Source organism: Dendrobates tinctorius, unplaced genomic scaffold, assembly GCF_039654945.1.
Source record: "Dendrobates tinctorius isolate UK_male_01 unplaced genomic scaffold, ASM3965494v1 ptg000062l, whole genome shotgun sequence".
NCBI classification, from domain to species: domain Eukaryota; kingdom Metazoa; phylum Chordata; class Amphibia; order Anura; family Dendrobatidae; genus Dendrobates; species Dendrobates tinctorius.
In genome coordinates, this window is record NW_027361730.1 from 7,521,772 (window position 1) to 7,665,950 (window position 144,179).

General features: G+C 44.7%; 1 long non-coding RNA gene across 1 annotated transcript; it reads left to right on the forward strand.

The window, feature by feature from the left end:
* Window positions 1–16,026: 16,026 nt before the first annotated feature.
* LOC141093127 (uncharacterized) lies at window positions 16,027–51,333 on the forward strand. The gene is made up of 3 exons (XR_012232986.1): window positions 16,027–16,154; window positions 38,431–38,588; window positions 50,977–51,333. It is a non-coding gene; the product is annotated as an uncharacterized lncRNA (long non-coding RNA).
* The last annotated feature ends 92,846 nt before the right edge of the window (window positions 51,334–144,179 follow it).

The following is a 144,179-nucleotide window of genomic DNA, read 5'->3' on the forward strand; positions in this document are numbered from 1 at the left end:
TGATGTTAAACCTATATAAGCTCCTTTCTGACCAGTTCTTCTTTATCTTGAGATACTACACTAAGTAGATGACAATCAATGCTAGTGTCTAGATGACAATGGGTACTGGTGATAAAGCTCCTATCAGTAGGAATAAACCTCTCTTAAGCTGGAGTCACACATAGCGACTCACCAGCGATCCCGACAACGATATCAACGTGTCAGGATCGCTGGTGAGCTGTCACACAGCTTCACCAGCGATCAGCACAGCGACGCCGAGCGCGCGGCGTCGCTGTGTTCGTTAGTTACCAGCGCGCTGATGCAGGGAGGTGGTAACTAACGTGTACATCGGGTATCTAAGGGACGTGCGTCCCTTAGATACCCGATGTGTACGTTAGTTACCAGCTCCCTACATCAGCACACTGGTAACGAACGTACACATTGGGTATCTAAGGGACGCCCGTCCCTTGGATACCCGATGTGTACTTTAGTTACCAGCAGATCGCTGGTCTCCCGCCTGTCACACGCAGCGATGCGTGCTGGCCAGCGGGAGACCAGCGACCAAAGAAAAGTCCAGAGGTTTCCCAGAGCGATCAGCGATACCAGCAGGGGGGCTGTGATTTTAATTGCATTCAATCACATTTTGTTCCTATCTTCCTATAAATACAGGCTTTACCATGTTATTAGCCAGAGGTCAGTTCACACTAGGCAGTCAGTATAGGGACCCGTTCAATGAGATCACCTTGACGTTGGTGAATGGGCTCACATCTTTTGGCCAAATTTTGTGCTAAGTATCTGATATGTTTTTCTAGATTACAAAAGCCATTATGCTATTCGTATTTCACATATTTCATATTTGACATGCTTTAATGCAATTGTGTGCTACCATTTTCTTATTTGATAGATCGCTGTCACACACAGCGATCTCGCTGGTGAGATCGCTGTTGTCACAAAACTTGTGACTCAGCAGCGATCTTGCTAGCGAGATCGCTATGTGTGACAGGGCCTTTAGAGTTGGTCTCAAGAAAAGTGTATAATGAGTAAAGTAGCCTCCTGGGACCATATAGATAGAGGCTTTAACAATCCCTAGGGTTTCTGTGAGACAGAAAGGAGTCTATAGAAAATCACGTAAATAGCAAGCTAAGTCATATTAACTCTTCATAATATTGTGATGTATAGAACCTCAAGCCGCATTATATTTAGAACATAGATGAAATCATGTGATGTAAAATGAAAAATATCAAGTATCAGAGGTCTTATTAATCAAATAACCAGGGTATCCCTCAATAGGGACAGATGACATCCCCAACCGCTTTAGCAAATCCCAAAAAACAGCATATGTGAGGTCATGGTATCAGATAACAAAGGATATACACAAATATTCCCAGCCATAATATTGCTCAAGGGAACCTAAAAAGACAAGCAGATACAACTCCAGGTATCATTGCAACTCAACGCGTTTCCCCTTTTCCAAGATTCATCAGGAGTAAAGTTAAAACATAGAGCACTTAGCTTAATCGGCCATGTGAGGCAATAGATGAGATCAGATGTGACAATTTGGTATGATGCAGCTGTTCTCTTTTCTATTTATAGATTTGGGCTTCTTGCCCGGCCCACTTGAAGAGGGGCAAGAGGAGATCATTAGTGCTGAGCATTCCGATACTGCAAATATTGGGTATCGGCCGATATTCGCGGTATCGGAATTCCGATACTGAGATCCGATACTTTTTGCATATTGAATACCGGAATCGGAAGTTCCCATAATGCTATGAGCCAGTTTGATTTGATTCAGCCAATGAGGAATCCTAAGAAGTGTGGGCACATCCTATTAGGCATGTAGGCATGTTAACTAATGGCATGGCTGTGACTGGCTGCTGAAATGATGTCATGATGCACTATAAAAGCCGCCGCCGCCATTTTGGGTTCACTCTGCTGTGAATTCAGTTAGGGACAGAACGCTGCTGTTCTGACTCTGAGGGACACTTTGAGATAGCAATTTGCTATATTGTGCTTTACCCAGGCTACTTTAGCAACCGCTGTGTGAAGCTTTCTTTTGCCTTGCAGCGCTGTTCACAGCTGTCTGCAAGGTCTGTGTGTGCGAGTGCAGCTCACGCTGTAGTGTGTTCTGCAGCCACCTCTGGTTGTAGTCCGCTCAGCGTGCGTCACTGCCTCATACATAGTCCTTTTTTTTGTTTTATTGCTGCTCATTTTTCCTAATTTCACCTATTAGTGTGCTTCCATCCGTATCCATCTACATTGGTTGCAAACACTATATAGGAGTAGATAGCGGAGGCTTTCTGCAGCCTTTCAGTGCTAGCACACAGTTCTCTGCACTGTTCACGGCTGTCTGTGAGGTCTCTGTGTGTGAGTGCAGCTCACGCTGTAGTGTGTTCTGCAGCCACCTCTGGTTGTAGTCTGCTCAGCGTGCGTCACTGCCTCATACATTGTCCATTTTTGCTGTAGTGCTGCTTATTTTTCCTGAATTTCTCCTATTAGTGTGCTTCCATCCGTATCCAGCTAGAATATTTGCAAACACTATATAGGAGTAGATAGAGGAGCCTTTCTGCTGGCTTGTGCCCTACAGCACCAGCTAGATTTTTATTAACCTATTTTTTTGGAGCCTCATCTATTGCATTGTAGGTTACCTTCCTGCATTGTAATAGCTACAAAAAGTTTGTTACTATCGCTTTTACATCTTTGGTCACATCCCTTTTTTTTGTGAAAAAAAACATGTAAATAAAGTTCACCAAACACTCCACTTTACAGTTGTGTGGGCCACATTAGCTCATATTAAAGTGTAGTCCACACTTTGTAAAATTAGTATTTCTTATACCTGTTAGCAGCTGTTCAGGAATAAGCACACTAAGCCCTTAGTACTTTTCTGCCTATCTTTATTAGTCTAACAAGATGAAGAAGGCAGGGAGTAAGGCACGTGGTCGTGGCTGTGGAGTTTCAGCAGGGAGAGGACGTGGTGGGGATTCTGTGCCTGCTGCGGGCACCAGTGACTCAGCATCCCCCAGTTTTAACAGGGAACAGTCCTTTATGCGCAGCTTTGCAGGAGCTCGCCGTACCCCACTGCTGCGGGAGGAACAAATTGAAGCCATTGTTGGATGGATGGCAGCTAACGCATCGACTTCAATTACTTCCACATCCTCTCAGGTCCAGAGCACTGAAGAGCAACCATCTGTCTCTTCACCACCTGCCAAATTGCCCAGGCAGTCAGAGAGCCCTGGACAGGAGCCATCTCTACTTCTGTTCTCTGAATCTCTTGGCTTGGAAAGAGAAGGCCAGCAAAGCAGCATTCTAGAATGTGAAGAAGAGGGAGTATGCAGTGATGCGCAACTGCTCTGTCTCTCTGAATCTGAAGAGGCAGGTGGGCCAGTGCCTATGATCAGCACAACTCAGTACGCAACTGATGATGAGACTCAGGTGCGACTTTCTGGTGCGTACTTGCTGGCGAGACTACCCAGGAGAAGCAGGTGTTTGAAGAGGGTAGTGTAGATGATGAGGTCCTTGACCCATCATGGCGTGAGGATCAGGAAGGTGGTGGGAGCAGCTTTGATGAAGAGATTCCCCGAACGGCCAAAATAGGAGGGAGAGGGAGGGGGCAGACTTGGTTGCCTGTAGCCTCCACTTCGGCACCCATTAGGAGCATTCCTCTTTCAAAACCCAAAACGGGCGCTCCCAGGACTTGCAGTGCGTGGTCCTTTTTTGACACAGTTGCAGATGACATTTGCTTTATCAAATGCAAGCTGTGTAATCAGAGTCAAAAGAGGGAAAAGTGTCAGCAACCTCAATACCACAAATATGTGGAAACATGTGCCAACCAAGCACGTGGTGGAGTTACAAAGACACAATGAAGACGTAGGCCAACCTACAGCACCACCTACCACCTCTTCAGCTCATGTTGTAGCCTCTTCCTCCAGCTCACACACAGCTGGTACGGCTTCCTCACAGGATCGCCATGGAAGAACCTCTGGCACTGTTGTACAGAGACCCAGTGTAATTCCACCCACAGCACCACTTTCCCTTTCATCCTCACACTCCCAGGCCACTCTACAGCCATCGGTAGAACAGGCATGGGAGAAAAAGCGGCCATACTCGGCAAACCATCCCCGAGCACAGGCTGTGAATGCTGGCATTGCAAAACTGCTGTCCCTTGAAATGCTCTCATTCAGGCTGGTGGAGACCGACACCTTCCGTAACTTCATGGCATTGGCAGTCCCACAATACAACGTGCCCAGCCACTTTTATTTCAGCAGGCAAGCCGTCCCTGCCCTGCAAAAGCATGTGGAGGAAAAATTAAACATTCGCTACTAATCGACTTCAGTAGCAAGGTCCACCTGACCACCGATGCATGGACAGGGACGATACCGTTCCCTCACTGCCCATTGGGTTAATGTTGTGGAGCCGGGTACAGATCTTGAGAGTGGCGTTGTACGTGTTTTGCCAACTCCAAGGATTGCAGGAATCCAGTCTGTACACATTGACTCCGCCTCATACTCCAGTTCCTCTGAATCAGCGCTGCAAGAGTCATCACGGTCTACCTCCTCATGGACCCATGAATGCTTACCTATTACGACCGATATGAGTACAGCCGTGGCCAAACGTCAACAGGCCATACTGAAATTAATTTCCTTGGGAATCAAAGCCACACAGCGCAGGAGCTCTGGAATGCCATCAAGAAGGAGAGCGACGTGTGGTTTGTGCCAGCGAATCTCCAGCCAGGCTTGGTAGTGTGTGACAATGGCCGAAATCTGGTGGCAGCTCTTGGCCTAGGCAACCTCATTCACATCCCATGTCTGGGACATGTGCTCAACTTGGTTGTGCAGAGTTTTTTGAGGGACTATCCGGATCTTGATGCACTGCTGCACAAGGTCCGCATAGAGTGTGCTCACTTGCGGCATTCCAGCATGGCAAGATCGCGCATTGCAGCTCTGCAGTGCCGATTCCGCCTTCCAGAACATCGCATCATATGTGACCTACCCACCAGGTGGAATTCAGCGCTACATATGTTGGAGCGGTTGTGTGAGCAGCAGGCAGCAGTAATGGGGTACCAGCTGCATCAGGCGCAAACAAGTTGCACTGCGCGCCGTTCACACTTCACCACCACTGAGTGGTCCTCTATGAAGGACATCTGCCACGTTTTGCGTGCCTTCAATGATTCCACGTGGATGGCGAGTGCAGATGATGCACTAGTCAGCATGACTGTCCCCCTTATCTGCCTGCTTCAAAAAACACTGCAAGCACTAAGGGAGGAGGTTGTTGAAGAGGTGGAGGATGAGGAGTCACAAATGCCATCTGCTTCTGGACAGTCTGCGCAACGTGGTTCATCACAAAGGCCTGGGCAGGGGACACTTTGTGAGGAGGATATGGAGGAGGAAGACATCTCTCCAGAGGAGGGAGGTACACAATGCTCTAGTAGTCAGTGTTATGAATGAGTCACCGAGGAGGAAAAAACAAAAAGCAAGCTAAGCCCAGAAAACCGGAGAGGTTGGTAACTAGCGGATTGCAGACCCCTGATCCTATCCACACAACTAGCAGTAGCCATGGAGCGTGCCTACGGTGGTTCTAGACACCTCGTCACGGCCGGAGAACTAAATAAGCCTAAAGAAAGAAAGGGAAAATCTAAACTGCCCCAGAGTAGACCCCAAAGCAATAGACACCCCCCAACATGTATTGTCAGTGAAACAAAATGAAAACACAAACACAGATAGAAAGATAGGCTGAGCAAACGATGGGGCCCTCACTAACTAGAAAGGACAGGAAAGAAAAGCTGCTGTCAGCAATCACGCAAAAAACCCTGCCCAAAATATGTTCAATACATCTGATAGAAAAAGGCCCTGAAGTCGCTAGACTTCAATTCCCTATATCAGCACTCAGGTATATTCTGAAGACAGAGCAAAAGAGATCAACAGATCAGAGACAAAATGGGGATTCAGCCCAGTCCCAGCCAGGACTGGCTGAACACAAAAACTAAGTAAACCAGACGAAAACTCATATCAACAATAGCAGAGAAAACTTAGCTCTAAGAAGGCAGGAACCAAACTGGAAACCAGAAGCCACAGTCAGGAGAAATCACCAGCAAGAAACTATGGAGTCAGCTGCCTTAAATCCAATCAGAAATTCCTGATGTCCAATCACAGTCCTCTTCCTCAAGTGGCCGGTCTCTGCCATTTAGATCAGCTTCATTACCTCCCTTCACCAACAGAGGGAGTCCAGATAGAGAACTCACCAATCCTCTGTCAGCACAGCCAGCTCCATAACCCTCACCAGAAGCCAGAGGCAAACCCGAAAATGAGCTCACAATAAGTCAGTATGTAGAGCGAGGGTGGGGTGATGCAGAGCAGGCAGAGATGACGCCTCAAGCAGGGGACAGCGTTTCTTGGCCAGTTGGGAGTCTGCAGCACATGGTTGATTTCATGCTACAGCGCCTGAGAAACGACAGCCGCATCGCCCACATTCTCAACACGGCTGATTATTGGGTGTACACCCTCCTAGATCCTCGCTACCGGGACAACTTACAAAGCCTCATAACACCGTTGAACCGCGAGCGTAAAATGTGGGAGTACCAAGACACACTGGTGCATTCCATCATGTTCTCCATTCCACCCGACAGCAGTGCTGCTAGTGCTTTACAAAGCAACTCTGTGCGTCGAGGCAGTGGAGGAAGCTCTGCACAAAGAGGGAGCAGAAGCAGCGCCTCAGCACAAGGCAAGACCAGTATGGTCCAAATGTGGCAAAGTTTTGTGTCCCCTCCACAAATGTCTACACCATCACAGACGGCTCCAGTCAGCAGGAGGCAACGTTTCCGTCAGATGGTGACAGACTACATGTCTTGCCCTGTCAGTGTACTCCCAGACGGCTCTTCCCCCTTCAAGTTTTGGGTCTTAAACTGGATACATGACCAGAGCTTAGCCAGTATGCATTGGAGGTGCTGGCTTGCCCTGCTGCTAGTGTATTATCGGAAAGCGTCTTTAGTGCCGCAGGTGGTGAACTAACAGACCGTCGCATGTGACTATCCTCCAACAACGTTGACCGGCTTACTTTTCTGAAAATGAATGAGGCCTGGATCTTGCCGGAATTTGCCACTCCTCTTCCAGATTAAATAATTGGTTGGCAACAGTATCCAGGTCTCCTGTGGTGTTCATGTTTCTACCACCTGAACTGTAATCCCTGGGCTTCAACACAGCCGGTTGCTGCTCAGAAGTGCCATCTGCACAGAGAAAATCATTAGCTCCTGTGTTCGTGGGGTTCAGTAACGCCAGCTGCTCCCCTGCTGTGTGTCCTGCAATATCTCCTGCTCTCTCCACATTCACACTACAACTGATTTTAAACTTGCTCCAATTAGGCCTTAGCCTACTCCATGATTGACCCTGTGCTCCAACACCGCCAGTTGTTGCTCAGAAGTGCCATCTGCACAGAGAAAAACACTAGCTCCTGTGCTAGTGGGGTTCAGTAATGCCAGCTGCTCCCCTGCTGTGTGGCCGGCAATATCTCCTGCTCCCTCCACAATCATCCCAACATCAGATATTAAACTTGCTCCAATTAGGCTTCAGCCTACACCCTGATTGACCCTGGGCTACAACACTGCCAGTTGCTGCTCAGAAGTGCCATCTGCACAGAGAAAAACTCTAGCTCCTGTGTTAGTGGGGTTCAGTAATGCCAGCTGCTCCCCTGCTGTGTGGCCGGCAATATCTCCTGCTCCGTCCACATTCACACATCATCAGATATTAAACTTGCTCCAATTAGGCCTCAGCCTTCTCCATGATTGACCCTGGGCTCCAACACCGCCAGTTGCTGCTCAGAAGTGCCGTCTGCACAGAGAAAAACACTAGCTCCTGTGTTAGTGGGGTTCAGTAATGTCAGCTGCTCCCCTGCTGTGTGTCCGGCAATATCTCCTGCTCCCTCCACATTCACACTACAACTGATTTTAAACTTGTTCCAATTAGCCATCTGGCTACACTCTGTTTCTACTGTAATCCCTGGGCTCCAACACCGCCAGTTGCTGCTCAGAAGTGTCTTTGGCACAGGTCCTCCCTCCTGCCCAGCCTGGTTCCAGCATGCCAGCTGTTTCCGAGTAGTGTCAACGTCACTTTGGCACCAATACATTGTCCTGTTGTGTTGCGATCGGGTAAGCCGACTCTATGGTGCCTGCAGTTTAGGTGCTTCCTATGTGGGCTGCGGGATCTGGCAATAAAGGCTGGTTCCGTAGTGCCAATAGGACAAGTACTCCATGTAGGACTGTGGGTTTTGGTAACTGCGCCGGCTCGCGGCCTTGCAACGTTTTTCAGGGGTACTTTCTGCTACCCCTCCGGGTTCCAGTACTGACAGCTGGTTATCGGCAGTGCCGTTGGCTTAGGTGCCTCCATCTCGGTATCCGAGTTCCAGCAACATCTGCTGGTCCTTGGTAGTGCTTTCTGGCACAGGTACCTCCTACTTAGTAACCGGGTTCCAGTACCATCAGCTTGTCCTCGGTAGTGCCATTGGCTCTTGTTCCTTCTGCTGCCCCTCCGTGTTGTGAGTTCATTTTCCCCTCCGTCACTGAGGCCTGGTGAACTCCCTATTCTAGTGAAGGAAGGTAGTGAGCCTGATTATCAGACACCTGGGACTAATGAAGACGATTGGCTGAGTGGAGTCACTGACTGGATTTAAGGCAGCCTACGCCCTTTCTGCCCTGCGGGTGATTTCTCTGTGGACTCTTGGACACCAGTCTGATTCCTGCTCTCCTAAAGCTAAGTTTTCTGTTTTGCCTTTTTGCATCTAAGATTTGTTTTTGTTTTTCTTGCTTTTTGGATTCTGCCACTCCCTGCTGGAGTGTGCAGTGTTCCGTGAGCTCTGTCTTCTGAAGGTACCTGAGTGCTGATTTAGTTTTTTGAAGCTTAGTTGCTTCATGGCCATTTTTATATCAGCTTGTTGGCTCTTGTCTCTGATAGGGTTGTGGCAGATTGCAGACAGCAGCCTTCCTATCCATTCCTATCTAGGTAGTTTTTGGGCCCCGTCTTTGCTCAGCCTGTCTTTCTGTCTGTGTAAGTGTTTTCATCTTGCTTCACTGTCATTATATGTGGGGGGCTGCCTATTGCTTTGGGGTCTGCTCTGGGGCAGTTAGATTTCCCCTTTCCTTCTTTAGGCCTATGTATCTCTCCGGCTGTGATCAAGGGGTCTAGGTCATCGTAGGAACCCCCCACGGCTACTGCTAGTTGTGTTGATAGGTTCAGGGGTCTGCAATCTGATAGTTGCCAACTTCTCTGGTTTTCAGGACTTGGCTAGCATTTCTGTTTTTGCCTCCTACGGTGACTCAATCATAACACCTCCGGGTTCCAGCACCGTCAGCTGGTCCTCGGTAGTTCCATTAGCTCTTGTAGCTTCTGCTACCCATCCGGGTTCCAGTACCATCAGCTGGTTCTCGGCAGTGCCTTTGGCTTAGGTGCCTCCATCTCGGTATCCGAGTTCCAGCAACATCTGCTGGTCCTTGGTAGTGCTTTCTGGCACAGGTACCTCCTGCTTAGTAACCGTGTTCCAGCACCGTCAGCTGGTCCTCGGTAGTGCCATTGGCTCTTGTTCCTTCTGCTGCCCCTCCGGGTTCCAGCACCGTCAGCTGGTCCTCGGTAGTTCCATTGGTCCTTGTAGCTTCTGCTACCCCTCCAGTTTCCAGCACCGTCAGCTGATTCTCGGCAGTGCCTTTGACTTAGGTGCCTCCATCTCGATATCCGAGTTCCAGCAACGTCCGCTGGTCCTTGGTAGTGTTTTCTAGCACAGGTACCTCCTGCTTAGTAACCAGGTTCCAGTACCATCAGCTGGTCCTCGGTAGTGCCATTGGCTCTTGTTCCTTCTGCTACCCATCCGGGTTCCAGTACGGTCAGCTGGTTCTCGGCAGTTCCTCAGCCTTCTATTACCTTCTGCTACATTTCCAAGTTCAAGTTTTTTTTAAATGGTTTTTGGTAATCACTCTGGATCTCCCTGACGATGACCCTGAAGACGACGACCCTGAAGACAACCCATAAGAAGACGACGACCCCAAAGATGATGAACCTGAAGACGACGACCCTGCAGACAACCCCAAAGAAGACCAAAAAGATGACCCTGAAGAAGATGACCAAAAGAACAAAGAACATGAAGACAACCACCAAGATGCAGAACAACAAGAGACAGAAGACCAAGAAGCAGAAGTACAAAAAGCAGAAGAACATTAAGCATAAGACTAAAAATCAGAGCAAAAGATATTATCTAAATTATAAGCAGAAGAAGACTAAGCAGTGTATGGGGGTGAGTCCGTTCCTCCTCGTGGTGCCCTTAGAAAATGCCTGCTGCTGCAGGCCAAACTGAACGCGGACAAATCCTGTTGTAAATCTTTTGTGACAGGCAGAACGGAAGGTGTAATCTTCAAACTTTTATAGATAACAACTACAGGAATGCCTGTCAGAATATGATGAAGAAGAAGAAGAATAGGAAGAAGATGAAGAAGTAGAATATGAAGAAGAATAATGGTTGAATAAGAAGAATATGAAGAATGTAAAAAAAAGAATAATAGGAAGAAGGTGAAGAAGAAGATGAATAAGGTGAAGAAGTTGATGAAAAAGATGCTGCTGCTGAGGATCATGAAGGAGAAAGTGTGGGAGAAGTAAAAAAGAAGGTGAAGAGCATGGAAGTAGTGAAACATACATATCTGACAAATTATAAAAAAGGTTAACATAGTCAATATCTTTGCAACTCCGAACGTCTTAAAACATTTTTTTATTCCTGCTATTCCATTTGATTGGGCTAAACCTCTATGCGTTTAATGTCTCCTCCACCTCCCCCAATACATTCTACATTATTCTTTATTGTTTTTCTTCATGTAGAATTAACCTAAAAGGAAAGAAAGGGTTTATTTTAATTCCGATATTTCTGTCCCATTGACTTGCATTGGTTTCCTGTATCGGAATCGGCGATATCCGATACTTTTTGGGTATGGGTCCGATCCAATCCGATCCAATATTTCACGATATCGGAAGGTATCGCTCAACACTAATCACCAGGTTTATTAATGTGCAATCAGAGAGCAGAATATAATGGCAGAGACTTTGATAATAGCCAGGGGTGAACCTAGCCTCTCTGCTGTCTGAGGCGAACAGTAAAATGATGCCCCCCCGCACACAAAGTAAATTTTCTATATCTATATTGTAAAACTGAGTACAATAGTGGACATTTTGATTTAGATAAATAGAAAAAAAGGTGTCCAAACACAAGGATGTCAGCGCCATTCCACGCAAATACAAGAACAACACAGAAGTATCCAGAAAAAGGGTCATGAATGACAATGGTAGACCTGGCACAGGGCCTGACTGGGACAAAAATGCAGCCCTGCCACATAAATCCCACCAGTCCAAACTCTATAACACTCATCAACCCCAATCAGTGAATTTTTGCTATACTTTGTCGTCCCTTCATCACTCTCTTAAAGGAGTTATTTGAAGAGGCACATGTGAATGGCGCCACAGTGCGTATGATTGACCACAGCTCCATTTACATGGTGCTCTTCAAAGCTACATTTCCCAGGATCATGGGGGTCCCAGCAATCAGATCCACAACAGACAGAAAGTCATCCCCTATCCCCACATAATGCTCCATACAGTATTATGGGCCCCAAATATTACTGCGTTCAGTTTTATGGGCCCCATATAATGCTCCATACAGTATATTGGGCCCCATATATTACTTCATACAGCATGATGGGCCCCATATGTTACTTCATACAGTATACTGGGCCCCATATATTACTTCATATAGCATAGTGGGCCCCATATATTACTTCATACAGTATAATGGGCCCCATATATTACTTCATACAGTATAATGGGCACCATATATTACTTCATACAGCATAATGGGCCCCATATAATTCTTCTCACCATACCCTGCTGCTCTAGTCTCCTCAGTGTATTCTGATCCTCTGCACTGCTTGGAACAGGGACATCATTAACTTTATGTATATAATTGTCCACTTGGACTGATAGTAATAGTGATTTGTTTGTACCCTGTTGTCTGGGCCTGGCCCACTTTATGGGGGTGTTCAGGGCATATGATTATACACCAGTAAAAAGCATGAAAGGCTCAATGTGACCAGTGCCACCTAGTTTCCTACCCCTCTTATTCTACCGGTACTGTGGGCACACTGACTGGTACTGAGGAAGAGAAAGAAAGAACAGAGAGAGAAAGAAAAAAAGAAGAGAGGGAAAGAAAGAGGGGAAAGAAAGAACACAGAGAAAGAAGAAAGAAACAGAGAGAGAAAGAGTGGAATGAAAAAAGAACAGAGAGAAAGAGAGAAAGAAAGTGGGGACAGAAAAAAAGAACAGAGAGAGAGAAAAAAGAGAGGGGAAAGAACAGAGAGAAAAAGAAAGAAGGGAAAGAACAGAGAGAGAAAAAGAACAGAGAGAAAAAGAGAGCAAAAAAAGAAAAAGAGAGGGGAAAGAAACAACAGAGAGAGAGCGAAAGAAAGAACAGAGAGAAAGAAAGAGGAGAAAGAAAGAGGGGGAAGAAAGAACAGAGAAATAAAGGAAAAACAGAGAGAGAGAAAGAACAGAGAAAGAAAGAACAGAGAGAAAGAGGGGAAAAGAGAACAGAGAGAGAGAAAGAGGGGAAAGAAAGAAAAACAACAGAGAGAGAGTGGACAGAAAAAAAGAACAGAGAGAGAGAAAAAAGAAAGAGAAGAAAGAAAGAACAGAGAGGGAGAGAGAAATAGAGGGGAAATAAATAAAAAACAGAGCGAAAGAAAGAGGGGAAAGAAAGAGAACAGAGAGAGAGAGGAAAGAAAGAAAGAACAGAGAAAGAAAGAGAACAAAGAAAGAAAGAGAGAGAAAGAACAGAGGCAGAGAGAAAAAAGAAAGATTAGAGAGAGAAAGAGGGGAAAGAACAGAGAGAAAGAAGGAAGAGAGAGAAAAATTCTATAAAGATACTATAGCAGCTCCCATTGTAGTGCCCACCTGAGCCTCCCGATGCAGGACATATCATGATCCGCTCACATGGCCGGCATTCCCGAGTCCAAGGCAATCCCGCTGTCTGCGCTGTCGGAGGACACGGTGATGGATCTGAAGCATTCCCCGAAGTGCCTCCATGGTTCCGTCACAATCTCCTCCCGAAATTACCTAATTTCCGGTCAGCTTCTAGCACATCTCTTCTGGTGGAACGTCATGTGCGAATTTTAAAGTGCTCCTCTGGTCTCCACCGTGTACTCCTGTGCCCATGGGAAAAGTAAGCTCCCGGCCGGGGAAGAAGGGCAGACTCTCTCTCAAAATCGGGACTGTCCCGCTGGGAGGTATGGATGCTCCCCACTATACACCTTGTAATCGTATGGCTCCGCACACCTCATACACACACGGTTCTGCTTTTTATGCCTCATACACACACGGCTTCGCTCTGGACACCTTGCACACACGGCTCCACTCAGTACACACATGGCTCCACTCCGTAAACCTCGTACACATGCGGCTCTTCTCCGTACACCTTTTACACACGTGGCCATGCTTTGTACACCTTGTACACACATGGCTCCACTCCGTAAACCTTGTACACATGCGGCTTTGCTCCATACACCTCGTACACACGCGGTTCCACTCCGTACTCACATGGTTCTGCTCCACACACACATGGCTCAGCTCCGTACACTTAGTACACACATGGCTCCATTTTGTACGCCCCATACACACACAGCTCCACTCCGTACAACAACCCTTACACACGCAGCTCCGCTCTGTACACCCCGTACACACGCGACTCCGCTCCGTACACACACAGCTCCACTCCGTACACCCCATACACACACTGGTTCTCTCTGTACACCTCGTACACATGCGGCTCCACTCTGTACGCCTCGCATACACACTGCTCCGCTCAGTACACACATGGCTCCACTCCGTAAACCTCGTACACATGCGGCTTTGCTCTGTAAACCTTGCACACACGCGGCTCCACTCCATACACATGCGGCTCTGCTCCTTACACCCCATACACAGGCTGCTCCACTCTGTACACACGCGGCTCTGCTCTGTTCACCTCACACACACGGCTCCACTCTGTAAACCTCGTACACATGCGGCTCTGCTCCGTACACCTTTTACACACGTGGCCACGCTCTGTACACCTTGTACACATGTTTCCACTCAGTAAACCTTGTACACATGCGGCTTTGCTCCGTACACCTTGCACACACGCAGCTCCGCTCCATATACACGCGATTCCACTCCATAGACATGCGACTCCAGTCCGTACACACGGCTCTGCTCCGCTCCATACACACACGGCTCAGCTTGTAAACTTCGTACACACTGGGCTCCGTTTTGTACACCCCATACACACACAGCTCCACTCTGTACAACCCGTACACGCGCGGCTCCACTCCGTATACCTCGTACCTGCACAGCTTCGCTTCATACATCTCGTACACACGGCTCTGCTCCGTACACCTCGCACACACGCGGCTCCGCTCTGAACACCTCGCACATGCACGGCTCTGCTCCATACAACTTGTACACACATGGGTCTGCTCCATACACCTCGCACACACATGGCTCTGCTCCGTACACCTCGCACAGGTGTGGCTCCGCTCCATACACCTCACACACACATGGTTATGCTCCGTACACCTCGCACACACGTGGCTCCGCTCCGTACACCTCTCACACACATGGCTCTGCTCCGTACACCTCGCACAAGTGCGGCTCCGCTCCATACACCTCGTACACATGCGGCTCTGCTCCATACGCATTATACACGTGGCTCTGCTCCGTACACCTCATGCACGTGACTCCGCTCCGTACACCTCACACTCACATGACTTTGCTCCATACACCTCGCACACACATAGCTCTGCTCCGTACACCTCGCATACACATGGCTCTGCTCCGTACACCTCGCACACGTGCGGCTCTGCTACATCCACCCTGTAAACCCCCCTGACCATACACATAAACTTCACTCATTCAGCACGATAACAACCAGCACAGCAGAGTCTTGCATACGCTGAGGCCACTGATCATGTGACCTCGACTCCTCCCCTCCTGTGACCTCATTACAGGTCCTGTGGCAGAGAAGAGAAGATAGCAGAGCAGGGATGGAGATGATCGATAGTCCGAGGGCTGATAAGCACAGGACCTGTGATGAGGTCACAGGAGGGGAGGAGTCAGTGGGTCACATGATCAGGGGGCCCTGACTCCTTCCATCCCGTGACCTCATCAATTACAAGCCTCTGCACGCTATCAGTAGCATCAGCGTGAAGAGGCTAAATTGTAGGTGCTGGCTGCATGGCACGTTATCTGGCTGACTGCGGGGGGCAGCGCTGCAGGGACTTGATGCTGCCTGAGCCGACGGCTCAAATTGCCTCATTATAGATGCGGACCTGATAACAGTGATGCGTCACTTACTGGGCTGTGTTTTATCAACATAAGATTAGAAGACTAGATATCTCTGGTCCAACCTCGCCCCCACCACTGATTATCAGCTATATACAGAAAGCTGCCCATCAGTGGTATGGGCGGGTTATACACTGCTCAGCATTTGGGTTCTGCTAGATTTGCATCTGAGAAAACTGTGATTCTATCACAACTGCCGCTCTCAGTAAACAAACTACATCACTTGAAATCAAGGTCTCTGCTCCTAAATCGTGCTGTTGTCAGATTACATAGCAAAAACCTGCTGACAGATTCCTTTCAATAAAAAGAAAAAAAAAAAGGAAAATTTTTCAAATCCCAGACAATCTTTTTAAATCTGTCCATAAATTTAAGACAACTGCAGGATAAAACATATCCTAATTGCCTATTAGCTTACTTGGCCATCTTATGAACATGCACATCTTGTTAATATCTATAGACATGTAAGAGCTAAGTGCCTAAATGTTCCTGGCAACACCTCTAGTGGGCATAGAAGAGATGGAATCAATATTCACAATACCAACTTATATTTGAAAACGTTTCATACCTTAATACACTAGAATGCTTCAAGGTTTTTCTCCATAAATGTTTGCTGCAGCCACAAATCTATGTATTAAATGTTTCTGGCACCATTCATTTCAGGATGAAAATATTACAATCAGAGCTTTCAGAGCAATTGTTCCCCAAGAACAGATACTCAAAGAAGGATGACAGCCCCCACAGACATTAGACTATTGCTGACCTCCACTGAAATGATGGGATCGGAAAAAGGTAATCTTCCAAAAGAAAAATGTTCCCTCTGCTGGGAATCATTTTCACAGGAAAATGCACATCTCAGATGGTCGAGTGAAAAAGCAATTCTGAAATTCTGAGTGTATTACAAATTAGGACCACTGTAGAAAGAGGTGTTTGCACAGTCAGAATAGCCATATGGGATTATGTGAACCAACTCATTAATATTGCATCTTAGAATTGGCTGAATTCTTCTATACTATTCTCAGCTACAAGCTTCTTTTGCATCAGTATCAATAATAAGCAACTTAGGAGTCCTTGTTCTTCACATTCCTGATGCAGAGACTGTAGTGGTCATCGCTCCAAAGAATGTGATCCCGGACCCTATCCATGTCACCGTAAGGGTACTGTTACACCTAGCGACTCACCAGCGATCCCGACCAGCGATATGACGCGGTAAGGATCGCTGGTGCATCGCTAAGTGGTCGCTAGTGAGCTGCCACACAGGCAGATCTCACTAGCGACATCGCTGGGGACGGGGGTCGCTACTTACCTGTCAGACGCGGCGATCCTGCGTCCTCCCGCCAGGCTCCACGCGTCGCTCATCGTCACAGCAGGAAGCGCCGCAGGAAGTGACCGACGAGGAATGATCCAGGAGCTTCTCGCGCGATCAGCGATAACCAGCGGGGGAGCCGGTCGGAGGTAAGTATCACATGCAGCGATATCGCTAGCAATATCGCTGCAACGTCACAAAATCGGTGACTTTACAGCGATATTGCTAGCGATATCGCAGTGTGTAACTGGGGCTTTAGTCACTGAAGCTGCGCTTGCAGCATCTCATTCACCAGTGGTTTTCAGCTGGGACGGTCGCATCTTGGAAGTAAGTTTAGAGTTTTTATCATGCTGAACAGTGACATTTGTCTTCATCTTCAGTCCTGAAGAATTGCTGCAAAATTGACTGATGTTTGGAACTTTCATAATTCCCTTCACCATACGTATAGATCTAGTTCCAGCTGCCAAAAAGTGCCCCAAAGCATATTGCTGGTTCCACCATGTTTCGCTGTGGGTATGGTGGTCATGTAGTAATGTGCAGTGTTTGCTTTATGCCAAAAATAACTTTTGGAATTATAGCCAAAAAGTTCAATATTGGTCTCATTATACCAGAATGTGTTTTCCTTCATGCTTTTGTCAGATGCGATGCAGGTTTTGCAAAAAATATCAGGAATTGAATATTTTTCCTTGTAAAAAAGGCTTCCATCTTGCTACCCTACACCTCAGGCCAGCCATATAAAAAAATATGGGAGATTATTGTAAAACCCATTAAACAGCCAATATTTCACGCAGTGCCTTGGCGCTATGGGTGCTAACCGGGTCCCTAGAACTAGGGGTGCCCTTGTCTTACCCTGTACCCTGCATTACTCCTGAACATTGAGACACCAGGATCTTGTGCCTTGGTATTCTCCTAAATCAACCCTTATCTGTCCCTGCCTTCACCTAGGGAGGTGGGAAGCTGTAGTGTATAGGATAACACTATTCTGACAAACAAGGGAAGCACATACTGATAAATGAAAAATAGCAATCATACAAAATACACTCACCAAACTAAAGAGTGAAACACAGGGGAGATAAGAAAGAACATACCAAATAGGTGAGGATGAGGATGTGCACACAAAAGAAAACTCCAAGTAACACTCTCCTGAACAAATCCCCAAACACCAACTCCAACCACAAACTAGACCTCCAACTCCAAACCAGGCAGAAAGAACTAACACTGGCAATATCTATGTGCCAGAAGTGAGCATATATAGCAGAGAAGAGTTGCCAACACTGAACAGCTGAGACAATCCAGGTAGTACTGCCTTCAAGAAAACAACCTGCACCGTTTAATAAGATGGTGAAGTACTTCTAACCAGTGCACAAGTTCATGAAAACAGACGCAGCTATCTTCTGGCCCCTCTGTCATATTGTCCGCATGACAGTACCACCCTTTTAAGAGGGAATTCCAGAACTTCAGGGCCAGGTTTATCTGGGTGTGCCATGTGAAAAGACTGGACCAATGTGATCACATGAACATCCGATGCTAGTACTGCTAGTACCCACATTCTCTCTTCAGGACTGTAACCCTTGCAGTGTACCAGATACTGAAGCGACCAATGGACCAAGGAAGAAAAAGATTGGATATGTATGACTGTTACAGTTGTCTAGTCATCCAAAGGTATTGGCAAGTCATGTGGGATCCATGTCTGTTTTTTTTAAAGAATGTTAGGTTACCCACATTGGATGTGCACAGGTGGATGCACCTGTTTGTGATGATCACCCTGCCATGCTAAACACATGCTAAACACAAAGTTCCAACAGTACACTTGCTGCAGGGCAGGCCAGCATCTCCAAAGCATAAAAGGCAAGATCAGGCCATGTGTCAAATTTTGAGACCTAGAAGGGAAGTTGGACAGGTAGTCTAAAAGGGGATAAAACAAACTGGCACATGCAGTAACATATGGGCAGTGATTCAGCACAGAACCAGCCGGAGGTGGCTGACGTGCACCAGGAAGAGATAGACAAAAGCAGATCAAATGCAAGCAGAATAGCAAATAAACCACTTGGCTGAACATGCAGGGACAGAGCTGGAGAAATCAGACCTCAGGAGGAACAGGAAACAAACCACCAGTAGGGATAGAGGGAGTCGGCTGTCTTAAATCCCAATCTGAAACCCCACATCTCCAATCGTCATCATCATTATCAGGTGGCAAGCCTCTGTCAATCAGATCAGCTCCATTACCTCCAGTAACCACCAGAGGGAGCCCAGAATGAGAACTCGCAACCCCTCTGTCGATCTGACCAGCTCCACTACCTTCAGTAATAACCAGAGGGAGGCCAGAAAGCGAATTCACAACAGTACTCCCCCCTTGAGGAGGGGTCATCGAACCCTCTTTCACGCCACCAGACCAATCAGGCTGGACCCGGTGAAAAGCACGAACCAATCTTTTGGCATGAATGTCAGAAGCAGAGACCCAAGAATTATCCTCCTGGCCATAACCCTTCCATTTGACCAAGTACTGGAGTCTCCGTCCAGCCAAACGAGAATCCAATATTTTCTCTACCTCATACTTCAAATTGCCTTAACCAATAGAGGGTCAGGAGGCGCCGCCATAGGAACTACTGGCTCCACAAACCTCTTCAACAAAGATTTATGAAACACGTTATGGATCTTAAATGTAACTGGAAGAGCCAATCGGAAAGAAACGGGATTAAGAATTTCCAAAATCTTATAAGGTCCAATGAATCTTGGCTTGAATTTTGGAGACGCAACCTTCATAGGAATATTCTTTGAAGACAACCAAACCATATCACCCACTTTAAACCAGGGACCAATGGTCCTATGCGGTTGGATAAGCATTGGGCTTTTTCCTGAGAGTAGGACAACTTATCCACTACTTGGTCCCAAATCTGCTGCATTCTCTCTACCACAGAGTCCACACGGGCAGTCCGAAGATTCCACTTGCCCTGAAGAAAATCGAGGATGAATCCCAAAGTTACAGAAAAAGGACGACATCAAAGTGGCAGAACTAGCTCTATTGTTTAGCGCAAACTCGGCCAAGGGCAAAAATGAGACCCAGTCATCCTGATCAGCAGATATGAAACATCTCAAATAGGACTCCAAAGTCTGGCTTGCTCTCTGTCTGCCCATTGGTCTGAGGATGAAATGCAGAGGAGAAAGATAACTGAATTCTCTGTTTGGAAGAAAAAGCTCTCCAAAATCTGGAAACAAACTGGACTCCTCCTGTGCGACACAATGTTCTCAGGAATCCTGTGCAACCGAACCAACTGTTGTAAAAACAAGGGCACCAACTCAGAAGAAGATGGCAACTTTGGGAGTGGTACAAGATGGACCATCTTAGAAAATCTATCACAAATCACCCAGATAAAAGTCATTCTCTGAGAGACAGGAAGATCGGAAATAAAATCCATTGAGATATGGGTCCATATCCTCCTGGGCATCGGCAGGGACATCAACAACCCACTAAAATGAGAGCAGGGCTTGGATCGAGAACAAGTCCCACAGGACTGCACAAAATTCCTGACATCACGAGATAAGGCAGGCCACCAAAAAGACCGACTCAGCAAAATCTCTGGTACCAAAAATACCTGGATGACCAGCCAACGCGGAGCAATGAATTTCAGACATTACTCTTTTCCTCCACTGGTCAGGGACATTCAATTTTCCCATAGGGCAACGTTCAGGTTTGTCCTCCTGAAATTCCTCCAGGGCATGTCTCAAATCAGGTGAAATAGCGGAAAGAACTACACCCTCATTTAGAATGGTAGTAGTCACATCAAGAGAATCCGCAAAGAAACTCCAAGAAAGGGCATCTGACTTAACATTCCTAGTGCCCAGAAGAAAAGAGACCACAAAATTAAAATGTGTGAAAAACAAGGCCCACCTAACCTGTCTAGGACTCAAGCGTTTGGCTGATTCAAGATAAATCAAATTCTTGTGGTCGGTAAGGACCACAACTTGATGTCTAGCTCCCTCCAACCAATGTCTCCACTCTTCAAATGCCCATTTCATGGCCAGCAATTCCCAATTCCCCACGTCATAGTTGCGATCAGATGAGGTGAATTTTCGCGAAAAGAAGGCACAGGGATTCATCTTAGAAGTCACTGGATCTTTTTGGGACAAAACGGCTCCTGCACCAATCTCAGAAGAATCTACCTCCACCTGAAATGGAAGTGAGACATCAGGTTGCCGTAGAACCGGAGCAGAAGTGAATCTCTGCTTAAGCTCCTGAAATGCCGAGATTGCCTCTGGAGACCAATTCACCACATCAGCGCCCTTTTTGGTCAAATCAGTCAGTAGTTTAACAATACCAGAAAAAATACTTATAAACTTACGGTAGAAATTAGCAAAACCCAAAAACTTCTGGAGAGCTTTCAAAGAAGTGGGCTGAACCCAATCATAAATGGCCTGTATCTTGGCCGGGTCCATTTCAATAGCCAACGGGGACAAAGTGCATCCCAAAAATGAAATCCTCTGTACACCAAAAAGGCACTTCGATCCCTTAACATACAGAGAATTTTCCCTCAAAATCCGGAATACAGTCCGGACATGTTCCACATGAGAATCCCAATCACTGGAAAAGATCAAAATATCATCAAGATAAATGATCAAAAACTTATCCACAAAGTCACGGAAAATATCGTTCATAAAAGACTGGAAGACAGAAGGGGCATTAGTGAGCCCAAAGGGCATCACCAGGTACTCAAAATGTCCCTCCGGAGTATTAAACACCATCTTTCATTCATCCCCCTGCTTGATGCGAATAAGATTATATGCCCCCTCGAGGTCAAGCTTGGTAAACCAACAGGCACTTTTAACTCTGGAAAATAAATCCGAAATCAGGGGTAACGGGTACTGATATTTAGCAGTGATTTTGTTAAGGGAACGATAGTCAATACATGGCTTAATGAACCATCTTTCTTGGCCACAAAAAAAAAACCCAGCACCTGAAGGTGAAGAGGATGGTCTAATATGACCCTCCTCCAACGACTCCTTGATATAAGATCGCATAGCATCATGCTCGTGCACTGTTAAATTGAAAAGCCAACTCTTGGAAAATTTACACCAGGGCATTAACTCAATTGCAGTCATAACTCCTATGAGGAGGCAAAGACGCAGACTTACTCTCACTGAATGCATCAGAAAAATCAGCCAAATAGTCAGGAATATCATGAGACTGGGTAGAGGTGGAGAAAACAGGAGTGTCACTAAGAACACATTGAAAACCCCAACTCACCACAGACACAGATTTCCAATCCAAAACAGGATTATGAGTTTGCAACCAAGGAAAACCCAGAACAATAATATCATGCAAATTGTGCAACACCAAAAATTTACAATTTTCTTGGTGGTCCGGGGCAACCCGCATTATCACCTGGGTCCAAAACTGGGGTTTATTCTCCGCCAAAGGAGTGGCATCAATACCCCTCAAAGAGATAGAAGTCCGCAGGGGTATCATGGGAAAACCACAACGTTTAGCAAAGTCCAAATCCATCAGATTCAAAGCTGCTCCTGAATCTACAAAAGCCTTAGTGGAAAATGTAGACAAGGAGCAGATCAGGGTAATCGCCAAAAGAAACTTAGGTTGTACACTGCCACAGCAAATGTGTGAGCAAAACGCTTTTCTCGTTTAGGGCAGACAGAGATAGTATGATAGGCATCTCCACAGAAAAAACACAGCTTATTACGCCTTCTAAACTTCTGACGTTGTGCCATAGACAAAACCCTTTCACATTGCATGGTTTCAGACGTTCATTCGAAAGGTGGCAATGCCTCTCGTGTAGTTTTACGTTCACGTAAACGCCGATAAATTTGAATGGCCAATGACATAGATTCGTCTAGACCAGAGGGAACAGGAAATCCCACCATAGCATCTTTTATGGTTTCTGCCAAACCCTTCCGAAAGAGAGCTGCTAGGGCATTGTCATTCCATTAAGTAAGGACCACCCTCTTTTGGAATTTTTGAAAATCTGCAGTATCCTGACCCTAGTTCAATGCCAATAAGGTTTTCTCAGCTTGATCAATAGCATTAGGTTCATCATACAACAACCCCAAGGCTTGAAAAAAGGCATCCACATTAGCCAGAATAGGATCTCCGCTTGTCAAAAAAAGGCCCAATCCTGGCGATCGCCGCGCAGCAGGGAAATTGCAATTTTAACCTGCTGCACAGAGCTCCCTGATGAGTTAGGTTTCAAAGCAAAAAATAGTTTACAATTATTCTTAAAATTTAAAAATTTAGACCGATCCCCAAAGAACACATCAGGAGTAGGGATTTTTGGTTCAACAGCAGATGATTGAGCGAGATAGGCAGAAATTCCCCGCACTTCAGCAGTGAGCTGCTCAACATGATCAGACAATTGCTTAGTCTCCATTTAGAGAAAAAAAAATCTCCTGCAGCCCCAGAAAAAAAGAGGAAAAAAAAAATATATAAAAATCCTGACACTTTTTTTTTTTATTCTTTCCTTCTTTGGAGCACCCTAGAGTCAACAGTTAGGCTGGTGATTCTGTTATGAATGCACAAAAGGAAATTTTCTGCTCACCCCTCTTCACTCCTAATCACACCTCCGACGCACGGAAACACCCTGACCCGGGTGTATAGTGCATGCACAACATAGAAAAAGATTTTCCAGCGTCTCCAGGAGATAAAATAACAATTGCTTTATTGAAAATATAAAATCTTCTTACCATCAAGTAAAAACGACATAAAGAGGCGTATGGAGGGGAGCACTTTCCTACGCGTTTCACCCTGAAAGGGCTTAATCATGGAATGCGTAAAGGAGGTCTCCAAACAGATATTTAAGTGCAAAACATGTCAAGGAAACAGGTGATTCAATTAGGTGAAAAACACACCCATTACATTTAACATAGACAAAACCAAATTTGAAAAAAGTGTACAATGCATGGAAACCAACACATACAAAGGGTATAATAATAAACAGATCAAGGAAAAAAAAAAAAAAAAAAAATGTTTTATAAAGAAATTTTTTTTACTTGATATATCACATATAAAGCAGTTAAAAAACCATATAGGCATTTAAAGGAAGCCATAATGTACTCTGATAGCATTATAACAAGGATCTTATAATTTGCGGACAATTTGTACGTAGCATGTTATCAAATGGTGGGAATTGATTGCATTACAACAAACGGAAAGAAAGAGAAAAATACTGCAGCAAAAAAAAAACAAAAAAAAAAACAAACACCATTGTTTCATTCATTTACAATTTTCTTTCAAAGATATATATGTACAAATATATACCCTGTGTTAAGTACCCCTCGTATATCCAACTGTGAAAATGTCTAAGTTATTTACTGGAGAGGAAAAAAAAAAAAAAGGACCACACATTTGAATGGCATGAACAAGAGAAAGAGATACCTAAGAATACTGCATGATTAGATCTCTCCTCTTGTTCATACCATGCGGTATTCTAGTGCCCAATTTATAAATCCAGAAAGACTCTCGATTGAGAATCTTTCTACGATGGTCCCCTCCCCTGACTGGTTTGTACACCTTTTCAATGCCAGTGAATGTGAGAGAATCGAGGCACCTATTATGAATAGTAATAAAGTGCCTCGAGACTGCAGAAACATTCACTGCAGAAGGATTTAAATTATCAGACATGTGTCTGCGTATTCGCTGTTTGAGAGGACAAGTTGTACAACCTACATATTGAATTGAACAAGAAGTACATTCAATGAGATATACAACATTAGGGGTATTACAATTAATGAAATCCCTGATGTTGTAAGTCAAACCAGTGTACATGGAGGTAAATGATTTGCATCTCTTGGCATGTTTGCACGATATGCATAAATTGTGCCCACAGCCAAAAAAGCCAGTGCATGATAACCAATTTTTGGAATTGCTCTTTTTATTATTACTGACTACTAGACTAGGTGACAAGATGTGGGCTAAATTGGGTGCTTTTTTCGCCACAAAATTGATTTTATTTTTTTCTAGAATATGACTAAGTTGATTGTCCTGTAATAAAATAGGTAAATGTTTTTGTATTATTTTTACAATATCCTGAAATTGCGGAGAAAAATTGGTAGAAAAAGTTAATTGGTGATTAATATTATGTTTATTTTTGTGATGATTTAGAAAAAGGTCCGATCTGTCAATTTGGTTCACTATTTTTTGAGCTCTATTCAAACACCAGTTGGGATATCCCCTGTGTTTTAATCTAGCAACAGCTTTGCTAGTTTCATGTTGGAGAAGATCAGACCTGGAGCAATTACGCTTTAGTCTGATTAATTCTCCAATGGGGATGTTTTTCACCGTATGGGGAGGGTGGCATGAGCTAGCTAGTAAAATGGAATTAGAGTCAGTTTCTTTATGATAGGGAAGAATATCAATCTTATTGCGGTCGCCAATCAAAGTCACATCTAAATAGTTGGTAGTAGACGGATGGACTTGAAAAGTAAAATTGAGGTTGAAGGAATTTTGATTGAGATGATTTATGAAGGAATGTGCTGTAGCAACATCTCCTTCCCAAATGAATAATAAATCGTCGATATAACGTGTATAAAAGATTATATGCTCTGAAAAACTATTATTATCAAAAATGTAAAGTTCTTCAAAAATGGCGACCACAATGTTAGCAAGGGAGGGGGAAAATTGACCTCCCATGCTAACGCCACACTTCTGAAGAAAAAATTCCCCATCAAAAGAAAAATAATTATGTGTCAACAAAAAACTAATAGCTGTAATAATGAAGTTTTGAGTCTGTAAGGGATAAGAACTATGCCTTCTGAGAAACACCTGGAGACAATCAATGGCTACATAATGTGGTATAGACGAATATAGACTGACAATATCACAGGTCAGCCACATATAATCATCATGCCAAGAAATGGGATTTAAGTTGTTTATTAAAGACTTTGTGTCTCTCAGAAAGCCTGGCACATCCCTAACTAAAGGTTGCAAAAAATGATCTATCCAAGCACCCAGCTTTTCTCCAAGGGAACCAATGCCTGATATAATAGGCCTAAAGGGTGGTGGAAAAATACCCTTGTGAAGTTTAGGGAGGGCATGATAAATGGGGATAATAGGAAAATCCACTTTTAAATAATCGTATATTTTTTGAGAAAAAATGCCCCCCTCCAAACCATCTTGAAGTAATTTATCGATTTTACTCTTGTAAAAATTAGTAGGGTCCCCCTGGAGATGTAGGTAGGTGTTATTATCAGATAGAATAGCATGATTCATTTTAAAATAAAGTGAAGAGTCCAGAACCACGACCCCTCCCCCCTTGTCTGCTTCCCTAATAATTAACCCTGTGTTGGATTGCAGATCTTGTAGTGCCAGAATTTCTTGAGGATTAAGATTGTTTTTATCAATACTAGTAATTCTGTCTAAATCAACAAGATCTGCCTCCACCTTTTCCTGAAAAATATCTAGGATAGATGGCCTAGATTGAACAGGGTAAAAAAAGGGGTTAGAAGTTACAAAACTATCAGGAGAGGAGTCGTAAGTTCTACATTCTGACTCCAATTGTCGCAAATCAGAAAGTTTTTTCAATTCATGAAACATTGGTATTATGTTAGAATCATGTTCAGCAGAATTTGGAAATAAAGACATGTTTTCCTGTAAATCATTATCATTATAAAAATGACATTTTAACGTTAGGTTTCTAGCTAGTTTGTTCACATCCAATAGAGTCCTGAAAACATTGAATTTATTTGTAGGGCAAAAACTCAATCCCTTAGACAAAACAGATAAATGATGCTGGGAGAGGATCTGGGCAGACAAGTTCCAAACCGGACAGGTTAATGTCTCTGTTTCCTGCGATCCGGATACCTTGTGTTTCCGATGTTTCCTGCCTCCTCTCCTGATGCGTTTTTTGAAGCAGAATTTTTTCTCTTGTATTTTTTATTGATAGGAGCAGAAGGATTAATTTCATCAATTGAGGAATCTGAAGAATTTTCTATTGAATAACTGGTGGTAGCTGAAGAGATGCTAGTATCGCCAAAGCTGACATTGCGTTTGGAATTTTTTTGGAAAAATTTTTTATTATCTTGTTTTCTCAAGATGGAATTTTGGTGATGAATTTCTCCAAGTATAAACTTTTTTTGTTTGATAATCATTAATGTCTCTGTCTAGTTTGCGTTTTTTTCGTTCCGCAATTTTATCATCTAAGGTGGTAAGATGTTTATCCAAATTTTCTTTTAACTTAGTTAGTTCAGGAAAGTCCTTAAATTTATCCAAAGCAGTCTCTGTTGTAATAATGCTGTTTTTGCAAATCTCCAGCTCTTGTTCCTCATATTTTACAATAAGCTCCATAAGCTGCAGTGAACATTTGGAAAGAATGGTGTTCCAGTCATTCAAAAAAGTCTCAGGAAAAGAGGAAAAGGTAGGAGATTTAATGATCCTTAATCCACGAGGTATCATATTTCTGTTGATGTAAGAGCGCAATGAAGTAGAATCCCACCAAAGTCTGGCTTCTTTAGATTTACTTTTTTCCAATGATCTGTGTAACAGCAGGAGCTCCTCATTATCCTTGGCGGCAGCCTCAATCGTGGTAACATCACCATGAATGTTGAAGATGGAGTTGAACTTAGCACCCAATTTAGCCCACATCTTGTCACCTAGTCTAGTAGTCAGTAATAATAAAAAGAGCAATTCCAAAAATTGGTTATCATGCACTGGCTTTTTTGGCTGTGGGCACAATTTTTGCATATCGTGCAAACATGCCAAGAGATGCAAATCATTTACCTCCATGTACACTGGTTTGACTTACAACATCAGGGATTTCATTAATTGTAATACCCCTAATGTTGTATATCTCATTGAATGTACTTCTTGTTCAATTCAATATGTAGGTTGTACAACTTGTCCTCTCAAACAGCGAATACGCAGACACATGTCTGATACTTTAAATCCTTCTGCAGTGAATGTTTCTGCAGTCTCGAGGCACTTTATTACTATTCATAATAGGTGCCTCGATTCTCTCACATTCACTGGCATTGAAAAGGTGTACAAACCAGTCAGGGGAGGGGACCATCGTAGAAAGATTCTCAATCGAGAGTCTTTCTGGATTTATAAATTGGGCACTAGAATACCGCATGTTATGAACAAGAGGAGAGATCTAATCATGCAGTATTCTTAGGTATCTCTTTCTCTTGTTCATGCCATTCAAATGTGTGGTCCTTTTTTTTTTTTTTTTTTTTTTTCCTCTCCAGTAAATAACTTAGACATTTTCACAGTTGGATATACGAGGGGTACTTAACACAGGGTATATATTTGTACATATATATCTTTGAAAGAAAATTGTAAATGAATGAAACAATGGTGTTTGTTTTTTTTTTTTTTTTTTGCTGCAGTATTTTTCTCTTTCTTTCCGTTTGTTGTAATGCAATCAATTCCCACCATTTGATAACATGCTACGTACAAATTGTTCGCAAATTATAAGATCCTTGTTATAACGCTATCAGAGTACATTATGGCTTCCTTTAAATACCTATATGGTTTTTTAACTGCTTTATATGTGATATATCAAGTAAAAAAAATTTCTTTATAAAACATTTTTTATTTTTTTTTTTTTCCTTGATCTGTTTATTATTATACCCTTTGTATGTGTTGGTTTCCATGCATTGTACACTTTTTTCAAATTTGGTTTTGTCTATGTTAAATGTAATGGGTGTGTTTTTCACCTAATTGAATCACCTGTTTCCTTGACATGTTTTGCACTTAAATATCTGTTTGGAGACCTCCTTTACGCATTCCATGATTAAGCCCTTTCAGGGTGAAACGCGTAGGAAAGTGTTCCCCTCCATATGCCTCTTTATGTTGTTTTTACTTGATGGTAAAAAGATTTTATATTTTCAATAAAGCAATTGTTATTTTATCTCCTGGAGACGCTGGAAAATCTTTTTCTATGTTGTGCATTCTGTTATGAATGGGTCACCGAGGAGAAGAGCAGGTCCAGGCTAAGCCACAGAAAACCAGAGAGGTTGGTACCTAAGCGGATTGCAGACCCCTGATCCTATCCACACAACTAGCAGTAGCGGTGGAGCGTACCTACGATGATCCTAGACGCCTCGGCACAGCCGGAGAGCTAACTAAGCCTAAAGCAAGAAAGGGGAAATCTAAACTACCCCAGAGCAGACCCCAAAGGAATAGATAGCCCCCAAACATATATTGATGGTGAGACAAGATGAAGACACATACACAGGCAGGAAAATAGACTGAGCAAATGATGGGGCCCACACTGACTAGACAGGACAGGAAAGACACTTTCTGCAATCACGCAAAAAACCCTGCAAAAAGTCCAACATGTCTGATGCAAAAAACACTGAGGTCACACGACTTCGCCCCCCACTATATCAGCACTCTGGTATATTCTGAAAGCAGAGCAAAATGAGACCAATCTAACGGGGATAAAACAAACTGGCACATGCAGTAACATATGGGCGGTGATTCAGCACAGCCCCAGCCGGAGCTGGCTGACCCGCACCAAGAAGAGATAGACAAAAGCAGATCAAATGCAAACAGAATAGCAAATAAACCACTTAGCTGAACATGCAGGGACAGAGCTGGAGAAATCAGACCTCAGGAGGAACAGGAAGCAAATCACCAGCAGGGATAGAGGGAGTCGGCTGTCTTAAATCCCAATCTGAAACCCCAGATCTCCAATCGTCATCATTATCAGGTGGTAAGCCTCTGTCAATCAGATCAGCTCCATTACCTCCAGTAACTACCAGAGGGAGCCCAGAAAGAGAACTCGCAACCCCTCTGTCGATCTGACCAGCTTCACTACCTTCAGTAATAACCAGAGGGAGGCCAGAAAGCGAATTCACAACAGCTGCCTCCTGCTAATACGGACCGTATCAGATGATATTACCAGATGTTGTGAGATCATAAAGTTTTTCCCCATTTCGGTCATGCTAACCCAGCCTTCAAAAGTGCTGGCGGTGCCCCACCTTCATTGGCGACTAACTCCTCGGCCATGTTGTTCCACTGAGCTACCGCTGTCAGGTGGGAAAGTAGTTAGAAGTTTTAGCATGTGCTTGTAATCATGCATTTTTTGATCCCTCTCCTGTGATGAAAATAATGATGGCATGTTGTTCTTGTAGCAGGGATTCATCAAGATGGTCATCCATTAATCTGCATTGGTTAAAATACGGTCAAATTGAACTTCAGGGCCAGGTTTATCTTGGTGTGCCATGTGAAAAGACTGGACCAACGTGATCACTTGAACATCAGATGCTAGTACTGCTAGAACCCACATTCTCTGTTCAGGACTGTAACCCTTGCAGTGTACCAGATACTGAAGGGACCAATAGACCAAAGAAGCAAAAGACTGGATATGTATGGCTGTTATAGTTGTCTAGTCATCCAAAGTTATTGGCAAGTCATGTGTTATCCATGTCTGTTTTTTTCAAAGAATGTTAGGTTACCCACATTGGATGTGGACAGGTGGATGCGCCTGTTTGTGATGACCACCCTGCCATGCTAAACACATGCTAAACACAAGTTCCGACAGTACACTTGCTGCAGGGCAGGCCAGCACCTCCAAAGCATAAAAGGGAAGATCAGGCCATGTGTCAAATTTTGAGACCAAGAAGGGAAGTTGGACGGGCAGTCTTCCACCATATTCTTGTAATGCTGCCTCCTGCTGATACAAACTGTATCAGGCCATGTGTCCAATTTTGAGACCTAGAAGAGATGTTGGACAGGTAGTCTTCCACCATATTCTTGTAATGCTGCCTCCTGCTAATACGGACCGTATCAGATGATATTACCTGAATTTGTGATGTGGTCAAAGTTTTTCCATATTTCGGCCATTCTAACCATGCCTTCAAAAGTGCTGGCGGTGCCCCACCTTCGTTGGCGACTAACTCCTCAGCCATGTTGCTCCACTGAGCTACCACTGTCAGGTGGGAAAGTAATTAGAAGTTTTAGCATGTGCTTGTAATCATGCATTTTTTGATCCCTCTCCAGTGACGAAAATAATGATGGTATGTTGTTCTTGTAGCAGGGATTCATCAAGATAGTCATCCAATAATCTGCATTGGTTAAAATACGGTCAAATTGGTGGTTATTACCCAGGCACTGCAGCAGTTATTGATTCATGTGTGCCAGGCTGCCCAGAGACAACGACAAGCTGTCCTTCATGGGAGGTATATTGTCTGGATACTCTGCAGCCACACTACAGTGATGCCCATGAGCCATTCTCACTGCCACCCTGCTGTGTGACAGTTGTTCCTCTTCCTCATCATCCAACCAAACTGTCTCCTGCCTGTTTAGTTGGGTACCTGGCCAATGTTGGGACAGTAACCTACCTTCCGAGCCATGTGTGGATGACAGACCTGATAATGGTGAATTGGCTCCGCTCCTCCTGTTCCTGTTTCTCCTGTTCTACCACCTCATCCATCATAGTCTGAATTGTTTTTTCCAGCAGGCATATAAGTGGTATAGTAACTCTTATGATGGCATCATCTGCGCTGAGCATATTGGTGGAATATTAAAAGCAGCGCAACATGGCACACACATCCCGCATGGAGACTCATTGGTGGTGAAGTGGTGTTCTGCTGTGCGACGCATCCGTGTGTGCTGCAGCTGAAACTCACCTATTGCCTGTTCCTGCTCGTACAGTGTCTCCAGCATATGCAAGGTAGAGTTCCACCTTGTTGGTACGTCGCATATGAGCAGGTGAGCAGAAAGACAGAAGTAACGCTGCCGTGCAGACAGGTGTGCAGTAGCAGGGTGAGAATGCCGAGAGTGCACAAACACTGCTCATACTTTCAGCAGCAGCTCCAACATGTGTGAATAGTTTTTTTAGGAAGCTCTGCACCACCAAGTTTAGCACATGTGCCAGGCAAGGGATGTGCATCAAACTGGCTAGACCCAGAGCTGCTATGAGATTTTACCCGTAATCGCACACCACCAGGCCGAGCAAGAGGTTCACTGGCAGCAACCACTCATCTGTATGCTGTTTGATACCAGTCCACAACTCCTGCGCGTTGAGGGATTTGTCCCCCAAACATAGAAGTTTAAGAACAGACTGCTGTCGCTTTTCCTTGGCTGAGCTCAAGTCGGTGTTGCAGGTCTTCCTGTGTCCAAATTAAGAGGCAGTTGAGGGGGAACAGGAAGAGTAGGAGGAGGGAACCTGGACCAATAAGTGTCCAGCAATACTAGGTGGTGGAAGGACATGAGGTAGAATGCCTTCCGCCTCTGCCACAGCCGCCAGTACATTTACCCAGTGGGCAGTTAGGAAGATGTAATGTCCCTGGTTGTGTTAACTGGTCCACTTATCGGTGGTTATGTGGACCTTGCCAATAATGGCGTTGCGAAGTGCACACTTAATTTAGTCTGTAACATGTTAGTGCAAGGCAGGGATGGCCCGCATGGAAAAGTAGTGGCTGCTGGGAACAACATACTGCAGGACAGCCACTGACATTATTTTTTTTAAACTGTACAACTCCACTGCCCAGAATGGCTGCATTTCAAAAGCCAGTAATTTTGAAATGCTGTAATTCTCAAATATTCTGGCTTGAGGGTGGCTGGAGCACATCACAAAGAAACAATTGACCATAAGTCCTAAATATAAAAATGTATTTATTTTTCATTACACAACAAAAAGTATATATTGTAAAAGTAGCAAAGCATCAGTGTAAAAAAAATCCATAGCATAAAAATGTACATACATTAGGGGGCGTTATTAATAATAATAATAATAATCTTTATTTATATAGCGCCAACATATTCTGCAGCGCTTTACAGTTTAACAGTTTCAAAACACAAGTCATAAGTAACAACGTTAACAATACAATAATTAAAGCAAAATAAGATGAAATAAGACGACCCTGCTTGTGAGAGCTTACAATCTACAATGAGGTGAGGGAGATACAGAGTACAGGTGTGTATTTACAATTGTATATTTACAATGAAGGTCCAGCCATCTTGAGGGAGTGAAGGATGGATGGAGATAGTGAATGGGCTACAAACGCCCACTTACACATAGAATGACTTTGATTAGTGAACTTGATAAGCCGCTCTGAACAAATGTGTTTTGAGGGAGCGACTAATACTATGCAAATTGTGGATAGTCCTAATTTCTTGGTGTAGAGCATTCCAGAGGATAGGAGCAACATGGGAGAAGTCTTGGAGTCGGGAGTGGAAGGTATGGATTAGTGCAGAGGTTAGTCGAAAGTCGTTTGCAGAGCGGAGCGATCGGCTAGGCTGATAGACAGAAATGAGGGAGGAGATGTAGGGGGGTGCCGCACCGTGGAGAGTTTTGTGGCTGAGAACAAGTACTTTGAATTGGATCCTATAATGAATGGTAAGCCAGTGTAATGACTGACGAAGAGCGGACATGTCCGAGTACCGATTAGCCAGATGGACGACCTTGGCTGCTGCATTAAGTATGGACTGGAGAGGGGATAGTCGAGTGACGGGGAGGCCAATTAATAGAGCGTTGAAGTTATCCAGGCGGGAGTGGATCAATGCTAGTGAGTGTTTTAGCTGTTTCCATGGTGAGAAAAGGGCGGATTCTAGAGATGTTCTTTAGGTGTAAGCGGCAACAGCGGGCAAGAGATTGTATATGGGATGTGAAGGAGAGATTGGTGTCAAACATAACGCCAAAACAGCGCGCCTGCTGCCGGGGGTTATTGTGGTACCACTCACGGAGAGGGAAATGTCAGATTTAGGGAGGTTAGTAGACGGCGGGAGCAGAAGAAGTTCAGTTTTGGAGAGGTTGAGTTTCAGATAGAGAGTGGACATGATATTGGAGACTGCGTACAGACAGTCACTGGCGTTTTGTAGTACAGAGGGGGTAAGGTTGGGGGAAGACGTACATAGTTGTGTGTCATCAGCATAAAGATGGTACCGAAAGCCAAATCTGCTAATGGTCTGTCCAATTGGGGCCATGTAAAGAGAGAAGAGAAGGGGGCCAAGGACTGTTCCCTGAGCTACCCCGACAGCAAGAGGAAGAGGAGATGAAGTGGAGCCAGAGAACAAAACACTGATGGAGCAGTCAGAGAGATAGGAAGAGAACCAGGAGAGAGCAGTGTCCTTAATGCCTAGCGACTGGAGCCTACAGAGTAGGAGATGGTGGTCAAGAGTATTGAAAGCTGCAGATAGGTCAAGAAGAATGAGCAGAGAGTGGTAACCATTACATTTTGCTGTCAGAAGGTCATTGGTCACTTTGATGAGTGCAGTTTCAGTCGAATGTAGGGGGCGGAAGCCGGACTGTGAAGGGTCTAGAAGGGAGTGAGTGGAGAGGTAACGGGTAAGGCGGGAGTAAACTAGGCACTCCAAAAGTTTAGAGATGAAGGGGAGATTGGAGACTGGTCTGTAGTTGTTTGTGCAGGATGGGTCGAGAGCGGGTTTCTTTAGTAATGGAGTAACGATGGCGTGTTTGAAGGAGGATGGGAAAATGTCCGAGGGGAGGGAGAGATTAAAGATTGTAGTTAGGTGGGTTGTGACGACTGGAGAGAGAGACTGGAGGAGATGTGAGGGAATGGGGTCAGTAGTGCATGTAGTTGGATAAGAAGAAGAGAGGAGTCTGGAGACTTCTTCTTCTGTGATGGGATCAAATGTGGAAAGTGAGCCAGGGGAGATGCAGGAAGGGATGGGAGTCACAGCACTTGGTGGTTGGGAGACACGTGGTGTCTGTGATAGGGGCTTGTGCTTTTGGCCTGAGGAGGGAGTGAAAAGTGTCAAAAAGTTTCTTGGGGTTGTTGGCTAGTGAGGAGATCAGAGTGGTGAAGTAGGTCTGTTTGGCGCGGTGAAGGGCAGCGTTATAGGTTCTTAACATAAATTTGAAGTGGATGAAGTCTTCTGGTGTGCGGGTTTTTCTCCATAGGCGTTCAGCACTCCTAGAGCATCGATGGAGAAGTTGAGTTTGCGATGTGAGCCAGGGCTGTTTTACTCTGTGCTTGGAGGTTCTGAGGGTGAGGGGAGCTACTTGGTCAAGGGTGCTTCTTAGAGTGTCATTGTAGTGATGAACAGCCAGATTAGGACAGGAAAAAGAGGAGATTGGGGACAGTGATGAGTGTAGGGAGTCTGAAAGTGTCTGAGGGTTAATGGCTTGTAGATTTCTGACTCAGTGGTAGGTAGGAGTGAGCTGGGGTGGGCGAGGATTTGTGAGCATGAAGGAGAGAATGCTGCAGTCAGAGAATGGAAGCGGTGAGTTATTTAGGTTGGAGATTGAACAGAGCCGGACAAAGACCAGGTCAAGGGTGTTACCGTCCTTGTGTGTCTCAGAGGTTGAAAGCTGCGAGAGGCCTAGAGAAGTGGTTAGTGATAGAAGCTGGGATGCAGATGTGGAAGTAGGGCTGTTAATGGGGATGGTGAAGTCTCCCAGGATAAGGGCTGGAAGTTCTGAGGACATGAAGTGCGGCAGCCAGGCTGAGAAGTGGTCAAGGAAGTGGGTGGGTGAGCCTGGGGGCCGGTATATGACCGCTTCTCTGAGGGAGAGGGGACGGAAGAGCCTGATGGTGTGGACCTCAAAAGAAGGGAATAAGAGTGATGGAGCTGGGGGGATGACCTGGAAAGTGCATTGTGGGGACAGGAGTATGCCGACTCCACAAACATTTCTGTTTGTGGGTCTCGGGGAGTGAGAGAATTGTAGGCCACCATAGGAAATGGCAGCAGGAGAGAGTGTCAGAATCCTGAATCCAGGTTTCAGTGAGGGCCAACAGATTAAGAGAGTTGTTCAGAAAGTAGCTGTGTAGGAAAGGAAGCTTGTTACAAGCAGACCGTTGATTCCAGAGGGCACAATTAAAAGATAGCGATGAGGGAGTGCAAGTAATATTAATAAGATTATTATGGTTTCGATATGAGGTATGGTAGGGGTTGAGGTTCGTGGATGGTGGACCAGGGTTGGGGGAGATGTCCACTGAAATCAGTAGGAGTAGGAAGATAAAGAGCAAATAGTTGTTGGAATTGTAAGTATTTTTTTTCTGCGATGTGTTTGGGCAAGATGGGCTGAGGTTTCTCAGGAAGGTGAGTAGTGCATGGGAGCTGTACATGGGAGAGGGAAGTATAGAGGGGCTGACGTGTATGAGTCGTGATGGAGGAGGGATAGGATGGTGAATGTGGATGGCAAGGGAACACGGGAGGATAAAAATAAAGCACATGGTTAAAGGGGAGAGCAAAGTGTGGGTTACCTGACTCCTGCCCTGACTAACTGCCGTGTATAACTGCCGTTTTCCTGATGCTTAGCTTCTGTGATGCTTTGCTTATGGGATGCTTGCGTGCTGCACCCCACACTGTGTGCCTCCCCTTAGGAACTAGTACATATATAGGCCACACTACTGGGTCAGGAGAGAGGGATTGTGGGAGCTGGTTGGGTATAATTTGGCAACTGGGGCCAGCACTCCAGGGGATCGTTAGATGATCAAAGGCACTAGACCAGGCTGTGTCAATATGCTATAGCACCTTCCACCTGATAAGATCTAGAGAGGCCCCAGTCACAGATCTAAAGCAGTAAGTATTACATACAGTGCAACAAATGAATTATACCAAAGCATTAGCAAGCACATTAAAATATGCAGCTAAATGGTAAAGCAGCAGAAGTACAGAGTTGTACCATTTGGATATATTGCAGCAGAAAATAGAGGCAACAGAGGTGGGAAGTTGTACCATTCAGGCTGCTTGCTAGCAGTGAATGGAGTAAATACATGCAGAGTGGCTCAGTTGATTACCATTTGGATATACTGCAGCAGAAAATAGAGGCAGCAAAGGTGGGAAGTTGTACCATTCAGGCTGCTTGCAAGTGAAAATTAATTAGAAATGGTAATAAAGTGCAAATAGTGCAAGAGCAAATAAATTCATATACTAAGTGCAAATTAAATAACAATTCATCGTGAATATGCAACATAGTTAAATAGTAACAAAAATCTCTAATGTGCAATATAAATAAATATAGCAGTGTATTATTTGTGCAAAGCCAGTAAATGCATATATCACTGCATAGATGTGCCACATTAATCAGAGGCAATAGTACCCTCTGGCACAATAGATTCAATATCAGCATCCTTTGTGCCAAATACCAGGAAAGATACACAACTACAGCGCAAGTTATAAAAAAGTTATGTTAGGTAAACAATACAACTTACAAGCTCCACTGCACCTGGTCAATCCGGATAGCCGCCCTCCCCAACGCGCGTTTTGGCCTTTACCCTTCATCAGGGAGTGGCGCCTATGGGAGACTAGCAGGCATATATATCCACAGCAACCAATCATACATCAGAATTCACAAAAACAGCCAATCAAAGAAAAGAGGACGTGTTTAACAATATTGGACCTCCCATCCTATTCTACCCTATACGACCTAAATACAGATCTTATCACTGCGCATGATTAAATAGAGACCATCTTAATGGATCCCTACAGCATGTTTCCACAGACCGAAATCCAGGGTCTGTCATTACAGGACAAGGGACACCGCTATATATATTTGCAGAGCGTCCCTGATATTATAAAAGCGTACATTGCGCATGACAAAGAAAAGAAAGATGGCCGCCGCTGTCCATCAATCCACAGCGTCCATAGCGACTAGGAAAGTCGCACTGCGCATGACAGAAGAAAAAGGACACCGCTATTATTGAGTACATAATATCCATGATGGTAAGAAGAATATATGTACTACACATAACAAAAAAAGGGGGTACAAAAATATTGTTTAAAAATTACACAGCATCCACAGTGATATAGGGCCGGTAACTATTGAGTACACAGTATCCATAGCGACTAAAACAGTCACACTGCACATGACAAAAGAAAAGAAAATGGACGCCGCTATTATTGAGTACATAATATCATTGATGGTAAGAAAAATATATGTACTACACATAACCAAACATTATTTAAAAATTAATAATTACACGGCGTCCACGGTGATATAAGGCCGATAACTATGGAGTACAAAGTATCCATGATGACACAAAAAAATATATATATTGCGCATAACAAAAAAGAATAACCAACCCTTATTCAATAACATAGCGTCAACGGTGATATAAGACTGATAACAACAGTAATCACCATAGTTCATAAACACACAATGAATTATCAAATTTGCGCTACGCATAACCTAAAGATGTTAATTAGCATCTCTAATAAAAAGCAGAGAAATTCCCGCAATAATAAAGAGACAAAATAACTGCTGACGTCCAAATATAAATGTAAATAGTATAAATAGCTACCAGGAATAGACCCCGTGACCACATATCAGAATAATCTTTATATGTCAGCAAATCATGCGTGCATTCACCAAAAAAGGATAGTGTATAACGTCATCAGGCATTACCAATATCAATATTAATGAGGAGAAGAAGCAGGAGGGAAAAAAGGAAGGAAATTGTGCACCAATTCTGATTGCCAACTTCAAAGAGAAATATTTCACATTGTAGGTATAGACAGTTAACGCACCTCATACAATGACATAATTCCCACACTCTACTATATTGCAACAGAGTTAAAATAAAATACACTGTATCACATGTCAGACGGATATTGACGCTCATAAAGCAGGGGATGAAGGGATTGCCAGGTGGGCCACGTCTACATCAATGCCATAAGCACTTGTAACAAGATGTAAACAGACGCGACACAGATGGGGCTGATCAAACAAAACTCACAATCCATATACAGATAGTCCCAGGTTATAGTGCGTGATATAATTGCAAAGATGCAATGTAAATGATCACTGTGCAAAGAGATACAGAGAATATAAAATATAATAATATAAGTGCTCTTGTTGAATAAAGGTTTTCATATATTTTCATTCTCTTTCTTCTTTATCCTAGGGATGTCTGGTAAAGAAATGACTGTGGTTATGATGCACTCCTGCTTTCAGTCCATACCATCAAGTAGAAAGATGACCACCAAATGAGGTACTTCAATTGTCAAACAGCACACAAAACTGGCATACCAAAAGAAATTAAAAGACAAAAAACAATTATAGGTAAGTATCCAAAATTGTCAAAGATGAAAAATATATAATACTACAATAAAATAAAAATAAAGATGTAAAATTGCTGCGAGACTCAATAAATAATGGACATATCAAAATATACAAGTAGCCTACAATAAGTACCAACAATATTAAAAATGTTAAAATACCATGAAACACACATCAGAGAAATGGGACAAAGCTATTATTTTCATTAAGACCAAGTGGTTGGACCGTGCCAAGTGTCCAAATCCACTTGGTTTCACATTGTGCTAATTTCTGGCTGACATTGGCACCTCTAATATTAATGGAAGTTGTATCTATGCCACGAACCCTCAACTTAGTGTCTGTCACAATTGTGATAGAGCTTGAAATGCCTGGGTATTGTTTTCAGGGCATTGATGTCATTTTCCTTTTCAGCAGCTTTTATACCCAGGACTTGTTCACGAACTCTAATTTTAAACTGCCTAGTAGTCATCCCAATATATTTTTTTATGACATGGGCATGTTGCAAAATAGACCACTGCTTTTGATGTGCAGGTAATGTGATGTCTGATTTTAAAATTACGATTCCCTCCTTGATTAAAAAAGGTATCCGTACGTTCTATATTTGAACAGGCCACACAATTACCGCATGGAAAGCATCAATTGTCCACTTTAGGAAATTTATCCAGAAATGTCGTTGTTGGAGCTGGCATATAGTGACTTCTTACCAAGCAGTCAAGTATATTGTCTGACCTGCGGAAGGTGATCTGTGGCCTATCCGGTAAATAAATAGCCAATGTCGAGTCAGCACGTAAAATTGGCCAAGATTTTTTCAAACATTCCCTAATAGCATCAGCTTGAGCATTGAATTTAGTGAAAAATCTCACTTTGTTGGTTGTATCAACTTTTTTATTAGAATATAATAGGGAATCCCGTGATGATTGTTTTGCCCTCAAATATGCTCTCTTAACCATACGGTGGCTGTAGCCATGGGCATAGAATCTAGTTTTAAGGTCACGTGCCCGTTCCTCAAAAACATCATCAGAGGAACAAATTCTCCTTAAACCGAGAAATTGGCCAATTGGAACTGACTTAATCACAGATTGGGGATGTGCTGCTGTGGCATGCAGTAAGGAGTTTACTGAGGTAGGTTTACGAAAAATGTCAGTTTGCAGTACATTTTGAGAATCACGTTTAATCGTGACATCAAGGAAATCCACAGAGTCTGAATGAGCATGATATGCTAGATGTATATTCATCTCATTATTATTAAGACTTGTCATGAATAGATCAAGTGCTTCATGAGTACCCTGCCAGATCAAAAAAAGTCGTTGATGTACCACGCCCAAAAAAGGACACGGTCCACCGACGAGAGACAATCCAACAGGAAGAGGTCCCTCTCCCACAGCCCCAGGAACAGATTAGCATAGGCCGGCACAAAGGCTGCGCCCATGGCTGTCCCCTGGAGCTGCAGGAAGAAGGACCCCTTAAAAGTAAAAACATTGTGAGATAACGAAAACATCAATATTTGTGTAATAAATGATGCCATATCAGACTTGAAATTGGAAGATGTACGCTTTTATAATATCAGGGGCGCTCTGCAAATACATATAGCGGTGTCCCTTGTCATGTAATGACAGACCCTGGATTCCGGTCTGTGGGAAATGCTGTAGGGATCCATTAGGATGGTCTCTATTTAATCATGCACAGTGATAAGATCTGTATTTAGGTCGTATAGTGTAGAATAGGATGGGAGGTCCAATATTGTTAAACACGCCCTCTTTTCTTTGATTTGCTGTTTTTGTGAATTCTGATGTATGATTGATTGTTGTAGATATATATGCCTGCTAGTCTCCCATAGGCGCCACCCCCTGACAAATGCTAAAGGCCAAAATGCGCGTTGGGGAGGGCGGCTATCCGGATTGACCAGGTGCAGTGAAGTTTGTAAGTCGTATTGTTTACCTAACATAACTTTTTCATAACTTGCGCTGTAGTTGTGTATCTTTCCTGGTATTTGGCACAAAGGATGCTGATATTGAATCTATTGTGCCAGAGGGTACTATTGCCTCTGATTAATGTGGGACATCTATGCAGTGATATATGCGTTTACTGGCTTTGCACAAATAATACACTGCTATATTTATTTATATTGCACATCACAGATTTTTGTTAGTATTTAACTATGTTGCATATTCACGATGAATTGTTATTTAATTTGCACTAATTTATTTGCACTTAGTATATGAATTTATTTGCTCTTGCACTATTTGCACTTTATTACCATTTCTAATTAATTTTCACTTGCATCTATGTGCCCTTATGATATGGATAATACCGCCCCCAATGTATCTATATTTTTATACTATGGATTTTTTTACACTGATGCTTTGCTATTTTTACAATATATACTTTTTATTGTGTAATGAAAAATAAATACATTTTTATATTTAGGACTTATGGTAAATTGTTTCTTTGTGATGTGCTCTGTTCAGTTTTTTGACTGTCCTAATATTAACATGATATAGTCAGTGGGGCTGGAAGCTGCAGATACTATTTGGTCTGATTATGTTCCTATACGATTGCTGCTGCTCCCATTTTCTTTTATGTGTGGTGGTTGCAGGTGGCTAGGTTTGTATCTCCTCTTCCAGTCAAGGATTTGGGAATGGAAAACTGAACATTTCCATGGGATGGTGTGGAGATGTTTGGTGACACTGGTGGTGATCGTGAGCGGGAGGAAGAGGCTGAAACGGCATCAGAAGAGGGAGCAGAATCAGGCTCAGATCTGTCATGATGTTTCAGGTGTGTACTCCACTGCAACTCGTGCTTGGAATTCAGATGACACGTCATACAGGTGGTGCTCAGGTTCAGAATATTTATGTTTCAGTTTCTGATGGCACAGAGTGCAAACCATCTGTCACTTGTTTGCAGCACATTCTCTAAAGAAATGCCATGCCAGGGAGCTCTTTTGAACTGTCTTTGGCTTATACTAGCGGTGCGGTGGGAAATAGCAACTGATATACTGGAAAGGGGCTGCCCACCATGCCTTTGAACCCTGCTCCCTCTTTTGCTGTGCTGTTGTGATAGCATGGCCACTTCCTCTTCCTCTGAACTGAACATGTCACAGCGATGGCCTCTGCACAATATGGGGTCTAGTCTCTTATCATCCCTCACATCATCTTCCACTGACTTCTTAATCATGCCATCTTTGACAATCTGCACACCGCATAAAGATGCTGCAGTTGGCAAATGAGTTTCATCATCATCTGACATGTGCTGCAGTGATCCACTGACACATCATTTTGTGTCAAGAGATTGTTACCTTTCTAGTTCTTGTGGGAGATCCCGGACAGATGCGTTATAGATATTTCAAATCTACATCTGAGACTGAATGAATTGAGTAATGATATAGCTCGTGTTATATGTGGCATTACATTTTAAAGGTTCCTGGATGCATTTGGCCAGAAAAGGGCAAGGCTCGGTTACTCACATTATACAGTTACCTGCTCTTACAGTGAAATCACGTGATTTTGAGAGTTTTGTAGAAATTGATTTTGATTAACTCTAAAGAACTACTGCATTCTGTTACTGTGTCAAGGACACTACATTTCTAAAATTCTGATGGGAGGGGGGAATGAAAGGGCTGTGCGGTTCTCTTCTCCTCTCCGCTCTTATCTCCGCTGAGTGTCTAATGGGAGGATTCACGGAGCTGCGCTCAAAATTCTCTGTATTTCTGTCCTTGGCGTAATACTCGCTAGGAGATTTGTGCATTTTAAAGCAACAGTACTTAATTGAAGTGGAATGAAATTTTGAAAGTTGAAGTTGGAAGTTGAAAGTAAAATATGGTGCCTAATTTAGAAGGAAATTGTGGTTGATTGGTCATTAATGTGGGTGAACCTGCTTCTAGTTGTGTGATTGATTTATAGCAAATTGTGGATCAACAAAGGAGGTAGCCGACTGTATGCCTGATAAAGTAGGTTAGAGGCCTATCACACCTGGGCCTGCTTACTTTAGTCAGCGGGGATTTTTGTTGTGGATGAGAGGTGAGGGCAAGGAGCCTTCTGGATACACCTTGGCAGGCTCACTCTGACTTGCTATGTGTGGCCTGTAAGACAAGGTCAGGCACACTAGAAGAGCATTTCAGAACAGAGGTGAGCTGTCTAAGTTGAAGCAGTCTTCCCACATTCCATGGAGCTGGGCTGGAAGGAAAAAGGCCTATTCCTATTCTAGCCAGCTGATCTAATGAGTGAGATGCAGAGAGCCTTCTCATTACATCCTGTAGGTCTACTGGGTGAGAGGCAAGGAGCCTTCCCGCTACACCTTGGCAGGCTCTCTCTGACTTGCTACATGTGGCCTGTAAGACAAGGTCAGGCACACTAGAGGGGCATTTCAGAAGAAAGGTGAGCGGTTGGGAGAAAAAGTTGAAGCCATGGGCAACTTTTTCTGTGTACAGTCGGTGCCCCCAATGGGATCCAAGACAGCTATGCAGATTGTAAAAGACGGAGAAGGAAAGGAAGCAGTGAAATATGTGGGACCAATATTGAAAAAGGCAAAAATGCCAGAGTGTGGATGTTTGGATGTACAGAAATGGCACAGTTTCAGAGAGGAGAATAGGGGTTGGATAAAAGACAAAAGGAAAGAGCAACAAGTGAATAAATGGTGTCGTGTGGCAGAGGAAATACAACAGTATGGAAGTAAAGAGATTACAGTGGGACATAAGGTGTATTTTGACTGTTTTGATGCACAAAAATCTATGATTGCTGGCGCCCCACCTCTGCATAATCAGAGACCGAGACAAGACAGTTGGACTTGTAAACACTGTGGTCAGCCAAACTTAGACTGGAGAAACACTTGTATGACCTGTGCTACTGACCTAAGTGAGTTGTGCTAAATCCTATCCAGACAAGATCATATGCAGTGACATAAGAATCTGACATAATAGTGTGGGTAGTGGGGTCATTGACCTTTGAGGAGTAAACTGACAGTAGACACCAGACGACCAACCCCATTAGGACCTAGAAGGGTGACTAGAGTAAGAAAGATGCAGGTGTGTTATCCCTGGAGCCCCTCTGACCAGCTAGCTTTGCTGAAGTAGCTGCCTGACCCTGAAAACCAACCATTCCCGTTTTACAGACACATAAAGGAAATACAGGATACATATAAGTGTACCTGGGCAGACCTAGAGAGGTTGGTGAGTTTAAAGGCAGGTGACGCACTAGGACACATAATTAAGACACACACAGATGTGGCAAAGAATCAAACTTCGGGCATGGATAATAAATCTGCACGGTCGGGGTAGACGTACTGTGAGTCACTAAGACAATGGGCTACAGTGGAACAATCAGAACAGTCTATTCTCCTGACTAACGTGACACAGTAAAAAGGAGAGAGTGTAGAGATGTACTTTGGACGGTTACAGCTGAAATGGCCAGACATGGGGTACTTTTACATAAATCTACTTGATGTTAGAATACTGGTGAATGCATTCATTGCTAAAGTAGTCGAGCAAACAAGGACGATAAGACAACCTGTCATGTATGCTGGAGCACAAGGAAAAAGTGGATACGTAATAGGGGACCAAGGGACCTAGAAACAGTGAGGTGCTGGAATTGTGGTACTTACAAAACTTATTGTTAGCGACAAAACCCCTATGAATTTACGGTCATGATTAAAACCCAAGTAAAAGGCTGATGTCAGTTATTTATTTCCCAGACTCATAAAATCTACACACCAGCCCTGAAAAATTTGTTTTGAGGCCTAGAAACGACGATGACATGGCTGATGCGATATATTGATTTGCAAAACTACTACCAGGCCTTAAAAGTTATTTTGGTGGCTTAGGAATGGCAGCGACATGGCTACTGCGATATATTGATTTGAAAAAGTACTCGAAAACACACAACAGGCCTGAAAAATTATTTTTGGGGCCTTGGAACAGCAACGACATGGCTAATTTAATATATTGATCTGCAAAAGTACTTTTCAGGCCTGAAAAAAAGCATTTTTGAGCCTTGAAATGGCAATGACACTGCTGATGCGATGTATTGATTTGTAAAATTACTAGAAAACAGACACCAGGCCTTAAAAGTTATTTTTGGGGCCTAAAAATAGCAGAGACATGGGCACTGTGATATATTGATTTGATAAAGTACTAGAAAACGTACGACAAGCCTGAAAAATTATTTTTGGGGTCTAGAAATGGCAACGAGAAGACTGATGCGATATATCGATTTGCAAAAATACTAGAAAACAGACACCAGCCCTTAAAAGTTGTTTTGGGGGCATAGAAATGGAAGCGACTTGGCTAATATGATATATTGACTTGAAAAAGTACTAGAAAACACACAACAGGCCTGAAAAACTATTTTTGGGGCCTAGAAATGGCAATGAGAAGGCTGATGCAATTTATTGAATTGCAAAACTACTAGAAAACAAAAAACAGGTCTTAAAATTATATTTGGGGCCTAGAAATGGAAACAACATGTCTGATGTGATATATTGATTTGCAAATCTACTGGAAAGCAGACACAGGGCCTTAAAAATTATTTTTGGGGCCTAGAAATCGCAACAACATGGCTGATGCAAAACATTGATTTGCAAAAGTACTTTTCAGGCCTGAAAAAAACATTGTCGGGCCTTGAAATGGCAATGACACGTCTGATGCGATATATTGATTTGTAAATTACTAGAAAACAGACACCAGGCCATAAAATTTATTTTTGCAGCCTAAAAATAGCAGAGACATGGCCAATGTGATATATTGATTTCATAAAGTACTAGAAAACATACGACAAGTCTGAAAAATTATTTTTGGGTCCTAGAAATGGCAACGAGAAGGCTGATGTGAGATATCAAATTGCAAACCTACTAGAAAATAGACACCAGGCCTTAAAGATTATTTTTGGGGCCTACAAATGGCAACCTGAAGGCTGGTGCCAGATATTGATTTGAAGAACTACTAGAATACACACACCAGGTCTGAAAATTTATTTTTGGGGCCTTCTAACAGCAATGAGACTAGTGATTCAAATTATTTGTTCATCAGAGTAATAGAAAACACAAAGCAGCTTCTAGGACAAGACACCAACAAGCTAGGGGATGCAGAGTATACCGACTGGCTTTAAGGACAGTACCCCCCAGGTAGGGGTGCAGAGTATGCACAGCAGCTTCAAGGACAGTACTCTGCAGGTGGGAGGTGCAGTGCACACACCGTGCGGCTTCAAGGACAGTACTCCCACAAGTGGGGGTACAGAGTACGACCAGTGGCTTTTACCACAGAAATTATTATTATTTACTTATATAGCAAAATTGATTCCATGGTGCTGTACATGAGAAGGGGGTTACATACAAATTAAAGATATCACTTACTATAAACAAACTATCAATGACAGACTGATACAGAGGGGAGAGGACCTTGCCCTTGTGGGCTTACATTCTACAGGATGGTGGTGAAAGAGACAGTAGGTTGGGGGGTTGTAGTTGCTCTGGTATTGGTGAGGTGGTAGCTCCGGTAGTGGTGTGGAGGCAGCAGGGTCATTGCAGGCTGTAAGCTTTCTTGAAGAGGTGGGTTTTCAGGTACCGTCTGAAGGATCCAAATATGGTTGATAGTCAGACAAGTTGGAGCACAGAATTGCAGAGGATGGGGGATATTAGGGAGAAGTATTGGAGGCAATTAGGTGAGGAGCGAATAAGTGTGGAGGAGAGCAGTAGGTCTTGGGAGGACCGGAGGTTACGTGAGGGAAGATATCGGGAGATTAGATCAGAGATAAATGGAGGACACAGTCTATGGATGGCTTTGTAGATCAGTATTAGTAATTTGAACTGGATACACTGCGGGAATGGGAGCCAGTGAAGAGATTTTCAGAGGGGAGTAGCGGAGGAGCAGAGAGTAGAGAGATGAATTAGTAGGGCAGCAGAGTTAAAGTTGGGCTGGAGAGGTGCGAGAGTGTTAGCAGGGAGGCCACAGAGGAGGATGTTGCAGTAGTTGAGGTGGGAGATGATGAGGGCATGCACAAGCATTTTAGTAGATTGAGGGTTGAGGAAAGGATGGATTCTGTAAATATTTTTGAACTGGAGGCGACAGGAGTTGGAAAGAGCTTGGATCTGTGGTTTGAAGGACAGGGCAGAGTCAAGGATTACTCTGAGGCAGCGGACCTCTGGTACGGGGAAAGCGTGATATCATTTATTGTGATAGATAGATCAGGTAAGGAAGATCTGTGAGATGGAAGAAAGATGATGAGTTCAGATTTGTCCACATTGAGTTTGAGGAAGCGAGAGGAGAAGAAGAAGGATATGGCTGATAGACACAGGATTCTGGACAGCAGAGAGGTGACGTTTGGGCCACAAAGGTAGATTTGAGTGTCATCAGCATAAAGGTGGTACTGGAATCCATGGGACTTTATGAGTTGTCGCAGGCCAAGTGTATAGATTGAGAAGTGTAGGGGTCCTAGAACAGAGCCTTAGGGGACTCCAACTGAGAGAAGGTGGGATAAGGAGGTAGCATGGGAGTGGGTGATGCTGAATGTGCAGTTGGAAAGGTATGAAGAGATCCAGGATAGGGCAAGGTCTTTGATGCCAAAGGAAGAGAGGATCTTTAGTAGGAGGCAGTGGTCAAATAGCACAAATAGGGATTGCAGAGTACAGACAGCATTATAGTTGCAGAGTGCGCAGTCACAATCTGTACCTCACTCCAAATGCATCCTATCCCTACACTAGCGAGAGCAGATGGAGGTGGCACTTATGATCTGACCTTTATATAAGCCGTGTAACGTGCTGCGCTGGCATAACAGCTGTACCAATACTTGGCATGGCTCTGATTGTTCTGGAAATTCCCACAGTCTAAAAGCTTATTGATTGGCTGCACTGCAGCCTTTCAACAAGCTTTATTTGACTGGTGAACTCAACCAGGAACCCGGACATACAGAGCAATGTTCAAGTTCTGTACCAGGTACTAGGTTCACTCATCCCTAATTAGGAATCTTAAAAGTGGGTTGCAAAGCCAGGTGAAATGCTACTGGATTTATGATGGCCGCAATATTATGAGGACCGATGAACATTTGTACCAGTTTCCAAGAAGGAACCTTCAACTTAATATTCTTCGAGGACAACCACATCAAATCACCAAATCACAGGTCCAGACCTACCAAATGTCTCTGGTCAACCACACACTTATGTTTGGACTCCATCTTTTTCAAATTTTCAAGAACACCTTGCTACACTGATGTAATAGATGAAGAAAACTATTCCTCCTCAGGTACTCCTGAAGAATTATTCTTATTGAAGAAGAATTGAGGATGAAATCCACATGCCCCAAAGAAAGGGGACTTCCTAATAGACTCATGACAACAGTTATTCACAGCAAATTAAACTAGAGTTGAATTTATATGGTTTGGGGGCGAATGCGGGGGGCCATTATATTGTTTGGTGGCTACCATGAAGGCAATCCTACAGTATCATGGGATCTCTTTTTGTGGGTGGGCCCCTCATGCCTTGAGGACATATCTGTGAGGGTTCTCATAAAGTGTGGGGGCCATTATATAGCATGTGAGCCAATTTGAGTGTCATTTTACGGTATGAGACCTACTGTGGGGGCAATCATATAGTATGGAGACAATTTTGGGGTCCAGTATGCAATATGGGAGCTCATGCGGGGCAATTATATAGATTGGGGGCTAAGGAATGGGCTATTATGCAGTTTGGAGGGCTAATGTGGGGGCCATTATCTAGTTTGGGTACATTTCGTTGCTAGAAAAGCCTAAAAAACATGGTTCAAACTTTATCGGTAATATACTGCTCACCTACAGACTATTCCATGGTCTGGAGTACATTTCGTTGGTATATAACCCTCAAAAAACTTGTTCATTTATACTGATATTGCTTACCCATAGGGTATTACATCTTCTTGGGTACATTTAGTTGCTATAGAAGTCTTAAAATACTTGTTCAAAAATGTATCAGTATTATATTTCTCATAGGATAGTATATCTTCTTGAGTACATTTCGTTGCTATATAAGCCTCTAAAAAGTCACATTGGAGATTTGGTGCTTTTTTTAATTTAGTTTTTATTCTGCGCTGTTTTGTGACAAAACCTGATGCCAGGAAAGTGAATGAAAAACCTTACATGTCATGCACATGTTGAGCATTTTTGACTTGCAGACTGGAGTAGAAAATGATCTGCTGCATTTAAATTCTCTGTGCGTTTTTGCCCTGCATTTTTTTTTACCATTGACTTCATTCCATTCAATCAAAAATGCATACAAAAAACACACCAAAAACGCTTGTTTTGCAGCTACACTTTTCTTGCCAAGAGATGCAGAAATGGTGCAGAAATTTTGCTTAATGTGTCCACATACCCTTATTGCAGGCTCAGACTGGCCCATAGGGGAACAGGGGAATCCCCTGGTGGGCCCCTGTGCAGATCTGGGTCACCAGCCTCACTGTATGGGCAGTAGTTGGCATAATTCACTTGATTCACGCTGTACAGAAAAAAAGCAGCATCTCATCATTCATTAACCAATCTACTCAGTTTATTATTATGCAGAGATATAGGTAAATTCGTAAATGAGGGTATTCTAATATTTGTATGCAGGTGAAAAGTGGGCACCCCCAAACTCAATGTAACTGGTGGGCCCTTGGCACCCCAGTTTGACACTGCCTTATATTATATTGGTCACCCATAGACTATTCCGTGGTTTGGAGTACATTTCCTTTTATAAATCCCTCAAAAGTGCATAACCTTTATGAGTCTAGGAGACCAATACATGACAATTTGAACAGAATGTGTATGAGGCCCTCCTTTATGTCCAATACAGGGTGTATCTGAGTCCCTTATTTTTGCCAGTTCTTGGTTCCTTCATAAATTACAATGAAATTTCCTGGTTTTTTTTGTTTTTTGTTTTTTTTTAAATCGAGTTTGGTTTACTTAAATTATATATGTTTAAATCCTTCTTAAATTTTGCCTTCTATACAAGTCATTATACAGGAAAACATGTTTCTTAACAGTTTTTTCCTGTAAAATACAGTTTCAAGTTAGTTTGGAATGTTTTATTGTCTGTCCTTGAAGTTGAGTAAGTGTGTGACACCATTGTTCTCGGCAGTGATCTGGAAGTCAGAGATGCATCTCGGGGTCTTCCTCGTGTTGGTCTCCTTCCATTCAGCACTTTTTCCATCCATTTGAACATTTTCACTGCCCCCCATACCTCCTTGTAGGGTCATGCTGGAAAAAAGCAAATGAGTATTAAGAATTGCTCAGTTTGAAAAATAAGCAACCAAACATTTTGGTGCTCGCTCATCTCTAATGATAACTTCTGAATGATGGGGGTCACTTTGCTCACCGATTAGGAGTTCGGGTAAATTTTATTCGCTTTAGAACTTAGTGGCAGCCTTCATACTCGACCACTGTTCCATTTGTTGAGTGCTGCACTCTGCTTTTTTGTAGACCTGCAGATGGGCTTCCAACTTGTCAAGAAATGTTATAACAGAGATAAAAGTTCATCGTTAGTGATACAAAATTCTGCCTATCTGTGAGGGGATCAGCTGTGAGACACCAACTGATCAGCAAGTTATCACATATCCTGCGTTTTCACTGGACACCCCTTTAACACATAATTATACACAGAGTAAAATATCAAAAACAGCTAATTAATGCTGTGAAGATTTGGTAGAAATGGACAAATAAAAGGCCTGCGTGTTAATAGTTCCTTAAGAAAGAGTAGACATTATGGACCTTAAACTCATGTTCTGCTATTATTTCATGTTTCTTTGTGGTATACGTTCGCTTTGCCTACGCACAGTGCACAGTGGAAGTGTCAATTCCTATTGTGGTGAAGATGGATACTCTATTTAAATGAATCATAAAGCATCCATTGTGCTCATCAATGTTTACGGAACATAATGAAAAAACTCACCTCTATATTCATGGAAGAGCAGAATATCAACTCTGTTCCTTGCATCTACTAGAGCTAAACCCACATAGTATATGATTGAATTGTTTTTCCTAGAATGGTAACTTGGCAATAAAGGACCAGACAAAGAAAAGAACAGACACAAGTAAATGTCTGCACATTGTATATTTTACATTATTATTAATTATTAAACAATGTGCATAAACAGAAATAGGATATAGTATTCAAAAATATTTTTTATACAAAGAAATTATCACCTGATAATCAGTCAAAAGTGGTCAACTAAATAATGAATAATGAAAATATAGTAAGCAAATAAGTATTAAGAGATATTCCTTCCCTTCTGGCATGTTGATGGAATAGATTCTCCATTCATATCTCTACTTATATTTGTTTCATCATCCCATCCAATCTGACCTAGGTCAGCTACGTACACCTGTAATTAGTTCATATACATATATACTAGAGATGATTGAATACATTTGTTACTAATCAAATTTGTCTTCTATTTTAGGAAATTAACTTGTGATTCGATTGGCACAAATCAACCCCAAAAATAGCGGTCACATTTTACAGATTGCAGAAGATTGAATCAGCCACAGAAGGCCCATGTGACCTCAGGCACGGAGGTGTTGGCTTCCCCCCAGTGGTTTGCAGTTATTATATTGCATGGTATAGCTCCAAGTACACACCCTGTCACAGTTGCTTGATTTTTGGGGATTCTACCTACTGAACATTTCTTGCTATGTCCTTTTTGAGAAAAGAAGTTGAAGCTTGTTCAAATACAGAAATGTAAAAGAAAATGTAGTCTCTTTTGACTGTGTATGTCTGATTTTTGCACATCTTTGTACAACTGTATACAACACACCAATGCTGCGCCTGCTACTGCATTCTGTTTTCTGCTCTGCTATGAACACTTACCTAGAATTTTTTGTTACCTTTTTGGTGTAGAATTTTAAAAAAAATATATATTTTTTTATCTAGACATTTAAATGCATATGTCGGTTTTTGTACTCCTACTTTACTAGTCCTGGTTGACACCAGTACACACCACAGAGATATAGTGACCAGTTGTTGCAATAGGCTTTTTTCATTCAGTCCTTTTTGACAAGGGTCAGTGAATAATTGGGGCTAAAAAGATTCTCAAATGTTAATTATTATGTTATATGAAAAGTATAGTAATGGAAATAGCGGTATTGGCATTGGATAGTGGCAGTTTTACACAGTGCTTAATTTATCTTTGGATCTCAAATGCGAGTTCATAGAGCAACTTACATTCTCCTACATGTGAGAACAGAGAGTGAGCTCCCTTAGAAATAATGGGGGCTTGGCATCTTCCAACAATGCTAAACACACGCAATGATTTCTGGAAAGGTAGCCCAATCCACATAGTGATAAGGTATCAACTACACCATTAGCATCTGGACAAGGTGAGTTTATTTGGCAAACTAGCAGATGACTGTGAGTGTACACTAGTTTCCTTGATGCCCAAGGAAGGATTCTGTTCATTGAGACATAGAAGGAGTAGGTGTACTCAGAGTAAGACAAGCAGAAGAGGTGGATGACAATGATGATTGTGGGAATAATGACATCTATCAAGTCCAACTTAATGAACCTTAATATGACTTGGCTGACAGAAAGACGAGCATCATGAGAATGGGAAGGAGAAAACATTGAGACGTGATGTGATTGCTTTACTAAATGAGCATGTGATGTCACTTAATATGCTGATAGACAGCTATAGTTCCTAGTCAGATTATACACAATTTCTTCTTATAGAGCTAACATAGTGCCAAAGAATTATCTAACGACAATGTGCCAGAGAAACTCCACATACAAAAAGCCTGCACAAATTATTTGCCATCATGGTGACCTTTATGAGCTGTGGAGCCTCCTCTCAGAGTGCTACTTCCACCATGGCTTGCAGAACCTGCACCACAGCTTGACATTAGAATTGTGTTCTCCATCTCCCGAGTCACAATGCCTTCTGAGAACAAAAGTTGACTATCTCTTCCAAAAAATCAACTGGAAGCAGTTTTGTTTGTATAATATGCTTAGTAGTCCTCAGAGTGCTGAGAGTTAGAGAACTACGGGGAAAAACAAACAGGTGTCATTGACAGATTTGAAATTCCTATGTACATGTATGTAAGTGTTATAGCAGTGGATTTAGTGTATCAACTCACAAGAACACTGACTGCAGTTGATGATGTCCCTGTCACAGGTGACATTATTCAGCAGTGATTGAGATAAATGATGGGACATATACTACAATATCCCTCCACTCGCTCCCCACTAATATGTTTGCCTGAGGCAAAGGAGGCCAAATGTGACTTGCGTTTGGTATTAGTACTGTCATGATGTATGATGGCAGCAGTGACGGTGTGTTAGAATCTTATTTGTGACATTAGTCATTTTTTCTATCATTCTTCCACATCTATAATGTATAATTTGCTTCTAAACTTTGTCTCCAATTTCACAATTTAAACAGGTGTGGCAAAACAGATCTGCATAGTTAAATGTCTCGATTTACTTTAATGCTTTATTTACAATATTTGAGTAAAAAATAGTGATGAGCGAATTTGTTTGGGAAGCGATCACCAAGCATAAATTTGGCACGAATATGGCACATTCGGATTCGTGATCGGAAACATGAGCAAAATATTATAAAATCAGAAAAAATTGGTAACATTCAGTAAAACTGCGGGAAAATATTTGCGATGCCACAAAAGTATTTTCAGCACTTTAGCAATGATAAAGGTGATGTATAATGAGCGTTTGGCACGTGTTTGATGAGGAGAGGGGGTTTTCAGAGCTCAGAGGCGCTGCGTTCTTGTAAACAGTCATTTTTTTCCCTAACTTTATGTGTGCACATTGTGGCTAGCCAATCAGGGTGCAGGAAACACCCACAATGTCTGGACACAACGGCTTGTGTCATTGGCTGCTGAAATGTCCCTCTCCATATAAATAGCAGACTTCTTGTTTTAGTGCTATTTTGACAATGTAACAGCACAGAGAGGCTTCTCCTGACGCTGATACTGTTAACAGCAATATTTTAGCTAGTTGGCTAGGCGGTTGTATATCAGTCAGATAATGTAGTTATCTAGTGTACAGCAGGGCACATGTCCTACAAGTGTGTTGTGAACTGCTTCTATTGTGCACCATACACAAGTATAGCATTCTAAATATTTTTTTCACTAGCTAAATGTGAAAAAGCCTGCTTTATCCCAGATTTTAGCTAGCTAGCTAGGTGGTTGTATATCAGTCAGATAGTGTAGTTAGCTAGTGTCCAGTGTGGCTATAAAATTTATCTTGCAGCACTTTTTTTTGGCCGTTACTGACATCCACAGACAAAGTCATCAGGGCAAATGTCCTACAAGTGTGTTGTCCACTGCTTATATTGTGCTCCATGCACGAGTATAGCATTCTAAATAATATTTTTTCAGTAGCTAAATGTGAAACAGCCTGCTGTATCCCAGAATTTAACTAGTTAGCTAAGTGGTTGTACATTTTGTACTGTGGTGATGTGAAACTGACTGCAGACCTAAGGCACATTAAAAAAATTATAGTTTTTCATTTGCAAAAAGTTATATGACCGGCCGTATCACACTTTGTCATTTGGTTGGGTTGAAATAAAGTTGTAGAGGCCTGATCCAGAGGCCTGATCTGTTCCTAGTGTCATACAGTAGGAGACATGACTTTCAAATAGTTTTTAGCATCTAGTGTGTTATAGAGGCCTGATACAGAGGCCACAAAAAATTTCTTCTGTTACTAGTGTCATAAAGTAGGGGACCTGACTTTCAAATAGTTTGTAGCATCTAGTGTGTTAAAGAGGCCTGATCCAGAGGCCACCAAAAAATAGTTCTGTTCCTAGTGTCATACAGTAGGGGACCTGACTTTCAATTGTTTGAAGCATATCTTCTTTGTCATACAGGCCTCATCCACACTCAAACAATTCGTTTTCTGAGACTAACACAATACAGCACGCCATATTTCAACTTGGAATTTACTGTCTCTGAAATCCATCTGTTTGCAGACGTGGTGTAGAGTTTAAAATCTAATTTTTTGTTGCTAATACTTTGCTCCTACCACACTAACTGAGCAACATGACTGGGGAAAAAGTCAGGCCATGGTGAAAGGGGAATTAGACTTGATGTTCAAGGTGTACATGGGGTAGTGCCCCACCATCCAGGTAAGGTGGGAACTCCTTTCCACGCTCCAACACTCACACCCCACACACCAGGGTAGTTCTGCACAACCACATTGCGGCTCAGTGCTTAGAGAGTAGCAGAGCACCTTTGGTGGGTCCCTGCTTGGAACACTGGACGTGCTGGGAGGTGGGTGGAGTTAGAATACATAAAAGACTGGGAAGGTTTAGAATTAGGAGTCAGTCTGCGAAGGCAGTCCCTTAGGGGAGTCCATGAGGGAAGTCTGAGAAGGAAGCCACTCAGAGAGGAGTGGGGATCCCTGGAAGAAGGGATGGAGGAAGGAGTGCTGCAGCTGCCTCAGTGACCTGAGCCAGCTGGCACGGGAAAGCAAGAAAGGAAGAAGGACACTGATCTGTAACCTAAGCATCCATAAGAAAGAGAGAATAGTATGGAACAAAGGAGAATAGAACAGAGAGGACGTGGGTTGGAAGGAAGCACCCTGCCTATAGATTCTAAGCGCAAGGCCGGGGCCCAGTCCCCGAGGTTGTATGGACACTTATGGTTCTGCAGCAGACACCGGTGGAGTAGTTGGCTGTGGATGCACTACTCCTATCTAGGACTTGGGGCACAACAGCATGTGGATAGAGAGCCGGGGCTCAGGAGAAGGGAGTCCCCGAAGCAGGCTACAGCTGTCTGCCGTACAAGGAGAGTTCTTGGGAACATCTGATGAGAGGAACTCCAGTGTGACTCAGTACTAGGAGATCTTCACACTTTAAGGCGCTATAGAGGAGACGTTCAGAAAGGTACATGTTGGCGGAGTGTTGGAGGGGAGCCTACCATCTTGCCTGGAGGTTGACTGAGTCTCTGACCCGGAGGACACGGCCCGGAGGCAGGCACCTGTGTGCACTACAGACTGTGAGTAAAGCTTTGGAACTACAAGCCCTGGTGTCCTCCATTCATTATCGCGCCTACACCCTCAGCACCACTACATCTAGGTACCAGCTCCTACACTGCCTGCGCTTCTCCTCATCCATTACACCTACACTGCCCTGGGGCTACAGCTCCACCAGTGGGGAGCTTCACCATCTTGGCTGCCACACACCACCAGCCCCAGAGGATCTGCAAGCAGCGTCGGCTTAACACCTCACTTGCCGAACACCACAGGTGGCGTCACAAACTATTCATTCAAACTAACTACAATACAAATTTCCCCCATTACTTGGGCGCCCAGGGCCACGGACCGGGTCACCGCTGCTGTGACACATCCTGCTGATACTGGCCCGGTACCGAGTACCCCGCAGCCCTGGGAGGGCGACCCACAAAGACAACTGACAACTTCTGTTACTGGACGAGCAGCTTGCAGGGGGGCAAGGGTGGCCTAGCCTGGGCATTTTTTGACCATGCAAAGGATGAGTCAACTCATGTAATGTGCCAACTTTGAAAAAAAAAACTGAGTCGAGGTAAAAACTGCAATAATGTGACTACTTCATGTACTGTATGAACCTTCACTTGTGCAATCAGTATGCTTTACAGTGGGAATCCCACTACGTAAAAATAGGGACCAGCGGACCTCAACAACCTTCAGCCACCCCATCAATCGGATCTGCTGCTTTTTCCTCCTCCTCTGTTACAGTGCCAACTATTGAGACACAGGTCTTCGACTGCAGAATCTTTGGTTCTTAACCCGCTTCATTCAAGTTGACTGAAAGCCCGCCGTCAACTGTAATGGAAGCGGACATACCTGCTGTTTTTGACCGATCCCAGAGAACGAGCACACCACAAGTTTCTAAATCCTCCATAACATCTCTGCCTGCACCTCTTTCACGGTCCAGCAGTTTGTCCGGTTCACCATACTCAGCTCTCTCTCAGCACAGCTGCCAGCCCAAGGTTCCACAGTTGTGCTCATGTAAAAGATTGTTTCCTCCTATGCATGACAAAGCTAAGAGGTTGAACTCCACCATTTCTAATCTGTTGGCCACGGAAATGCTGCCTTTCTGCCTGGTAGATACAGATGGTTTCCGAAAGTTGATAGCCATCGCAGTCCCCCAGTACCAATTGCCCAGTTGAAATTACCTTATCTAAGAAAGCTGTGCCTGTGGTACACCAGCATGTCGCAGACAACCTCACCCATTCCTTGACTAAATCTCTGTCTGCCAGGGTGCAGTTCATCACAGACACTTGGACGAGTTAGCGTGGCCAAGGGCATTACATCTCGCTGCCTGGGCACTGGGTGACTCTGGTGGCTGTGGGGACAGGCGCTCCACAAGTCTTGAAATCTCCAAGGCTTGCAGGAAATACTTCTAATATTAACACTCCACTGCTTCTGCCTGATGTATCTCCTCTAGGGCCTCCACCTGCGCCCTCAACCTCTGCCTTAATGAAACACGCATTCCAACAGTACAGAGTGAATCCCCACCAACTCCGTACTGCGCAGCCAGGGCTCAACACAATCAGGCAGTATTAAAATTGATATACCTTGGAGAACACATTCATACAGCTGAAGAGTTGTGGACAGCTGTCCAGGCTGAGTTTGATCAATGTCTGCTTCCACTGAACCTGCATCCAGGGAAGGCTGTGTCTGATAAAGTTGCAAACCTGGTGGTGGCTCTATGGTGATGCAAGCTCACACACGTGCCTTGCATGGTTCACCTGGTGGCATAGCATTTTCTCCACCACTATACTGGCCTTGGTGAGCTGCTCCAGAAAGCCCGTAAGCTGTACACTCATTTCCGCCATAGCACCCCTATAGTCATTGACTTGCATCTATACAGAGGTGTTTGTGCATGCCAGTTAACAGGTTGATATGCGATATGCTGACATGGTGGAATTCCACTCTGCACATGTTGCAGTGACTGTGACAGCAGCAACAAGCCCTGACGTTGTCATGTCGTATAGCCTGGGCCAACGCAATTCGGATGTGGTGCATATCACGTTTACAAAGTGGGCACAGATTAAAGACTAGTAAAGAGCGAGTATACTCGTTGCTCGGGTGATCTCCGAGTATTTTGTCGTGCTCGGAGATTTAGTATTTGTCGATGCAGGTGAATAATTTATGGCTGCTGGACAGACTGAATACATGTGGGGGTTGCCGGTTTGTTAGGGAATCCCCACATGTAGTCAGCCTGCCTAGCAGTCGCAAATCATGCAGCTGCATCGACAGAAATTAAATCTCCGAGCATGCCAAAATACTCGGAGGACACCCGAGCATGCTGGGGAAAACACAAGCAACAATACTACTCACTCATCACTATTAAAGACCTCTGCACCCTTCTGCACAATTTTGAAATGGCTAATAAGATGGTTAGCGCTGAAGATGCAGTCATTAGCATCACTATTCCTGTTATCTATATACTGGAGCAGACTTTGAATACCCTGCATGAGGAGTTGGTGGTCCCAGAAGAAGAGGAAGAAGCAGAGAAGGATGTGTAAGGGATAACATTGTCTCTAAGTTCAAAACTGTAGTCTCACACGGTGGATTACTGCAACCGAGGGGGGCTGGTGATAACAAACAAACTTGTTGAAGATGCAAGATCCGAGGAGCAAATTGAGGAGGAAGTGGTGATGGATGGGTGAGCAACTGTCAGATGAGGAGACTAATCTTCTCCTCTCTGTTGTTCATGGTTGGCGGGAGGGGAATGAGGAAACGAGCCTCATTGTTATCCAGCCACCAACACTGCATGGGTTGTGACCTCATGGTAGAGCACGACATATGAGTGCCACAACAACACATGATAGTTATGATTAGGAATACTGCTGACTACTTGGTTGCCACTTTGCTAGATCCACATTATAAAACCAAATTTTGTCAGATGCTACCTGCCCTGGAAAGACACTCGCAAATGCTGGAGTATTGAAACTCGCTTTTACACAACCTTAAGAGAGCTTTTCCCCAAGACAGCAGTGAAGCACACAGTTAGCATCGCAGCTCTAGAATTCCATCCTCTGGCATGTCAATTCGTCAACGCCAAAACATTAGAAGTAGCAGCAGCAGTGTTGGAAGTGGAAGAAGGAATTTCTGTGAGTCCTTTGACACTTTTTCTAGACCAACTCGTGCACGAGTCAAATTCTTATACAGTACATACTGAAGGAATAGAGAAGATGGTGCAGGAGTATCTAAAACTGAATATAAATACTATCCATCAGGGAGGGTTTGGACCTTTTCACATTTTGGTCTTCCAAAATGGAGGCGTGACCTGAGCTCGCATCACATGTGTGATGACACTGGTGATGTCACTGGCGCTGCCTTGGGGGCTCTATCAGGGGTACGTGCACAAGCGCAGGGAATGCAGAAACAAGGCACAATGTGCACAAGGACCTGAAATTAAGCAGTGAGTAGCGCATTGGACCTGGCAAAGAGCAGTCACGTGACCAGGGGGTGGAGCCACCGCGCATGAGTGCACAGAAGGGCAAAGAGTGCAAGGCAAAGATAATACATGTGGTCAAGAAAAGCCAGGGGTCAAGCCAGACAAGAGCCTACTACCTAAGACAAAGAGTAAACGGAGACAAGACAAGGGGGTCAGATAACCAGGAGACAGGGCAGTACAAAGCAGGATGTAGAGGTGAGTGTCAGAGGAAGACCAGGTCATACACAGCAAAGCACACAAGCACAGAGACACAACAGTTATGGAAGTAACCTGGGTCAGCAACCAGTGGCCGAGTATGCGGAAGTATCACCGACACCAGGCCCTGGAACTGCCAGCATTAAATAGCCGTCCCCAGAACCAAAGAGAGGTGAACTAAAGTTAACCCTGACCTGACCAGGATTGATCAAGTGAATAAACCAGGATGTCATCTAAGTATATCACCACAAACTACCCAATAAAATCAGAGAACACATAATTGAAGACGTTTTGGAAAACCGCAGGGGCATTGGTTAGACCAAACGGCATAACATAATTTTCGATTAGCCCCTCTGAGATGAGAAATGCAGTCTTCCACTCATCCCCCCCACACACTAATGAGGTTATATGCCCCCCGCAAGTTCAGTTTCAAAAAGTATTTGGCCCCGGATAATTGATTACATAAATCAGGAATGAGTGGGAGGGGATATGTGTTTCTTATAGTAATCTTGATCAGTTCCTGAAAGTCAAGGCATGGGTGGAGACCACCATCTTTTTTTTTGCAAAAAAAAACCCTGCAGCAACAGGAGACAAGGAGGGACGGATAAACCCTTTGCAGAGACTCTCAGATATGTACTCCTTAATGGCAGTCTGCTCCGGACCAGACAAGTTAATAATCGGGCTTTATCAACTTAGCCTCAGGAACCATTTCAATGGCACAATAAAAAGGATGATGGGGTGGTAACCCCTCGGCCTGACTTTCTGAGGACATGTCATCGAAGTCCTTCAGATACTCCGGAATACCCTCAATACCAACGGACGACACAGACACAGAATTCAGACATGTGTTTTTACAGTTAGATCCCCATTTAACAATCTCACGGGCCTCCCAGTTAATGACTAGATTATGACATTGCAGCCAAGGAAACCCCAAAACCAAACCAGCAAGGAGATTGTCCAAAACATAACAAGCTATATGCTCCAGATGCACAGACCCCACTTTAAGAATGAATTGTTTAGTAACAGAACGGATCCCATCCTTGGTGAACAGGGTTGAGTCAATAGCCACCACTCTCATGGGTTTGTCCAATCTAACTGTCCCTATCTCACAGTGGGCCACAAGCCTCAAGTCAATCAAGTTTGCTGACGACCCGAAATCCACAAAAGCAGAAGAGGGAAAAAAACAATTGTTTACACCAACTTCCACTTTCAACAATAGTTTGAATGCTGAGGAAAAAGTACCTGTGGGTCTGGGTAACCTCCTCGGCAGTTACCCAGACCTAGTTGTTTCCCGAGACCTTGGAATCTGAGGGGCAAGAGGGACAGTCCTTTATCCAATGATTGGGTGCTCCACAATAAAAACAGAGTTTTTTCTCTCTGCGACGTCTCGTCTCCTTCTCCCTCATGGAGACCGACCCCACCTCCATGGGCTCAACCGACGACAGACTCCGGTTTCACTGGCAACAAATTAACATCTCGTTGCACGACACCTCTTTTTCTCAGTCTGAGGTCCAAACAGACGGCCTGGGTCATTGTCTCCTCCAGGGAATCGGGCAGTGGATGAAGGGCTAAGGCATCCTTCAAATGCTCTGAGAGACCCCATCGGAATAGCCCCCTAAGTGCCGAGTCATTCCAGGAAACCTTGGATGCCCACCATCTGTATCACTCAGCAGAGCGCTTTCCCTGGGTGAGACTCATAATTGTGTCCTCTGCCAATCTTACATGATCAGGTTCATCATAAATAAGACCCAAGGTCTCGAAGAACCGATCAACAGACATTCATCTCTGGGGAAGTTGGGGAAAGGGAGAAAGCCCAGGATTGCAGCCCCTCACGTAACAAGGAAATAACTATCCCCACCCTTTGACTTTAACTTCCCAAGGAGCAAGGATGCAGGGAAAAAAGTAATTTACAACTTTCATTAACCACCCGGAATTTTTTCTTATCCCCAGAACAGGTTTCCAGAAGTTTGACAGCGGGTTCAGGAGAGGATAGTGAAACATCAGACACAGTACCCTCCCCATTGCCAGCCGAGGAAGAGGCACCCCGAACAGTATTAACTGTATCTGTCAATTCCCTTTGTACCTGTTGGTGTGAAGCAACCAACGCTCTTTGCTCTACAGAGAGGTTCTGCATCATCTTAGTCAGGTTAGATACCTGATCATACAGAGCACACAGTGGGTCCATAATAAACACACAAGACCACCCACTGAAAAATTGTGTAGGGTCGGTGATAATGTGATGAAACTGGTGGTGTCACTAGCGCTGCCTAGGGGGCACTATCAGGGGTCATGTGCACGAGAGCAGGGAGTGCAGGAACAAGGCACGCTGTACACAAGGATCTAAGACTAAGCTGTGAGCAGCGCACAGGACCTGGCACTGAGTAGTCACGTTACCAGGGGGTGGAGCCACCACACGTGAGTTCAGGGAAGGCAACTAAATGCACAGAGTGCAAGGCAAAGATAATTCATGTGGTCAAGGAAAGCTGAGGGTCAAGCCAGACAAGAGCGTAGTACCTAGCGATAAGACAAAGAGTAAATGGAGACAAGTCAAGTGGGTGAGATAACCAGGAGAGACAGGGCCGTACAAAGCATGATACAGAGGCGAGAGTCAGAGGACGAATCGGGTCTTGCACAGCAAAGCACACAAGCACAGAGGCACAACAGTTATGGAAGTAGCATGGGTCAGCAACCACTGGAAGTATCACTGACACCAGACCCAGGAGCTGCCAGCATTAAATAGCCACACCAGAACCAAGAGTTTTAGGAACGGCAGAATGCACTAAATAAAATAATAATAAAGTGCGTTCGCCGCTCGGGGTCCATCGTGCAGTAGGTGGTATAACTGCTGCTAAGTGGTGGCAGACAAGCAATATGGCGGTATGATGCACACGGGTTAAACTTCACCCGGAGTGCGCAGAGCGGCCTCTGTTCACACACAGAGGTGCCGCAACAAAAAACATACAAAACCCTGAACCTGTTAGTGACACAGGCTTCAGGTAGATGCACACACGGTATGTGGTCACAGGAGCAGGACCCAAGACAGAGGAGCTGCGTCACTCTAGACCTACTGTGTGTGCAGCGTCGCTTCTGCAGACGCCAAGGAGGGCTCCAACTTCAGCACGGTGTAGGACACTGCCGCTCGACGACAAAGCCAGAAAGTAAGCGCGATGTCGGACGCTAGCGTAGCGGTGCGGTGAGCACAGTGGCTTAAGGCTTGCCACTGACTGGCACTGACTGCTAAACTAATTCCCTATCCACATGCATATTATCAGAGAGAAGGGGTTTCAAATTAGTCAGTCACCAGAATCATACATCCGTCACCATTCACACATAGCAAGTATAGTCTATACTAGCGCATGGCGGAAAGGCCATGCACGCTTTTTATAGCCGTGCGGGACCTTCCAGATCTCCGAGATGGACCAATGAGATCTGGAACAGGACCTGGGCACATGACTCCCGATCTCCAATGGGAGATCGTCTCATGAGCATGCCCAGAAGGAGCACAGAGGAACTTAGTCTCTGGAGCGGTCTGCTGCAAAGTAATCTTCTCTGCAGTAGATGGGCAGCAGGAGACCGCAGAATGTGAGGCTCTGGATTCCTGCAGAGCAGATGCAGAAACCAGACACCTAACATTACCCCCCCTCCTAGGGCCCCCTCCCCTCTGAGCCTTCCAATCCACCATCCTGTGCCCATCAGAGGCATAGATCTCAGACTCGTCCAAAGGCAAGTCTGATGTCCCGGTAGATGACACAGAAAACCTGGACACGTGGAAGGTATCAGGGACGGCAAGATCGCCAGGTTTAAGAAGGGACACGTGGGAGACAATGGGTGTGGCAAAACCGCCCGGAGCATAGGTTGAAGTGTAACGCCGCAGTGTATCAGCGGACGTTTCCACTCTCTGTTTAAGGAGGCTATCCCAAGCACATGAGGCGCATGCCCGAATATATTTTTTAATGTCCCGAGCCCTGTGTGGCCAACAATACGACCCTGCCAGGAGTTCTGTGGTCTGCATGTAGCCACAGTGACCACCCGCCCTGGACGCGTGTGCCCATGCGAGAGCCTTCAGTCGAAGGTGAGGGGGGACAAAGGTCTTGCCCGGCCTCACAGAGTTTGGCCATTGCGGGACCCCGTTATCCTGGGGGACAGATTGCTGACAATGACAACCGCAGATGGAGTTTTGTGCCGGACGTGCCTCGAGAACGGCGCGAGACACCTCCATGGGCTCTGGCAGTGAAGTCTCTGGCTGGGGTGGTTCCAGAGGCTCAAAAAAGTTGGGAGCCGAGGTAACCTTCCGTTTGGATTGAGCACGCTCCAGGCCGCGCTCCGAAAAACAGAGATCAATGCGGGTGGAAATAGCAATCAGCTCTTCCAAACTTGCAGGAACCTCTCTGGAAGAGAGAGCATCCTTAACATGCTCCGCCAAACCTCTTCAGAATACAGGGATGAGGACTTTGTCAGACCACTCCAGCTCGGAAGCCAGTGTCCGGAAACGAACGGCATACTGACTAACCGAGAGGGATCCCTGAGTCAAAGCAAGTAGCTGCAGAGATGTGTCGTGTGTGACCCGCGGTCCTAGGAAGAGCTGCTTAATAGCTGTTAGAAAGTGAGCAGCTGTCCGAACCTCTGGGTCACCACGCTCCCATAATGGCTTAGCCCACTCCAACGCCTTGCCCAACAGAAGAGAAACAATAAACCCCACCTTGGCCCGTTACGTAGGGAATCGCGCAGCCAGTAACTCCAGCTGGATAGAGCACTGGCTAACAAAACCCCTACAAAAGGCGCCATCGTCAGAAAATTTATCGGGCAACGGGAGGCAGGTAACTGTCGGCGCGTGGGAGGACATGGACATACGGGAAACCGCCTCGGTGATTGCCTGTACAGCAGCCTCCGAAGACTTCGCCTCTGCGGTGACACTCTCAAGAGTAGCCAACCGGCCCTCTAGCTGGTGAATGCACTGAAGGAGTTGCTGCTGATCTGCCATCACTAGCCAGACCCTGGTGCTAGTATAATGTTAGGAACGGCGGAACGCACTAAATAAAATAATAATAAAGTGCGTTCGCCGCTCGGGGTCCACCGTGCAGTAGGTGGTATAACTGCTGCTAAGTGGTGGTAGACAAGCAATATGGCGGTATGATGTACACGGATTAAACTTCACCCGGAGTGCGCAGAGCGGCCTCTGTTCACACACAGAGGTGCCGCAACAAAAAACATACAAAACGCTGAACCTGTTAATGACACAGGCTTCAGGTAGATGCACACACGGTATCTGGTCACAGGAGCAGGACCCAAGACAGAGGAGCTGCGTCCCTCTAGATCTACCATGTGTGCGACGTCGCTTCTGCGGATGCCAAGGAGGGCTGCAACAGCAGCGCGGCGAAGGACACTGCCGCTCGACGACAAAGCCAGAAAGCAAGCGCGATGTAGGACGCTAGCGTAGCAGTGCGATGAGCACAGTGGCTTAAGGCTTGCCACTGACTGGCGCTGACTGCTAAACTAATTCCCTATCCACATGCATATTATCAGAGGGAAGGGGTTTCAAATGAGTCAGTCACCAGAATCATGCATCTGTCACCATTCACACATAACAATTATAGTCTATACTAGCGCATGGTGGAACGGCCATGCGCGCTTTTTATAGCCGTGCGGTACCTTCCAGATCTCCGAGATGGACCAATGAGATTTGGAACAGGACCTGGGCACATGACTCCCTATCTCCAATGGGAGATCGTCTCGTGAGCATGCCTAGAAGGAGGACAGAGGAACTTAGTCTCTGGAGCGGTCTGCTGCAAAGTAATCTTCTCTGCAGTAGATGGGCAGCAGGAGACCGCAGAATGTGAAGCTCTGGATTCCTGCAGAGCAGATGCAGAAACCAGACGCCTAACACAAGTGAGAGGCAAATTAAAGTTAACCGTGACCTGACCAGGGTGAAAGAGGAACCATCCTATCCAGGGTCATGACAATACGCCTTGGAGGTTTTATTGTGCCCGGCAGCCAGCGTTCTCTCAGAACATGTCTTCAGCGCTGCTAGTGGTGTTCTGATGGATAAATGCTGTTGGGTGACCCCTGAAAGTGTAGACCGGCTAACTTTCATTAATATGAACAAATCATGGATCTCCAAGGACTTTTGCACCCCAATCACAGACTGTACAGACTAGGTGATATTGCATTTTTTAGTGTGATGCATTAATGTCACTTAATTGCATTCTGTGATATCTTTAGTATGGCTTCTGTGCCTGCTGGGAGTGGAAATGAGAACAGTAGAGTTGAGCGAAACGGGTCGAAAAATTTCAAAAGTCACCGACTTTTGGCAAAGTCGGGTTTCATGAAACGAAACCCGACCCTAGGATGAGGTCGGCCACGAGGTTGGCGACTTACGCGCCAAAGTCGCGTTTCAAAAGTTTGTTTTGCGCTCTTTTTCAGCCAATCAGGATCCACGGACACTGTGGGCAACGTGGTGACATAGGCAGGGGTCACCACCATCTTTCAGAAGGGCATGCAAGTGATTGGCTTGCTTTGGTGGGCGTCACAGGGGGTATAAAAGGGCGTGCACGCCGACCGCCATCTTACTTCTGCCGATCTTAGTATAGGGAGAGGTTGCTGCTGATTCTGTAGGGAGAGCGTTAGGCAGGGAAGAAGACAAAAAAACTGCTTCTGCTGCTAGCGATTTGGCCTGCACAACACACCAGTCACTGTGTGTGCAGTGCAAGGGGAGGCTATATAGTGGTGTATCAGTGGTGTTGGTTGTTGGGCTGCCTTCTAAGGCTTCCTGACATTCCTGCATTGCTGTTTACCCACTGCTCCGCAAACTGCTTTTTTAAAAGCAATCCCAATTTTTTTTTTTGTCCTGCTGAGAAGAAAAAAAAACTGCTTCTGCTGCTAGCAATTTGGCCTGCACAACACACCAGTCACTGTGTGTGCAGTGCAAGGGGAGGCTATATTGTGGTGTATCAGTGGTGTTGGTTGTTGGGCTGCCTTTTAAGGCTTCCTGACAGGCTGGCATTGCTGTTTACCCACTGCTCCGCAAACTGCTTTTTTAAAAGCAATCCAATCTCCCTTATCCTCTAGTCACTTTTGTCACAGCTGTGCCATCGAGCCTGTCACATAGCGCTCAGATATTCATTGGGCCTCACACAATCCAAAAGTGTCCAGTGTCCAAAAGTGTGTGCAGAGATTCAAAATCTCCCTTATCCTCTAGTCACTTTGGTCACAGCTGTGCCATCGAGCCAGTCACATAGCGCTCAGATATTCATTGGGCCTCACACAATCCAAATGTGTCCAGTGTCCAAAAGTGTGTGCAGAGATTCAAAATCTCCCTTATCCTCTAGTCACTTTGGTCACAGCTGTGCCATCGAGCCTGTCACATAGCGCTCAGATATTCATTGGGCCTCACACAATCCAAAAGTGTCCAGTGTCCAAAAGTGTGTGCAGAGATTCAAAATCTCCCTTATCCTCTAGTCACTTTGGTCACAGCTGTGCCATCGAGCCTGTCACATAGCGCTCAGATATTCATTGGGCCTCACACAATCCAAAAGTGTCCAGTGTCCAAAAGTGTGTGCAGAGATTCAAAATCTCCCTTATCCTCTAGTCACTTTGGTCACAGCTGTTCCATCGAGCCTGTCACATAGCGCTCAGATATTCATTGGGCCTCACACAATCCAAAAGTGTCCAGTGTCCAAAAGTGTGTGCAGAGATTCAAAATCTCCCTTATCATCTAGTCACTTTGGTCACAGCTGTGCCATCGAGCCTGTCACATAGCGCTCAGATATTCATTGGGCCTCACACAATCCAAAAGTGTCCAGTGTCCAAAAGTGTGTGCAGAGATTCAAAATCTCCCTTATCCTCTAGTCACTTTGGTCACAGCTGTGCCATCGAGCCTGTCACATAGCGCTCAGATATTCATTGGGCCTCACACAATCCAAAAGTGTCCAGTGTCCAAAAGTGTGTGCAGAGATTCAAAATCTCCCTTATCCTCTAGTCACTTTGGTCACAGCTGTGCCATCGAGCCTGTCACATAGCGCTCAGATATTCATTGGGCCTCACACAATCCAAAAGTGTCCAGTGTCCAAAAGTGTGTGCAGAGATTCAAAATCTCCCTTATCCTCTAGTCACTTTGGTCACAGCTGTGCCATCGAGCCTGTCACATAGCGCTCAGATATTCATTGGGCCTCACACAATCCAAAAGTGTCCAGTGTCCAAAAGTGTGTGCAGAGATTCAAAATCTCCCTTATCCTCTAGTCACTTTGGTCACAGCTGTGCCATCGAGCCTGTCACATAGCGCTCAGATATTCATTGGGCCTCACACAATCCAAAAGTGTCCAGTGTCCAAAAGTGTGTGCAGAGATTCAAAATCTCCCTTATCCTCTAGTCACTTTGGTCACAGCTGTGCCATCGAGCCTGTCACATAGCGCTCAGATATTCATTGGGCCTCACACAATCCAAAAGTGTCCAGTGTCCAAAAGTGTGTGCAGAGATTCAAAATCTCCCTTATCCTCTAGTCACTTTGGTCACAGCTGTGCCATCGAGCCTGTCACATAGCGCTCAGATATCAGTGGGCCTCACACAATCCAAAAGTGTCCAGTGTCCACAAATCTGCAGAAATTCAAAATCTCCCCTGTCCTATAGACACCTTGTACCTTGTTTTACATTACTATATAGTTTGTTGGATTTTGTCTACATTTCTACCAAAAATGAGGAAGGCTGGTGGAAGAGGCCGTGGAATTGGGTGGGGGTTGGCAGCTGGTAATGATGGTGTTGGTGGTGGATCTGATGGTAGTGGCAAGAGCAAAATAGGACCGAATGCAGGAGGTGTTGAGCATGCATCATCGTCTGGCTACATAAGGCCTCGAACGCTTAGTTTTCTAGGAGTTGGCAAACCGCTTTTAAAGCCAGAGCATCAGGAAAAAGTTTTGTCTTACATTGCTGACTCAGCCTCCAGCTCTATCGCCTCCTCTTCTTCAGTTGTAAAAAGTAAAAGCACTGAGTCGTCATTGGAGGCTCATGTTCATGAACCACACCTTTCCTTGTGTCCTTCACCCCAACCAAGATTGAAGGATGACGCAGGCCATACTTCTGATTACTCCATGGATCTGTTTTCACATACCATGCCTGGATTATCAAGTGAAATGGTGAATTACCCAGGCCAAGATGAATCTGACATGGAGTGCACTGATGCACAGCCGCTGATGGATGATTCTGCTGGTACATTCACTCAGAGCACTACATTGTCCTCGCAGTGTACAGAGCCAGATTCTGACCCTGATGAGACTCAAGTGCCCCTTCCCGCACACTATACCACCATACACGGTGACACAGAGGAAGGTGCACATGACATAGAAGAGGAGGTGATGGATGACCCAGTTGTTGACCCAAACCTCAAGTGCCACATGTGCAACTGATCACAACGAAGGTAGTCAGCAACGCTACATTGTTTCCCCCACTGTAAGCCCACCGGTTAGCACAGCAGCAAATGTTGAGGTGTCGTTGCAAGGCCACAGCAGTCAGGGAATCCCACTGTTATATCAACGAAAGACTGATTCTAGGCCATCAGAAAGAACACCAACTCCATCACCATCATCAACCCTCTCTCAGTCCGCCCTGTCCACCGCTACTTCCACCATATGCAGCTCTCAAGTCCAGCTCACCCTCCCAGACACTATGAGTAGGTCAAGAAAGTACTCAGTCTCTCATCCGCGTACACTGGGTTTGAACGCCCACATTGCCAAACTAATCTCGTTTGAGATGATGCCCTTTCGGTTGGTGGAAAGCACAGCTTTCCGCGAACTCATGGCCTATGCAGTACCACGCTATGACCTACCCAGTCGCCACTTCTTCTCTCGCAAAGCCATCCCAGCCCTCCACCATCATGTGAAAGACCGCATTGTCCATGCACTCAAGCAGTCAGTGAGCGGAAAGGTGCACCTCACAACTGATGCATGGTCCAGTCGGCATGGCCAGGGCCGTTACGTGTCCATCACTGCGCACTGGGTTAATGTGGTGGATGCAGGGTCCACAGGGGACAGCGGTGGTGGGACAGTGCTGCCTAGCCCACGGTATAGGAAACAGTTGGCTGTAGTCGTTCGACCCTCCTCCTCCTCCTCCTCCAGAAGCGAAAGCTCGTCCACAGAGTGCAGTCGTACAAGCACTCCATCTACAGCTGCCACTGTTGCACACAATGTGTCCCCCTATCGAGCAGCTAGTGGAAAGCGTCAGCAGGCTGTGTTGCAGATGATGTGTTTGGGCAAAAGACACACCGCCGAGGTGCTGGCCGAGTACTTGAAGCGACAAACTGAGTCATGGCTGGGCAGTGTACATCTTGAGGCAGGCAAGGTAGTTAGTGATAACGGCCGTAATTTTGTGGCAGCCATAGCCCTTTCAAAACTCAGCCACATACCTTGCTTGGCTCACACTTTGAACCTGGTGGTGCAGTGCTTCCTCAAAAATTATCCGGAGTTAACAGCCCTGCTCCAGAAGGTGCGAAGACTGTGCGCGCACATCCGCCGGTCGCCTGTACACTCCGTTCGTATGCAGAAGCTGCAGCGATTGCTCCACCTTCCCAACCACCGCCTCATTATCGACATTGCAACAAGGTGGAACTCCACCCTGCACATGGTGGAGCGGCTGTGCGAGCAGAGGCAGGCCATAATGCATTTGTGGGAGGATACACGGCCAGGCACTTTGAGAGCAGACATGGAGTTTACAGGTGTGCAGTGGTCGAAGCTGAAAGACCTCTGTAAAGTCCTTCAGTGTTTTGAGGAATGCACACGGCTGGTAAGCGCAGACGACGCCATCCTAAGCATGAGCATCCCACTTATGCGTCTGCTCATGCAAACTTTGACGCACCTTAAGGAGCAGGTGTCTGCAGCCAATGTTGATGAGGAGGAAGAGGAGGAGGGAATCCTTGATGACATTCAGCCATTGTCTGCTCAGGGACCTCTCCTGGACGAGGTGGAGGAAGAAGAGGAGGAGGAGGATGATGATGGGGATGATTACTTAGGGGAGGAGGATGCATCTCGTGGGGCAAGTGAAAATGATGGCGTGGCAAGGTCTGGTACAGGGTTTGTGCGTGACTGGAGGGATGTGGATTTGCCAGAAAGTGCTCCTCCACCCAGCACTCGCAGTGCATCATTGACACCGGGAACATTGGCCCACATGTCAGATTATGCCTTGCAGATCCTAAAAAGGGACCCCCGCATTGCCAAAATGATGAACGATGACGACTACTGGTTGGCCAGCATCCTGGATCCACGCTATAAAGGCAAATTACAAAACATCATGCCACAGGAGAACCTTGACCTAATATTGGCTAATAAACAAGCAACTCTGGTAAATCGGTTGCTTGAGGCATTCCCAGCACACAGCAGCGGTGATGGTTCTCACACGAGCCGTACGGGCCGGGGGCAGCTTGGCAGAGGTGTTCGTGGTGCACACAGCAGAAGTGGCGTTGGAGACAGGGGTTTCATGACAATGTTGTGGACTGATTTTTCAAATACCGCTCAGACAACTGGTAATACTGCATCGATGGAAAGTGACAGGAGACAGCAGTTGTCAACTATTGTTACAAACTACTTTTCCTCCCATATCGATGTTCTCCCACACAGTTCATTCCCCTTTGACTATTGGGCCGCTAAACTGGACACCTGGCCTGAATTGGCCCAATATGCCTTACAGGAGCTCGCTTGCCCAGCTGCAAGTGTGCTATCGGAAAGAGTCTTCAGTGCAGCTGGATCAATCCTGACAGAAAAAAGGACCCGTCTGTCAACCCAAAATGTGGATGATCTAACCTTCATTAAAATGAACCATGCATGGGTTTCCAAGGATTTTGTCCCACCTTCCCCTGATGACACATAGGGTGACAGAAAAATGGCTTGCTTTGGTCCACTTCTTCCTGGGACTTCACCTATTTCGCCTTTTGCATCAGCTGAATGTCCAACATCAACATATGCCACTTTCTAAAACTCCCTAACTGTGCTGCCTCCCCCCCCATGGCCGGGGTCACCACCTAGTGCACGACACCGTGCGAGTGCCGTTGCCCTGGACAGGTGGGTAGGCCGTCTCTTGGGCGCGGGCAGTGGCACAGGGTCCCTCATAGTGCAATCAAGTGTCTCTGACGGTGGTGGTGCACACCCGCCGTCAGACACACCGCTGTACTATGAGGGGCCCAGTGCCAGTACCGACGCCCACGAGTGGGCCCCCCTTGCTTGGGCAGGGCCCCAGCATTTGCAATCTTTACCTCTCCCTGCTCCTCCGCTGTGTATTCTGGGCCGTCAAATCCATACTGGGCCTAACACCGTCTGAGCCTGCCTCCTGATGTATAGACATATATTTTGAATGTGTACGCTATCCATACATGTTATCTGGGGATACGGTACCCTTTCTAACCTTTGTGCAATCACGTGCAATCCATACTGGGCCTAACACCGTCTGAGCCTGCCTCCTGAGACATATATTTTGAATGTGTACGCTATCCATACATGTTATCCGGGGATACGGTACCCTTTCTAACCTTTGTGCAATCACGTGCAATCCATACTGGGCCTAACACCGTCTGAGCCTGCCTCCTGAGACATATATTTTGAATGTGTACGCTATCCATACATGTTATCCGGGGATACGGTACCCTTTCTAACCTTTGTGCAATCACGTGCAATCCATACTGGGCCTAACACCGTCTGAGCCTGCCTCCTGAGACATATATTTTGAATGTGTATGCTATCCATACATGTTATCCGGGGAAACGGTACCCTTTCTAACCTTTGTGCAATCATGTGCAATCCATACTGGGCCTAACACCGTCTGAGCCTGCCTCCTGATGTATAGACATATATTTTGAATGTGTACGCTATCCATACATGTTATCCGGGGATACGGTACCCTTTCTAACCTTTGTGCAATCACGTGCAATCCATACTGGGCCTAACACCGTCTGAGCCTGCCTCCTGAGACATATATTTTGAATGTGTACGCTATCCATACATGTTATCCGGGGATACGGTACCCTTTCTAACCTTTGTGCAATCACGTGCAATCCATACTGGGCCTAACACCGTCTGAGCCTGCCTCCTGAGACATATATTTTGAATGTGTACGCTATCCATACATGTTATCCGGGGATACGGTACCCTTTCTAACCTTTGTGCAATCACGTGCAATCCATACTGGGCCTAACACCGTCTGAGCCTGCCTCCTGAGACATATATTTTGAATGTGTACGCTATCCATACATGTTATCCGGGGAAACGGTACCCTTTCTAACCTTTGTGCAATCACGTGCAATCCATACTGGGCCTAACACCGTCTGAGCCTGCCTCCTGATGTATAGACATATATTTTGAATGTGTACGCTATCTATACATGTTATCCGGGGATACGGTACCCTTTCTAACCTTTGTGCAATCACGTGCAATCCATACTGGGCCTAACACCATCTGAGCCTGCCTCCTGAGACATATATTTTGAATGTGTACGCTATCCATACATGTTATCCGGGGATACGGTACCCTTTCTCACCTTTGTGCAATCACGTGTAATCCATACTGGGCGTGAGAACGGCTGGCGAGCTGTTAAGCAAGCTACAGCACCTGTGGTTTGCACACGTAAGTTTTTCATTTTTTCAGGAATGACGGTTAGGCCTAATTCCGGAACTGCGGTTGACCTGCACTTACTGAGAAATCATTGTTCGCGGGTAATAATTGTAATCAGTGATCCCCATCACTAACGTTGTTCAGCGGGTTATCTGCACCTGTAAGCGACAAACGCTGGCCTTTTCAGTGTAGCGCACATGCAGCCATGGACATGTAAGGGCATGACACACCAGTTATTAGCCAATCTCATGTGCCAGAGCCTCACGTGTCCCTCTAGTAAGCCGGATTCGGACCGCGGGGCATGACGGAGTCTCGTTCGTTAACGGAATTAAGCTTGCAATGTGTGCAATGCATCTGTTCTGTAGCTGGCATGGTTGAGGTTTCCCAGGTGGAGTCGAATTTAACCGTAGGCTCCACTCCTGGTGGTGCCCTTCTGGACATTCCTTTAAGGTTCAGCTTTGCAACCATACTGCCCACGTAAAACAAACACTTTGCCTTCATGAACGCTGTTTGGAGGGTCATGACTCGTGGGAATAACGCCGCCCAATCAGTTAACCTGCTAGAGAGATCCTTCGTTGCTCCCAAGCATGACATCACACTCCCTAGGAAGAAGGTAATGCCACTGTGGCGACCGTACTCCTGGGGGCGACACAAGTGCACTGATGCCCAGCCACTGCTCGATGAATCTGCTGGTACATTGACCCAGACCACTACATTCCCCTCGCACGCTACCCGGCCTGAATCTGACCCTGATGAAACTCAGGTTACCCTTCCCATATACAGTTCCATATTACACGGTGACAAAGAGGAAGCTGCAGATGAAAGTGCAGGTTCGGCCCACCGGCCATCAGACACACCACCGTACTATCAGGGGCCCTGTGCCAGTGCCGTCGCCAGCAAGTGGGCCCCCCCTGCTTGCCCAGGATCACAGCACTTGCAAAGTTGAAATACTGTGCAGTGAGATGGAAGATGGGGACGACGAGGAGTCCAGACAAGTACAGGGATTCCCTAGCGAGGAGACTTATTTGATTGTTTTCAATGTTGGGACAGCACTTTTTGGGGAGCACTATACTCTGGAGAATGATAGATGGGGCCCACCATACACTGGAACATTCCAAAGGTGGACATCAGACACTGGAGCAGCATTTACAGGGCCCATTATACACTAGAGCATTAGAAATGGGGCCCATTATGTTTGGAGCATTATTTGGGCCCATAAGACAGTGGAGCTTCATCCATGGGGACCAACATATGCTGTAGCATTATGTGGAGCTCATCATATACTGTTTCAAACATTATATGGGACCAATGATTCTGTATGGAGAAATAGATGGGCCTCGTCATGAGATGTAAAAAGTGAGGTATTTTTCATTGTTCTATACCGCTATTTCTCTGCCGTATCGGAGCATGATGAGTTGTGGTATGTGTTAAAGGGGCGCTCTTTCGCCCAGGGCACATGAAAACCTGCAGCCAGCCCTCCCCCCCAACAACTTTAGCCAAATAACCCCCATTTTTCAGTGCATAACTTGTATTATGAAGTTAATTAAGGTTGACAAGCTTAAGTAAGAAGAATTGATGCTTTTGGCATTCAAATGGGCACTGTAGGTGTGTTTCCTGTCCTCCTCTCACTGCCGACTTTTATTCCCCATTGACTTACATTGGGTTTCGTGTTTCGGGACGACCCCGACTTTTCCCTATAATCGGACGATCTTGCTCGACCCGACTTTTGGAAAAGTCGGGTTTCACGAAACGAAATGCGACCCTAAAAAACCAAAAGTCGCTCAACTCTAGTGAACAGTCATGGCTGGTCTACATCTGCTGGGTTAGCTGTAATTGAAGATGCTACTAGTAGTGGGAATGTGGACAGAGCAGGAGACATTGCCGGACACACATCACGTGATCAGCTGACGTTACTGAACCCCAGTAACACAGGAACAAGTGTTGATTGTGCAGACGGCACTTCTGAGCAGCAACTGGCGGTGTTGGAGGCCAGGGTAAATACTAGAGACAGAGTGGAGACAGAGGCCTAATTGGAGCAAGTTTTATATCTGATGTAGTTTGAATGTGGAGGCAGCAGGAGACTTTGCCGGACACACAGCAGGGGAGCAGCTGGCGTTACTGAACCCCACTAACACAGGAGCTAGTGTTTTTCTCTGTGCAAACGGCACTTCTGAGCAACAACTGGCGGTGTTGGAGCCCAGGTTCATTCATGGAGTAGGTTGAGGCCTACTTGGAGCAAGTGTAAAATCTGATGTAGTTTGAATGTGGAGGGAGCAGGAGATATTGCCGGACACACAGCAGGGGAGCAGCTGGCGTTACTGAACCCCACTAACACAGGAGCTAGTGTTTTTCTCTGTGCAGATGGCATGTCTGAGCAGCAACTGGCAGTGTTGGAGCCCAGGGTCAATCATGGAGTAGGCAGAGGCCTACTAGGAGCAAGTGTAAAACCTGATGTAGTTTGAATGTGGAGGGAGCAGGAGATATTGCCGGACACACAGCAGGGGAGCAGCTGGCGTTACTGAACCCCACTAACACAGGAGCTAGTGTTTTTCTCTGTGCAGACGGCACTTCTGAGCAGCAACTGGCAGTGTTGGAGCCCAGGGTCATTCATGGAGTAGGCTGAGGCCTACTTGGAGCAAGTGTAAAATCTGATGTAGTTTGAATGAGGAGGGAGCAGGAGATAATGCCCGACACACAGCAGGGGAGCAGCTGGTGTTACTGAACCCCACTAACAAAGGAGATAGTGTTTTTCTCTGTGCAGACGGCACGTCTGAGCAGCAACTGGCAGTGTTGTCGTTTCTCAGGCACTGCAGCATGAAATCAACCATGTGCTGCAGACTCCCAACTGCCAAAGAAACGCTGTCCCCTGCTTGAGGCGTCATCTCTGCCTGCTCTGCATTACCCCACCCTCGCTGTACATATTGACTACTAGAGCATTGTGTAACTCCCTCCTCTGGACAGATGTCTTCCTCCTCCGTTGACTCCTCCTCATCCTCCTCACAAAGTGTCCCTTGCCTAGGCCTTTGTGAGGAACCACGTTGCACAGACTGTCCAGAAGCAGATGGCATTTGTGACTCCTCATCCTCCACCTCTTCCAAAACCTCCTCCCTTAGTGCTTGCAGTGTTTTTGAAGCAGGCAGATAAGGAGGACAGTCATGCTGACTAGTGCATCATCTGCACTCGCCATCCGCGTGGAATCATCGAAGGCACGCAAAACGTGGCAGATGTCTTTCATAGAGGCCCACTCAGTGGTGCTGAAGTGTGACCGGCGCACAGTGCAACTTGTTTGCGCCTAATGCAGCTGGAACTCCATTACTGCTGCCTGCTGCTTACACAACCGCTCCAACATATGTAACGTTGAATTCCACCTGGTGGGTAGGTCACATATGATGCGATGTTCCGGAAGGCGGATCGGCGCTGCAGAGCTGCAATGCGCGATCTTGCCATGCTGGAACGCCGCAAGTGAGCGCACTCTATGCGGACCTTGTGCAGCAGTGCATCAAGTTCCGGATAGTCCCTCAGAAAGCTCTGCACGACCAAGTTGAGCACATGTGCCAAACAAGGAATGTGAGTGAGGTTGCCTAGGCCCAGAGCTGCCACCAGATTTTGGCCATTGTCACACACTGCCAAGCCTGGCTGGGGATTCGCTGGCACAAACCACATGGCCCATTTCCTGCTTGATGGCATTCCAGAGCTCCTGCGCTGTGTGGCTTCGATTCCCCAAAGAAATTAATTTCAGTACGGCCTGTTGACATTTGGCCACGGCTGTGCTCATATCGGTCATAACAGGCTCCTGCAACGCTGTTTCAGCGAGTATGAGGAGGAGTCAATGTGTACAGACTGGATTCCTGCAATCCTTGGAGTTGGCAGAACACGTACAGCACCACTCTCAAGATCTGTACCTGGCCCCACAACATTGACCCAATGGGCAGTGAGGGAAAGTTATCGTCCCTGTCCATGGTTACTGGTCCACGCATCGGTGGTCAGGTGGACCTTGCTACTGATGGCATTTAGTAGCGCATATTTAATTTTTCCCTCCACATGCTATTGCAGGGCAGGGATGGCTTGCCTGCTGAAATAAAAGTGGCTGGGCACAGTGTTTTGTGGGACTGCCAATGCCATGAAGGTACGGTAGGTGCCAGTCTCCACCAGCCTGAATGAGAGCATTTCAAGGGCCAGTAGTTTTGCAATGCCAGCATTCAGAGCCTGTGCTCGGGGATGGTTTGCCGAGTATGGCCACCTTTTCTCCCATGCCTGTGCTACCGATGGCTGTAGAGTGGCCTGGGAGTGTGAGGATGAACGGGAACATGGTGCTGTGGGTGGAATGTCACTGGGTCTCTGGACAACAGTGCCAGAGGTTCTTCCATAGTGATCCTGTGAGGAAGCCGAACCAGCTGTGTGTGAGCTGGAGCAAGAGGCTACAACACGAGCTGAAGAGGTGGTAGGTGGTGCTGTAGGTTGGCCTACGTCTTCAGTGTGTCTTTGTAACTCCACCACGTGCTTGGTCCGCACAAGTTTCCACATATTTGTGGTATTCAGGTTGCTGACACTTTTCCCTTTTTTTGACTTTCTGATTACACAGCTTGCATTTGACAAAGCAAATGTCATTTGCAACTGTGTCAAAAAAGGGCCATGCACTGGAAGTCTTGGGAGCGCCCGTTTTGGGTTTTGGAAGAGGAATGCTCCTAATGGGTGCCGAAGTGGAGGCTACAGGCAACCAAGTCTGCCCCCTCCCTCTCCCTCCTGTTTTGGCCGTTCGGGGAATCTCTTCCTCAGAGCTGCTCCCACCACCTTCCTGATCCTCACGCCATGATGGGTCAAGGACCTCATCATCTACACTCCCCTCTTCAAACACCTGCTTCTCCTGGGTAGTCTCGCCAGCACAGTACGCTCCAGAAAGTGGCACCTGAGTCTCATCATCTGATGATGTGCTGACCATAGGCATTGGCCCACCCACCTCTTCAGATTCAGAGGGACAAAGCAGTTGCACATCACTGCATACTCCCTCTTCTTCACATTCTAGAATGATGCTTGGCTGGCCCCCAGTTTCAAAGCCAAAAGATTCATAGAACAGAAGTAGAGATGGCTCCTGTCCAGGGCTCTCTGACTGCCTGGGCATTTGGCAGGTGGTGAAGAGACAGATGGTTTCTCTTCAGTGCTCTGGCCCTGAGAGGGTGTGGAAGTAATTGAAGTCAATGCGTTAGCTGCCATCAATCCGACAACGGCTTCAATTTGTTCGTCCCGCAGCAGTGGGGTACGGCGAGATCCTACAAAGCTGTGCATAAAGGACTGTTGCCTGGTAAAACTGGGGGATGCTGAGTAACTGGTGCCCGCAGCAGGCAGAGAATCCCCACGTCCTCTCCCTGCTGAAACTCCATGCCCACGACCACGTGCCTTACTCCTTGCCTTCATCTTGGTAGACTGATAAAGATAGGCAGAAAAGTACTAAGGGCTTAGTGTGCTTATTCCTGAACAGCTGCTAACAGGTATAAGAAACACTAATTTTATAAAGTATGTGGACTATACTTTAATATGAGCTAATGTGGCCTACACAACTGTCAAGTGGAGTGTTTGGTGAACTTTATTTACGTGTTTTTTTTTCAAAAAAACAAAAAGGATGTGACCAAAGATGTAAAAGCGATAGTATCACAAACTTTTTGTAGCTATTACAATGCAGGAAGGTAACCTACAATGCAATAGATGAGGCTCCAAAAAATAGGCTAATACTAATCTGGCCGCAGCTGCAGGGCACAAGCCAGCAAAAAGGCTCCTCTATCTACTCCTAAATAGTGTTTGCAACCAACCAATGTAGATGGATACGGATGGAAGCACACTAATAGGAGAAAAAAATCAGGAAAAATGAGCTGCAATAAAACAAAAAAAGGACTATGTATGAGGCAGTGACGCACACTGAGCGGACTACAACCAGAGGTTGCTGCAGAACATACTACAACGTGAGCTGCACTCACACTAATAATAATAATAATCTTTATTTATATAGCGCCAACATATTCCGCAGCGCTTTACAGTTGAACAGTTTCAAACACAACAGTCATAAGTAACAACGTTAACAATACAATAATTAAAGCGAAATAAGACGACCCTGCTCGTGGGAGCTTACAATCTACAATGAGGTGGGGGCGATACAAAGCACAGGTTTGTATTTACAATGATGTATTTACAGTGATGGTCCAGCCATCTTCAGGAGGTGGGGGATAGATGGAGATAGTGAATGGGCAACATACACACAAGCATAAAATTACTTTGATTACTGAATGTGATAGGCCACTCTGAAGAAATGTGTTTTGAGCGAGCGCCTAAAACTATGCAAATTGTGGATGGTCCTAATATCTTGGGGTAGAGCATTCCAGAGGATTGGCGCAGCACGGGAGAAGTCTTGGAGTTGGGAGTGGGAGGTACGGATTAGGGCAGAGGTTAGTCGAAAGTCATTTGCAGAGACCTCACAGACAGCCATGAACAGTGCAGAGAACTGGGCACTAGCACTGAAAGGCTGCAGAAAGGCTCCGCTGTCTACTCCTGTATAGTGTTTGCAACCAATGTAGATGGATACGAATGGATGCACACTAATAGGAGAATTAATGAAAAATGAGCAGCAATAAAACAAAAATAAATATGTATGAGGCAGTGACACAGGCTGAGCGGCCTACAACCAGAGGAGGCTGCAGGACACACTACAGCGTGAGTTGCACTCACACAGACCTTGCAGACAGCTGTGAACAGCGCTAGGCAAAAGAAAGCTACAGTGATTGATAATGTAGCCTGGGTAAAGCACAATAATATATAGCAGATCGCTATCTCTAACTGTCCCTCAGTGTCTTGAACAGCAGCCTGTCCCTAACTGAATTCACAGCAGAGTGAACCCTAAATGGCGGCGGCGGCTTTTATAGTGCATCATGACATCATTTCAGCAGCCAATCACAGCCATGCCATTAGTTAACATGCCTACATGCCTAACAGGATGTGCCCACACTTCTGAGGATTCCTCATTGGCTGAATCAAATCAAACTGGCTCATAGCATTATGGGAACTTCCGATTCCGGTATTCGATATGCAAAAAGTATCGGAACTCAGTATCGGAATTCCGATACCGCGAATATCGGCCGATACCCGATATTTGCGGTATCGGAATGCTCAACACTAATTATTAGTCATTATATTTATGGGATTTATTTTTATACATATTTTTCCTTGTAATGCATACATAGACTAATTGCTACAGCAGCACTTACTTGCCTGTTGAATATTTTTGTAAGTTTTTTTGCACTTTATCGCAACTCTGGCTCCTGCAGTCTGGTTTCTAACAGACTTTTTTTTATCTACTCTTCGAATGTACTATATGTCTAAATAAAGATTGAATCTTTTGGATTATACTCTGTGGTGGTGGATCATTCCCCCTATGCCTATTGTTATATATAGAGTTGAGTTTTTTGTCCATAACTTACTCATTTTTTGACTTTTTCGTGTTAAATCCTATTTCTATACCCGTGACAGTTATCCCACTTTGGTGGTGTCAGGCCCTCATTTTTTAAAACGTGAAAACTACAGGTTGGGTGTCCATCTACTGGATTGGGTGTAGAGAAATACCTGTCGGTCCCTATTACACTATTTCTACTGTGGTGAAATCGATGGCTCTTCTGTAGTGTCTGCCAATAATTTTTGGAAATGTGATCACTCCTGGTTGGGTGTCCATCTGTTGGATTGGGCGTAGTGGAAGATCTGTTGGTCCCTATTATACTATTTCTACTCTTTTGAAATTTATGTCATTTCTGTGGTTTAAGACCCTCATTTGTTTAAATGTGAACACTCCTGGTTGGTGTCCATCTGCTGGATTGGGTTTAGTGGAAGACCTATCAGTCCCTATTATGCTATTTCTATCATGGGGAAATTGATGCCACTTTGGTGGTGTCTTCCATTAATTTTTGGAAATATGAAAACTCCTGGTTGGGTGTCCATCTGTTGGATTGGGTGTAGTGGGAGACCTGTTGGTCTCAATTATACTATTTCTATTGTGATGAAATTGATGCCACTTATGTGGTGTCTGCCAGTAATTTAATAATAAAAATAATAATAATAATCTTTATTTTTATATAGCGCTAACATATTCCGCAGATCTTTACAGTTTGCACACATTATCATAATTTTTGGAAAGGTGAACACTCCTGGTTGGGTGTCCATCTGCTGGATTGGGTTTAGTGGAAGATTTGTCGGTCCCTATTATACTATTTCTACTCTCGTGAAATTGATGTCACTTCTGTGGTGTAAGGCCCTCATTTGTTTAAATGTGAACACTCCTGGTTGGGTGTCCATCTGCTGGATTGGGTTTAGTGGAAGACCTATCGATCCCTATTATACTATTTCTACAGTGTTAAAATTGATGCCACTTTGGTGGTGTCTGCCAATAATTTTTGGAAATGTGAACACTCCTGGTTGGGTGTCCATCTGTTGGATTGGGTGTAGTGGAAGTCCTGATGGACCCTATTATACTATTTGTACTGTGGTGAAATTGGTGCCACTTTTTTGGTGTCTGCCAGTAATTTTTTGGAAATGTGAACACTCCTGGTTGGGTTTCCTTCATGTGTGTTGCCTGTAGCAGTAGGCCTCCGAGAACATTAGGCCTCCACTACCTTGGACTCAACTGCCCGTGTTAATATCCTTAAATTTTTCTAAAAATGGTAGTCTACAAGACTGATATTTGTGCCACCTGAGCATGGCTCAACATGTAAACAGGTAGAGGTGTTGCATGTGGTATCAGGGCTCCCAGAAAAGGGGGCCTACACCGATCCCCCACCCATAAAAGAACCAAGTAAAAACTAATGCAAAAAGGTAGAATTACCGCCAAAAAGTTCTGCAACAGATCATTGCACTATAATAGTTTTCTTAATGTGCCCTGGACCGCCATTTAAACCACTGCTGCCAGGAGGAAATTAACTTTCTTCTTCAAGAAGCATTCGGGTTTCATTCATAGATGTGGAGCCACTATTTCAGTCACCACTCTGTGAATAGGGTGCGGCCACTGTAACCAGGCCTCCGACTCTGACAGACAGCAGTTCAGCATTATGGCTTGCTGTCAGCCAGTGCCGAGATGTGGTTACAACTGCTGCTCAGTATACACAGAGTGGTGTCTGAACTCGCGCCAGTGCCACCCTTGTAACTTAAACACGAACAATGACAGGAGGAATAAAGTTAATTTCCTTCTTGCAACAGGTCTCTAAGTGCTAGTTACTGGAATGTTCTGAACTCTATTAACCTGCAGATCCTTTAGGGAAATCAAACAGCTCGGAGATGAGAGGCATAGGATACTTATTCTTAACAGTGATTTGGTTGAGATCCATATAGCCAATGCAGGGTCGTAGAGAACTGTCCCCCAAAAAGAAAAACCCTGCTCCAGCTGGAGAGGAAGATTTCTGGATAAATCCCCTGGTAAGTTTATCTTCTATATTTATATATGGCACGAGTCTCAGCCTGTGACATGGGATATATTCGGCCTCGTGGAGGTGATGCGCAAGGCTGAAGGTCAGTTGGACAGTCATACGGCCTATGAGACAGCAAAGTCTCAGCCTCCTTCTTGTCAAAGACATCCACTTAAGTTTAATAGGCCTCAGGCAACCAGGCAAATTAACGGGGGGAGTCGGAAGTTGGCAGAACAAATGGGAGCAAGGCAACTCTCATTTCAGACTAGACCCTAGCAGTGTACTTCATCGATCTTCCAGTTCAAGACTGGCTTGTGTTTCTGCAGCCATGGAAGACCTAGAAGCAGATGGTGAGACAGACCGGACAGCACATAAAGAGCAATTTTTTCTGAGTACCCCATTCCTACCCAAAGCCACACTGGTTCGGTAATGGAAAGGATGGCCTCAGAGAGGGGTCGTTCATCCACAGATGAAACCAGCAATGAATCCTGAAGATGTTGGGTTGGGATCTTTTATCGTTGCATGGGGGGCCTGTTGGATGAAATTACCTGCAGTACCAGAGTCCAGGTAGGCCGATTTAACAAAATGGATGTTGCCACAGGAAACAGCTACTGGCAGAAACAGTGATGGAAAGGGTTAATTCTTGCCTAGAGTGGCTTCTCCAACAGACCCTAGGCTCTAGAGTTTCCCAGTCTTTCTGGTCAGGAGTGGATGACATGGTCGGAACTGCCACAATAGAAGCACCTACCATCGGTATGACAGACCTCTTGGCGATGTTTGGCCATCGTCCCCTGGTCCACTTGCTTAGACTCTGAGGAGGATAGTGAGGTTGAGGCTTGCTGCAAAACAAGCCTTTGGAGGGTAGATGCCAGGCGTAAGGGTCTTCTTCAAGGGTCACCTCCCTGGTGCGCTCCTGGAACCTGATGTCAATCTGTGTAGCCAGAGACACCAGGTCATCCAGTGAGGAGGGTATGCTCATCTTTAATTCACCCAGAAAGGCCCTCCCAGAAGGTGTTCTCTAGAGTTTTGATAGGCAAGGCTAGGTCAGACAAGACTGTGCAAAAACATACAGTGTACTGGCCTATTTCGAGGTTTCCCTGTTGCTGATGAACAAGAGAAGAGGCCACTAAGGACACATGTTCACGAAGGCCCCTAGGAAGGACTGGAGATTTGATACAATGGGATCCCCTCTCTCCCATAGGCCTCACCAGAGTGATGGGACATGATAGAAGCCACTTTGGCCCATTCGGAGACAAACTGATGAGTCAGGAGTTCAAAGTACAGTGTGCACTGATTATTCAACCCCAACATTGGGCAGGGTCTTTCTCATAGCCTGGGGGCGCAGACAGTAGGAGTCTGGAATCGGGCACATGGCTGGCTGGGTGTTGGCTCACGGCCAATGTGGTCGCAGCTTGAGTTGGTGCAGGTGCCGCCGAAGTTGTCAATGCATCCAGATGGGTTGTTACAGTCTGTAGGTAGAAGAGCATTTTATCCTGCTGCTCCTTCTGGCTGGAGACCTCCAGGTACAGGTCTGAGAAAGGGGAAGTCTGGGAGCTAGCGGATTCCATGACCTGTGCAAACTGTAATGGGCTGGATGATGGAACCACTGGACCATGGACCAGGGAAAGCCTGGAGTGGCTTAACTAGATGACTCACCGAATCCAACCTAGGTTACATGGCATCTGATGATACTATGATCCGAGGAGAGCCTAAGGAGATGGGAGCAAGTGCTACTCCAGACTGAGCTCGGGAAGATGGCAGCAGACCCCCTAGTGATGGGCAGCCAGGACAACCTGAAGGAAGGAATAGTAGATGCAGGCAGGCACTGTGGGAACATGGGAACCATAGATTCCAACTGTACCGGTGGAGATACAGATGAGCACTGGCAGGTGTGTACTTGACCAGCTGATGTACAGATGAGGTGGCACAGATGATAAGCAACAAGTGGGCACGGCTGATAGACAGGCAGGTATACAGGAATGCAAGCACTGGGACATGAGAACTAACAAGAGTGTTTAGGAACAAACTTACAATGTTGCACAGGCACCTCTATGCTGGAGTAGGTGCCTTAAATAGTAAGTGTCCTCTAGCAATTGGCTAGGAACACTTTAAAAAAATGTGTGCAGCACCTTTAGGAAAGGGGAAGTGGAGAAGCATGCCATAAGAACAATGCCTGGGGATCTGCATGTGGCGCATGCACGCCGGGCACTGCAGACTCAGAAGGAAGAGACAGAGAAGGATTGGGACTGCGGTGGTGAGTATATTGGTGTCTCTGCTGGAGGAAAGGGGAAGATGGCAGAGATGCCGGTGCTACATAATTATACCCCCTCCACCTACCTCTTGTTAGTAAGAAGAGTTATGCAAAAGTAGCTCACTCTGATCTTCTGACTTTCTGAACGATGCATGATGAAATAATTTGGATATAATATTCTTGATTCCTCCACAGAGCTACCAGTCTAGATGCTATCATGGTATTCTGAGCTGCAGGTGCTGTTAAGCATGAAATGTTACTGAGATTGTTCTCAGCAAATCAGCGCATATTAGTTAATAATAAAACCTGGATGGTGGAGCTTACATCACACTCCCACTGAAATGAGCTCTATGGGCTGAGAGCTGCACTCCTTTGCAACTAAAGGCCCCTTTACATTCAGAGATGCACCAGCAATCCCGACAACGATACGACCCAGTCAGGATCGCTGGTGCATCGCTAAATGGTCGCTAGTGAGCTGCCACACAGGCAGATCTCATAGCGATGTAGCGAAACAGCAGCGGTCGTTACTTATCTTTCAGACGCGGCGATCCTGACGTCTTCCTGCCCGCGTCCATGCGTCGCTCGTCGGCGCCAGCAGGAAGCCCAGCAGGAAGCACCCGACGAGAAATTGAGCTGCACGATCTCACGCGATCAGCGACAGACAGCGGGGGAGCCGGTCGGAGGTAAGTATCACACATAGCAATATCGCTAGCGATATCGCTGCTGTGTCACAAAATCGGTGATGCTTCAGCAATATCGCTAGCGATATCGCTATGTGTAAAGTCCCCTTTACTTGCTGTCTAATTAAATATAAACATTTTAAAGGTTTAGTAAGTTTAAAATAATATATATAATAAAAATTATCATAAAACTGCCGCCCTCTACACACTGCTGCCCTCAGCACCTACCCATGGGTGCCTTGCGGCAAATACGTCCCTAATTATAATTTATCAAAGTTGGACTAGTGAATGTAATTGTTATTCACATCCAACTTTTATTTGAAACAGGATGCAAGTCAAAGGTAAGGTAAGCATGTTACGGTATATCCTTTCATAAATGGTTAATAGAGAAAGTCCACTAGGGACCATTTTTATATTCCTTATATTACCATTATTGGGCCACATACACACAACTGATGATATTCATAAAAACATATGGATGATCACAAAGAATCTATATGGATAGGGTTTTTAAATAGATTCAAATTAAATCATGCCATTCTATTAGCTACTTTATATAAAGTCATGGCCAAAAGTATTGGCACCCTTCAAACTGTTCCAGAAAATGAAGAATTTCTCCAGGAAAATTATTGCAATTACAAGTTACCACAAAAAATGGCTGGACAAATTCTGGACACTCTAAACTTAAAATTTGGTTGCATAAATTTTGGAATAAATGATTGCAATAAATTGCTTCCTATAACCATCAACAAGCTTCTTTCACCTCTCAATTGGACTTTTCGACCACCATTCTTTTGCAAACTGCTCCAGGTCTCTAATATTTGAAGGGTGCCTTTTCTCAAAAGCAATTTTAATACCTCTCTACAGGTGTTCAATAAGATTTAGATCCTTACTCATTGCTGGCGACTTCAGAACTCCATAGCACTTTGTTTCCATCAATTTCTGGGTGCCTCTTGAAATGTGTTTTGGGTCGTTGTGCTGCTGGAAGGCCCATGACTTAGGAAGCAAATTCAGCTTTCGGATACCAGGCACTATATTGCAACCCAAAATCGTTTGGTAGCATTCAGATTTCATGATGCCTTGCACACATTCAAGGCACCCAGTGACAGAGGCAGCAAAATAACCCAAAACGTCTTTGAACCTCCACCATGCTTGATTGTAGGTACTGTGTTCTTTTTCTTGGATGCCGCATTATGTTTTTTGTAAACAGTAGAATTTTGTGCTTTACCAAAAATAACCTCAATGTGAATAAGGGCTGAGCAAGACTGGGATCAAAATATGGACACTCAGCCATAGGAAACGATATAAATGCAATGCACAGCTCAAAGAAATGGAGGCCACACTCCAGCTTGCACCGAGTACAAGAACCTAAAGCAAAACCCCACAAAGAAATGAACTGGATTATAAGTTGGTAAACATGCAACTTGTAGGAACATGTTCACACTCGCCATTAAAAAGATAAAACACATATACTGATGTAAGTGATTAAAAATCAATAGTGCAAATAAATAACATTGGGTATTTAGTAAACACAGTTTTTGATCAAATAAAGCGGAAAAGCCATCCCATTAACGACAAGGTGTTCCCAACCGGGACTATCCTTACTCTGATAGTCAAGCCTTATCATGTGTAAAAAATGACCTCAATGTGAATAAGAAGGGCTAAGCAAGACTGGGACCCGACTATGGACACCTAGCCATATCATGCTATATAAACGTAATGCCCAGCTCAAAGAAACGAGGCAACAACTTTGCTTACACTGTGTGCAGAAACTCAAAGTATACCTGAAAGTAATGAACTGGAGTATAAGTTGGCAAATATGAAATATGTGGGAGCACGCTGGCCATTAACCCCTTTCCTACATTAGACGTACTATTCCGTCCATGTGACCTGGGACCTAAGTCCCAAGGACGGAACAGTACGTCTAGCGCGATCAGCTGCGCTCATGGCGGGAGCGCAGCTGATCGCGGCCGGGTGTCAGCTGATTATCACAGCTGACAACCGGTACTATGTGTCAGGGGTGGTCATGGACTGCCCCCGAAACGTTAACCCCTGGCACACTGCGATCAAACACGATCGCAGTGTAACGGGGGTTTAGGGAAGCATCGGCAGGGAGGGGGCTCCCTCCGTGCTTCCCTGAGACCCCCGCAGCAGCGCGATGTGCAGCGCTGCTGCGGGGGCCTCCTTCCCTGCAGGTCCCCGGATCGAATATGGCGGCGGGGACCTTCGGGGGCCTGCAGGGAGCTGGCTTCCTCATGCCTACAAAGCGCCTGCATGATGAAGCCTCCAGCACTGCCTGTGACAGATTGCTGATCTGTCACAATGATCTGTGATGTGACAGATCAGTGATCTGTCACATGACAGTGATGTCCCCCCTGGGACAATGTAATAAAGTTATAAAAAAAGTGTAAAAATAATTTATAAAAAAATCGCTAAATAAATTTAAAAAAAATATTCCCTAATAAATTCATTTTTTGAAAATAAAAAAAACAATAAAAGTACACATATTTTGTATTGCCGCGTCCCTAACGTCCCATCCTATAAAACTGTCCCACTAGTTAACCCCTTTATTGAACCAAAAAGACGGATATAAATAACCATGGTACCGCTGAAAACGTCATCTTGTCTCGCAAAAAACGAGCTGGCAGACAGCATCATCAGTGAAAAAATAAAAAAGTTATAGCTTGCAGAATAAAGCGATGCAAAAATAATAATTTTTTATATAAAATTGTTTTCATTGCATAAAAGCGCCAAAACATAAAAAAAGACATAAATGAGGTATCGCTGTAACCGTACTGACCTGAAGAATAAAACTGCTTTATCAATTTTACCGCACGTGGAATGGTGTAAACGAACCCCCCAAAAGAAATTCAAGGAACGCTGGTTTTTATTCATTCTGCGTCCCAAAAATCGGAATAAAAAGCGATCAAAAAATGTCAAGTGCACGAAAATGGTACTAATAAAAACTTCAACTCGTCCCACAAAAAATAAGACCTCACATGACTCTGTGGGTCAAAATATGGAAAAATTATAGCTCTCAAAATATGGTGATGCAAAAACTATTTTTACAATAAAAAGCGTCTTTTAGCGTGCGACAGCTGCCAAAGATAAAAACCCGCTAGAAATAGTAAATCAAACCCCCCTTTATCACCCCCTTAGTTAGGGAAAAATAATAAAATAAAAAAATGTATTTATTTCCATTTTCCCATTAGGGCTAGAGTTAGGGCTAGGGTTAAGGGTGTGCTGGGGTTAGGGTTGGAGTTAGAATTGGGGGATTTCCACTGTTTTGGCACATCAGGGGCTTTCCAAACGCGACATGGCGTCCGATCTCAATTCCAGCCAAAAAAGTCAAATGGCGCTGCTTCCCTTCCGAGCTCTGCCATGTGCCCAAATAGTGGTTTACCCCCACATGTGGGGTATCAGCGTACTCAGGACAAATTGCACAATAAGTTTTTGGGTCCTGCTACTCTTGGGAAAATAAAAATTAGGGGTAAAAAGATCATTTTTGTGGAAAAAATATGATTTTTTAATTGTACGGCTGTACGTTATAAACTTCTGTGAAGCCTTTGGGGGTTCAAAGTGCTCACCACATATCTAGATAAGTTCCTTGGGGGGTCTAGTTTCCAAAATGGGGTCACTTGTGGGGGGTTTCCACTGTTTAGGCGCATCAGGAGCTCTCCAAACCTGACATGGCATCCGATCTGAATTCCAGCCAATTTTGCAGTGAAAAAGTCAAATGGTGCTCCATCCCTTCCGAGCTCTGCCATGCGCCCAAACAGTGGTTCCCCCCCACATATCAGGTATCAGCGTACTCAGGACAAATTGCACAATAACTTTTCCAGTCCAACTTCTCCTGTTACCCTTGGTAAAATAAAAAAATTGAAACGAAAGTAATTTTTTTTGTGAAAAAAAGTTAAATGTTCATTTTTTTTTAAACATTCAAAAAATTCCTGTGAAGCACCTGAAGGGTTAATAAACTTCTTGAATCTGGTTTTGAGCACCTTGAGGGGTGCAGTTTTTAGAATGGTGTCACTTTTGGGTCACTTTTGGGGAAATCGCTGGTCAACGTTTAACACTTATAACTTCGTAACAAAAAAAAATTTTGGTTCCCAAATTGTGCTGATGTAACGTAAACATGTGAAAAATGTTACTTAATAAGTTTTTTTGATGTGCAATATCTCTGTGATTTAAGAGCATAACAATTCAAAGTTGGAAAATTGAGAAATTTTCAAAATTTTCGCCAAATTTCAGTTTTTTTCACAAATAAAAGCAAGTTGTATGAAATTTTACCACTGACATGAAGTACAATATGTCACGAGAAAACAATGACAGAATTGCCGGGATCCATGGAAGCGTTCTAGAGTTATTACCTCATAAAGGGACAGCTGTCAGAATTGTAAAAATTGGTCCGGGCATTAACGTTTAAACCACCCTTGGGAGTAAAGGGGTTAAACAGACAAAATCATGCTTATATTCCTTATCTCACCATTATTGGGCTACATGCATACAAACAATGACACCCGTAAAAGCCTATGGATCCTCAGATGCCACTCTATCATCTAGTATATATGTAGGCATTTTCCCCTCAGCTGCTATATTTTGGAGATATTCTCTCCTCTACGTAATAACCATTGAAAGGCAAATACTGTAGGTAAAATTGACACTGCCACCTGTCCAGTTGCTGCCACATCTGATCCCCTGCTGCTCACACTGGAATCCCTGGACCTCTCATGCTGCACCAGGACTTTCAAGTTTTGTGCGGCCCTGGAGGGTTCTGTGAATGTGCACAAAAGGTGACTGTGCATGTCATGATGTCATGACACTGTGACCTTCTATACATTTGTACTGGGATTCCAAATTGTGCAGAGGGGGACTAGAATATATGATGAGGATCAGACAGGTACCAGTGAGTAGCAGAGGGGCCGGAGACGTGAGTGGCATGTTGAGTATAAAGATTGTTATATTTCTTTAACATACTATCTTTATTATGCACTGGGGTCTGGAGTTACAGAACAGGTGAATTCAAATTTGTCTGATCCACTCATTTTTAATATATTTATATTGTGGTGTATTAACCACTGAGTCCGCTAGGGGGCGCTGTGTGGATGTCCCAGGAGAAAGGATGAATGGCAGAATGCGGAATGGCCGTTATGTATCCTAAAGTAGGTGGCTATGGGATGGAGACTTATGTGTTGTTCAGCAATGATATTGCTGAGGTGTTGCTTCAATGTATAAGGGAGAAGTCTCCAGGTAACTAGAGAGATGGGCGGAACCTGGTTACATACAAACCCACCCAGGGGTGTGTTTAAGAGTGTCATAATAAAGTATATGTGTGGCTGTGTGTAATAGGACCTTTAGTGAGGTCATAGCCATGTGATCACCTCTGGGTGTGGTTATGGACCATATAAGGTACCTGAGGTCTGGTCACATGAGAGAGAGTGCATGGATCTGATTGGGCCATGTGGAAGGTCCTGGCAGGCCTATGTGGAGGAAGGTGTGCTACCTTCCTGAAGACCATGTGCTGAGGCTGCTGACCTGGTGAGGCCTATGTATATTGGCTGTATGTGAGGAGGGATAAGCCTCCTGTGTTTGCTGAGGCTCCAGGACTGAGCCTGAAGGAAAAGACATTTGATGTTACTTTGTCTTCTGAACTGAAGGCTGTTTATTTTGGTGATGTGCAGTTTGGTTTATGACGTAATAAACCCTATGAACTTTTAAAGGAACGTGCCTCCTGATTGACTCCCATGGCTCCTGAGCGAGTTGAATCCCTACAATATGTATATTTCTCAAATTGTATTAGTCTACCATAACCTATTAAGCACTATGGGCCCAATTCATAATTACATCTGCAATTTTTGCCTTTTAATTTATGTCTTCTTTTATGTCTGTTTTATACAATTTGTCTATTTTTCCTTATATTCACCACTGTAAGTGGAGTTTGGGGTTTGAAATTGCAATTGCAACTTTTTCAAAGTCATAAAATTTGTCACAAATGTATACTAATCCCCTTGCCCAAAGTGCTTTTTGGACGCAAATTATTTAGGTCCAATTAGAGTTGAGCGAAACGGGTCGGTCAAATTCAAAAAACGCCGACTTTAGCTAAAGTCGGGTTTCACCGATTGAAACCCCACCATAGTGTGAGGTCGGCCATGAGGTCGCCGATCAGAGCGCCAAAGTCGCGTTTCAAATAATGCTTCCAGCGCCTTTTCTCAGCCAATGATGGTGGACGCACACTTTGGGCAACGCGATGACATAGGCAGCGGCCACCACCATCTTAGAGAAGGGCATTTAAGTGATTGGCTGGCTTTCTGTGGCGTCACAGTGGGTATAAAAGGCTGTGACCGGCGACCGCCATCTTACTTCTGCCGATCTTAGAATAGGGAGAGGAGCTGTTGCTAATTCTGAATAAGGGAGAGTGTTAGGCAGGGAAGAAGAAAAAAAACTGCTTCTGCTGATAGCGCTTTTCACTGTACAGTTAGTGTGCAGTGAAAGGGGAGGATTTTTGCTTTTGTGCAGCAGCGCTGGTGGTGATTAGGCTGCCTTTTAAGGCTACCTGCTAGCTGCATTGCTGTGTGCACACTGCTGTTCAAACTGCTTTTATCAAAGCACTCCAACTTTTATTATTTTGTCCTGGTGAGTTACTTAGCATTCATTTTTTCACACACTGTATAGCGGTATACGCTCCTCACACACAAACGTGTACCGGCTGGTATCATGGACAAATAGAAGCTATCTGGGAGTGACTCTGGAAGAAAAAGCCGAGGAGTTTTTCCGTTTTTCCAGACCTACACCTTAGAGTGCTGTCCGCTTTTCAAACAGTTTCGTATATCTGCTGTTTGATCACGGTCAAAACTAGACAGAGACAGCGTGTGTCAGTCCCTATACAAATAGACGGAGATTGACAATTTTCCATACACACACCGTATAGAGCTGTCCGATTCTCAAACAGTATTGTATATCTGCCGTTCGCATTACAGTCACATCTATACAGAGTCAGCGTGTGTGTGTGACACTCCATAAATACATATACGGAGATTGTTAGTTACACAAAAAACGTATACAGCTGTACACTTCTGATACAGTTCTGTATATCTGCTTGTTGGATTGCGGTCCAATACATACTGTGAGAGCGTCTGTGACTAACAAAATATATACGTAGATTTAATTTTTTTAATACATCTTACACAGCTGGACGTTCCTCATACAGTACCATCTCTCTGCTGGTATTTTTGGTACATTTTCCCAAACATGAGGAAGTATGGTGGAAGAGTCCGTGGACATGGGCAGGGGGGCGCAGCTGGTACTGATGGTGGTGGTGCATCGGCTGGTTCTGACAAAAGCACAATAGCAGCTAAGGCAGGAGGTGTTGAGCCTGCTTCATCGTCTGGCCCAAGAAGGCCTGTAAGGTTGCCTTTTCTTGGAGTAGGAAAACCGCTTTTAAAGCCGGAGCACAGGTAACAGGTTTTGGCGTACATTGCCGAAACAGCCACCAGCTCTATTGCCTCCTCTTCTGAACGTTCGAAACCTGCAAGCCCAGAGTCGTCAGTGCAGGGTTCAGGTCAGGAAAAACACCTTTCCTTGTGTCCTTCACCCCCACCAAAAGTTAAGGATGCGGCAGCCCATACTTCAGATTACTCTATGGAGCTCTTTTCACATACCATGCCTGGTTTATCCAGTCAAATCCAGAATTCCCCAGTCCAAGATGAATCTGACATGGAGTGCACTGATGCACAGCCACTGCTAGATGATTCTGCTGGTACATCGACCCAGAGCACTACATTGCCCTCGCAGTCTACTGAGCCAGAATCTGACCCTGATGAAACTCAGGTGTCCCTTCCCGCATACTATACCACCTTACACGGTGACACAGAGGAAGGTAAAGAGGAAGGTGCAGATGACTTTGAAGAGGAGGTGATGGATGACCCACTTCTGGACCCGAATTTGCATTCATTGGGGGAGGAGGGTGGCGCTGGCAATAGTTCAGATAAGGAGAAGGATCCGCAGCAGGCATTGACATCGCAGCAGCAGTTATCTGCCAGGCCCGTAGTTGTCCAAAAACGTGGAACAAAAACTAAAAGAGTTGCAGGATAGCTTGGCCAGACGGTCAACTTAGCACAGCGTGCAAAGCCAGAAAATGCATATCATAGTAGGAAGAGTGCAGTGTGGCACTTCTTTGTCCAAAATCCTACTGATGAGGCAAAGGTTACCTATAAGAAGTGCGGAAGGACCTTTAGCCGAGGTAAACATCTCAGAAATTTGAATACCAGTTGCATGCTTAGACATTTAATCAGCATGCACTTGCAAGCCTGGACGGACTACAAAACCTCAGGTAGCACGTGTGCACCTGCTCCGACTGAAGGTAGCTAGCATTGCTCCATCGCTTCCCCCACTGTAAGACCACCGCCACCGTTAAGCACACCACCAGCACTAAATGTGGAGGTGTCGTCGCAAGGCCAAAGCACTCAGGGAATCACAATGGTTTTGCAACACAACACTGAATCTAGGCCATCACCACCAATACATCACCAACCCCCTCTCACTCCATCTGGTCCACCGCTACTTCCCCCATATGCAGCTCTCCAGTTCAGCTCACCCTATCAGACACTCTGAGTAGGACAAGAAAGTACTCATCCTCTCATGCGCGTACACTTTATTTGAACGCCTACACTGCCAAACTAATCTCATTAGAGATGATGCCGTACCGTTTGGTTGAAAGCGAAGCTTTCCGCGACCTCATGGCCTACGCTGTCCCATGCTATGACCTACCCAGTCAGCACTTCTTTTCTCGAAAAGCCATCCCTTCCCTCCACCGACATGTGAAAGACCGCATTGTTCATGCACTAAAACAGTCAGTGAGTGGAAAGGTGCACCTCACAACAGATGCATGGACCAGTAGGAATGGCCAGGGCTGTTACGTGTCCATCACTGCGCACTGGGTTAATGTGGTGGATGCAGGCTCCACTGGGGACAGCAGCGGTGGAACAGTGCTGCCTAGCCCACGGTATAGGAAACAGTTGGCTGTAGGCTTTCGCTCCTCCTCCTCGTCTATCAGCGAAAGGTCATCCACAGAGCGCAGTCGCACGAGCACTACATCCGCAGCTGGCAGTGTTCCACACAAGGTGTCTCACTATTGAATAGCTAGTGGTAAGCGTCAGCAGGCTGTGTTAAAGATGATATCTTTGGGCAACAACAGACACACTGCGGACGTACTGGCCGACTACTTGCAGTGACAAACAGAGTCATGGCTGGGCAGTCTACATCTTGAGGCAGGCAAGGTAGTCAGTGATAATGGCCGTAATTTTGTGGCAGCCATAGTCCGTGCAAAAATCACATACATACCTTGCCTGGCTCACACTTTGAACCTGGTGGTGCAGTGCTTCCTTAATAATTATTCGGAGTTAACATCCCTGCTCCATAAGGTGCGAAGACTGTGCTCGCACATCCGTCGCACAAACGTCCACTCCACTCGTATGCAGAAGCTGCAGCGATAGCTCTACCTCCCCAAGCACCGCCTAATCATAGATGTTGCAACAAGATGGAACTCCACCCTGCACATGGTTGAGAGGCTGTGTGAACAGAGGCAGGCTGTAATGCATTTGTGGGAGGATACAGGGGCAGGCAGTTGGAGGGAAGACATGGAATTGTCGGATGTGCAGTGGTCAAAGCTGAAAGACCTCTGTAAAGTCCTTCAGTGTTTTGAGGAATGCACATGGCTGGTAAGCGCAGACGTCGCCATCATAAGCATGAGCATCCCACTTATGCGTCTGCTCATGCAAAATTTCACGCACATTAAGGATCAGGCGTCTGCAGTGGAGGAGGAGGAGGGAAGCCTTGATGACAGTCAGCCATTGTCTGCTCAGGGAACTGTCCTGGACGAGGTGGAGGAAGAAGAGGAAGAGGAGGAGGAGGCGGATGAGGGGATGATTATTTTGGGCAGAAGGATGCTTCTCAGGGGGCAAGAGAAAATGTTGGCGTTCCAAGGTCAGGTACAGCGTTTGTGCGTGACTGTAGGGATGTGGATTTGCCAGAAAGTGCTCCTCCACCCACCACTGGCAGTGCATCATTGACACCTGGAACATTGGCCCACATGTGCGATTATGCCTTGCGGATCCTAAAAAGGGACCCCCGCATTGCCAAAATGATGAGAGATGACGACTACTGGCTGGCGAGCATCCTCGATCCACGCTACAAAGGCAAATTACACAACATCATGCCACAGGAGAACCTAGAGATAATATTGGCTAACAAACAAGCAACTCTGGTAAACAGGTTGTTTGAGGCTTTCCCAGCACACAGCAGCGGTGCTGGTTCTCCCATGAGCCGTAGTGGGCACAATGGAAGAGGTGCTCGTGGTGCACACAGCTGAAGTGGCATTGGAGATAGGGGTTTAATGACCTTGTTGTGGAATGATTTCTCAAGTACCGCTCACACGACTGCTAATACTGCATCGATTAAAAGTGACAGGAGACAGCAGTTGTCAACTATGGTTACAAACTACTTCTCCTCCCGTATCGATGTTCTCCCTCTCAAGTCATTCCCCTTTGACTATTGGGCCTCTAAACTGGATGCTTGGCCTGAATTGGCACAATATGCCTTACAGGAGCTCGCTTGCCCTGCTGCTAGTGTGTTATCTGGAAGAGTCTTCAGTGCTGCTGGATCAATCCTGACAGAAAAAAGGACCTGTCTGTCTACCCAAAATGTTGATGATCTAACCTTCATTAAAATGAACCATGGATGGGTTTCAAAGGATTTTGTCCCACCTTCCCCTGATGACACATAGGTTGCCAGAAAACTGCCTCGCTTTTGTCCTCCTCTTCCTCGGACTTGCCCAATTCCGCTCTTTGCAGCAGCTGAATGTCCAGCCAACACATCAACATATGCAATTTTTTGAAACCTCCCTAAGTGAGCTGCCCACCCCCCAATGGCTGGGGTCAACACCTTGCACACCCGGGCAAGTGCCGCTGCTCTGAACAGGTGTATGGGCACACAGATGGCCGACGGCAGTGTCACAGGGCCCCTCATAGTACAATACAGTGTCTCTGATGGTGGGGGGGCCCACTCGCTGTCAGACACACCAGCGTACTATGAGGGGCCCTGTGCCAGTACCGTTGACCACGAGTGTGCCCCCCCTGCTTGGTCATGGCCACAGCACTTGCAAGTTGCAATACTTACCTCTCCCTGCTCCACCGCTGTGCAGTCTGGGCAGTTAAATCCTTCACAGGGACAGCCACTAGAAATTTGGTGTATTGATCGATGATGGTTAAGATGTAGCTATGCCCTCTCCTGCTGACCTCTACCTTCAGATGATCAATGGGTACCATGTGTAATGGACATCAACTTACAAGCGGATGCAGTGGTGCTTTATGATCATCTTTCACAGTTGTAATAGTCACAGACGTGTGACATTCCTGCCACCATTTTTCAATGTCTCCACTCATGCCAATCCAATAGAATTGCCTACGGTCTGTGGCTTCTGTCTTTGGCACACCAAAATGACCAGACACATCATGATAGGCAGTGAGGACCATGTCTACGTCTCTCCCTGTGATCACCGTTTGATGGAGACGAGTAACGGTGATGTGATCCACGCTACTGCGATAAAGCAATCCTTTCTTCACAAAGAACAGTTTTCGCTGTCTCCACAGACACAGTAATTGAGAGTCTGCATCGCCTCTGCAACATCTACCGGGAGGTTTTCCCGCGATGAGTAATTCCCAAATTTCTGCTAACAGTCAACTTTCCATCTGTACTGGTATCCATGTAGTTTCCAGTAGCGGAGAGTCTGGACTGGCTTACTGAGACTGAAATATATAAGAAGATTTAAAAGTACCACAACACTGTATACTGTTGTACGCTTCGACTACCTTTCCCTTTTTCTACTTGTTAAATTCTGGTGTAGTACATACTGAGCCTGTGAGTGTCTGTGTCTGACTCCGGAAGTATAGATGGAAATTTACAATTACCCCTAGACTGGATACACCTGGTATGTGCTGATACAGTACCTGTTAGGCGTCGGATTCCTGCAGCTACACAACAGGAATCCAGAGCCTCACATGCTGCTCTGCAGCAAGTCATTCCTGAGGCTAAGTTCCTCTGCCGCTCCACTGAGCATGCTCACGAGACGATCTCCCATTGGAGGTTGGGAGTCACATGCTCAGGTCCTTCTCCAGATCTGTTTGGTCCATCTCAGAGATCTGGAAGGTCCCGGCAGCGCACGGCTATAAAAGACCCACATGGCCGCTCGGCCATGCGCTAGCGTAGACTCTTCTTGCTAGATGTGTGAATGGTGATGGATGTATGATTCTGGTGACTGACTTATTAAGATTCCTCTCCCTCTGATATTACGCATGTGGATAGGGAACTATAGAAAGAGTCAGCGCCAGTCAGTGGCAAGCCATAGGCCACTGTGCACACCGCACCTCTACACTAGCGTCCGGTGGTGTCACGTCTCTCACGGCACTATCGCATAGCGGCTGTGTCTGCCGCCGCACTTCATTCAGCAGCACTTACCGGCATCCGCAGTTGCGACGCCGCACGCACGGTAGGTCTAGACGGACACCGTCCCCTGTCTTGGACCCTGTCCTGTGACCTGATACTGCACGTGCAATTTTGCAGAGACCTGTGAGACTAACAGGCTCAGTGTTTATGTTTATGCTTATGTTACAGCGCCTCTGTGAGTTAACAGAGTCCGCTCTGCGCACATCAGGTGACGTCTGCCATTGTCTAGCAGCGGTTTTAACACCTACTGCACGGTGGACCCTGAGCGGCGAACGCACTCTATTATTTATTTATTTATGCGTTCTGCCGCTCCTAACAGTGCCTTTGTTCCAAATTTTGTATTACGGTGTCATCCATAGTGAGTGAACATGTGTGGTTTAAGCCTTCTATATATACGGTGAATCGGAGATACCAATCTTTACCATATACTCGCTACAGCTTGTATCTTGTTATACAGTACCTTTGTTTGACATTTAGTATTATGGTCAAATCCATACCGAGTAAGCGTCTGAGACTGACTACGGGGCTATGTATATGGAGATTTCAATTGTACCCTATAATATATATACTTGCTATCTTGTTATCCAGTACCTTTTTTACAATATTTTTTACTATGGGCAAACCCAGACTGAGTGAGTGTCTGAGGGTGACTCCGGAAATATATACCGAGATTTCATATTTGCCCAACACTGTATACAGCTGTACGCTTGTGCTACATTACCCATTTACAGCTTTTCATATTCTTGTGTAATCCATACTGGGCCTGAGAGCGTTTGTGTCTGCCTCCTGAAATGTATACGGAGATTCAGAATGTTTACACTATACTATAGATACCTTGTATCTGGTCATACTGTACCCTTTTTCACCTTTTTATTTTATTGGGTAATCCATACTGAGCCTGTGAGCGTCTGTGCTTGACTCATGAAATATATACGGAGATTTTCTGTTATCCCTAGACTGTATAGAGCTGTATGCTTCTGATATCTGCTGGTATTTTGGGTCAAGTTTCTAAAACATGAGGAAGTATGGTGGAAGAGGACACGGAAGTGGGCGTGGGGTGCCACCTGGTACTGATGGTGGTGGTGGTGGTGCATCTGCTGGTAGTGCCAAAAACACAATAGCAGCGAAGTCAGGAGGTATTGAGCCTGCGTCATGGTGTAGCTCTGGAAGGCCTGTAAGGCTCCGTTTTCTGGGAGTAGGTAGACTGCTTTTAAAACCAGAGCATCAGGAACTGTCTTTGGCTTACATTGCTGAAACAGCCTCCAGCTTTATTGCCTCCTCTTCTGAAGTTTAAAAAAATGCAAGTACTGAGTCGCAAGTGCAGGCTTCTGGTCAAGAGCAACCACTTTCCTTGTGTCCTTCACCCACACCAAAAGTGAAGGATGTGGCAGCACACACTTCAGATTACTCCATGGAGCTCTTTTCACATACCATGCCTGGGTTAATTAAAAATGGGGCCCATCATATACCGGAGCATTCAAAATGGGGGACATCTGACACTGGAGCATCATCCATGAGGCCCATCATATACTGGAGCATTCTAAATGGGGCAGATCAGACACTGGAGCAGCATCTATGGGGCCCATCATATACTGGAGCATTCCAAATGGGGGACATCTGACACTGGAACATCATCCATGAGGCCCATCATATACTGGAGCATTGCAAATGGGGCAGATCAGACACAGGAGCAGCATCTATGGGGCACATGATACACTGGAGCAATAGAAATGGGGCCCATTATGTATGTAGCATTATTAGAGCTCATCATACACTGGAGCATCATCCATGAGGCCCATCATATACTGGAGCATTCCAAATGGGGCAGATCAGACACTGGAGCAGCATCTATGGGGCACATGATACACTGGAGCATTAGAAATGGGGCCCATTATATATGGAGCATTATTAGGGCCCATAAGACACTGGAGCATCATCCATGAGGCCCATCATAACTGGAGCATTCCAAGTTGGGGACATCAGACAATGGAGCAGCAATTACGGGGCCATTTATACATTGGAGCAATAGAAATGGAGCCCATTATATGTAACATAGTAACATAGTTATTAAGGTTGAAGGGAGACTTTAAGTCCATCTAGTTTAACCCATATCCTATCCTAACTTGCCCTAACATGTTGATCCAGAGGAAGGCAAAAAAAACCCATGTGGCAACAGTAAGCTTCACATTGGGGAAAAAAATTCCTTCCACATACGGCAATCAGACTAGCTCCCTGGATCAACGCAATATTAAGGAAACTAGCGTATATACCCTGTAATATTATACTTTGCAAGAAAGGCATCTTTTAGTAGGGAATCACTCCTTACAACATCATATGGCAGAGAGTTCCATAGTCTCACTGCTCTTACAGTAAAGAATCCGCGTCTGTGAATATGCTTAAACCTTCTTTCCTCCAGACGTAGAGGATGCCCCCTTGTCTCCGTCACAGGTCTAAGAGTAAAAAGATCATTAGAAAGGTCTTGGTATTGTCCCCGCATATATTTATACATTGTAATAAGATCACCCCTAAGCCTTCGATTCTCCAAACTAAATAACCCCAAGTGTAATAACCTTTCTTGGTATTGCAGACCCCCTAGTTCCCTGATAACCTTGGTCGCTCTTCTCTGCACCCGCTCCAGTTCAGCTATGTCTTTCTTATACACCGGAGACCAGAACTGTACACAGTATTCTAAGTGTGGTCGCACTAGTGACTTATATAGAGGTAAAATTATGTTCTCCTCATGAGCATCTATGCCTCTTTTAATGCATCCCATTATTTTATTTGCCTTTGCAGCAGCTGCCTGACACTAGCCGATAAATGTGAGTTTGTCGTCCACCCATACACCCAGGTCTTTTTAAGTGACTGTTTTGCCCAGTGTTTTACAATTAAGCCCATAATTATACATCTTGTTCGTTCTACCCAAGTGCATGACCTTACATTTATCCCCATTAAAGCTCATTTGCCATTTATCGGCCCAAGCTTCTAGTTTACATAAATCCTCCTGTAATATAAAATTGTCCTCCTCTGTATTGATTACCCTGCAGAGTTTAGTGTCATCTGCAAATATTGAAATTCTACTCTCTATGCCCACTACAAGGTCATTAATAAATATGTTAAAAAGAAGCGGGCCCAAAACTGACCCCTGTGGTACCCCACTGCTAACTGTGACCCAGTCTGAGTGTGCTCCATTAATAACCACCCTTTGTTTCCTATCCCTGAGCCAGCTCTTAACCCACCTACACATATTTTCCCCTATCCCCATTGTTCTCATCTTATGTATCAACCTTTTGTGTGGCACCGTATCAAAAGCTTTTGAAAAGTCCATGTACACCACGTCCACTGCATTCCCTTGGTCCAGTCCGGAACTTACCTCTTCATAAAAGCTTATCAGATTAGTCTGACAGGAACAGCCCCTTGTAAACCCATGTTGATATTGGGTCATAAGGTTATTCTTCTCCAGATACTCCAGTATAGTATCTCTTAGAAAACCCTCCAGGATTTTACCCACAGTTGAGGTTAAACTTACTGGCCTATAATTTCCAAGTTCAGTTTTTGTCCCCTTCTTGAATATTGGCACCACATTTGCTATACGCCAGTCCTGTGGTACAGACCCTGTTATTATGGAATCTTTAAAGATTAAAAATAATGGTCTATCTATGACTGTGCTTAATTCCTGCAGTACTCGGGGGTGTATCCCATCCGGGCCCGGGGATTTGTCAATTTTAGTGATTTTTAGACGCCGCCGTACTTCCTGCTGGGTTAAACAGGTGACATTTAATGGAGAATTTTTATCCCTGATCATGCTATCCGTCATGGGATTTTCTTGTGTAAATACTGTTGAAAAAAAGTCATTTAGCATATTGGCTTTTTCCTCATCCTCATCCACCATTTCACCCAGACTATTTTTAAGGGGACCAACACTATCATTTTTTAGCTTCATACTATTTTTGTAGTTAAAGAATATTTTGGGATTATTTTTACTTTCTCTGGCAATGAGTCTCTCTGTCTCAATCTTTGCTGTCTTGATTTGCTTTTTACCGAATTTATTTAATCTTCTGTATTTAGTTAATGCCTCATCACTACCTACTTGCTTTAATTCTCTAAATGCTTTATTTTTATCCCTTATTGCACCCCTTACAGCTCTATTTAGCCATAGTGGTTTCCTCCTATTTCTAGCATGTTTATTCCCATACGGTATATATTGTGCACAGGTCCTATTCAGGATGCTAATAAACGTCTCCCATTTTCCTTGTGCACTTTTATGTCTAAGGATATCGTCCCAGTTAATTGCACCAAGATCATCTCTCATCTGTTGGAAATTTGCCTTCCTGAAGTTTAGTGTCCTTGTAACCCCTCTACTACACATCTTATTAAAGGATACATGAAAACTTATTAATTTGTGATCACTATTACCCAAGTGACCCTCAACCCTTACATTTGATATGCGGTCTGGCCTGTTGGTTAATATTCGGTCTAGCAGTGCCCCCCTCTTGTTGGGTCCTGAACCAGTTGTGAAAGGTAATTGTCTCTCATAGTAGTCAAAAACCTATTACCTTTGCTAGAACTGCAGGTTTCGGTTCCCAATGTATTTCAGGGTAGTTGAAGTCCCCCATAATAATGACTTCTCCTTGAGTCGCAGCTTCATCTATTTGCTTTATGAGGATATTCTCTGTTGCTTCCATTATTTTTGGAGACTTATAACAAACCCCTATCAGTAATTTATTATTTTTCCCCCCTCCCCTTATCTCTACCCACAAGGACTCTACATTTTCATTAGATTCATATATATTATCACGCAGGATGGGTTTTAAGGATGATTTTACATATAAACACACACCTCCCCCTCGCTTATTTGTTCGGTCATTTCTGAACAGACTATAGCCCTGTAAATCAACCGCCCAGTCATGGCTCTCGTCCAGCCATGTCTCAGATATCCCCACCATGTCATAATTATGCTCCAACAACATTAACTCCAATTCCTCCATTTTGTTGGCGAGACTTCTGGCATTAGTATACATGCACTTTATGTATCTCTCTGTACCTCTATTCTTTCTTAAATTATTAACTGCTCTAACCCCACCCCCCATGCCACCCCCACCCCCAATGTCATTATTTGTTTCCAGGTCTCAATCTGCACTGTCTTCCCCTCCTATAAAAGGAATACCCTCCCCCCGTCCCTAGTTTAAACACTCCTCCAACCTTCTAGCCATTTTCTCCCCCAGCACAGCTGCACCCTCCCCATTGAGGTGCAGCCCGTCCCTAGCGTAGAACCTGTAGCCAACTAAGAAGTCGGCCCAGTTCTGCAGGAACCCAAACCCCTCCTTCCTACACCAATTACTGAGCCACTTATTAACCTCCCTAATCTCCAATTGCCTCTCTGGTGTGGCACGTGGTACAGGAAGTATTTCTGAAAATACCACCTTGGAGGTCCTTGCTTTAAGCTTACAGCCTAATTCCCTGAAATCATCTTTAAGGACCTTCCACCTACCTCTAACTTTGTCATTTGTGCCAATGTGCACCGTGACCACTGGATCCTCACCAGCCCCTCCCAGTAATCTGTCAACCCGATCAGCGATGTGTCGGACTCGAGCGCCAGGTAGGCAACATTATTTGGGCCCATAACACACTGGAGCATCGTCCATGGGGACCATCATATACTGTAGCATTATGTGGACCTCACCATATACTGTATGAAACATTATATGTGGCCAATTATTCTGTATGGAGAAATATATGGGGCTCATTATTCTGTATGGCGCACAATGTGGTGGCCATAATACTGTATGGAGTAATATACTGTCCTTTTTTTGAGCTATTGTACAATTTAAAATAGATCAGTCATGTCATGTAAGCAGTGAAGTATTTGTCATTGTACTATACCTATTTTTCTGTGCCGTATCGGAGCATCATGAGTTGGGGTATGTGTTAAAGGGGCGCACTGAAACTCTTTGGCGCAGGGCACACGAAAACCTGGAGCCAGAACTACCCCCCCACAACTTTAGCCTAATAACCCCCAGTTTTCAATGCGTAACTATTATTAGGAAGTAAATTAAGGTTGACAAGCTTCAGTAATAAGAATTGATGTTTTTGGCATTGAAATGGGCACTGTAGGTGTGTTTCCTGTCCTCCTCTCACTGCCGACTTTGCTTCCCCATTGACTTGCATTGGGTTTCGCGTTTCAGTCGGCCTCCGACCTTTCCCTATGGTCGGCCGATTTCGTTCGACCCAACTTTTGAGAAAGTCGGGTTTCATGAAACCCGACTCGACCCTAAAAAAGGCAAAGTCGCTCATCTCTAGGTCCAATGTTTCCACCATTTTGCAAAACATGCAGCTTTGTGTACTAGTAAAAGTCACAAAAATGTTAACAAAATAAAGAACTTGTTTGACCAAATTCATGAATCCAGTGCACATTTTGAAAAATGTGGCACAAAGAGCAGTTCAAGTGATGCATAATGATCTTGGTCCAATTATATACTATTAATACTAAATTAAGATCATTTTTGTTTTATTCCATTTGAAGCCATGCATGACCACATAAGATGGTGATAAACATTTCTATTTTGTACATGTTCTTTTACTGTGTTTGTGCTTTACCTAAAGCTGCTTTGAATTATTGTTATTTTTTGCATCTACTGTGTCCCTTCAGGCAGAGATAAACTCTCCACAATATCCCAGTACCACCCTTAATTCCCTCCCAGACACAAAAACTGTTTGGAGATGAACAATATTTTTGCAAAGCACAGCTGTGATACATCTTTCTGTAACAGTTTGCAAAGGAATGCAAATAAGTAAAGCAAGTATCGTAGAATATAAATGACAAGTAAGTGATAGAATTGCGTAGAGTCTATCGTTACCAGTCAATGAGAAGTTTAAAAAGAACGTATCATGCCCCCAAACGCAATTAACCTGTAGCTATAAGTATATCTGCAGGTTAATAGCTTTGCAATGCTGTTGGGCCTTTTTAGGGCTATTTAAAATGTCCAAATTTCACATACATGTTCCATTAGTAATTGACATGGATAGAACACATACCAATTATATTTTGTGGGGCTGTTCACATGTCCTTATTTTTTTGCAGACAGTGTGTCCAATCCAAACTGATGGATGCATGTCCATTTTTACCAACATCACAGATGAAAAGTACCAATACAAGTCTATGGTCCATGAAGAACCGAAACAGCACGCAGATATGCAATGCAATAAATAGGAGAGGTTTTATAATTTATTTATATATTTATTTCTTCATTTATACATATGTGAAAAAAGCTGGTGAAACACTGAGGGTAAAAACGGACACACTGACCAAACACTGATGAAGCTTGGATCCAAAACACTAATGACAGTTTTTTTGCATAAGTGAACAAACATGGACAACTGAATAAGGCCCTACTGAAAGTGCGGTTAGAAGAAAATAAATTTATACTTCCCAGGAGTCGCCAGCTAACAGTGCCCTCAGCAGTTACAGTCACCTCTCAACGCATTATTATCATTGGTTGTAAGCATGCCCCAGCATTCTGATGTGCAAAGCAAGTGGGTCGCCCTCGCCTGCTTCACCCAGGGCTGTGGGGTACTCGGTACCGGGCCGGTGTCAGGGGAATGTATCACAGCGGCGGTGACCCGGTCCATGGCCCTGGGGCCCAATATCAATGGCGGTGATGTTTGTAATGTAGTTTATAAGGAAAGTTTTTGATGCCACCTGTGGTGTTTGGCAAGTAAGATGTTAGCGAACGCTGCGTGCAGATCCTCTGGGGCTGATGGTGTGTCGCAGCTTAGATGGTGTAGCTCCCCACAGGTGAAGCTGTAACCCCAGGGCAGTGTATAGGTGGTTGGCATGGGGATGTAGCAGTGCCGATATGGTAGGAAGCAGACACGACACAGCGGAGTGCAATTTCTGTACCTTTACTCGATAACTACAGTCCAGGGTCCTGATTACAGATGGTATTGGAGCAGGCTAGCCTGGAAGCAACTCAAGGTTTCTTTCTCTCAGATGGGCTGTGCAGTCTCCTTCCTAGCACTTGTGGGGTGTGAAGCACTCCAGTACTCAGTTACTCTGAAATTCCTCCTGTCAGATGTTCCTAGAACTCCCCTTGCACAGCAGACAGCTGTAGCCTCTCTCTCTGGGACTCCTCTCTCTCTGAATCCCTGGCTCTCTATCGGTTCTGCTGTTGTGCCTCAAGTCTTAGATGGGGGCAGGGCATTTACAGCCTTCTACTCCTCGGGTATCTGTGGCAGGACCGTTAGTATCCGTACCACGTGGAGACCTGACTCCAATTCTCTGTGCTCTCAAGCTGAGGGAGCTCGCCTTCTGCAGCTCAACCTCCAGCTTCTCATTCCATGTCTGCACACTTCACCCTCCGCAGACTAACTACCTCCCCTTCCTCCTGGCCCACAGAGAGCACTCCTCCACTGAATCCGGGGTCAGAGCTCCCCCTGCTGGCCAGGAGTGAAACTGTGTTGCATGTATAGATTGACTGTGAGAGAGACCCATCATTGCCTCCAAGCCTGGCATTACCCTCCCCTGGAGGAAGGCAAAGCAAGTGTGGCGACCATACTCCTGGGGGCGCCACATTCCCCCCTAGTGAAAGTCAGCACTCCTTGGCTGAACAAAGAAAAACATGAATAACATACATATAAACATTTAGACAATAATAATTTGTACAAGATTGAAAAAGGGAAAAATGTACAAAAACCAAGTTTATCCAACAATGGTCCTATGATGATAAGTCCAGCATCAATGTCCATGGTCCATTCCTGGGCAAATGGTAAATTATTTATAAAGAAAATTTTTGACCACACAAAAGTCCTGCGGTTCAGTGTCCATAAAAATTCAAAGGGAACTCTTACAGGTTACCTGTAGCCACAAAAGCTTGAAAAACAGTTACATATTTAAATTTCAACAGTTTCAACATTTACATCTACTTCATATGCGGAACCAAACTTGTAGTATTCCCTGTGTGGTACGAGTAGATCTACGTAACACTGGTGCTGTAGTGTGTGAGGGACTGGGTACACTACTAGGGATTCCATATGGCACAGGGATATGTGATTGTCTAGTGACTCTTGGACTCACCAGGGGCACAACAGGTTCACCACTGGCAGGGCGAGGGTTCTCTGGCTCCACTGCTGGTGTGGCTTCTGCTACCTGATTCTCCTGATCCTCTCGAGTCACATCCTCCTGTGCTTCCACTTGGGGAAATAACAACACTGGTACCACTATTGCATCATTAATTCTAGTCCAATTCGCAGGGAATTCCCCAAGCACTGTGCTGACCTTCTCTTCTGCCTCTACGGGTTTGATGTTATCTGATTCTTCTTTTCTCTCTTTTAACTGCTCAGGGCACAACTTCAAATGATCCCTGGATACCGCTGCTGAGGTCTCTCCTCCATCTTTACTAACAAGGCATACTTTAGCATTATCAAAGTTTGAGGGCAGAATGGTATAAGGTTCAGCCTCCCATTGATCATCCAGCTTGTGCAACCTCCTCTTCCTTTTGAGGACGAGTTCTCCCAGCGAAAAGGGGACAGCAGGTGCATTCTGATTGTAAAGCTTTTCCTGTTTTTGCCTTGCCTGGGCCAGACTCTTCCCCACACACTCCTGTACTCTTCTGTACTGCTGCTGCCTCTCCTTGTCCCAGTCAGCATCTGGCGAAGTGGCCTCCGGCGTGAGGACTCCCATGTCCAAATCCACAGGCAGCCTACCCAGTCTTGCTCTCATCAGGTATGCTGGAGTACAGTTGGTAGAGTTCACTGGAATATGGTTGTAGAGGTCTACCAGATCTGGCAACCTCTCAGGCCACAGATTGCTCTCCTCCAAGGGCAGCATCTTCAGCAGGTCAATCACCACCTGGTTCATCTTCTCGCACATGCCATTGGTCTGTGGGTGATAAGGTGTTGTCCGGATCTTCTTACAACCATACAAGTTGCAGAACTCATGGAACACTTCTGCCTCGAAAGCTGGACCTTGATCTGTGAGTACTCTTTCAGGATACATATGTGGCCTACAGAAGTGCTGTTGGAAGGCTCTGGCTGCTGTCCTCGCAGTTAGATCTTTGACAGGCACAACTACCAGGAATCTTGAGTAGTAATCCACAATGGTAAGAGCATAGATGTAGCCCGACCGGCTTTGAACCAGCTTCACATTGTCCAGGGCTACCAACTCGAGGGGCTGTTTGGTGATGATTGGTTGCAGGGGAGCTCTCTGGCTGTCTCAATCCTTTCTGCGCAGGTTACATTGTCCACACTCCTGGCACCACCTCTCAATGGCTTTCCTCATACCAGCCCAGTAAAACCTCTCTCAGAGCAATGCTTCCAACTTCTTCCATCCGAAGTGTCCAGCTCCTTGGTGGTATGCTTCCAGGACCATTGATGCCTCTCTCTTTGGGACTATTACCTGCCAGACCAGTTCATGTGTGCGGGCATTGATACTCCTCCGACACAGCTTCCCTTCATAGATAAACAGCCGGCCTCTCTCCTTCCACAGCTGCTGGGTTTCTTCAGGAGCATCCAACTCTGGACGTGAGTCAGCTCGTATCAACAGCTCCTTCACCAGGTGGACTGCAGGGTCACTACCTTGCATTTCTGCCCAGTCATGATGGGACAAAGGATTCAGGGTGACCTCCTTCAAGCCAGACCATCTGTCTCTCACTCCTTGAGCACGATGGGCCGCCAGTGGCCTGTGGACGGGAGGTAGCTCTATCTCTTCAAGAGCCTCAGGGTTTTCTTCTGCATCTGGTAGGTTGGGCATCCTGGACAGCGCTCATCATTGGCATTCTTGTGCCCTGCTCGGTACTTGATAGTGAACTCGTAATTAGACAGCCGAGCCATCCATCGCTGCTCCAGTGCACCTTGCTTTGCAGTGTCCAAGTGGGTCAACGGATTGTTGTCCGTGAAGATAGTAAACTTGGCAGAGGCTAGGTAATGCTTGAATCTTTCGGTGACAGCCCAGACTATGGCAAGGAACTCCAACTTGAAAGAACTGTAGTTATCAGGGTTCCTTTAGGTGGGATGCAACTTCCTGCTGGCATAGAAGATGACTCTTTCTTTTCCGTTCTGTACCAGAGACAGTACCGCTCCTAGTCCCACATTGCTGGCATCTGTGTACAGCACAAAGGGTTTCTCATAAATTGGGTAGGCCAAAACTTCGTCACCTGTGAGAGCCATCTTCAATCTGGTGAAGGACCTCTCTAACTCTTCAGTCCATTCAAAGGTGGAATTTTTCTGCTTGTTCTTCTTGGACTGCCCGACCAGAAGGTTTTGCATAGGGCTGGCTATTTCAGTAAAGCCCTTGATGAATCTTCGGTAGTAGCCTACCAGTCCAAGGAATTGGCGTACTTCATGAAGGTTGCTGGGCTTCGCCCAGTCCCGGATGACTGTGACCTTGTCAGGATCTGGTGCCACACCTTCTGCACTGACCACATGACCGAGGTATTGCATCTTGGGCTTCAGGAGGTGGCATTTGGAGGGCTTCACCTTCAGGCCAAAATTGGACAAAGCTTCAAACACTTCAGCCAGGTGTTCCAGATGCTCTTCATAGGTTTTGGAGAAAACAATGGCATCATCCAGGTACAGCAGGACTGTTTCAAAGTTCATGTGTCCCAGGCAGCACTCCATCAGCCGTTGAAACTTCCCTGGAGCAGTGCAGAGCCCAAATGGCATATAATTGAACTCACAGAGACCCATTGGAGTGGTAAATGCGGTTTTCTCCTTATCTGCCTCTGCCATGGGAACCTGCCAATACCCACTGGTGAGATCCAAGGTGGAAAAGTAATTAGCAGTTTTAAGTGCAGCTAAGGATTCCTCAATCCTAGGTAATGGGTAGGCATCTTTATGTGTAATGCTGTTAATTTTCCTGTAATCAACACACATTCTCATGGTACCATGCTTTTTCTTTACAAAAACTATTGGAGCTGCCCAGGGGCTACAACTGTCTCTGATAACCCCAGCCTCCCTCAGCTCCCTCAACATACTCTTAGCTACTGTGTTGGGGGTATAGGTCTGTACCTCTCCTTTATGGGTGGATGGTCCCCCGTGGGGATATGATGTTGGACCCCTTTTGCCTGCCCAAAATCTAGTGGGTGTTTGCTGAATACCCACTCATACTCTTGTGTCACTCTGTAGACCCCATTTCTCTGGTATGAAGGTGTAGAGTCGGTCCCCACCTGCAGTTGCTGACACCACTCCTCTGGCTGTTTCACAGAACGAGAAAATAGAGGGGGAAGCCAGCACTGCTTAAGGTTAGAACGCATAAATTGGAGTGCATATGCACATAATGTCTAGCTGTATTCAAAAATGAGATATTTAGCAAAAAAATTGATCAATTCAATTGAGCCACCCCGCCGTTTGCTGGTCAGGCAGTGTGTGGAGGTCAAACCTGAGATGTCTGTGTTCAGACCGGGTTGGCCTTCATCTGCACCTGCTCCATCTGGCTGCACGGGAGTGATGCAGATATGCTTCAGGTATGGATTGCATTTGATATGGTCTTGCTTTTAAAACATTTAGGAGGCCGCAATGGCACAGTGAATAAATAAAAATGTAGAGTAGGACCCCCCATATGAGATTGCCTTGGCGTGGCGGGGTGGCTCAATATATTGATCAATATTTTGCTAAATGTCTCATTTTGAATGCAGTAAGATATGTGCATATGCACCTCATGTTATGCGTTCTGACCACTGGCAGTGCTGGCTCTTCTCTCTTTTTATTGTTTCACAGAACCATTGTCCTCCCCCTGATCGGATGAGACCAAAGGCTCTGCTGCCTGCAAAGAGTTGTTATTAACGGTGAGAAGCTTAGCAACTGTGGCGTACCGAGGTATTGTGGCTTCCTTTTCCCCATAATTCAGAAGACGTACAGGTACTCTCCCTTTCTTGACATCAACCACCCTCTTGCTGTCAGGACAGTGGGCCTACTTTCGGAGTATACTGGTTCTACCAATGCCTGGTAATCTCTCCCTGTAAGACCTATAGCTGCCCGACACCATACCAACATTTCACATCTGGAGGGTATTGCAATGGGGAAGGCGTCACTCACTCTGACGCTGCCAATCTCTCCACCAGCGAGTTCCACTTGTTGCCTTTGCATCAGGGCTCGGATCTCCTCCTGCAGGACTCTTTGTTCTCCGCAACCAGCAGTCTCAGCCACCTGTTGCAACAAGACAATAACCTCGGACAGACAGTTTTCAATTACATTTGTACCAAGAGTCATCATAGGGTTATATTCACGTCTATCAATATCAACAATTATCAGACCTTGAGACTTTAATTCCACCCTCCCTACTTTAACAGTAATCTCCTTACATCCAAACTGCGGTAAGGTCTGACCATTACTAGCAACTACTGTCAGTTCATCAGTGGGACCACGGGTGAGTTCAGAGTCAGCATGGGTTTGTAACTAATAAGTCATTAAGTCATGTCAGACAAACTTAATTTCCTTCTATGACGGAATCACTGATTGGGTGGATCAAGGAAATGCTGTAGATATAGTATATCTTGACATCAGCAAAGCATTTGACAAAGTATCTCATACAATCCTTATTGAAAAAATGACTAAGTATGGAATGGACAAGGCAACTGTTAGGTGGATTCATAACTGGCTTAGTAATCGGACCCACAGAGTGGTCGTAAATGGCTGCACATCCAGTTGGAAGAATGTCTCAAGTGGGGTACCACAGGGCTCTATCCTGGGCCCTGTATTGTTCAACATCTTTATCAACGATTTAAATGAAGGAATTGAGGGTAAACTGATTAAATTTGCTGATGACACAAAGCTAGGAGGGATAGCTAATACTAGAGAAGAGAGAGAGAGGATTCAAAAAGATATAAATAAACTGGAGAAGTGGGCAGCAACTAACAGAATGGTTTTTAACAGGGAAAAATGCAAAGTACTACATCTGGGCAATAAAAATGAAAAAAGCATACACAGAATGGGAGGAATAGGCCTAAGCAACAGCACATGTGAAAAAGACTTGGGTATACTAATAGATCACAGACTGAATATGAGTCAACAGTGTGATGCAGCAGCAAAAAAAGCAAATGCAATTCTAGGATGTATTAACAGAAGCATACAGTCTAGATCACGTGAAGTCATTATTTCCCTCTACTCCTCTTTGGTCAGACCTCATCTGGAATATTGTGTCCAGTTTTGGGCACCACATTTTAAAAAAGACATCAACAAACTGGAGCAAGTTCAGAAAAGAGCAACCAGAATGGTGACCGGTCTGCAAACCCTGTCTTATGAGGAAAGGTTGCAGGATTTGGGATTGTTTAGTTTGCAAAAGAGAAGACTGAGAGGAGACTTAATAGCTGTCTACAAATATCTAAAGGGCTGTCACATTGTAGAAGGATCAATTTTATTCTCATTTGCACAAGGAAAGACTAGAAGCAATGGGATGAAACTGAATGGGAGGAGACACAGATTAGATATTAGAAAAAACTTTTTGACAGTTAGAGTGATCAATGAGTGGAACAAGCTGCCACGAGAAGTGGTGAGTTCTCCTTCAATGGATGTCTTCAAACAGAGGCTGGACAGACATCTGACTGGGATGATTTAGCGAATCCTGCTTTGAGCAGGGGGTTGGACCAGATGGCCCAGGAGGTCCCTTCCAAATCTACGATTCTATGATTCTATGATTCAATATCTTTTATACAGAATATAGGGCATGGTGGTCACCTGAGAGCCAGTGTCCAGCAAAGCGTTCATAGGGATACCATCAATCACCACAGGAAGGATTGGTCTCCCTCCCACATACTTGGCTCTCCAGTTCCTTGGGCCTGGGGATCCTACTCCTGGGGGTTGGCCCCCTGCCCCAAGGGTTGCTGGTTTAAAGGACAGTACCTTGCAAGGTGACCTGCCTTGTGACAGCGACGACAGATGGGATGTCCGTCCTGGTCATAGCGATCGTTGTTCCTTCCTCAAAGTGGCGGGGCTCTCCTCCTCCAGAGCCACGGGACATCCTCTGGACTGGAAGCAAGCTGGATCTTGTCTTTGCAGGACATCTGCAGGGACTGCACGGTTTTAGTGAGTGCAGCCATTCCTTTGGTCAACTCCTGGACCTGTAGACATAGCTCCTCAGTTGGATCTTTGTCCAGAGTTTGTGCATCGGCCTCCACCGGGATGGAAGGAAAGGATGTTGCTTCCTGATGATACGTGATCGCTGGGCATCTAGGGGGCGCTGTATGGCTGTCAGTGGATTCCTGCAGTACCCAGATAGCCCTGTCCTTAAATTCAGCAAAGTCAAGATCAGGGTTTTGCAGGGTTATTATAGGCAACTGTCCTCGGTGGGTACTGGACAGGAGTCCTTCAATGAACTGCTCCTTCAACAGTTTATCTTCTTCCTTTACGCTGTCAGGATTAACTTGCTTAACTGCTCGCAGCGCCTCCTGCAGGTTGAGAGCGTAGTCCCTGATGCTGTCCTGTGCCCTCTGCTTGCAGCCAAAGAACCTCATCCTGATTTCAGCGGCAGTGCGGGTGTCAAAAGTGCTCTTCAGCTTGGCCAGGACCTTTACCACAGTCTCTTTATCAGTGTCCTTCCAGGCTTTCACTTCTCTCAGCGCTGCACCCGTTAGCTGTCCCATCAGGATATTTACTTTTTGGCTTTTAGATAGGGGGTAAACTTTAAACAAGCTGCACAGTCTCCCTTTAAATTCACTCAGGGTGTGTGACTCACCCGAGTACTGCGGTAGCCAGGCCGCTCCCGGTATGCAGGGCATAGACAGCGGCATGATGGGGACCACTGCTGCATGCGCTCCTCCTGTCGGGACCGCAGGGTTGGCAGCGGCGTCTGCCGCTGCATCGTCTTGTGGCGCAGACATCTTCTCCCCCCCTACTGAACGTTAGCCAGGGCCGGGGGTTGTAGGAGCTCACCGGCGGCCGCTTCACAGGCACGATACTCCGGGCAGTAGGCCTCAGCTCCTCCTCCTCTCGCGCACTCTTCTCTCTTCCCGTGCGGCACTTCACCGCTTCGTGCTCTGTAGTGGCTCCGCCCACGAAGGCCTGCCTCTTTCTTCGCACGCGCGCCAAGCAGCGCGGCAATGGTGGCAACTGGCGCCAAATTTCACACAGTCTTTAAACACAGTCTATGGCACACAGGACCCGGGGATACCAGGCTCCGTAATCCTGCTTGTGAAGCCAAAATTGGGTCGCCCTCGCCGGCTTCACCCAGGGCTGTGGGGTACTCGGTACCGAGCCGGTGTCAGGGGAATATATCACAGTGGTGGTGACCCGGTCCATGGCCCTGGGGCCCAATATCAATGGCGGTGATGTTTGTAATGTAGTTTATAAGGAAAGTTCGTGACGCCACCTGTGGTGTTTGGCAAGTAAGATGTTAGCCAACGCTGCATGCAGATCCTCTGGGGCTGATGGTGTGTCGCAGCTTAGATGGTGTAGCTCCCCACAGGTGAAGCTGTAACCCCAGGGCAGTGTATAGGTGGTTGGCACGGGGATGTAGCAGTGCCGATAGGGTAGGAAGCAGACACGACACAGCGGGGTGCAATTTCTGTACCTTTACTTGATAACTGCAGTCCAGGGTCCTGATTACAGATGGTATTGGAGCAGGCTAGCCTGGAAGCAACTCAGGGTTTCCCTTTCTCAGACGGGCTGTGCAGTCTCCTTCCTAGCGCTTGTGTGGTGTGAAGCACTCCAGTACTCAGTTACTCTGAAGTTCCTCCTGTCAGATGTTCCTAGAACTCCCCTTGCACGGCAGACAGCTGTAGCCTCTCTCTCTGGGACTCCTCTCTCTCTCTGAATCCCCGGCTCTCTATCGGTTTTGCTGTTGTGCCTCAAGTCTTAGGTGGGAGCAGGGCATTTACAGCCTTCTACTCCTCGGGTATATGTGGCAAGACCGTTAGTATCTGTACCATCGTGGAGACCCGACTCCAGTTCTCTGCGCTCTCAAGCTGAGGGAGCGCGCCTTCTGCAGCTCAACCTCCAGCTTCTCATTCCACGTCTGCACACTTCATCCTCTGCAGACTATCTAACTCCCCTTCCTCCTGGCCCACAGAGAGCACTCCTCCCCTGAATCCTGGGTCAGAGCTCCCCCTGCTGGCCAGGAGTGGAACTGTGTTGCATGTATGGATTGACTGTGAGAGAGACCCATCATTGCCTCCAAGCCTGGCATTACCCTCCCCTGGAGGAAGGCAAAGCCAGTGTGGCGACCATACTCCTGGGGGCGCCACACAAGCAGTAAATCTAACTGCAAGGGTGTCATTACAGCCACTCAAGGACTGATGTCTCTGTGTTGGCTACTCTATGGCCGGGGTCAGACTTGCGAGAAACTTGGACGAGTCTCGCATGTCAATACCTAGAACTGCCGCCGGCACTCGGATTGGAGCGTTCAGCTGCACGTTAAAACATTTATTGTGTAACTTTGCACTGTCTAATGTCACTAGATGGTGGCGCAGCTGCCGTGACCAGTTCCACCATGAGCGCCAGGAGTGGTGCTGAGGGAACCAAAAAAGGAAATACATTTATTATGACCGCTTACATTTTCTGGCTCCCGTTCTGGATCTACGTACGTAAGTGCATGCATGACCCCACATTTTACACTTGGCCTTACAGGCAAATCTTATTATTTATATTTTTTCAACTTTGTGCTAAAAAAAAAGAACTGACTCGAACCTTACAGAGCAGGAAACTGCTTCGGACTTAGAGGTGAACATCGACCATATTGGTGAAGATGAAGAAATGGCTGGCCCATCTTCAGCAGCATCATCAACCACCCAACTACCACCACCAGCAGCACCTTCTGCACAACAGGAGGGCAATCCAGAAAATGAGGACCGGGGCCACAGTAGTAGTCCAACAGTGTCCCTAGATACTTTACCCCAGGTTGCCGCCATCCCACGCCGTGGTTGGCGCAGGAGGGACCTTTCCACCACCAGTAACAGGCGACAAGTGGACACTGGGGTTTTGGACTACCTTTCACACACTGTGAACGACGATGGTGAGGAAGCATATGCACGCAGTCATGCACGTTATCTGCGTATAATTTCCCATGAGGTGAGGCTGCGGGCCAGAGGGGAAATCCAAATTTTAATTAACGCATGCACCCCACCAAATAATCCAAATCTGGTATTTTTATACCAAGAAAGGTGGCAAATGTCCAGCAACAGCCAACTCCAAATGCCTGGAATCCAGGAATAGCAGGCACTATCAGTTGCTGAGCCGCCTCTCACACAGATGCCATCAACACAGCCACATCACACCCCAAACCAACATTGGTCACAACATGTCCAATTTTCGGCTCCAGCTGCACCAGCCCAATATGGCCACTTGAGCAAACCCACTGTTGGAGAGTGGTCACAACATGAGTATGCTCGACATGGCCATTCTGGGGGGTAGGAACAAATGGGCCACGTCAATATACAGGATTACATCCTTACCAAGCAGCACAGTACCATGCTCCACAACAGGTCCCTTCCTTGGTCCATAATCCTGGCTCAGCCAAACCTCTCATGCTGTTCACCCGCCATCACCTTCGTCAACATACCATAATTTGTAATGCAAAGTGTCATCACAAGGAAACTTTTGGTTTTGTTAGCGAGTTTTTGTAGGCCAAGTTATACTAGCCCAATATGCCATATGATTAAAATATGGTTATTGTTGTTAAAAAAAATGTTTGGATTAAAACAAGTTAAATCAATTTGTGTGGTTTGTGCTGTAACAACTATATAGATGATGTGTTTAATATCAGTTTTAGATCATTATTAAGCCAACACATCACACACTTCAAACATTAACATAACTTTATTTTACAAAAAAAAAATCATCATAACATAGACAATGCATTGTCTTGCCATGGAGTATATCCCTCTGGTGAAACAAAATAATTAGTAAACACATCCCACACTTTAAGTCCAGAGAACTGACGATGCAGATGATGTACATGTGTAGTAATCATGCCATTATTTCCATCTGCCACTTCATCTCCATCATTTGATCTACAGTCATGGATTCTGGTGAAGTTATTAAGTATCACACAGGCTTTAATAACCTCATTCACATTTCCTTCACTAAGTTGAATGGCTGACTGCAGGACCCGCCATTTGGCATAGAGAATGTCAAAGGCACACTCCGCCAGTCATGGTGTGCGGGATAGGCGGAAATTAAAGACTCTGTGCCGGTGGTCCAGGTCTCTAGGTGGATATGGCCTCATGATGTTGCAGTTTAATTGAAAGGCCTCATCAGCAACCATCACATAAGGTTCCGCTTCCATAGTAGACCCTGGTAGCTGACGTGGGGGTGGGAGGTCCAAGTCATTACAGTAGTGCGCAGCTGCCTACCCATTATAGAAGAATTGAAGTCTCTGGAGTCTCCAGTTCTTCCATATGCCCCAATATCTACAATTATAAATCTGTATGCGCTGCTGACCAGGGCCAACAGCACTATAGAAAAAAGCTGTTTACAGTATAATTATAATATTGGGATGCTGAGTTTGGCGGCTTACGAACACAGATGTGCTTCCCATCCAGGGATCCAATGCAGTTTGGAAACTGGCAGATTTCCTCAAAGCCACGGGTTATCCATAGCCAGTCTTGTTTTTTGGGCTCAGGCATTACCGATTGATGCATTTTTTACCAAATTTCTGAGCACGTAGAACGGACAATGCCTGAGATGGTGGATTTCCCAATTAAAAACTCAAGATGAAGAGCCGTATACAGAAGCCCAGTGGATAGGAATCTATAAGGAAAATAAAAAAAAACAGTTTAGGACATCATAAAAGTTATTGGCAGTGCAAACTAAGCCCTGCCTAAACAAAAGACAACACAATTCAATGCCTAGGAAACAATTACAAACAGTATGGAATGTCAAAGGCAAAATAAAATGTAAAAATTGTTTATAAAAAAAGAAACAAACCATTACAACAAAAGGAAGGGAATAGTGTATTTATCAAAAACCCAATTAAAGTACATAAGCAAGATAGAGGATAAATACATACCTTAAAGTAAGTAAAAGGCGCTTCTTGGCAGAAATAGACTTACGCATTTGGTGTCCTTGAAGATGACCCCACGGCACACAGTCTCAAGAAGAATGTCAGCACGCTCATCCGACAATACTGATAGAACTTGTCAGGATGGCTGCGTAAAGAAGCATACAGACGGTGAAAATGACCTTTAGTCAGCCGTCACCTCATAAACAGATGTACCCACATTCTTCTCCGCCTCCTCGGATCCACAATCACTGGGTAAGGCTCCCCAAAGCATTGGGACAATCTCAGTGGAAACAATCCCGCTCAGTTGTGTTGAAGGTAAGCCTATGTGACATGTTGGACTCAAATCCGCAAAAGCAAAACACCAGCAAAGACTGTAATGCAAAGCTTGGAGGAGTTAACTTGTTGTGTAGCCAATTAATAGGGTTGATGATTAGGATTTAATTCAATTCAGGCCATGGATCCATTATATGTCAATTTTGCAAGTCTGTGATAAAATCATGGCATACGCATGATATACGCATGCCATGTGGATGGCACATGGATACTTAGATGCGAGGAAATCGCATCATCACATTGCAAACGGATTACACACGGATCACCATACAGAGAACATTGGTGCGATTCTCAGCTGATTTTTCATATGTCAAGTGTGACTCTGACCTTAGAGTGAAATAGGGGAGTGAGGGATAGTCTTCACTGAGTGGGGACGCCAAATTCACTTTTAGGGTGCCAACCTCCAAAGCAAGGCAGGTGTTGAGAAAGGCTTATTGCAGGGTCATTGTTGGCCTTTTTGCTGTCGTTCTTTAAATTATTGGTATTTTACCACCTTATTCACTGGGCAGGTGTTTTATAATAATAATAATATTATTATTATTAATATTATTATTATTATTATTATTAATAATAATAATAATAACAATCTTTATTGTGTTTTTTAAGTATTGGATTATTAACCCCTTTCTGCCATATGACGTACTATCCCTGGGACTTAATTCCCAGGGACAGGATAGTACATCATAGCGATCAGCGGTGCCCACGTGGTGAGCGCCGCTGATCGCAGCCGGGTGTCAGCTGATTATCACATGTGTCACTATGTGACCTGACACGTTAACCTCTGGCACACCGCGATCAAACATGATCGCGGTGTACCGGGGGTTAAAGGAAGCATCGGCAGGGAAGCGACTCCCTCCGTGCTTCCCTGCAACCTCCGCAGCAGCTGGGACCTTCGGGGGCCTGCAGGGAGCTGGCTTCCTCACTGCCCGCAGAGAGCAGGCATGAGGAAGCCTGCAGCAGTGCCTGTGACAGATCGCTGATCTGTCACAGCGATCTGTGATGTGACAGATTTATGTCCCCCCTGGGACATTGTAATAAGGTTTAAAAAAAGTGTAAAAATAATTTATATAAAATCGCTAAATAAATAAAAAAAAAAATATTCCCTAATAAATTCATTTTTTGGAAATAAAAAAACCAAAAAACAATAAAAGTACACATATTTGGTATTGCCGTGTCTGTAACGACCCGCCCTGTAAAACTGACCCATTAGTTAACCCCCTTAACAAACCCCTTAAAAAATAAAAATAAAAAACAAAACAAAAATAAAGCTTTATCATCTTACCACCGAACAAAAAGTGCAATAACGCGCGATCAAAAAGACGCATATATATAACCATGGTACCGCTGAAAACGTCGTCTTGTCCCGCAAAAAACGAGCTGTACACAGCATCATCAGCGAAAAAATAAAAAAGTTATAGCTCGCAGAATAAAGCGATGCAAAAATAATTATTTTTAATATAAAATTGTTTTCATTGCATAAAAGAGCCAAAACATTAAAAAATGCATAAATGAGGTATCGCTGTAACCATACTGACCCAAAGAATAAAACCGCCTTATCAATTTTACCGCACACAGAACGGTGTAAACGCACCCCCCAAAAGCGATCAAAAAAGTCACGTGCCCGAAAATGGTAGCAATAAAAACGTCAACTCGTCCCGCAAAAAATAAGACCTCACATGACTCGGTGGGTCAAAATGTGGAAAAATTATAGCTCTCAAAATGTGGTGATGCAAAAACTATTTTTACAATGAAAAGTGTCTTTTAGCGTATGACAGCTGCCAAACATAAAACCCCACCATAAATAGTAAATCAAACCCCCCGTTATCACCCCCTTAGTTAGGGAAAAATAATAAAATTAAAAAAATGTATTTATTTCCATTTTCCCTTTAGGGCTAGGGTTAGGGCTAGAGTTAGGGTTAGGGCTAGGGTTAGGGCTGAGATTAGGGTTAGGGGTGTGTTGGGGTTAGGGTTGGAATTAGAATTGGGGGGTTTCCACTGTTAGGGCACATCAGGTGCTCTCCAAACGCAACATTGCGTCTGATCTCAATTCCAGCCAATTCTGCGTTGAAAAAGTCAAACGGTGCTCCTTCACTTCCAAGCTCTGCCATGCGCCCAAACAGTGTTTTACCCCCACATATGGGGTATCACCCTACTCAGGACAAATTGCAAAACAACATTTGGGGTCCAATTTCTCCTGTTACCCTTAGGAAAATAAAAAATTTGGGGCAAAAATATCATTTTTGTGGAAAAAAATATGATTTTTTTATTTTCACACCAGGGCATTATAAACTTCTGTGAAGCACTTGGGGGTTCAAAGTGCTCACCACACATTGAGATAAGTTCCGTAGGGGGGTCTAGTTTCCAAAATGGGGTCACTTGTGGGGGGTTTCCACTGTTTAGGCACATCAGGGGCTCTCCAAAGGCAACATGACACCCGCAGACCATTCCATCAAAGTCTGCATTCCAAAACATCACTACTTTCCTTCCGAGCCTTGACGTGTGCCCATACAGTAGTTTTCTCCCACATATGGGGTATCAGCGTACTCAGGACAAATTGGACAACAACTTTTGGGGTCCAATTTCTCCTGTTACCATTGGGAAAATAAAAAAATTGGGGACTAAAGATCATGTTCATGTTTGTTGAAAAAATATTTTTTTATTTTCACACCCGGGCGTTATAAACTTCTGTGAAGCCCTTGGGGGTTCAAAGTGCTCACCACACATCTATATAAGTTCCATGGGGGGTCTAGTTTCCAAAATGGTGTCATTTGTGGGGGGTTTCCACTGTTTAGGCACATCAGCACCTTTCCAAACGCGGCATGGCGTCCAATCCCAATTCCAGCCAAAAAAGTCACATGGCGCTGCTTCCCTTCTGAGCTCTGCCATGTACACAAATAGTGGTTTACACCCACATATGGGGTATCAGTGTACTCAGGACAAATTACACAATAACTTTTGGGGTCCTGTTACCCTTGGAAAATTAAAAATTGAGGGTGTAAAGATCATTTTTTTAGAAAAAATATGTTTTTTTAATTGTACGGCTGTACGTTATAAACTTCTGTGAAGCCCTTGGGGGTTCAAAGTTCTCACCACACATCTAGATAAGTTCCTTGGGGGGTTTAGTTTCCAAAATGGTGTCATTTGTGGGGGGTTTCCACTGTTTTGGTACATCAGGGGCTTTCCAAACGCGACATGGTGTCCGATCTCAATTCCAGCCAAAAAAGTCAAACGGTGCTGCTTCCCTTCCGAGCTCTGCCATGCACCCAAATAGTCATTTACACCCACATATGGGGTATCAGCGTACTCAGGATAAATTGGACAACAACTTTTGGCATCCAATTTCTCCTGTTACCATTGGGAAAATAAAAAAATTGGGACTAAAATATCATGTTTGTGGAAAAAATATTTTTTTATTTTCACACCCGGGCGTTATAAACTTCTGTGAAGCCCTTGGGGGCTCAAAGTGCTCACCACACATCTATATAAGTTACTTGGGGGGTCTAGTTTCCAAAATGGTGTCATTTGTGGGGGGTTTCCACTGTTTAGGCACATCAGGGCCTTTCCAAACGCGGCATGGCGTCCAATCCCAATTCCAGCCAAAAAAGTCAAATGGCGCTGCTTCCCTTCTGAGCTCTGCCATGCGCCCAAATAGTGGTTTACCCCCACATATGGGGTATCAGCGTACTCAGGACAAATTGCACAATAACTTTTGGGTCCTATTACCTTTGTAAAAATAAAAAATGAGGGTGTAAAGATAATTTTTTTAGAAAAAATATGATTTTTTAATTGTACGGCTGTACGTTATAAACTTCTGTGAAGCCCTTGGGGGTTCAAAGTTCTCACCACATATCTAGATAAGTTCCTTGGGGGGGGTCTAGTTTCCAAAATGGGGTTACTTGTGGGGGGTTTCCACTGTTTAGGTACATCAGGGGCTCTCCAAACGTGACATGGTGTCCGATCTGAATTCCAGACAATTTTGGATTGAAAACGTCAAATGGCGCTCCTTCCCTTCTGAGCTCTGCCATGCGCCGAAACAGTGGATCCCCCCCACATATCAGGTATCAGCATACTCAGGACAAATTGCACAATAACTTTTGCAGTCCATTTTCTCCTGTTATCTTGGTAAAATAAAATAAATTGGACCTGAAATAATTTTTTTGTGAAAAAAAGTTAAAAGTTCATTTTTTTTAAACATTCAAAAAATTCCTGTGAAGCACCTGAAGGGTTAATAAACTTCTTGAATATGGTTTTGAGCACCTTGAGGGGTGCAGTTTTTTGAATGGTGTCACTTTTGGGTATTTTCTATCATATAGACCCCTCAAAGTGACTTCAAATGTGATGTGGTTCGTAAAAATAAAATGGTGTTGCAAAAATGAGAAATCGCTGGTCAGCTTTTAACCCTTATAACTTACTAACAAAAAAAATTTTGGCTCCAAAATTGTGCTGATGTAAAGTAAACATATGTTAAATGTTATTTATTAAGTTTTTTGTGTGCCACATCTCTGTGATTTAAGGGCATAAAAATTCAAAGTTGGAATATTGCGAAATTATCAACATTTTCACCAAATTTCCATTTTTTTCACAAATAAACGCAAGTTATTTGAATGAAAATTTACCACTAACATGAAGTACAATATGTCACGAGAAAACAATGTCAGAATCACCGGGATCCATGGAAGCATTCCAGAGTTATTACCTCATAAAGGAACAGTGGTCAGAATTGTAAAAATTGGCCCGGTCATTGGCCCGTGCAAACCACCCTTGGGGGTTAAGGGTTTAAAGTATAATTTTAAGGGAATATATGTTCACTTCTTTTGATTTGACTCCTTGATTCCATTTATGATTTTGGCACAATTACATCTTGAGTGACACGTATTTCCCCACAAGTATTTTACCAGTGACCTTCTCACAAGGCATAAAGATTAAAAAATGTATTTACTTGTGAAGGGTTTATGCTGTTTTTGCACATCAGGAGCTCTGCAATGCAACATGGCTTCCGCAATTCATTCCAGCTAAAATTTATCTTAAAAGAAACAAGGGGTGCTCTTTTTCTTCTGAACCACATATGAGGTATTGCTTCATTTAACAGAAATTGTGTATTACATTGTGGGGTTCATTTTCTCTGATATACCCTTGTGAAAATAAATAATTTAGCGCTAAATCTATAGGGTGGGCCATGTATATGGATACGCCTAAATAAAATGGGAATGATTGGTGATATCAACTTCCTGTTTGTGTCACATTAGTATATGGGCGGGGGGAAACTTCAAGATTTTGAAGTTGGCCATTTTAGATCCAACTTTATTTTTTCCAGTGGGAAGAGGGAAATGTCACACATCAAACTTATTGAGAATTTCACAGGAAAAACAACTAACTTTATTCTTTCATGAGTTCTTTACAAGATTCTCTTTGTTAACAGCCATTGACATGTTGCAGAGGTTAACATATGAAGAGTGGATAGAAATTGTGTTGATGTCTAGTGAACACAGTACCTGGGTCATTTGTAGCAGATTTCAATGCAAGACACCCTATGCAAGAAAACTGTCAACATTCCCATTTTATTTAGGCGTGTCCATATAAATAGCCAACCAAAAAAAGTCTGCATCATCACTGAACATAATGTCCTATGTAAACTGAGGGTCCTGTACCAAATTTTTGTTTTGCCCATTCTGCAAACTCAGCGCACCGATCTGGCATCAGTCGAACACCCCTTCGACAGATATTAGCTACTCACAAATGGCATCCTCACAAAATCCAGCTGCTGCAGCATCTCAACGAGGATGACCCAGGTCAGAGCGCTGATCCTTAACTTTGCTACCCGACTAATTCATCTCTCTCCTCGCTACTCCTCTGCTTCTCCCCTCTGCAAATATCTTCACTGGCTCCCACTCCCTCAGTGTATCCAGTTCAAATTACTAATACTAACCTACAAAGCCATCCATAATCTGTCTCCTCCATATATCTCTGAACTAATCACCCTATATCTTCCCTCAAGTAATCTCCTTCTCTCCTCCACACTTATTCGCTCCTCACCCAATCACCTCCAAGACTTCTCCCAAATATCCCCCATCCTCTGGAATTCTGTGCCCCAACACATCTGACTATCAACCACATTCAGATCCTTCAGACGGAATCTGAAAACCCACCTCTTCAAGATAGCTTACAGTCTGCAATGACCCCGCTGCCTCCTCACCACTCCGGAGCTATTGCCTCATCATCGCCGGAGCTGCTGCAACCCTCCAACCTATTGTCTCCTTCCCCACCATCCTGTAGAATGTAAGTCTGCAAGGGCAGGGTTCTCTCCCCTCGGTATCAGTCTGTCATTAAATAATAATAACCCCCTGCTCAAAGCAGGATTCATTAAATCATCATCATCAGCCTCTGTTTGAAGACTTCCATTGAAGGAGAACTCACCACTAGGGATGAGCGATATTGCCCGATATTGTATCGTAATTCCGATTTCCGATATTGAAAAAATATCGGATATCGGAATTTCCGATTTACGATATCAATGCAAGTCAATGGGAGAAAAAATCGGAATTACAAAATGACCACTACAGTGCTATATAATGGATAAAATGGAGGGGAAACACCTCAGGATAATGGGGAAGGAGTTTGCAGAGGAGCAAAAAAATTGCAAGAAAAATGCACAGAGCGAAAGCTATAGCAGGAAAACTGGTCGCCATCTTCTTAACAGCGGTTTTTTTTTTACTTTGGGTTAAGATTAGTTGGGGTAGGGTTAGGGTTTATGGTTAGTAGAGTAAGGGTTAGGGTAAGGGTTAGGGGTTAGGGTTAGTAGAGTTAGGGTAAGGGTTAGGGGTTAGGGTTAGGTAGGGTTAGTAGAGTAAGGGTTTATGGTTAGGGTTATGCTTATAGTTAGTAGGGTTAGGGGTTAGGGTTAGTAAGGGTTATGGTTAGGGTTAGTAGGGTTAAGGTTAGGGGTTAGGGTTAGTAGAGTCAGGGTTTACAGTTAGGGTTATGCTTATAGTTAGTAGGGTTAGGGTTAGGGGTTAGGGTTAGTTAGGGTTATGGTTAGGGTTAGTAGGGTTAGGGTAAGGGTTAGGGGTTAGGGTTAGGGTTAGTAGAGTTAGGGTAAGGGTTAGGGGTTAGGGTTAGGTAGGGTTAGTAGAGTAACGGTTTACAGTTAGGGTTGTGCTTATAGTTAGTAGGGTTAGGGTTAGTTAGGGTTATGGTTAGGATTAGTAGGGTTAGGGTTAGGGTAAGGGTTATGGGTTAGGGTTAGTAGGGTTAGGGTAAGGGTTAGGGGTTAGGGTTAGTTAGGGTTAGTAGAGTCAGGGTTTACAGTTAGGGTTATGTTTATAGTTAGTAGGGTTAGGGTTAGGGGATAGGGTTAGTTAGGGTTATGGTTAGGGTTAGTAGGGTTAGGGTAAGGGGTTAGGGTTAGTAGGGTTAGGGTTAGGGGTTAGGGTTAGTTAGGGTTAGGGTTAGGTTAAGGGTTAGTGTTAGTAGGGTTAGGGTTTAGGGTTAGTAGGGTTAGGGGTTAAAGTTAGTTAGGGTTAGGGTTAGGATAAGGGTTAAGGGTCAGGGTTAGTAGGGTTAGGGTTTAGGGTTAGTAGGGTTAGTGTTAGGGGTTATGGTTAGTTAGGGTTATTGTTAGGTTAAGGGTTAGGGTTAGGGTTAGTAGGGTAAGGGGTTAAGGTTAGTTAGGGTTAGGGTTAGGTTAAGGATTAGGGGATAGGGTTGGGGTAAGGGTTTGGGGTTAGGGTTAGTTAGGGTTAGTGGAGTCAGGGTTTATGGTTAGGGTTATGTTAGTAGGGTTACGGGTGGGGGTTAGGATTAGTAGGGTTAGGGTTTAGGGTTATGCTTATGGTTAGTAGGGATTTCCGATTTCCGATGTGAAAAAAATATCGGAATCGGAATTCTGATATCTCAAATATCGGGCCGATTTCCGATATTTCAATATCGGAAAGCTCATCCCTACTCACCACCTCTCATGGCAGCCTGTTCCACTCATTGATTACCCTAACTGTCAAAAAGTTTTTCCTAATATCTAATCTGTGTCTCCTCCCATTCAGTTTCATCCCATTGCTTCTAGTCTTTCCTTGCGCAAATGAGAATAAAGATGATCCTTCTACAATGTGACAGCCCTTGAGATATTTGTAGACAGCTATTAAGTCTGCTCTCAGTCTTCTTTTTTGCTAGCTAAACATTCCCAAATCCTGTAACCGCTCCTCATAGAACATGGTTTGCAGATTGGTCACCAATCTTGTCGCTCTTCTATGAACTTTCTCCAGTTTGTTGATGTCTTTTATAAAATGTGGTGCCCAAAACTGGACACGGTATTCCAGATGAGGTCTGACCAAAGAGGAGTAGAGGGCAATAATGACTTCACGTGATCTAGACTGTATGCTTCTGTTACTTCCCAGAATTGCATTTGCTTTTTTTGCTGCTGCATCACACTGTTGACTTATGTTCAGTCTGCAATCTATTAGTATACCTACAGTTGTGGCCAAAAGTATTGACACCCCTGCAATTCTGTCAGATAATATTCAGTTTCTTCCTGAAAATGATTGCAAACACAAATTCTTTGGTATTATTATCTTCATTTAATTTGTCTTAAATGAAAAAACACAAAAAGAATTGTCCTAAAGCCAAATTGGATATAATTCCACACCAAACATAAAAAAGAGCGTGGACAAAAGTATGGGCACTGTTCGAAAAATCATGTGATGCTTCTGTAATTTGTGTAATTAACAGCACCTGTAACTTACCGGTGGCACCTAACAGGTGTTGGCAATAACTAAATCACACTTGCAGCCAGTTGACATGGATTAAAGTTGACTCAACCTCTGTCCTGTGTCCTTGTGTGTACCACATTGAGCATGGAGAAAAGAAAGAAGACCAAAGAACTGTCTGAGGACTTGAGAAACCAAATTGTGAGGAAGAATGAGCAATCTCAAGGCTACAAGTCCATCTCCAAAGACCTGAATGTTCCTGTGTCTACCGTGCGCAGTGTCATCAAGAAGTTAAAAGCCCATGGCACTGTGGCTAACCTCCCTAGATGTGGACGGAAAAGAAAAATTGAGAAGAGATTTCAACACAAGATTGTGCGGATGTTGGATAAAGAACCTCGACTAACATCCAAACAAGTTCAAGCTGCCCTGCAGTCCGAGGGTATAACAGTGTCAACCCGTACTATCCGTCGTCGTCTGAATGAAAAGGGACTGTATGGTAGGAGACCCAGGAAGACCCCACTTCTTACCCCGAGACATAAAAAAGTCAGGCTGGAGTTTGCCAAAACTTACCTGAAAAAGCCTAAAACGTTTTGGAAGAATGTTCTCTGGTCAGATGACACAAAAGTAGAGCTTTTTGGGCAAAGGCATCAACATAGAGTTTACAGGAGAAAAAAAGAGGCATTCAAAGAAAAGAACACGGTCCCTACAGACAAACATGGCAGAGGTTCCCTGATGTTTTGGGGTTGCTTTGCTGCCTCTGGCACTGGACTGCTTGACCGTGTGCATGGCATTATGAAGTTTGAAGACTACCAACAAATTTTGCAGCATAATGTAGGGCCCAGTGTGAGAAAGCTGGGTCTCCCTCAGAGGTCATGGGTCTTCCAGCAGGACAATGACCCAAAACACACTTCAAAAAGCACTAGAAAATGGTTTGAGAGAAAGCACTGGAGACTTCTAAGGTGGCCAGCAATGAGTCCAGACCTGAATCCCATAGAACACCTGTGGAGAGATCTAAAAATGGCAGTTTGGAGAAGGCACCCTTCAAATATCAGGGACCTGGAGCAGTTTGCCAAAGAAGAATGGTCTAAAATTCCAGCAGAGCATTGTAGGAAACTCATTGATGGTTACCGGAAGCGGTTGGTCGCAGTTATTTTGGCTAAAGGTTGTGCAACCAAGTATTAGGCTGAGGGTGCCAATAATTTTGTCTGGCACATTTTTGGAGTTTTGTGTGAAATGATCAATGTTTTGCTCTTTGCTTCATTCTCGTTTGTGTTTTTTCACTTAAGACAAATTAAATGAAGATAATAATACCAAAGAATTTGTGTCTGCAATCATTTTCAGGAAGAAACTGAGTATTATCTGACAGAACTGCAGGGGTGTCAATACTTTTGGCCACAACTGTAAGTCTTTTTCATATGTGCTGTTGCTGAGCCCTATTCCTCCAATTCTGTATATGCTTTTTTCATTTTTATTCCCCAGATGTAGTACTTTGCATTTTTCCATATTAAAAATCTGTTAGTTGCTGCCCACTACTCCAGTTTATTTATATATTTTTGAATCCTCTCTCTTCTTTAGTATTAGCTATCCTGCCTATCTTTGTGTCATCAGCAAGCTTAATCAGTTTACCCTCAATTCCTTCATCTAAATCATCGATAAAGATGTTGAACAATACAGGGCCCAGGACAGAGCCCTGTGGTACCCTATTTGCGACATTCTTCCAACTGGATGTGCAGCCATTTCCGACCACTCTTTGGGTCCGATCACTAAGCCCGTTTTGAATCCATCTAACAGCTGCCTCTTAGGTGCAGACTCTGAAACCTCATACATTATAGAGACTACTGTGGCAATCCTTATAAAGTGAGGGGGGCATTAAATAGTTTGGAGACTAACACAGTGGCGATTCATGTTCCTGAGCAAATATGGAGTTAATTATACAGTATAGGAGCCAATGCAGGAGCCATTATACAGTTTGGGGGCTAATGTGGGAGCAACTTTACAGTTTGGGGGATAATATGGGGGCCATTATTCAAGGTGTAAGCTAATGTGGGAGCATTATACAGTTTGGAACCAATGCAGGCTATTACACAGTTTGAGGCTAAAGTGGGGTCATTATACAACATGGGAGCAAATGCAAGGGCAATTATACAGTGTGTGGGCTAGTGTGAGGGGCATTATACAGTTTGGGGGCTAATGTGAGGGCCGTTATACAGCGTGGGAGCTAATACAGGGATAATTATACAGTTTGGGGGCTAATACGGGGGGCTATTATACAGTGTTAATGTGGAAGCCATTTGTCACATATTGACAAAGGACTTTGGGTACCTACTCCATTCCTCGAACTAGGGACTCCATAGGCTATCCCTGCCCTCCAGATTACCCAGGATGGTGGAGATGCCAGGGTCTCATATTTTGTGTTAGGCGTCGGGTTCCTGCCTCTGCACAGCAGGAATCCCGGGCCTTGCCTTCTGCGGTTTCCCATTCCTCTCCAGCCGCAGAGGAGCCTGCTCAGCAAAGACGTCGTTCCCAGCATCTTGCTCAGTCTACTTTTGTTGGCTTGGTTACTGCTGCCAAACAGGGTTCAGCTATGGTAACCTGCAATAGCCAGCAGCGAGCAGCTCTTGGGACTAAGTTCTTCTTTCTGCCCACTGAACAGGCCTGTGGGAGGTCCTCTCATTGGAGGTCTGAGGACACATGCTCAGGTTCTATTGCTGCTCCCATTGCACCACTAGGAAATTCCCAGAAGGACGCTGCTATAAAAGGTTCGCATGGCCCCTCGGCCATGCGCTAGTATAGACTCTAATACTCATGGTGTGTGTTATGGGCTGGCAGAACGCACCAAATAATAAGGAAGGTAATTAGGTGCATTCGCAGCCCGGGGTCCACTGTGCAGAGATAGTAACTGCTGCTCGGTTATGGCGGACCTTATCTGGCGGTACAATAGATGAACACACAGGGTTAACTCCAACTAGTGTGTACAGAGGCAGACTCTGTTACCTCACAGAGCTGCCCAACCACCAAACAAAAATGCCGCAGCCTGTTTATGCTCATAGAGCTCGGCAATGTGAGCACTGGTGTATAGACACAGGACTCTACCCCTGAGACACTTGGTTAGAGTTCCTCTAGTCACACTAGTGCTCGGCACCACAACAGTGGTGCCAGGAAGAAACTAATTAAATAACTAAAGTGCACTATGTGCGAACTGCACCGCTCTGGCGGATGCCATTAACCACCCGGAACAATAGAGGAAAGCGCTAGACTTGCGCACGGCATCGCACTGGCGGATGCAGCTGCTTAATGTGGTACTGAAGGTGCCCAGCTCTGGACGGCACCATATGGCGCTGAGTGAGGTGCTGAGATGTGGAAGCACCGTGGTGCAGACCAAGTCACTGGTAGGCGCTGACTCTATCTCTATAGCCCTATACCATAGGTATCCAAGGGAGGGGAGTCATAATGAGTCAGTCACCTGATACATGCATCCATCATCACTCACACAATATACAATAAGAGTCTATACTAGCGGCCATGCGACTTTTTTATAGCAGTGTCCTTCCGGGACCATCCTAGTGGTCCAATGGGAGCAGCAATAGGACCTGAGCATGTAACCTCAGACCTCCAATGAGAGGACTTCCTACGGGCATGCTCAGTGGGTCGAAAGAAGGACTTATTCCCAAGAGCTGCTGGCTGCTGGCTATTGCAGCTTACTATAGCTGAACTCCAATTAGTAGCAGTAACCAAGCCAACAGCAGTAGACTGAGCAAGACGCTGGGAACGACATCTTTGCTGAGCAGGCTCCTCTCCGGCCAAAGAGGAATGGGAGATCACAGAGGGCAAGGCTCTGGATTCCTCTTCTGCAGAGGCAGGAATCTGACGCCTAACAGTGTGTATGATGATGGATGCATGTATCTGGTGACTGACTCATTGGAAACCCCTATCCTTGATTGTGTCTGTTGGTATAGGGATTCAGCATTAGAGTCAGCGCCAAAGGGTGGCTGTGCTCCTGGTACTCTGCACACACTAGCATCCGATGGTGTTGCCCACTGCAGGGCACTATCGTACCATGGCATGTTACACTCACCGCCTGCTCTGCGCAAGTTTAGTGCTTTCCTCCCTAGTCTGGGTAGTTAGTGGCATTCGCCAGAGCGGTGCTGTGCACTTTATCTATTTAGTTGTTTCCTCCTGGCACTGCAGTTCGGTGCCGAGCACTAGTGTGTCTAGAGGAACTCTGAGCCAGTGTCTCAGGGGTAGGGTCCTGTGACTATACACTAGTGTTCACACTGCCGTGCTCTGTGAGCTTAACCAGGCCATGGAATTTATGTTTGGCGGCCGTGCGGCTCTGTGAGGTAACAGAGTCCGCCTCGGTACACACAGAGTGAAGTTAACCCCTTGTGTTCCTTAATTATACCACCATATCACATCCTCCATTACTTAGCAGCAGTTTTCCATCTCTGCACAGTGGACCCCGGGTTGCGATCGCACTTCCTTATATTTTATATTTAGTGCGATCCGCAACTCTAACATCTTGCTATGCTAAAATCTTACCTTTAACTGTTCCCTTCCCCATCCAGAATGGTATGAGGCTGAAGTGTATAGGCAAACACTAACTAGAGAAATAGCTGTAAACAGGAAGCGATAAAATAAAACTACAATCATGCAAATACACTCACAAAGCAACAGAGTGGGAAACAGGGGAGGCGTAGGAAGGAAGAAACCAAATGGGAAAGGATAAGGATAAACATGCAAACCAACTCCACTCAATAATCTCCTGAAAAACTCTCCCACCGCCTACTCCAAACACTGCAGTCTCTCCTTCATCTCCAAACTAGAGAGTGGTAACTATCACTGGCAAGATCAGAATCAGCTAGGTGAACTCTTATACCTGCTGGGAGTAACAAGACAGGGAATTGCATGAGTCCAACAAAGCAGTTTAACCCTCGCAGCACCAGAGCAAAGAAAGCCAGAACAACACGGTGAAGCTGTTCTAACTACCGCAGGTATGTCAACAGATGCTGCAATCATCTGAAATCACTCTATCATGATATCCCTGGGACAGTACCACCCTCATAAAACTGGACTCTGGACCCTCAAAACTCGGTTGATCAGGAGAAGAAGTGTGAAAGTCCTAAATCAACCTGATCGCATGAACATCATACGCTGGTACCCACATTCTTTTCTCTGGATAAAGACCGGCAAACCAAGAGGGAATTGACAATTTTAGCTATCTGGAATTCCAGACTTCCATGACAGGGGATGGTGGGATAGGGATGGTACCAAGGAGGCCACATATTTTTTAAGAGCAGAAAGGTGAAATACATCATGGATCTTAAAAGTAGATGGTAGCACAAGGCGAAATGCCACTGGATTGACAATGGTAACAATCTCATAGGGATCAATGAACCTGGATTTCAGTTTCCAAGAAGGAACCTTTAATTTAATATTCTTTGAGGATATCCTCACCCACACACGTCCAAACCAAGGAAGCATTTCCAATGAGCCATACTCTTGTATCTGGACCCTGTCTCCTAAGTTATTAAGAACACCTAGCTATACCGATGTAATAGATGAGGAAAACTGTTCCACCTCAGGTACCCCAGAACAACTATTACTATTGAAAGCAAATGAGTCCATGGTGTACAGGGAATCGCCAAACGTTGAAGAACACAGGATGGATAGGTATGTGGCATCTTAGAACGAGGACAAATACTGCAGGCAGCTACATAATCCAGAACATCCTGATTCATCCTAGACCACCAAAAACGATGAGTAAGGATTTTGTGGATTTACAATCAGGATGTCCAGCCTGGACCAAATCGTGATGTTCACTCAAAATTCTAAGACAGAGGTTCACAGGGACAAACAGTTTACCTGAAGGACAGGCAGCAAGGGAGTCCGACTGAGCCTCTATGATCTCCTTCTCCAGATCAGAACATATTGTAGCAATAACTACTCCTTTTTGTAATATGGGTAATGGCTTGTGATTACAATGTATCCCCAGAAAACAATGAGACAATGCATCCACCTTAATGTTCTTTTCCCCTGCCTATACTACAAAAAAGTTGAATCTGGTAAAAAGCAATGACCACCTTGTCTGTCTATGTGTCAGATGTTACAACAACAATAGTTTTCAGTGAGGACCACGACGAGATGAACTACCACTTTCAAAAAATGGCGCCATTCCTTGAATACCAATTTAATGCTATGAGTTCTCTATTACCAATGTCATAATTCTTTTTGGAGGACAACTATCTTTTGGGAAAAATGCACATCAATGTCATTAACTTGGAGATGAATCCTGTGATAATACAGTCTCAACCACTAACTCCAATGCTTCTACCTCCACAATGAATGGTTGAGTAACGTCAGACTGTACAAAAATCAGAGCAGAAGCAAACTAGTTTTTCAAGGTAGCAAACACTTCACAGGCTCATTTAGAAAAGTCTATTCCTTTCCTAGTCATGTTTGTAAGCGGTTTGGCCACGACCGAAAAATTATTACTGAACTTGAGATAATAGTTGGCGAAAGCCAGAAACCGCTGTAAAGCTTTTTCATTTTCAGGATGATATTAATCCAGTACCGCCCAGACTTTCAGAGGATCCATACAAAAGCCGGTGGAAGATAATAAATATCCCAGAAAATGAATCTGCTGAATGAAAAACATACATTTTTCTGACCTAAAGGGAATCTGTCACCTCATTTTTACCCTAAAAGATTCGGCCACCGCCATCAGGGGCATATCTACAGTATTCTGTAATGCTGTAGATAAGCCCCCGATGTAACCTGAAAGATAAGAAAAACGAGTTAGATTATACTCACCCCGGGGTCCGGTCCAGTCCGATGTGTGTCGCGGTCAGGTCTGGCGCCTCCCATCTTCTAGCGATGATGTCCTCCTCCTTACCTCTGCCGCGGCTCCTGCGCAGGCCTACTTACTGCAGTGCGCAGGTGCTGGACCTCTCTGACCTTTCCTGGCACCTGCGCACTGCAGTACTCTGCTCTGCCCTCAACAGGGCAAAGTGAGTATGCCTGCGCTGGAGCCACAGCAGAAGTAAGGAGGAGTACGTCATCTCTAGTAGATGGGAGGTGCAGGACCGGACTGCGACACCCATTGGACCGGTCCGGACCTCGGGGTGAGTATAATCTAACTCGCTTTTTTATCTTTCAGGTTACATCGGTGGGCTTATCTACAGCATTACAGAATGCTGTAGATTAGTCCCTCATGGCGGTGGCCGCATCTCATATTGGAAAAATGAGGTGACAGATTCCCTTTAACATAAAGTTTATTTTCCCTGAGTTTTTGTAAGACTTGCCTGACATATACCTGTTGGGGCTTAAAAGTTCAGTGAATAAATCAATTTGTCATCTAGATGAACTACCACAAATCTATCTGATGGAAAATGTTGTTTACAAAGTGCATAAACACAGCGGAAGCATTGGTCAACCCACATGGCATGACAAGATATTTGCATTGTCCCTTTGTTTGGTATATTAAAAGCAGTCTTGAACTTATCCCCCCACCTTAATACAGATTAAATTATTGCCCACTAAGGTCTAGATTGGAAACCCACCTAGCCATGATGATCTGATTAAAGAGATCTGGAATGAGAAGGAGAAGATATGGATCACGAACAATGATCTGATTTAGGTCTCCGAAATCCAAGCAGGAGCGGAGCCCCCATCTTTTTTCTTTGAAAAAGAAAAATCCAGCTGCAACAGGTAACATAGTAACATAGTAACATAGTTTCGAAGGCTGAAGAAAGACCTTATGACCATCTAGTTCAGCCTATTTTTAGTGCAGCTGTTCTGCATTGTTGATCCTGGGGAAGGCAAAAACCCACAGAGTAGAAGCCAATTTTCTCCATAGGGAAAAAAATTCCTTCCCTTAAGCTGGGTCAACCAGCTACCTATAATTTTATGTTATTCGTAACCTTCTATACTGTTACTCACAAGAAAAGCATCCATTCCTTTCTTAAATTCATTCAGTGAGTTGGCCATCACCATTTCCTCAGGAAGAGAATTCCAGAGCCTCACTGCTCTTACCGTCAAGAACCCTCTTCTATGCTGGTGCAGAAATTGTCTTTCCTCCAAACGAAGAGAATGCCCCCTTGTTCTTGTCACAGTCCTTGGTACAAACAGTTCATTGGAGAGATCTCTGTATTGCCTTCTGATATACTTGTACATATATATTAGGTCTCCCCTAAGTCTTCTCTTTTCTAGAGTAAATAGACCTAATTTTGATAACCTTTCTGGATATTGTAGTGAACCAACTCCATTTATCACTTTAGTAGCCCGCCTTTGAACCCTTTCAAGTTCAGTAATGTCTTTCTTGAGCACCGGCGTCCAAAATTGCACACAATACTCCAAGTGTGGTCTGACGAGTGATTTGTACAGAGGGAGAATTATGTTTTCATCTCGTGTCCCCAGGCCTCTTCTAATGCATCCCATGACCCTATTTGCTTTGGTGGCAGCTGCCTGACACTGGGCACTCCAATTTAGCTTCTTATTGACTAAGATGCCTAAGTCTTTTTCCATGTCTGATTTCCCCAGCAGTTTCCCATTTAGTAAGTAATTGTAGCATCTGTTTCTCCTTCCCATGTGCATAACCTTACACTTATCTGTGTTAAACCTCATTTGCCATTTTTCAGCCCAATTCTCCAATTTACTCAAATCTGTCTGTAGTTGCAAACTGTCCTCCTTTGTGTTAACTACCTTACATAGTTTTGTATCATCTGCAAATACTGATATTTTACTGTGTAAGCCATCCACTAGATCATTAATAAATATATTAAATAGTAGGGGGGCAAAATACAGAACCCTGTGGTACCCCACTAGTAACCCTGGCCCAATCTGAGTATGCACCATTAATAACCACTCTTTGTTTTCTATCACTAAGCCAGCTACCTACCCAGCTATACACATTTTCCCCTAGCCCAAGCTTTCTCATCTTACTTACCAATCTTTTCTGTGGGACAGTGTCAAATGCTTTAGAGAAGTCGAGATAAATGACATCCAATGATTCTCCTTGGTCCATTTGAGAGCTTACATCCTCATAGAAGCTCATCAGGTTAGTTTGACAGGAGCGATCCTTCATAAATCCATGTTGATATGGAGTTAAACATTTATTAACATTGAGATATTCCATAATGGTATCCCTTAGAAACCCTTCAAAAATTTTACCCACAACAGATGTTAAGCTTACCGGCCTATAGTTTCCAGGTTCCCTTTTACACCCCTTTTTGAATATTGGTACCACATTTGCTTGCCGCCAATCAAAAGGAACAGACCCTGTTTCTATAGAGTCTTTAAATATAAGGAATAGAGGCCTGTCTATCACATTATTTATCTCCCTTAATACCCGAGGGTGAATGCCATCAGGGCCCGGTGATTTGTCAATTTTAATCTTACTAAGGCGGTTCTGCACTTCTTCCTGGGTTAGGCAGGTAATACTTAATGGGGAGTTTACATTATCACTCTGCATTTCCCCTGGCAAATCCGTTTCCTGTGTGAACACTGTTGAGAAAAAAGTATTTAAAACATTTGCTTTTCCCACATCGCTCTCTATGATTTCACCCTCTTTGTTCTTTAAAGGGCCGACACCATCAATTTTAATCATTTTACTGTTTATATAATTAAAGAATAGTTTGGGGTTTGTTTTACTTTCCTTAGCAATGAGTCTCTCAGTTTCCACTTTTGCTAAATGTATTTGTTTTTTACACATTTTATTTTATTTAACTTTTTAATGCTTCTTCATTGCCTTCTTGTTTTAGCTTCTTAAATGCCTTGTTCTTGTTATTTATTGCCCTTTTTACATCCTTATTTAGCCACATTGGTGTTCTCCTGTTCCTAGCCCTTTTATTTCTGTACGGTATGGCTAGCTTGCAGTGAGTGTGTAAAACTGATTTAAATATTTCCCATTTATTTTCTGTGCTCCTATTTTTGAGGACATTGTCCCAATCAATTCGGCGAAGGTCCTCTCTAAGCTGATCAAACTTTGCTTTCCTGAAATTCAACGTTTTTGTAACCCCCTTCCAGGTGATGGGGAGGGTCTGATATGTCCCTTAGCAAGGCTCCCTGTAATATAATCTTTCATGGCCTGCCTCTCAGGACCTGAAATATTATAAAACCTGCTCTTAGGCAACTTAGCTCAGGATTCAAATTGACTGAGCAATCATAAGGGTGATGAAGTGGTAGTTCTTGACACTCTTGTTCTGAAAACACATCCTTATAATCAGGCAATTACTCATGTAGAGATCTGGCAGTTACCATGGATAAAAGAGTGCTTATTCAGCTATTTTGACAGTAATTGCTCCACTTCACTACTTCATGTGCCTTCCAGTCCACTACAGGATTGTGTAACATCAGCCAAGGTAGGCCAAGAACCACAAGCCCTCTAACACATAATATTTGATGGCTTTAGTGTGCAGGACCCCTACCTGAAGATGTATATCTTGAACAACCTGAGTGTAATGTCCCTGACTCAAAGGTGCAGAATGTATTGCGTTTAAAGGAATAGATCTTGACAACTCATGAGGAACAAGTCCCTTGGTCTGGACAAATCGGGCGTCAACCAGAGTAAATCCACTGTCCAAAAAGGCAGAAATATCAACTTTTCCTCCTCCCAAAAGAATTTTGGTGGGTAGAAAGAATTGCAACCTTCCAATGGAAGAAATATGTAGACCTCCTGTCACATTACCTGGGCTTCTTAGTTTCTTAGCTGTTTGTGGCTACATATGGATGGGCAGGTACCCACAAAATGACCAATCCTCCCACAAAAATCCACACTCCGCTTTTGTGCCAAATCGCTGGAGGACCAGTGCAACGAGTTGCCCACCTATTTGCATGGATTCCTCAGTGGACTCAGCCCTAGGTTCTTTATACACATGACTCCTCGAAAATTGAGGTGTCATGTCTTGTCTCTCTCTGAGATGGGAGTTTACACAGATACCTAGAGACATGACAGGTTTTATGCTGTTTGTTTTTACAACCGCTAGTAAAGACAAGTTTGATTCTATGGACTGTTGTGGTTTTCCTTTCATGGGGTCATGGGGAATCATGGCAAGGCATGGAGCACCAGAGAAGCAGTGAAGTGTCCACGTGAACAGATACTTCTCTTTGGTGAGGTGTGTGAATTTAGTTGGTATTGATAACATTGCTAATCGCAACTAATTTGCCAGGTTTGTTTCCTTCGGTCTGGAGCTCAAACAAAGATGCATATTTCAATGCATAATCCTCAATGTGTGAAATTTATGAATGCTCACATAATGTTTATACAACTCAAGTAGTGGGAAGTCTGCAATATACATCACATAGGAGATACTGAGACTGCTGTATATATATAACAGAGTAGTATCTGTTGTGTACCTCATATAGGATTGACTGAGACACTGTTGTATACATTACAAAGGAGACACTGAGATTGCTGTATATATCACAGAATACACCGAGACTGCTGTATCCATCAAATAGAGTGCAGGAGAAAGAGGTTTCAGAGCTTCCAACATAATCCACATGCAAACCACACCTGTCCAATGCAAAACAGGTGGGTGCACATTTCGCTGGTGAGCACAGCAGAGATCCAAAGAAAAAAGAAAAAAATCTGGCACATCAACCTGTATAAAAATGCAAAAACTTTTTTTTGGGCTATCAAGCCATGTTTAAAATGTAGAGAAACCTGACATGTTTCTGGTGAGCTGGAAGCACCTTTATGACTAAGGGTGCTTCCAGCACAACAGAAACGCATCAGGTTTCACTACATTTTAAACATAGCTTGATAGCCAAATAAAGTTTTGCATTTTTATACAGGTTGGTGTGCCGGATTTTTTTCTTTTTTCTTTGTATCCATCAAATAGCCTACACTGAGACTGCTGTAAACATCACATAGGATACACTGTGACTGCTGCACTGCGACTGCAGCATATATTAAATTGAAGACACTTAGATTTCACATTTGAGACACTATGGCTGCTGCACAGGATGGAGCAGTCAGTCAAAGTGAGATAACTCTTCCCACAAAGAACATCCTGATGCAGGTCCTGTTTAGGGTCAGATGTAATCCAACGTTGCATGCTCTGCAGTGGCCTTCAGTAGTGAATTCCATTAGCATGTGTGAACATTGTACAGAACAATTAAAGGGCTATCTACCCAAGCCGCTGCCTTAGAGCAAGACCAGATGACATTGGACTAAAGGTTCCCCACCCTTGACCCAAATGTTCACAGATGGACACGTATGTCAAAATACACATAGACGTAGCTAAATGCACGACCCACGATTGCATATGTTTTTGACATATTCATCCTACGCATACGTTATACACCTGCGGATTTACAAATGTGAATCTAGTTTTAGCGAGCAATTTTTGCGTAAAATTTCTATTGTATTGTTGGCTTTAACATTCCAGCCAAGATTTCAAAGTCCTCCTGGGCTTATGTATACTGGTTATATAGGATTATTGCTTATGTTATCCATAATCCAGCTTTCTGTCATTTTACCTGACATAACTGGAGAAAGGATTTTAAAAAATCCTTTAAAACACAAACATCTAACACTGCCGGGATGACTGATCTCTTCTCATGGTGTACAGACCTTTAACTTTTCCGACTATTGACTATAGAAAAGCAATACGTAATTAATTTATACTTTCTCTGTAGCCTCTGGTACGTAGATAAATTGCTGTTAGTAGCCTTGTCACTTTTGCTCGCTGTGTTGTCTACATCTAAGATTACTGGGTGTCTTCTAGAGTGTGCGATTATAAAGACTATTTATAATTTTCGTCTTGACTTTTTCCAACATGAGTAAAATGCTGTAATTGTGAAATATTTCTTAGATTTCCAGTTAGTGAGAGATTATTTTGCCTTAGCATCATAAAATATGGTTGTTGTGTTTTATCAGCTATGCGTCAAGTGAAAGAAAAGTTTTCCTTGACAAATAGAGGAATAAAAACACATACACAGCCTACAATAAACCACTCAGCAGTTTTAGGGCACACAGTCTGCCTTAAGATATGTTTCTTTCAATTGTTCATTAGTTTGTTCTCACAAACTTACACAGAATCTACAAATTGCTTTGCAAGCCCCGTTGGGTGCTGAAGAGGTTAGCTCAAGCTATTAGGCATGCATGCAATCTGTGACTCACCTCTTAGGAAAGGTTTGAGCACTCAATCTGATGAACAATGATTCATTTACTTGCAGCGCTAGGTAGGAAAAGACACTTCATAAATGTGTGAAAACATTAACAATGCATTACAATAGATAGCCACATTCAAGGTTTATTTAGCCTTGGTAAAAGTTGATGCAGTATTGTAAGATTATTTCATAGGCAATTAAATAACCCTTGTTTTTCTCTATCAGTGATTCTGAGGTTATGTTCACATGTCCTGTAGTTATTTTCATTTTAAGACCCACTTTGGGATAAAAAAAAATGTAAATAAAATGATCCTGTGCAGGAAACAGTCAATTTAATGGGGATGAAAATGTCCTCCTAGCATGTCTTCCGTTTAACAGCGATCTATCTACAATCCAGTTTTATAGATGGATTAAAAAATACCTTTTTTAGTCTAGCCAAAAAAAGGATAGCAACTGGATCCGTTGTTTTTAACATTAAAGTTTATGAGAAGTGGATTATAAAGGACGGTCATCTGTTATGTTGGACGTCAACAGATAGGTTTATTAAGCACTGTACAGGCCCAGAATTCTAGATATGCTCAGAAATATCTCTTATAAAAACAGGCCAATTACAAATGGAATAAAAAAGGATGCAAAGCAGAAACCAAAGTGTCCATCCACTTTTGCTCCATTTGTAACTGATCCAGGTTTTTTTATATATGATATGTTACAAATAGACGACAGCTGAACATGTGAAAACAGCCTTACCTAAAAAGTACTGTAGAAACATGATATAGCTCAGCACACCATTCAGTATGATGGACTTGAGTGTGCAGATTTATGTGAAAGCTGTTAATTTTAGTCATGAGCGAGTATGCTCATTACTCGAGTTTTCCGAGCATACTCGGGTGTTCTCCGAGTACTTTGAGCATGCTCAGAGATTTAGTTTGTGTCGCCGCAGCTGCATGATTTTGAGGCTGCTGGACAGCCTGAATACATGAGGGGATTTCCTTACAAACAGGCAATCAACACATGTATTCAGGCTGTTTAGTAGCCACAAATCCTGCAGCTTATGGCGAAAGAAAGTAAATCTCCAAGCACGCCCAAGATACTCGGAGAACACCCAAGCATGCTCGGAAAATTCGAGTAACGAGCATACTCGCTCATCACTAATTAGTTTATGAAAGCATCTAAGATCTATCCATGGGATAGGTGATATATGTATGATTACTGTGGGGCCTACTGCTAAAATCCATTAATACCATAGTATGAGGCCATCAACCCCTTATTCTGCAGTATTTGGAATGGAGCCTTGATCTTCTATGTGCATTACTGCTACATTCAATTTCATTTCAATTAATAGATCAATAGTGTGCATGCATCTCCATGGCTTCTCCAAAGCCAAGAAATAAGGACCCCCAAATAATGAAGGAATCCCTAGAATATGGCAACAACTCATCATATATTTATTTTCTATCCAGGGGGTATCTGCTAATTTCTGGGGTGTTTTTGTAAGCTAAGAACAGTGTTATGAATGGGTCACCAAGGAGGAGAGCGCAATAGGCTATGCCACCAGAACACCAGAGAGGTTGGTCGCTCAACGGATTGCAGACCCCTGATCTTCACAACACAACTAGCAGTAGCCATGGAGCGTTCCTACGTTGCCCTAGATGCCTCGCCACAGCCGGAGGACTAACTAAGCCTAAAGACAGAAAGGTGAAATCTAAACTCCCCAGGAGCAGATCCCCAAAGGAATAGACAGCCCCCAAACATATATTGCTGGTGAGACAAGAGGAAGCACAAACACAGACAGAAAATAGACTGAGCAAATGATGGGGCCCACACTGACTAGATAGGACAGGACAGAAAAGGCACTGTCTGCAATCACGCAAAAACCCTAATAATTCCAACACGACTGATGTACAAAAATACTGAGGTTTGAACAACTTCGCCCCCACTATATCATAGCTCAGGTGTGAACTGGCGGCTAGCAACATGCTAGTACAGCAGGGGAATGAGCAAACAAACACAAGATACAAAAATACAGGGCAGGAGCCAGCAGCTCCAGGGGGAGCAAGCTGACCCCTGACAGCAAGGTAAAAACAGATGCAAGGGGTATAGCAAATGACACTTAGCTGAAAAAATGCAGGATCAGGCAGCAGACAGAAATCCTCAGTAAGCAAAGAAAGGAGTATCACCGGCAGTCAGAAAAGTCTGCTCGCTTATGTAGTCCCAGTCACTACCACCACTCCTCCAATTATCTTCTGCAGCTGTTGGGTTAACATCATGTTGACCAGCACCACTACCAGCAGTATCCATCAGAGGGAGCCTTGCCTCAAAAGTCAGATCAAGAGCGCTCACAACAGAACAGCCTCTCATTGTGCACAAATTTTGTGACTTTTCAAAGGTATTTATGCCAGAATTCTGGTGTAAAAGTTTTGCTGAATTCAGGTTATAATGTTTTGTGGTCCCTTGAATGGGGCTGAGCTGAAAAAATAGATACAGCCTTGGGAAAAAAAAAGTGGTGCTGTTACTAGAAAAAATCATCCTAGAAAATTTCTCTGAATCAATGGTGCTCATATTATTTTAATGATGAATTGTGGGAAAGCTACATATATCTGCATACATTAGAGCCATATTTAAATACATATCACTTTGCTGAATTATTTGGGGAAAATGGCATCTTCCTCAATTGGCATCCTGTTGCATCATACATTATCTGAATGTTATGTGATACAGTGAGGGGCATGGTGCTGGATGGGAGATATATTCCTTCCAGCAAGTGTCTTTCACACTGGTAAACAGCAGGGAAGGAGGTCAAGACCTGGCCTGGACCTTCTCTACTATTCCTGCTTTCTAGTATTCCTGCTTTCTGAGGCAATGCCTGGATTACACAACTGCAGGTCTGAAGACAGCATATACAGCCAGAACTCTTCAGTGTGTACTGGTGGGTGGGAAGTAGGTGAGGGATGTTTTCTAGTAGCATCAGACCTGAGCAGACTGGCACATCCGGGCCCTAACCTGTGTTGTGGAAACAAGCTGGACTTTTGTTTTGTCTGATGTAAGACTATGTTTTTTTTTCCTACTGCCAGTGTCAATAAAACACTGAGTTTGGACTGAAAACCTACATATACCTCTTTACGGTGTCCCTTCCATTGCCAAACAGAGCGAATCTCCACAGTTAGAAAAATATTACTAAAAATACATTTTGACTAAAGTAAGCAGAATGAGTGAGAAGGGATGTAGGGTAACAGCAGTCGAACAGATTTAGGGAGAAACACCTACTGTAACTTTGCACAAATGGCTTATTACAGCTTTCATAGTAACATAGTAACATAGTTAGCAAGGCAGAAAAACAGACATTTGTCCATCCAGTTCAGCCTATATTCCGTCAGAATAAATCCCCAGACCTACGTCCTTCTAAAGAACCTAATAACTGTAAGGGTCCCTTTTCTCATAGCGACGCACAAGCGATCCCAACAACGATGTGACCTGGTAAGGATTGCTGATGCATCACTACATGGTCGCTAGTAAGCTGCCAAACAGGCAGATCTCTTCAATGACGCAGCAATCCGACGGCAATCCATATAACGATCTCGATGGTCATTGGTACCTTGTCACACAGCAGATTTTCTGACGACTCCTGACTGCGTCCCTGAGTTCTGCGTCGCCAACGAGGTCGCTCGTTGGCGTTAAATACAGAGATTTGCTCTGTCCAGCAGGACGCTGACGATGAAAAAATGACCCAGGACATTCAAGCACGATCAGCGATATCCAGCGAGGGGGCCAGTTGAAGCTGTGTGTTACATGTAACGAGATCGCTGGCAAGATCGCTGTTGAGTCACAAAATCGGTGACGCTTCAGCGATCTCGCTAGTGATCTCGCTATGTGAGATGGGTCCTTAAGATACAATATTGTTACACTCCAGGAAGACATCCAGGCCTCTCTTGAACCCCTTGGCTGAGTTCGCTATCACCACCTCCTCAGGCAAGGAATTCCAGATTCTCACTGCCCTAACAGTAAAGAATCCTCTTCTATCTTGGTGGAAAAACCTTCTCTTATTCAGACACAGAGAATGCCCCCTTGTGACCGTCACCTTCCTTGGTATAAACAGATCCTCGGGGAGATATTTGTATTGTCCCCTTATATACTTATACATGGTTATTAGATCGCCCCTCAGTTGTCTTTTTTCTAGACTAAATAATCCTAATTTTGCTAATCTCTCTGGGTATTGTAGTTCCCCCATCCCCTTTGCTAATTTTGTTGTCCTCCTTTGTACTCGCTCTAGTTCCATTATATCCTTCCTGAGCACCGGTGCCCAAAACTGTACATAGTACTCCATGTGTGGTCTAACCAGGGATTTGTACAGAGGCAGTATAATGCTCTCATCATGTGTATCCAGACCTCTTTTAATGCACCCCATGATTCTGTTTGCCTTGGCAGTCAGATTTACCCAGTGGTTTCCCGTTCAGTGCGTAATGCTGCTGCAACCCCCCAACCTACTTTCTCCTTCCCCACCATCCTGTAG